Source organism: Corythoichthys intestinalis, chromosome 17, assembly GCF_030265065.1.
Source record: "Corythoichthys intestinalis isolate RoL2023-P3 chromosome 17, ASM3026506v1, whole genome shotgun sequence".
Lineage (NCBI taxonomy): Eukaryota > Metazoa > Chordata > Actinopteri > Syngnathiformes > Syngnathidae > Corythoichthys > Corythoichthys intestinalis.
In genome coordinates, this window is record NC_080411.1 from 30,737,835 (window position 1) to 30,865,381 (window position 127,547).

General features: G+C 40.0%; 4 protein-coding genes across 7 annotated transcripts; 2 read left to right on the forward strand and 2 right to left on the reverse strand.

Annotated features, from left to right (window-relative positions):
• Nucleotides 1–40,032: 40,032 nt before the first annotated feature.
• Nucleotides 40,033–48,036, reverse strand: LOC130905561 (ADP-ribosylation factor-like protein 3). Its single transcript, XM_057819091.1, has 6 exons — nucleotides 47,948–48,036; nucleotides 46,506–46,649; nucleotides 46,322–46,438; nucleotides 46,181–46,231; nucleotides 45,867–46,052; nucleotides 40,033–41,666 (listed from the first exon to the last, which is right to left on the reverse strand). The coding sequence occupies exons 1-6, from the start codon at nucleotides 47,948–47,950 to the stop codon at nucleotides 41,619–41,621; spliced, it is 549 nt and encodes a 182-aa protein (XP_057675074.1). The 5' UTR covers nucleotides 47,951–48,036; the 3' UTR covers nucleotides 40,033–41,618.
• A 3,307-nt stretch (nucleotides 48,037–51,343) lies between these two features.
• wbp1 (WW domain binding protein 1) lies at nucleotides 51,344–59,867 on the forward strand. The gene is made up of 4 exons (XM_057818624.1): nucleotides 51,344–51,599; nucleotides 52,776–52,878; nucleotides 52,961–53,128; nucleotides 57,028–59,867. Exons 1-4 carry the CDS (start codon nucleotides 51,537–51,539, stop codon nucleotides 57,540–57,542), a joined length of 849 nt encoding a protein of 282 aa, XP_057674607.1. The 5' UTR covers nucleotides 51,344–51,536; the 3' UTR covers nucleotides 57,543–59,867.
• A 3,174-nt stretch (nucleotides 59,868–63,041) lies between these two features.
• On the reverse strand, nucleotides 63,042–80,786 carry lman2la (lectin, mannose-binding 2-like a). 3 transcript variants are annotated; one of them, XM_057818623.1, is made up of 9 exons: nucleotides 80,471–80,786; nucleotides 80,153–80,271; nucleotides 78,483–78,600; nucleotides 78,319–78,401; nucleotides 77,726–77,758; nucleotides 77,422–77,583; nucleotides 76,768–76,882; nucleotides 72,170–72,240; nucleotides 63,042–72,105 (listed from the first exon to the last, which is right to left on the reverse strand). In XM_057818623.1, the coding sequence occupies exons 1-9, from the start codon at nucleotides 80,670–80,672 to the stop codon at nucleotides 72,082–72,084; spliced, it is 927 nt and encodes a 308-aa protein (XP_057674606.1). In that variant the 5' UTR covers nucleotides 80,673–80,786; the 3' UTR covers nucleotides 63,042–72,081. The 3 variants fall into 3 exon arrangements, with proteins under 3 accessions (XP_057674606.1, XP_057674604.1, XP_057674605.1); XM_057818621.1 differs by having other exon boundaries at nucleotides 72,170–72,292; nucleotides 80,471–80,778; XM_057818622.1 differs by lacking the exon at nucleotides 77,726–77,758 and having other exon boundaries at nucleotides 72,170–72,292; nucleotides 80,471–80,785.
• mtfp1 (mitochondrial fission process 1) lies at nucleotides 80,256–90,540 on the forward strand. 2 transcript variants are annotated; one of them, XM_057818626.1, is made up of 5 exons: nucleotides 80,256–80,404; nucleotides 81,572–81,678; nucleotides 86,025–86,152; nucleotides 86,659–86,891; nucleotides 88,981–90,540. In XM_057818626.1, the coding sequence occupies exons 2-5, from the start codon at nucleotides 81,609–81,611 to the stop codon at nucleotides 89,045–89,047; spliced, it is 498 nt and encodes a 165-aa protein (XP_057674609.1). In that variant the 5' UTR covers nucleotides 80,256–80,404; nucleotides 81,572–81,608; the 3' UTR covers nucleotides 89,048–90,540. The 2 variants fall into 2 exon arrangements, with proteins under 2 accessions (XP_057674609.1, XP_057674608.1); XM_057818625.1 differs by lacking the exon at nucleotides 80,256–80,404 and having other exon boundaries at nucleotides 81,364–81,678.
• Nucleotides 90,541–127,547: the final 37,007 nt, after the last annotated feature.

The window sequence follows — 127,547 nt, forward strand, 5'->3', positions numbered from 1 at the left end:
ATGTATATGGATATATATATAAGGGGGGGGGGGGGGGGGGACTCAGGTGACTTGAAGTTCCGCTCTGAGACCCCCAATTTGGCCAAATTTCAAAATTGTCCGATATGCATGTGTGATACATCATTGGAAAGCTTAAAATTTCAATTTTCTGAAGGAAGAACAAATTTTGAACAGGAGGGCATTAAAAAAAAAAAAAAGTATATATATATTTTTAAAACCCCTAAACTCTAACTCGAGGTGAGAGCATGAGAGGGCATAATTAAAGACACCATGATTTTAACGCGATATTATCGCGTACTTACCTTGTTTTGATCCCAAAAATCCGTGTAGCATGCATGTCTCACCGAGTGTCAAGACACAACTGTAAATGGCCACAGCCGGACTTTTGGGGGATTTTATGGGCTAGACACGGTAATATAACAAGAGTCGCGATGCAGAAATTGCAGGCATCGAGGAGTGGTCAAGATTTTCTTTTTCAATTATTCACCCTTTTAAACATTTCCCCCCCAATTTTTCTTTGTTTCGACCGATTATTTATCATCTAAAATATCGGGGAAAATGTGACAGTAACAAAAAATACAATTAAATGATAGATATGAGCTAGATATCCGTGACCTATTTACAGACACTATTTTTTTCATTGTGACGTTGTTTAAAAGTTTAAAATATGCGAGTGAATAATTTGATAAAGTCTTTTTTTAAAACTAAATAATAGACATCAATTAATGATTCTAAGCTAAAAATGATAGACATTTCAAATAATAAATATAATTACTTACCTTCTTTTTATGCCTGGGTTGAAACAAAAGCGATTGCGCGCAGTCTGTAAACGGGGGTCTCCAGGGTAAAACGGACAAATTAAAAATAGTTCGGGGGCTTAATGCGCCATGAAAATGCCATGGCAGCATATAGACATATTGTTCTATCAAAGAAAACAGTTCTTTTGGCTTAAAATACAGCAGTTTATTTTAAGGGGGGGGGGGGGGGTGCAAGAGCAGAAACTACTTTTTTTAGCCTTGTCTGTGTTTTCCGCCATATATTAGTTACAACAATAAAAAGAAAACCCACAGTGCTGTATTATAGACCTGCATAATAATGTTCTATTAAGCAAAAATATTCAATAGGTAATCAATGGTAAAGATATATTTTGCTAAAAAATATCTTAAAATTTTTCATCATTGTTGGAGCTTTTATAAAATTTTGTCCTTCTCGTTTATTATCAAAAACAAACAAACAAACAAACAAACAAACAAACAAACAAACAAAGAACTGGTAACGCCTTTTCATTTTGATGCATTGTTCACCCATTATGGGGCCCTCATTTAACTCATTGACTGCCATTGACGACTCTAGACGTCCAATCCATTTGGAAAGGGAGGCCTTACAGCAATGAATGGCACTGAAACATGAGCATTCAGTCATTGTTTCCAGTTTAAATGAATTGGACGTATATTATTTTCTATATAAATGAGTGACATAGGAAATAACCCTAGCACTTTTCTGTGTGACTGGAGGCCATAACCGGATAATATTTTTATTTCAGTTTTTATTCGTTTAAATTGAATTTAGTTCTTTAATTTTGTTTTATACAGTACATATGAATTGTATTTAAAAAAGTCAATCGCCCCTATAAGGGTTAAAGATATTTTTAGAATAACTGTATTGAAAATCTATTTCTGCATTTATGTTATTTATATTTGATAATAGACCAAAAATTGTCAGTGAACATGAATAAAAAAACGGTGGTGGTGAGAGGGTGGGTCGGGATAAGCGGAAGAAAAAAAAAGACAAAAAAGACGAAAATGGGTTGTGACCTGCGGGGACAGGTGGCAGCATTGGGTTAAAGGTCACACCAACACTTCAGAATGTGCACACTGTCCAACCTGTTTAATAAACTCAGTTCTATGATGAGCAATCAGACCTAAAAAACAAACAAACAAACAAAAAAAACATCGGAAACTTGATAACAGTTGACAAAAAGTGACCTGTTATGAAATATGAAACAATTTAAAAATCATGTCCTGTAATGAAGCTGTTTCTGCTGGGTTGCGCGCTCGTGTCTCTTGTCTCTGCGCGCGCGCGTGCGTGCAAGCGCGCTCCCGTAACGCGCACCTCCCAACCCCTTAAGATAAATGCTTCCCGGGAAAAAGCCCACTTAATGACAATTTTATAAGTGGGCGCATGTGTGTTTGTGGTCAGTGAGTCGAGATGAGGCAGATAATGAGGTCATAATAGCCTCGCTATTGATGAGCCCATTAGACCCTCCTGCACTGATTCCTTCCAAGTGCTGAAAACACACATTTCACATTGCACTGCAACCCTGGCTCACTTCTGCACCACCCTGCTCCCCCCGCCCCCCAAATAAAAATAATTAGATAAATACATTTTAAAAACAACAACTATACATTGAGGCAGAAACTTTCCGTTGGCAAGATTGGCAAGTGTTTTTTTTTTTTTTTTTTTTTAAATAAACATAACATCAAAAAGTAGAAGAAAGTACATTGCAGTACAGTATTAATATTACAGAACATCTTGATTTTCTTTAGAAAATTTCACGAAGACATAAGTCACGCACAAACATTTTAACAAAGTGTCTACAGTGTATGTGTGTTTCAGACGCATTGTATGATTAATATTTTCAATCTAAATTCCAATACATGCCCTATGAACCTCTAATACTGCGTATGTCGATGGCAGATTTGTTTTTGCCCAATCACATTTTAGACTTTGTGTTGCTGTGTCACTCTAATTTACCTTCAGAATCAATATACGTGCTCATGGAACTCCAAATGCAATAGCAACGGGACAATCAGATTTAAAATTTAAGCCGGCCATCGAGCACAGCATAATTTTCTATTGTCTCGTTACTCATAGTCAGATCAAAACTTGTTTTATTTACTTTTTAGCAGAAGATTTGAAATTTAACATTTAACATGAGTGTAAACGTGATCTCAACTACATCAGTCATAAGAAGGTGTGTACAATGATGCCCTCTTAATGATCACAGTTGCAGATATTTACTATCTGACTCATTTTAAACATCTTTCAACATCTTTTTTTTGTTTCACGCCAAATAAAAAACATCAACGTGCACTATTATAATGTGAACCAGTTTGTTTTCCAGATAATGTGAGCTCTGTTGCATTTTTTTGGCTTCGATTAATTGAATGTAATAGTGGTGCTACTAAGAGACCAATTTAATTTAATCCTTTTGTTCTGTTTATTTGTAGAATTTCCAAAACTGCTTATATGCTGTCATGCTGATCACTGATATGCAAACACATGCATTTTATGAGACATTCAGTTTTAATAAGATTGCTGGAAAAGATTTCAGCATAGAATGGAATATGTTAATTAGTATTGTTAAGCCTTCTAATGACAATAAATAAATAAATAAATAAATTAAAAAAATCTATGAATGGGCTACTAGATAGCATAATATGGAACAACATCTTTTGACAGATAATATAACCATGACAACAGGCACATATTATTTATCCTCTGCAAAGAACAACTAATATCACACCAACAATGCTGAAATGAAGCATGAAAAAAAAAGTGTCAAATAATAAGTGTAATTCTTATATTCCATTATGTAATTGGGAGGGCTGACTGAAGTCATTGACAACAATGACAATGTCAACAATGATTAATGGCAAACCCATTTATTGCAATGGGGAAATTGATTTACCATACTTCCTTTGAGTTACAAAATAAATGAAACCTGTGTTTCCAAGCACCTCTACTTTTTTCCCCACCTTATCCTGTTACCATAGAGATCACACGTGACGCCCAGGCATCAGGACGAGCTCGGCCAGTCGCTCTGATGTCACAATTACCCAAGTGTGTCCATGAGACGCATGGGGTGCATTTGTTTCCCCCAACCTGACACCCCCTCTGATGTTCCTCACTCAGCAGACAACCGGACATTTCCTCCTCAAGCCAAAAGAGAGGAGAAAGACCAGAAATCCCAAAGGTATAGTTACTCTCTTTTCTTGTCTAGAGGAACATTGTAAAAAGTAAAACTAGCCTAGTGATTAAACTCTTTGACAAAAAAAAAATAAAATAAAAGTTATACGGTAATTAACTCATTCACTCCCAGCCATTTTCACCGGAGCAAGGCCCTTCACTCCCGGCCGTTTTACTGCATTTTGACTGATTTTGCAAGGCCCACAGAAAGTTTTGTTCTATTGCTATATAAACATGGAACCCACCAAAAGAAAGATTAGACTCTCTTCTTTCAGCAGAATAAAAATAGTTCATAACTTTTTTCCATTCTTTAGAAATCAGCATTAGAAAATAGCTTAGTTTGAGCAATTTTCCAATTTCTGATGAAAAAACAGAGAAATTGAGCTTTTTGTGAAAGCATACATTTCAAACATAACTTTGACTTATTCACAGCTATTTTTTGCTTTAGTTACATCCCAAACATCTGAATAATGTTTTCCTTTTACAAACAAGATAAACAACAAGACAAATAGAGCTTTTGATAGCAAAGTAACAATTTATTTACACAGAACTAACTGAAAGATGACGCTGATCCGGCTGCGACAGCCGCTTAAACTTTTCCCTCATCGCCGTCTGTCTCATAAAGATGAATTTTTTTGAGTCTCTTCGGGTTCTGCTCGCGAGCAGCACGGAGTCAAAGGCATCGTCCGCTGCACCAGTGGTCCTGGTCGTTCTGCTCGGTCGTCCAGCTTCTGGCATCCCGGGCGTCTTACCGGTTGTTCTGTTTGGTCGTTCACCGCCTGGCATCCATTCGGTCGTCTTCTGCCGGCACCCGGCCGTGCGGCTTGGCCGTTCGTTGCCGATGAATTGGGTTACGAATCTTACCAAATGCGCAACTGCCCTCCAGTGGCCAGTTTTATTGCTTTAAAATGGATTTTCAGCTTTGTGCTTTGGAGCTAAATTGAATCACAAAACAGAGATGTCTATTTTGAAACAAACAAACAAAAAAACAAACAAACAAACGTAAAACACGTATAAATACATCTTTGGGACACGGAAACAATTAGAAATAGCAAATACTTATTTATAAAATATTATTATTAATTATTTATAAAATATTTAAGTTTTTGGGAGCAAATGAGTTAACAGGACCCGGTTTAGTAATTTGGTCAATATATATATATATATATATATATATATATATATATATATATATATATATATATATATATATATATATATATATATATATATATATATATATATATATATATATATATATATATATATATATACTCTCACTGGCCACTTTATTAGGTACACCATGCTAGTAACGGGTTGGACCCTCTTTTGCCTTCAGAACTGCCTCAATTCTTCGTGGCATAGATTCAACAAGGTGCTGGAAGCATTCCTCAGAGAGTTTGGTCCATATTGACATGATGGCATCACACAGTTGGTGCAGATTTGTCGGCTGCACATCCATGATGCGAATCTCCCGTTCCACCACATCCCAAAGATGCTCTATTGGACTGAGATCTAGTGACTGTGGAGGCCATTTGAGTACTGTGAACTCATTGTCATGTTCAAGAAACCAGTCTGAGATGATTCCAGCTTTATGACATGGCACATTATCCTGCTGAAATGAGCCATCAGAAGTTGAGTACATTGTGGTCATAAAGGGATGGACATGGTCAGCAACAATACTCAGGTAGGCTGTGGCGTTCCAACGATGCTCAATTGGTACCAAGGGCCCCAAAGAGTGCCAAGAAAATATTCCCCACACCATTACACCACCACCACCACCAGCCTGAACCGTTGATACAAGGCAGGATGGATCCATGGTTTCATGTTGTTGACGCCAAATTCTGACCCTACCATCCGAATATCGCAGCAGAAATCGAGACTCATCAGACCAGGCAAGGTTTTTCCAATCTTCTATTGTCCAATTTCGATGAGCAGTGCAAACTGTAGCCTCAGTTTCCTGTTCTTAGCTGAAAGGAGTGGCACCCGACGTGGTCCTCTGCTGCTGTAGCCCATCTGCCTCAAAGTTCGACGTACTGTGCGTTGAGAGATGCTCTTCTGCCTACCTTGGTTGTAACGGGTGGTTATTTGAGTCACTGTTGCCTTTCTATCAGCTCGAACCAGTCTGCCCATTCTTCTCTGACCTCTGGCATCAACAAGATATTTCCGCCCACAGAACTGCCGCTCACTGGATATTTTTTCTTTTTCGGGCCATTCTCTGTAAACCCTAGAGATGGTTGTGCGTGACAATCCCAGTAGATTCACAGTTTCTGAAATACTCAGACCAGCCCTTCTGGCACCAACAACCATGCCACGTTCAAAGTCACTCAAATCACCTTTCTACCCCATACTGATGCTCGATTTGAACTGCAGGAGATTGTCTTAAACCATGTCTACATGCCTAAATGCACTGAATTGCCGCCATGTGATTGGCAGAAATTAAGTGTTAACGAGCAGTTGGACAGGTGTACCTAATAAAGTGGCCGGTGTACATATACATATATGTATATATATATACATATACACACACACACACACACACATATATATATATATATATATATATATATATATATATATATATTAGGGCTGTCAAACGATTAAAATTTTTAATCGAGTTAATTACAGCTTAAAAATTAATTGATCGTAATTAATCGCAATAAATCGCAATTCAAACCATATATAAAATATGCCATATTTTTCTGTAAATTATATATATATTCTGTAAAATAAATTGTTGGAATGGAAAGATAAGACACAAGATGGATATATACAGTGGGGAGAACAAGTATTTGATACACTGCCATTGGCAGTGTATCAAATACTTGTTCTCCCCACTGTACATTCAACATACGGTACATAAGGACTGTAGTGGGCATTTCACTCTACTGTCATTTAAATCTGTCTATGCTGTCCTCACTCCGAAGCGTCTACTTTTTCCAAAGCTAGACAGCTAGTGAACGACGCCTTAATAATCAGACTTCTTCCTTTTTCATCTGATTTATTAATAAAATAGCCTCAAACCATTGTCCTCTTTAGACCGTCATAAAACTAAAAAAAAAAAGTACACAAGCGTTGCATTAGCAACAACGTTAGCTTAGCACGCTATAAAGGTTCACTAAACATAAACAGAAAGCGTCTCATCCAAAAAATAGAACATTTCGCTTACTAACATAATATGTACATTCTTTACAACAACCATACTTACGGACAAATCTTGTCCAAGGATCATATAAGCACAACATTACAACGTAGGCGTCAGCCCGAGACGTCTTTCAGCCATATTGAACTGGCAAGAAAAAAATAAACCATGTCGCAAAGCGACCACAAGAGTTCGCTGTTAGACAGCACAAAAAGCCTTGCTGTAAACTTACCAAAAGGCAGAATACTGTCTGAGCGGGACATGTGCGTTAATTGCGTCAAATATTTTAACGTGATTAATTTAAAAAATTAATTACCGCGCGTTAACGCGATAATTTTGACAGCCCTAATGTATATATATATATATATATATATATATATATATATATATATATATATATATATATATATATATATATATATATATATATATATATATATATATATATACATACACCGGCCACTTTATATAGTATATATATATATAAAAGAATACTTTGGAAAAGTGGCACAAATATCTATATTTACTGTATATCTACATCTATATCAATCTCTGTGTTTATACTTGTAATTAAATGGACCTTTGTGTGTATAAGTGTGTATGTTTTTGTGTACATTCCGTTTGGACTCTAAAACGGTTGTGCGGATTGATTGATTGATTTTATTTTATATTTTTGTGCGGATTTTGATGCAATTTTACACAGTTGTATTTACTGCTTTATCAATGGGATTGGGACCTTCATTTTTGTTGCATTGAATGAGGTGTGTCCAAACGTTTGGCCTGTACTGTATGTAGTATCTAGATATCAAATCGCCTCTATGCCGTCAAGACGAGGGCTTGGACAGAATATGGACAACACTGGGATAGACATTTGGATAGACAATGACCCAACAAGAAGAGACAGCACAAGGGGGAACTTAAATACAGACATGGGTTAACGAGAAAACGAGACACAGGTGATTGATACAAGAGGCAGCAGATTGGTCAAGACACAAGGAGTAGGCCACAACAGGTGAAATCAATGGGTAATCACAACGACCAGACAGACAGACTAGGGCATAATCTTAACAAAACTCAGCTCAAGGCATGACACATGCGAAGAATTCCTAACCATAGCGACTGTTATTTATTATGTGTTGCGTCCGTAATGGTTCATGGGTAGTTGTGGCAACCATGACTGAGGGTGTTGGTTGCCGTTGTTATCTTCTGGTGTTTTCTGTTCAATAAAGGCGCTATTTCTTGAGGTTGTGCGGTGCAGGAAAACAGTCTCTCTCATTCTTCTCCACGTTGCTCGCCACAATACTGTACACAGTGATGGAAAATGTTTGCGAATTAACCCCTTAATGGTGTCCTTTTACTATCAGCACATTATAGCTGCATCTTTACGGAAAGTATGTTTTATCTGCCATTCAGTTGAATTGCGATCACGTTACAGAAACACGAGCAACACCGGGTCATACTGTTAGCGATACATACCAAGCACATTGAGAAGAGGTTCTTCAGCTGGTATAAGACACTTTTTAACACAGTAAGGAAACAAAAGTAAAGTAAAAATATCTGTTTCTCAGCTGCAGGCTGGAAGAGTGAAAAGTCAACAGAAAAAGAAACAATCAAGTAAAGTAATAATACCTTAAAACACAAAATAGTCCCAGCAACAAAGTACATGCACGTAAACGCTTCCCACCACTAAGGAGCAAGCAATGACTTCTTCGACCCATGCGACCCGAACATCAGTCGCGGGGCTGAGCTTCCCTGTTGCTAACTGCCTCGCACCATTGTGCGACGCACAAAAGTCGGCATGCTGGGATTTTGTGTGCCGCTTGCCAGCAACAGTTATTAGCGCCCCAAAAAGACTCGAGACGAACGGGAGGGGGTGACGGAGACAAGAACAAGAAGATTTGGGGTGCTGATGGGAGTAGAAAAGGAGGGGAGGAGGGAGGGAGAGTTCAGTTGGGCAGCGGAGGAAGGGCGGCGGGGTTAGAGGGCAACTCCAAAGCGGAAATAGAGGGCGCATGGGGACAATGGCAACAGACAAAGGTGGATGGCCGAGAAGAGCAGAAAGAGATGAGGAAGCAAAGCAGATGGTGCGGGATGGTGGTGGGAGGGAGGGCGGGGATGTCGGGACATGACAATGTAGAGGACTAGCTTCAACAAGCCCGAACGTGGCCATCCTCCATATGGCGACATGCTGTCATTACAATCTCGTCTGCAGGAGTCATGGGTGGGGCTGCTAACCACTATATGGGCCCCGATGTACTATTTTACGAATTCAAATGTTTTCTCACCTTTATTGAGTCAAGACATATAAAGCGGTACCCTGACTTGTGAGTGATTTTTAGAAGCCTTGTGTTGCATTATGAACAAAAAATTGAGTGAACGAGTATTTGCTATGATGGTAGCAAACTTGACAACAAGCAGCAGATTAGCAGGTACGGTACAAATCTTCAAAATGTATTCTCGCCCTTTATATGATTGGGTCATTTACAGGGGTGAAAGTGGCTAGAATTTCTTGCCGGAATTCCCTAACATAAAGTTCGCCACAGAGCCTTTTTTTTTTTTTTTTTTTGGGTGTGTGTGTGAGTGTGGGGGGGGCTTAAACCTCCTAAAACCACCAAAATGCAAGAACTTTTGGCACAGTTATAAATATAACACACAATAAAACACAACAGGTTTCACAGTGGTTAGCACGTTCCCCTCACAGTTCTGATACCAAGGGTTCAATCCCGGGCTCCGGCCTTCCAGTGTGGAGTTTGCATGTTCTCACCATGCCTGCGTTGGTTTTCTACTGGTGTGTGTGAAAGCAGGGCTATAAACATGGCAAGCTGGAAATGGCTAAATTAAACTGAAAACATAAAGAAATTAAAATGTCAATCATTACGTTCGGGTCGGGGTTCTCGCTAAATTTTAAAAATAAATACATATTTATATACGTATAACAAAACGATGTATGGATGTTAAACAAAGGAATACTTATCAAATAAATAATTTGGATAAAAAAGACAAGGCGCTGTATGGTCATTGCAGAGCCAGAGCATGCCATGCGCCCTCTTTTTACTCTTTCTCCTCTGCGATGCAAAACCGCATCTGTTTATTTACATTTTACAAACTTTTCCAGCATTATTTTGTTGTGCAAATGCATTTAAAATGATCATAAAAATATGTAGACTATTTAAACATTTTTTTTCTGCCAACTGAGAATTCGTTACAAAAGACAGGCTTTAATGTGCAGGCATTGTCACCAAATGTGATCACGCAAAACGCAACCAGTCCGTTTTTCCAAGCAGCAAGCAGTGATCTGTCCAGGTCTGACTGGAGCATCCCTTCCCTCTCCTCCTCACAAATAATACCTAGAATTTTGAGGGTTTTTTTCTCGGGCTTGGGCCTACAAATAAAATATAAAATTTCGGGTTTTTTTTCCAGGCTCAGGCCTACAAATAAAACATAACATTTTGGGTTTTTTTTCGGGCCTGCAAATCAAGTTAATTGTTCGGGCTCGGGCGGGTCGGGCATTAATACCAGCGGACCTGGGTCGGGTCGGGTCGGGCTGGATTTTTTTAGGCCCGATCTTACCTCTTGATGACCTTAAATTGGTTGCAGTTACACATTGGGGAACCCTCCCTCTGGAACAAAATACGACAGGATTTGACCAACATTGTGACAATGCTGACCAAAAATGATGTAATGTCCAGGTTATAATAGTTATATAGCAGCCTTCCACGCACAGAGAGTGCCAGTGGGCAACATAGGTCAAGTCTGTGAAAGCGTCCAACCGGCTTCATTCTCGGAATCTTTTCATGCACGAAAGCAATAACGAGAGTAAATCCTGCGTTAACTTATACGGGAAATTCCCTGGTAATATGTGTAAAAAGGGCTACAGGCAATGCGACTTGTCAGATAGAGAGAGACGTTGAGGAGAACTACGTAGAATAAATGAATAATAAAAATCAGTGAAAACGGATGACGCTAAGCAAGCTCTTTATTAGGCTTGTATTGTTAACACTTGTGTATGTAAATCTGACATTAGTAGATTGTTCTTATTGGAGATGCGTGTGTGGCAGCGTGGCAGTTTTTTTTTTTTTTTTTTTTTAAACATTGGGTTTTGACAGTTGCCGTCCTATTTTCGGGATCAAAGCACCGTATGCCGGAACGGCGTTCCGCCATCGTATTTCTTGGCGGAATGCCAATCCGGTGCGTTCCGGCCCACTTTCACCCCTGGTCATTTATGATTGATGTCTACATAATATTAAATATCGTTTTTATATCAAATCACAACTTACAGGACAGGCCAAAAGTTTGCACACACCTTCTCATTTGTGTGTTTTCTTTATTTTAATGACTATGTCCATTGTAATTTCTCACTGAAGGTAATAAAACTATGAATTGAAACGTGTGGAATTGTGTACTTAGCAAAAAAAAGGTGAAATAACTAAAAACATATAATATTGTAGTATTTTTCAAGCAGCCATCCTTTGCGTTTATTACTTTTTTTGCACAGTCTTGACATTGTCTTGATGACCTTCATGGGGAAGTCAACTAAAATGGTTTGTGGCTTCCCAGGCATGCCTTTTCAGGGTTGATTAGTAGAATTTATTGCTTTATGCAATGGGGTTGAGACCTTTATTTGTGTTGCATTGAATGAGGTGTGTCCAAACATGTGGCCTGTACTGTATGTATCTAGATATCGAATCACCTCCATGTCAAAAATTTCCAACCATAGGTTTCACTCTTTCCCCCTCAAACATACTGCATGTATTAATAAAACACCCAAACCTATTACAAAACCAATTTTGAAGGCTAATGTATAACATCTGTTTCTCTCACTTGTATAATAGGTCATGATTGCTTCAATTAAAGTTGACTGCAAATCAGATGCAAAATATAATTTAACAATGTATATTGTAAACATAACAATGTTCAACCAAACCACATGATTTCCCATTAATGAAAGTTGTACCTTCCTCCTTGCTTATATAAGTGCTGCAAATTTCATTTTTTAAAAACATATAAATCCCGCAATCCGATGCCGGCTCTATGTAGGGGGGCAGTTCTCCCTCAAAGAAATGTCTTGCCCCCTCAAATCAAAATTTTAGAAGTTGAGAAAGCACATTTTAATAGACTCACAAAATTAATACAATACAGTTGACAGATTAATCTGCAGTAGTAGAAAAAAAATCAGCCGAAAAGGGGACACGAAGACGATATAGTATCAGTTCTCTCTCATCTCTCCTTCCCTCTGCTATGTGTGTATTGATCACAGGATGGTCAGCGTGCGCGCACAGTAAAGCGCGCACATCCCCCAGTAAACATTCATGACACATTTCGGACTGCCCCCTCATACATGCCTACCTAAAAATGGCCCTGCCACAATCTCTAAGTGCTTCAAGAATAGGGGGGTTACCCATGTGACCTTTGTGAGTGCGAACTTGAAATGCATTACAGGGCTAGTCAAGACATTGATCATGTGCATTAAAGCTACAAGAATAAAGTGAACAGACACAGAAATAATTTTTTTCGATGGATAATACTGGAGATAAAAGTGAATAACAGCCAATTTTTCCTGGAAGTAGGCAAAATAGCCTTGGGCAGAATATTTTAATTGCCAATCCTATTTTAGCCAATCAAATCAGAGTGTTCCGCTTACTTGTCATGCATTGGTTACCAACTGTAGCATGCGTGACTGAGTCTCAGAGGTAGAAAGGAAGACACAAAGACAGATTGCACAGGTACAAAAACTATAAAGAACATATGCCAATTTTCTTTGCAATTTGTATACATTAATAGTTTGTGCAACCTTTTTTCACATGGAGGTAATTTTTCTAAATGTTGTCTATTGCTTTAAGTCAAGGGTGTAGGTTTGCAAAGGGACGGTAGTGACATAACACTGCCAAATTTTCAGGATGCTCAAATTGTCCCCACCAACTTTTAAGCAACCTTTTATGCATGATATAATGAGTTCAGTTATATTGGTCAATTAAATTGTCTTACCATATGTTGCAAGAACAGAATTAGCCCTACCATTATTAAGTGAACTATTTTCATTATGTTCAAACTTACATTTACCCCTTTTCACTTGTTGAATATGCCGGTCCATTTTCCCCCCCTCAAACGCACATTTCATTGGCTGATGGCTTGCCCACCGCTGACACACAAGCACGCTCACACCCACACAGCCCCAAAAGAAATACATGTCAAAAAACATGCTTCCTCCTCCACCCCCTTCAAAGAGGAGGGATATTAAAAGTTTTTTTTCCGGCCAGCAGCAGCCACCTTAAGTAATTTAAAAATACGATAATGTTGTGGAGTTGGGGAACACACCACTAATTTTGCTACTGTAAGTCTGACCTGCATTACAGTTAGCATAACATTAAACTGTGTGAACTTGCTAACCTGCAAAACTCGAGTAAGAAGCTGCTTAGACAGAAGTGTCCTTCAGTTTGTGTTTTCTAAAGTTAGTGAACTCAGCTGGAAACTGTATAGCGCTAGAAAAACGTGAGCATGAAGCTACTTAGAGAGAGAGAGGTGCTGCATAACCTCATATGCAGCTCACACAACACAACATACGCACAACTTAATCATAATTAAAGCGCCTGTGACACGAAAAAGCATGTTTATTTCATAATATACGCGGTATTTTATGCTCCTGAAAGAAATGGACCGCTTGGATGGGTGTGGAAGCGATCGCTATATTTATTTAGTTTTTTTTAATCCCGTGCCATGAAAATGAGTGACTTCCGGCAACAGTCTCGAGTTGAGAAAGAGGGTGCTGTGACGTGTACGGAGGAAGGAGTCCTCTTCACTGTACAGCCGTACTGTTGTATGAGAAGGACTAAGGATTCAGCTGATTTTGCGGATTAATACGTTTATTTTTCGCATCACGCCAGCCAAACGGCTGCAGAAAAACCTTGCTGTACGAGGGAGAGGCGTGTGCGTCTTTTTGAGGTTTCAAAAGGTTCCCATTCACCGGTGGATATTTGCCAAAACAAGCCCTACTAGTGTGGGACCATTGGACTTACCAGGAAGTGAGTAAACATCGTGTTTTGTAATATGTCGAATACTGGGATTATTTTAATATGTAGGTGGCTTTCATTTTGTGGCTGACATGCTCCTTGCCCCCTCGGCCAACGACCGGCAGCTTGTCGCACATCCCCCCGCCAGGAGAGTACTATACTCGGCTTGTTGCCCGCTTCATGTGCCCGATGTTCTGTCAAATTTTCCACCCGATCAGAAATTGCAAGTTTGTGTTAAAAATAGCCGCGAATACAGCGATTACAAAGTAAACACGACAAACTTTTTTAAATAAAGGACTACTCACGTTTGATCATGGCTAGGGCATGTAAAAAGCTCTCCTCATACACATTAGCTGCACAACAACTGCAGCTGCTCACCTATGACTCTCTCTGGCTGTTTACGACTTCGCCGTGTACGGTAGTAAAGCATTATTTTGCCATATTCGTGTTGACAATTTGGCAGCTATACGCTCGTCCGACGTCGGCCGGTTTGTTCAGCAGTCATTGTCCAGCTGCTCCCCCAGCGAGCTCTCCTGTCTGTAGTAGCAGGGGAACGAGCTTTAAATTGCTCTCCGCCGGGCGGTTTGCTGATCAGCAAAGACAATCGACAACCCAGTCGTCATGTGAAATGATCCAGGCTAGTTATGTGTGATTTTCCGCTTTTAAGACTTTGAAACATAACTCAGTTCGGGTTAGCATGTCGGTTAGCTGTCATGCCTCTTGGTTTGTTTAGCTTCTCGGAAGCCGGGGAAGGGAAATGACATAAGCCTGACTTAGGTGGCATAAAATATCGTTCGGGAGGTGCGACAGTAAAGGTGAAGTCAACAGTTTTGACCATTATGGAGTAATTTTGCGATGTCATATTGAATAAATGCATTTTTATTATTTCATATTCCATTTAGCACGAGACTGTTATTTGTCATGACCATGCCATTTATTTAGCTATTGGGGAAAAAAATACTTGGATAAAAAGAATATCCTGTAAAAATATTGGAGTACAGAGACTGAAACAATGACATTTTGCGGCTCTCTTCGTCGCGTTTTCCTCGTTGTGAATAATTCCGCTCAATGGGCTGCATACTAAATCAGAGGAAATCGTGACTCCGCTGGCATCATCCACCTGTTGGGGACGCTGGAGCCCTGTAATGGTAGGCGTGGCTAACCGGCAGATTAAAAGACTGATTTCTCGTCATCTGCGCTTTGCAAAATTGTTGTATAGAGTCGAATAATCTCAAAATATGATTCTAATTCACATAATAATCCTATTCATGACTTTTTTTTCTCCTTTCGTACGCACTTTAACTATGTAAATCTAAAAAAAAAAAAAAAAAAAAAAAAAAAAAAAAGGTTTTTTTTAGGGGGATGCTGCGAGCTACCCACACTAGCGTTGCGACCAACTGGTCGATCGTGATCAATGTAATGAGCATCCCTGATTCAGCATATCAATTAATTAGGTTCATATTCGTGAGAAATATAGCCCTGACCCCCGTTCACCCAATCTGTTCAGTCTTATTAATATCCCATCCCGAGCAAAAAGTGTACATGCAGGTAATGCTGTTATATCGTCCCTTCCAATATTAAGACCAAACCTACGCCCTTGCATTAAGTATTTATGGCCTAAACACATACAATATACGATGGCAAATTTCCACTTACTTGCTTTGTAAACCAATGAGAGTGAAAGGAGTCTATTGCTTTAAACTCGTATCTAAAGGCAACGCACCGCTGTACTAGAGAAACATCCAATTTTACAGTGCCTTGCAAAAGTATTCGGACCCCTTGAACCTTGCAACCTTTCGCCACATTTCACGCTTCAAACATAAAGATATAAAATTTTAATTTTTTGTCAAGAATCAACAACAAGTGGGACACAATCGTGAAGTGGAACAAAATTTATTGGATAATTTCAACTTTTTTAACAAATAAAAAACTGAAAAGTGGCGCGTGCAATATTATTCGGCCCCCTTGCGTTAATACTTTGTAGCGCCACCTTTTGCTCCAATTACAGCTGCAAGTCGCTTGGGGTATGTTTCTATCAGTTTTGCACATCGAGAGACTGACATTCTTGCCCATTCTTCCTTGCAAAACAGCTCGAGCTCAGTGAGGTTGGATGGAGAGTGTTTGTGAACAGCAGTCTTCAGCTCTTTCCACAGATTCTCCATTGGATTCAGGTCTGGACTTTGACTTGGCCATTCTAACACCTGGATACGTTTATTTTTCAACCATTCCATTGTAGATTTGGCTTTATGTTTTGGATCATTGTCCTGTTGGAAGATAAATCTCTGTCCCAGTCTCAGGTCTTGTGCAGATACCAACAGGTTTTCTTCCAGAATGTTCCTGTATTTGGCTGCATCCATCTTCCCGTCAATTTTAACCATCTTCCCTGTCCCTGCTGAAGAAAAGCATGCCCAAACCATGATGCTGCCACCACCATGTTTGACAGTGGGGATGGTGTGTTCAGGGTGATGAGCTGTGTTGCTTTTACGCCAAACATATCGTTTTGCATTGTGGCCAAAAAGTTCAATTTTGGTTTCATCTGACCAGAGCACCTTCTTCCACATGTTTGGTGTGTCTCCCAGGTGGCTTGTGGCAAACTTTAAACGAGACTTTTTATGGATATCTTTGAGAAATGGCTTTCTTCTTGCCACTCTTCCATAAAGGCCAGATTTGTGCAGTGTACGACTGATTGTTGTCCTATGGACAGACTCTCCCACCTCAGCTGTAGATCTCTGCAGTTCATCCAGAGTGATCATGGGCCTCTTGGCTGCATCTCTGATCAGTTGTCTCCTTGTTTGAGAAGAAAGTTTGGAAGGACGGCCGGGTCTTGGTAGATTTGCAGTGGTCTGATGCTCCTTCCATTTCAATATGATGGCTTGCACAGTGCTCCTTGAGATGTTTAAAGCTTGGGAAATCTTTTTGTATCCAAATCCGGCTTTAAACTTCTCCACAACAGTATCTCGGACCTGCCTGGTGTGTTCCTTGGTTTTCATAATGCTCTCTGCACTTTAAACAGAACCCTGAGACTATCACAGAGCAGGTGCATTTATACGGAGACTTGATTACACACAGGTGGATTCTATTTATCATCATCGGTCATTTAGGACAACATTGGATCATTCAGAGATCCTCACTGAACTTCTGGAGTGAGTTTGCTGCACTGAAAGTAAAGGGGCCGAATAATATTGCACGCCCCACTTTTCAGTTTTTTATTTGTTAAAAAAGTTTAAATTACTCAATAACTTCACGATTGTGTCCCACTTGTTGTTGATTCTTGACAAAAAAATTAAATTTCATATCTTTATGCTTGAAGCCTGAAATGTGGCGAAAGGTTGCAAGATTCAAGGGGGCCGAATACTTTTGCAAGGCACTGTACATATTTACTTTTCCTAAACACTGAATTTAGCAGTATTAAACTTCAACTTGAGTGATAATGCATGCTGCATAGTTTGCTGTTTTAAACACTTTTGGCCATTTAGACAAAAAAAGAGTCCATTGCTCCTAAAAACTGTCCTAGTGGCATTTGGACAATGGTGCTGAAACACACTAATTATCTCCTAAATATACTCAACACAATCAGACTTTATTTTTTTCAATCTGTGAAAGCATTTTTTTTCTCCAAATGAAAAGTCTTTTTTAACGTCCCAATTTGACTACTTATTACATTCATTATACCGACGAGCTGGCTGCTGACGTTCCCTGTTTAGCTGATGTCAGCGAACAATAAAGTGGAGAGAAATGTTAACACACTAATGCTAACAGGCATTAGGGGCAGTGGCGGGGGTGAGATTTATTTTTGGGGTGCCGGCCCACCACTGCGTCGTGTTGGGACGATTATGGATGGCCACCTGTAACAGCCGACTAATTAGGCCTTTACTGTCTTGTAATTCTCTGCCAAGCACATTGTCAATATCTTGCTTGATGAGCTTGAAAGCGAGAATGGAATCGGGTCACCTCTGGTCAGCCATTGTCGTAATGGCAACTAGACAACCCCGCCCACACCCGACACACACCCACACACTTGTAATGCAGTGTTGATTTTGTGATATTTGCTTTTGTGCCAGTGTTGATCTAAGATGACATTATGCTCTGATGGCTGTGTGGCCCACTGTTACATTTGTCATCTTGCAGGAGGGCAAACGGGGGCTCACGGGGGATGACAAGGGAGGGGGCAGAGGCAGGTGTGTGTGTGCGTGTTTTAGTGTGTGTACGTGTGCATCACTAGCAGATCTGCTGGTGCGGAAGCGGATCTTTTCCCTCAGTGACTCTATTAATTTACCTCATTTATCTTCAAGCACCTCCCCTCCTCCTCCTTCTTTCCCCCCAATAAATACTGGAGACCTCAAGTCCCTATGAGTGTGTGCACGCACAAACACTCATCTCTATGTGATGGAATAACCCCCCCCACACACACACACATATACAGCAGCTCCCCTTTTTCTATTCCCAGAGGACAAATCCGTAGCGGAAAAACTCATTTTCCTGCAAATAGTTTGTCAGCCAAGCTAGGAGGAGAGATAAATTATCACAGACGTCAGGTGAAGAAGGACACGCACACGCGCACCCCAACACGCACTTTTAAATTCTCCCAAATTCACCCAGATCTCTCATACACACAATGCACTTGCAGATCTACTTGTACATACACGCATGTGAAAATACACACAACTGCACACACACGCATACGTGTCCGTCGCCCCTTACAACTCAACTGTGACTCCGCCATTCCAAATGATAAATTGATGGCCAAAGAAATGGATTTGTTTTCAAGCGCTCGCCCGTCAGAGAAATAATAATTCTGTTCGTGTGTGTGTGTGCAGTGGCGATGATGAATGAGGCCGGACAGAGCACATCATAGGTGCACTGACTGAGTGACTGAGTGAAAGAGAGAGAGTGAAAATCAACACACACACGAAACATCAAAATAATGTTCCACAACAAGCAGATGTTTGTGCTCTAAGTCCAAACGAATCTCTTATTTGGCAAATGTGACATACACTGCTGGCCAAAAGTATTGGCACCCCAGCAGTTCTGTCAGATAATGCTCAATTTCTCCCAGAAAATTATTGCAATTACAAATGCTGTGGTCGTAACATCTTCATTTATTTTGCTTACAATGAAAAAAAAAACACAAAAAAAAGGGGAAATTTACTTGATAAATTCCAATACATAGAACAGATACCTCATCTTGAAAGGCAATTTAAAATAAAAATCCAATAGAGAACAACATGCTGAATAAGTATATCGTATGATAATATTACATGATGCATGAACAACGAAATGCGAACATGGCCGGTATGTTAATGTAACATAGCTGTTAAGATAACTATTAGCTAGCTAATATTCAGATAACTATAGCATAAAGAACATGCTAGCAAGTTTACCAAACCATCAGTGTCACTGCAAAACACCAAAATAGCATGTGAAATGATATAATAATGTGTTAATAATTTCACACATAAGTCACTCCAGAGTATAAGTCGCACCCCCAGCCAAACTATGAAAAAACACTGCGACATATAGTCTGAAAAATACGGTAATTGTTCATAATCAGTCCGCTGTGAATTACAGTGCTGGCCAAAAGTATTGGCACCCCTGCAGTTCTGTCAGATAATGCTCAATTTCTCCCAGAAAATGATTGCAATTACAAATGCTTTGGTAGTAACATCTTCATTTATTTTGCTTACAATGAAAAAAACACAAAAGGGAATGAAAAAAAGAAAAAAAAAATTATTATCATTTTACACAAAACTCCAAAAACGAGCCGGACAAAGGTATTGGCACCCTCAGCCTAATACTTTGTAGCACAACCTTTAGACAAAATAACTGCAAACAACCGCTTTCGGTATCCATCAATGAGTTTCTTACAATACTTTGTTGGAATTTTAGATCATTCCTCTTTGGCCAACTGCTCCAGGTCTCTGAGATTCAAAGGGTGCCTTCTTCAAACTGCCATTTTCAGATTTCGCCACAGGTGTTCTATGCGATTCAGGTCTGGACTCAATGTTGGCCACTTTAGAAGTCTCCAGTGCTTTCTCTCAAACCATTTTCTAGTGCTGTTTGAAGTGTGTTTTGGGTAATTGTCCTGCTGGAAGACCCATGACCTCTGAGGGAGACCCAGCTTTCTCACACTGGGCCCTACATTATGCTGCAAAATTTGTTGATAGTCTTCAGACTTCATAATGCCATGCACACGGTCAAGCAGTCCAGTGCCAGAGGCAGCCTAGCAAACCCAAGACATCAGGGAACCTCCGTCATATTTGACTGTAAGGACCGTGTTCTTTTCTTTGAAGACCTCGTTTTCTCTCTCTCGTAAACTCTATGTTGATGCCTTTCCCCAAAAAGCTCTACTTTTGTCTCAACTGGCCAGAGAACATTCTTCCCAAACGTTTTTGGCTTTCTCAGGTAAGTTTTGGCAAACTCTAGCCTGGCTTTTTTATGTCTTTGAGTCAGAAGTGGGGTCTTCCTGGGTATCCTACCATAGAGTCCCTTTTCATTCAGACGCCGTCGGATAGTATGGGTTGACACTGTTGTACCCTCGGACCGCAGGATAGCTTGAACTTGTTTGGATGTTAGTCGAGGTTCTTTATACACCCTCTGCACAATATTTCGTTGAAATCTCTCATCAATTTTCTTTTCCATCCACATCTAGGGAGGTTAGCAACAGCTCCATGGGCTTTACACTTATTGATGACACTGCGCACGTTAGATACAGGAATATTTAGGTCTTTGGAGATGGACTTGTAGCCTTGAGATTGCCCATGCTTCCTCACAATTTTGCGTCTCAAGTCTTCAGATAGTTCTTTGGTCTTCTTTCTTTTCTCCATGTTCAATGTGGTACACACAAGGGCACATACCAGAGGTTGAGTCAACTTTAATCCATTTTAACTGGCTGCAAGTGTGATTTAGTTATTGCCACCACCTGTTATGTGCCACAGGTAAATAACAGGTGCTGTTAATTACACAAATGAGAGAAGCAGCACGTGATTTTTGGAGTTTTCTTTAAAATGATAATAATCTTTTCCCCATTCTCTTTTGTGTTTTTTCATTGCAAGCAAAAAAAAGAAGAAGATATCACTACAAAAGCATTTGTAATTGCAATCATTATCTGGGAGAAATTGAGCATTATCTGACAGAATTGCACGGGTGCCAATACTTTTGGCCAGCACTATATGATCCGTTCATTTGGAAGAAAGCAATCAGTTGTAAGAGGGTGTGCACACTTTTGCAACCACATGATCTGAACTGTTTACTGCCATTTCCGCTCTTGAAAAGATTAAAGGTCCAGGTTTTTATTAGTGGGAAAAAGCTTGAAAGAATTGATCTTGGTACTGTATCTTTTATATCACAAAAACTTGGCATTTGTACAGGAGTGTGCAAACGAACAGTGCACCGAGTATTCTCATTTTTAACTCAATCCTGCAGAGTCTATGACCAATCAAGTTGTGTGTTTTAATCCTGCTTATTGTTCTTCAACCGTATGCTATTTTTTACTCCTCTTCTTTATATCTCCCCCTTTTACTAAACCAAACTGCTCAACACCCCCCTTTCCCCATAGAGCCACTACCTCCCACACCCCTCACGGTGATGGATGGAGTAAGGCAACAGAGCACAGAGCAACGTGTGGCCAACAGTCCACGACAGGAGAGGAAAGAAGAGAGAGGCTGCAGAGGTAAGGAGGGTGTGGATTAAAGGAGGTAAAACGGGAGGAAGCAGGAAGGGAGTGCGTTTGAGAGAGAGTGTATGTGTGTGTGTGTGGAGGGGGAGTATGGGAGCTCAGCTGAAAGCCACAGACTTAATTCTATGCATCATTAAGCAGTCTCACTCAATGCAACATCCCCTATACATCATCCACGCTCGGTAAACACAACGATGACATTACATTAGCAACTGCAAATGAATTTTCTTTTTAGAAGGAAATTGAGAACGCTCTCCACCTCTTTTCTATTCCCTCTTTTTGCCGCCTCGCAAACACGCGCGCGTGTGCGCCTACGTGCAAGCGGGCCATAAAAGGCTGCAGCAATGTACAAACAACATAAAATCCCCTCAAAAAATATTTCGCCCTTCCTCTATCTTTAAATAGAAATATATCAGTGAACTATCCTACAACAGTATATCCTACAAGTACAGTACAATGCCAACATCGTAAATACTACTCACACTGTTGCAGGACATGTTTGGGGAGACAGTTTCTTTTAGGAAGTGTTTTTAGAACTGTTTCATTTTCAGATTTTGGTTTTATTATTTTTTTAAACATATTTTTCCCTTTTGATTACAATGTATAATTTTGGTCATTTATTATTATCTTTATGTCATTATAATTTATTTCTCCTTATATCTCCAATATCTTTCAATGCATGTGGCACATCATGCATACCTAACTCCATTAAATTGCAACTTAGTGTGACCCAAAAAAAGTTGAAAAATCCAAACTGGAACTTCTGTTTTCTCTTGCATTATCACAACTTTATTGATGTAGAATTAAGATTTGGAGGATTATGACATCTTACTCATTACTCATACTCATTGTTTTGTGTTTTTCTTGTAAAATGTATTATTTTTTTAAGAACATTTTTAATTGATCAGGTAGGACTTAAAGCAAAACTAGGTAACTTTTCAGTTTTTGGTCGATTTTAGCGCACCGGTGGGCTACCGCTTTTGCCTTAAAAGTGCATGTGACACGAAAAATCATGTTTATTTCATAATACACGCGGTATTTTATGCTCCTGAATGATATGGACCGCTTGGATGTGTGTGGAAGCGATCGCTATATTTATTTAGTTTTTTGAATCCTGCGCCATGAAAATGAGTGACTTCCGGCTTCGGTCTTGCATTGAGGAGGAGGGCGCTGTGATGTGTACGGGAGAAGGACTCCTCTTCACTATACAGCCTACTGTTGTGTATGAGGACTAAGGATTCAGCTGATTTTTCGGATTAATACGTTTATTTTTCGCATCACGCCAGCCAAACGGCTGCAGAAAAATCCTGCTGTATGAGGGAGAAGTGTGTGCGCCTTTTTGGAGTTTCAAAAGGTTCCCATTCACCGTGGATATTGGCCAAGCCCTATTACTGTGGGACCATCGGACTTACGAGGAAGTGAGTAAACATCTTGTTTTGTATTATGTCAAATATTAATACAGCGATTACAAAGTAAACACTACAAACCTTGTTTAAATAAAGGACTACTTACGTTTGATCATTGATAGGCATGTAAAAAGCTCTCCTCATGCACATTAGCTGCATGTTAGCTGCACAACAACTGCAGCCGCCCTCCTCCGGGGAACGAGCTGTAAATTGCTCTCCGCCGGGCGGTTTGCCAATCCACGAAAACAATCGACAACCCAGTCGTCATGTCAAATAATCCGGGCTAGTTATGTGTGATTTTCCGCTTCGAAGACTTTGAAATATCACTCGGTTCGGGTTAGCATGTCGGCTAGCTGTCACGCCTCTTGGTTTGTTTACATTCTCCGAAGCCGGGGAAGGGAAATGACATATGTCTGATTTAGCTGTCATAAAATATCGTTCGGGAGGTGCAACAGTAAAGGTGAACTCGACAGTTTTGACCATTATAGAGTAATTTTGCCATGTCGTCCTGAATAAGTGCATTTTTATTATTTCATATTCCATTTGGCACAAGGCTGTTATTTGTCATGACCATGCCATTTATTTAGCAGTTGGGGAAAATACTTGGATAAAAAGAATATCCTGTAAAAATACTGAAGTAAAGAGACAGAAACAATGACATTTTGCAGATCTCTTTGTCGCTTTTTCCTCATTGTGAATAGTTCCCCCTTGATGGGCTGACTGGTCCTTCTTAAGCCATTTATTTATCTATTGGGGAAAAATACTTGGATAAAAAAGAATATCCTGTAAAAATATTGGAGTAGAGAGACTGAAACAATGACATTTTGTGGCTCTCTTCGTCGCGTTTTCCTCGTTCTGAGTAATTTCCCCTCAATGGGCTGTATAGTAAAACCGATGAGCCCAGTCTCCCGCTGACGTCATCCACCTGTTGGGGACGCTTGAGCCCTATAATGGTAGGCGTGGCTAACCGGCAGATTAAAAGACTAATTTCTCGTCATCTGCGCTTTGCTAAATTGTTGTATATAGTCGAATCATCTCAAAATATGATTCTAATTCACATAATAATGCTATTTAAGACTTTTTTCCTCCTGCCGTATTCTCTTTAAAGTGCCTGCGACAGGATAAAAAGCCTTTACTCATTCACTCCCAGCCATTTTCACCAGAGCAAGGCCCTCCGCTCCCGGCCTTTTTACTGGATTTTGATTGATTTTGCAAGGCCCACAGAAAATTCTGTTCTATTGCTATATACTGTAAACATGGAACCCACTAAAATAAAGATTAGACTCTCTTCTTTCAGCAGAAAAAAAGTTAGTTCATATCTTTTTCCATTCTTTAGAAATAAGCATAAGAAAATAGCTTAGTTTGAGGAATTTTCCAATTTCTGATGAAAAAAAAAAGAAAAATTGAGCTTTTTGTGTAAGCATACATTTCAAACATAACTTTGACTTTAACACAGCTATTTTTCGCTTATGTGACATCCCAAACATCTGAATAATGTTTTCGTTCTACAAAATAACAAACAGCAAGACAAATAGAGGTTTTGATCGCAAAGTAACAATCTATTGACACATAACTAAACTATTGAACTGTTGAACTATTTGCGCACATAACAACGGGGAAGGCTCTCGGCTGCTCCCGATTGAATGAGGTGGCTCCCAGGAATCTGATGAGTCCGGATCACAATCGGTCTCACTTTTTTCATCATCCTCATCGTTGGTTTCAAACTCGGGCTAAGGAGTAACGCAACGTGAGCTCCGCAGAACGCGTTGTGGCCGTCACCGTCTGTCTCATCAAGATGGATTTTTTTTAATCCTTCTTTGACAATGGTTTCGTTTTCTTTTCAAAACACTCCTCCGGTGTTGTTTGCCTTTTTTCCCGATCGTTCTCCACATTTTTCCACAAATTCTCACGCGTCTTTACAAGATTCCTCCAACTTCCGTTTCCTGACTATTTTTCTTCACTTCCTTTCTTGGCCCGAGCTGAGTTCTTACAAAATGCGCTACTGACCTCCAGTGGCTTTAAAATGGGTTTTGAGCTTTGTGCATTATATTTTAGATAGATCGGAACCTATAGATGCGTCTTGTCAAAAAAAAAAAAAAAAAAAACGCAAAAGAAACATAAATGCCTTTTTGGGACACTGAAGCAATTAAAAATAGAACTTAATTATACGTGTTTGAGAGCAAAGGAGTTAAATCGCATTATTATTATGTGAATTAAAATCATATTTTGAGACGATTCGACTATATACAACAATTTAGCAAAGCACAGATGACGAAAAATTAGTTAAATGCGTTTTTGGGACACTGAAGCAATTAAAAATAGAACTTATTTATACGTGTTTGAGAGCAAAGGAGTTAAATAGCATTATTATTATGTGAATTAAAATCATATTTTGAGACGATTCGACTATATACAACAATTTAGCAAAGCACAGATGACGAAAAATTAGTTAAATGCGTTTTTGGGACACTGAAGCAATTAAAAATAGAACATATTTATATGTGTTTGAGAGCAAATGAGTTAAATAGCATTATTATTCATTCATTCATTCATTTTCCATGCCGCTTATTCCTCACGAGGGTCGCGGAGGTGCTGGAGCCTATCCCAGCCAACTTCGGGCAGTAGGCAGGGGACACCCTGAATTGGTTGCCAGCCAATCGCAAGGCACAAGGAGACACACAACCATTCACGCACACACTCACACCTATGGACAATTTAGAGTGTTCAATCAGCCTACCATGCATGTTTTTGGGATGTGGGAGGAAACCGGAGTTCCCGGAGGAAACCCACGCAGGCACGGGGAGAACATGCAAACTCCACACAGGAAGGCCGAAGCCCGGGATTGAACCCTTGATCTCAGAACTGTGAGGCAGACGTGCTAACCACTCAGCCACCGTGCCGCATTATTATTATGTGAATTAAAATCATATTTTGAGACGATTCGACTATTTACAACAATTTGGCAAAGCACAGATGACGAAAAATTAGTGTTTTAATCTGCAGTTTACTCCCTCCAAAGATTTTCTATGGGGTTGAGTTCTCGAGATTGTCTAGGCCACTTAAGGACCTTGAAATGCTTCTTATGAAGCCACTCCTTTGTTTCCCAGGCAGTGTGTTTGGGATCATTGTCATGCTGAAAGACCCTGCCACGTTTCATCTTCAATGCCCTTGCTGATGGAAGGAGGTTTTCACTCAAAATCTCACGATACATGGCCGCATTCATCCTTTCCTTTACACAGATTTGGCGTCCAGGTCCTTTTGTAGAACAACAACCGCAAAGCATGATGTTCCTACCCCCTTGCTTGCCAGTAGATATGGTGTTCTTTGGATGCAATTCAGCATTCTTTCTCCTCAAGCATGAGAAGTTGCGTTTCTACCAAAAAGTTCTATTTTTTGTTTCATCTGACCGTATGACATTCTCCCAGTCCTCTTCTGGATTAATCCAAATGCTCTCTAGCAAACTTCAGATGGGCCTGGACGTATACTGACTTAAGCAGGGGGACACGTCTGGCACTGCAGGATTTCAGTCCTTGGTGGCGAAGTGTATTACTGATAGTAGCCTTTGTTACTTTGGTCCCAGGCTCTCTGCAGGTCTTTCACGAGGTCCCCCTGTGTGGTTCTGGGAATTTTGCTCACTGCTCTTGTGATCATTTTGACGAGCCCCAGATCGAGGGAGATTATCAGTGGTTTTATATATTTACATTTTCTAATAATGGCACCCACAGTTTATTGTTTCACACCAAGCTGCTTACGTATTGCAGATTCAGTCTTCAATTTGGTTTCAAGTGTCCTTTGACAGCTCTTTGGTCTTGGCCATAGTGGAGTTTGGAGTGTGACTGTTTGAGGTTGTGGACAGGTGTGTTTTATACTGAGAATGAGTTCAAACATGTGCCATTAATACAGGTAACTAGTGGAAAGAACAGAGGAAAGAACAGAGGAGCCTCTTAAAGAAGTTACAGCTCTATGAGATCCAGAAATCTTGCTTGTTTGTAGGTGACCAAATAGTTATTTACCACCATAATTTGCAATTAAATTCTTTAAAAATCGGACAAAGTGATTTCCTGGATTTTTCCCCCCTCATTCTGTCTCTTGTAGCTGAGGTATACCTATGATGGCAACAGGGGTCGCGTTAACCGAATATTTTCCGTCGTTGACCAATTTTTTAAAACGGTGGCGGAAAAAACTGAAGTCCACCTGTCATTTTGACAGGTTGTAATTCACACACCAGACCAAAGGGTGGCAAGTGAGCATATTGATTAGCTATTGTCTCTCTTGATGCATGACGTCGTTGGCTTTACTCTGAAAAATGTCAAGGCAACTGAGTGTCCGAAGTTTCTTCAAAAAGCCCCAAAACGACGATGGTGTTAATAAAAGAGGTGAAAAAACAGGGACTGCATAAGCGGGCACGCAATTCAAGTCCGTGCGCACCAGGAGGAAGGTGTAAAAGGTTTCATTGTTCCATATGTAGCCTTACCTACTGGGGCCACAGTCAGCTGTTTTTGTCACTGCGGAGAAAAAGTTACATATTCATCTGCTTGATGTGTGATGGCATGGTGTGGATTCTCTGTTAAGCTTGTTCGGACAGAATATTAATTTAAAATGAATGAAAACTAAATACTATTGAATATGTTGAAGCGGTATGCAATGTTAAGAGTCTTGTTAGCTCGAATTGCTGTGTCCAGCCGCTGTAGCTCTGCTGCTCTCTGTGAACTCTATTCAAGCCGGAACGCGCGCGGCTCTTAAGTGTCTCTGTCACGTGACTGTGTCGTAGCCGCTAACACGCTCGGCCAAATGGACACACAAGTACGGTAGATGAATTATGCCAAACAAAGGGTCACCACAATGCCATTATCATCATTTTAAAAAATTAAGTGACGGGTAAAAATAGATTATGACCGGATTTTTATGACCCTGTCAGTCAAAATGACATACAATGAAAAAGTCTAGCGCAATCTCTGGATGGCAATTACAGGCCTCTCTCATCTTTTTAAGTGTGAAAACTTTAATAATTGGTGGCTGACAGTACTTTTTTGCCCCACTGTATGTCTAATTGTCCGAAAATTGTCATAGTTTACTTTTAACCAAGAATCGAGACTGTTTTACATCTATATCTATGAAGAATTCAGGGATTTAAGCATTTATTCACAAAATTTTTTACCACAACAGCTCTGTTTACGCCAGGCGGCCGCTAGCCTCATTCGCTAACATAGTAGCATTGTACTTTGTCAATATCCATAAAATAAACGCTAACTGCACGGTTTCTTTGCTTTTAACCAAGAACCGAGACTGTTTTACTTCCATATCTATGAAGAATTCGGGGATTTAAGCATTTATTCACAAGAATTTTCGCCAGAAAAGCTCCTTTTACACCAGGCGGCCAGTAGCCTCATTCGCTAACATAGTAGCATTGTAGTTCGTCAATACACGTAAAATAAACACTAACTGTACGGTTTCTTTGCTTTAAACCAAGAACCGAGACTGTTTTACAACCATTTCTATAAAGAATTTGGGGATTTAAGCATTAATTCACAAGAATTTTTGCCAGAAAAGCTCCTGTTACGACAGGTGGCCGCAAGCCTCATTTGATAACAGAATATAGTGTATAATGATAATAAAGGACTATTCTATTCTATAATAAGTTTTGATTGTATATAGAATTTATTAATAATATATTTACATATTATTAATAAATGATTCAGCATTTTTTCCTCAAGTATTAAGTTTTGATGTTAAATTGAGTGATTTATTAGCTGTTGAAAACGTGCAGTAAATAAACTAAAAACAAGTTGCTATTTTGGTCAAAAACTGATATGTTAAATATTTCTACTGATCCTGAAAATATAGGTGATTATCTCTGCATTTGGTGATTTTTGTGCTTCTAGTGTAAAATCTCAGACTTTTATAGCCATTTTAAGTTGTGTTATACTTGTATATATAAAAAAAGAATTAATCGAATTTTTTGATGCCGCTGCTCATGGTGACTCATATATGGCTAAGGTAGGTGCATGTTTTGGTTTTAGGTCGGTAGCAGCTTTGGTTGTGTAAATATTTGAATTTGATGTTTTTGAAAACAGCCCCCCTACGAATCGGCCCCGTTTCACATGTGATGTCAATAGGTTATGAAGTCTATGACTTCAGCATTTTGGACAATTTCTCATTTCTGCAACTTTGTGGGAACAGTTTGGTGATAGTTCGTGCCTATTCCCAACGACTGTGCATCAGTGCTACATGTAAGGTCCATATAAAGTGGATTAAAGAAATGTGTTGAATAATTTTACTGCCATGTACACAGTAAAAAAAAAATCACTTCCTATTCGGCATGCTAATTTAGTATTTTAAAGGGTTAATCCAGTCATTCTGATTATTTGTTTCTGAATGTATTAAATATGCTTGTAGATAAGTAAAATACGCAAGCAGTGCGCAATTGTGCAAGCACACAGTTTGGAGGGAACATTGCCAATGTCATACTAAAAACGATAGATTAGCAATGGGGAGTCACTGAAATTCAACAGATTCTTTCCACATGATAACAGGTGTTGTCTGTCCCTCTAAGCATTACGTGCGACCTCAAAATGACCTTTTGGTGACATTCAGACCACTACACTGGATGTTTTGTACATGTGCCTACCAATCTGTCTCGGTCACAGGACTCCAGCTCATCGAGAAAAATTTGCCAATAGGAGCCTTGAATTTCATGCTTTAAATCAAAATGGCTGACTTCGTGTTTAAATCATTTGCTCGCAAAAACGTATAAATTGGCTCTATTTTTAATTGTTTCAGTGTTCCAAAGACGTGTTTATACGTCTTTTACGTTTTTTTACATTTTTTTTACAAGAGACATCACTGGGGTTTGATTCAATTTAGCTCCAAAGCACAAAGCTCCTTTTACAAGAGACATCGCTGGGGTTTGATTCAATTTAGCTCCAAAGCACAAAGCTGAAAATCCATTTTAAAGCAATAAAACTGGCTACTGGAGGGAAGTGGTGCATTTGGTAAGACCTGTAACCCGATTCAACTGCAACGAACAGCCGGGCCGCACGGGCGGGGCGCCGGCGGAAGACGACCGAATGGCGTCCAGGATACCAGGCAGCAGACGACAGAGCAGAACAACCTAGACGACGCCCGGGATGCCAGGCTTTGGACGACCGAGCAGAACGACTGGGACCACCAGTGCAGCGGACGATGCCGTTGAGTCCGTGCTGCTCGCAGAGCAGACTCCACAGAGACTCAAAAAAATCCGTCTTTATGAGACAGGCGGCGATGAATGAAAAGTTTACCCGGCTGTCGCGGCCACGACAGCGTCATCTCTCAGTTAGTTATGTGTAAATAAATTGTTACTTTGCTATCAAAAGCTGTATTTGTCTTGTTGTTTATGCTATTTTGTAAAAGGAAAACATTATTCAGATGCTTGGGATGTAACTAAAGCAAAAATAGCTGTGTTAAAGTCAAAGTTATGTTTGAAATGTATGCTTTCACAAAAAGCTCAATTTCTCAGTTTTTTTCATCAGAAATTGGAAAATTGCTCAAACTAAGCTATTTTCTATTGCTGATTTCTAGAGAATGGAAAAATGTATGAACTAACTTTTCCTGCTGAAAGAAGAGCGTCTAATCTTTCTTTTGGTGGGTTCCATGTTTATATAGCAATAGAACAGAATTTTCTGTGGCCCTTGCAAAATCAGTCAAAATCCAGTAAAACGGCGGGGAGCGAAGGGGGTTGCACCGGTGAAAATGGCTGGGAGTGAATGAGTTAATTTCAGGCATGTATCCCTTAGACTTTATTGTGCATCCTAGAACATGTGAATCACAAAATTCATTCATCTTCTGAGCCACTTATCTTCTCGAGGGTCAAAGGGGCACTGATGTCTATCCCAGCAAACTATGGACAATAGGAGGGGTGCACTCTGAATCAATTGCCAGCCAATCGCAGAGCACGAACAACCATTCACAGACTATGTACAATTTAAAGTGTTCAAGTAGCCTACTGTGTATTTTTTGGGGAGGTGGGAGGAAACTGGAGTAGCCGGAGAAAACTTGCGCAGGCCTCGGGGAGAACATGCAAACTTCATACTATGGAGTCTGGGATTGAACTCTTGATCTCTAAACTCTGAGGGGGATGTGCTAACCACTCATCCACTGTGCCACCCGAATCACAAAAGTTGAATGATTAATTGTATTTTTGTATCCGAGCTCCAAGGCCTGGCCAAATCGATGAAGGGATTTTTGAAGGAGCGTGTGCGCCGCCTGTACACCGCTCGGTCGGCTCATTTGCGGAATATTGAATCGGTTACAGTGAAGTAATTCCGCCGATTGAGTCAAATGTAAAAATCCATGCATGTGCGAGCAGCTGTCAGCGTGCGGTCGCAGTGACGGATGGCGCCGTGTCCCTCTCGCAGTGCAAGGTGATAAAAAGTCAAATTATGAGCACCAGGCAGGGACAAGAGTGGTGGGACAGGGGGGATGAGGGGGTGTAGGTTGGGGTGCGCAGACAGGGAAAGAGAAGCGGAGCGAATCCGTCAAATGATAAGGGCAATCAGTCAACCCGGGAAACGTTTTGGACGACAGAAAGTGTTATTTCCTGCCGGTGCGCTTGAGAGTCAAAGGTCAGAGAGGGGTCAAGAGTAGGAACTTTGACCTGTGCACGAGTGACGAGCGAGAGAGCAGTCGGTATGCCGTTGATTGATTTCGCCGCTGGCACGCTTTACGCACATTATCATCTGGCGGACATGATTTTCCCACTGGCAGTGATGTGAGCAGCTAAGTGCGTGTAACAGGATAGACGTGGTCTATAGATCTGCTCATTACGTCAATCCACATCATGTTGTCCAGTCAAACACAGACAATGTATTAGCATTAGTGTGGGGCTTTGACACTTTCATTAACTCACAGTGGTTCTTCACATGTAATTGCACTTTAAATGTTGTGCTGATAAGACACCAAAACGGATGGCATTTGGATAAGATGGATCACAAGCTATGTTTAACAACATAACTGATTTTTAAAATGTAGGACATATTTTTCAGATATTAGGAAAAATTGAGTTGGGCCTTACCACAGACACATCAATTGTGACGAGAAATGGACTGAGGGCCCATTACGGGAAATACACACATACTGATAATTAGAGTTGTCCGATAATGACTTTTTAATCGATATCCGGATATTGTCCAACTCCAAAAATCTAATTCCAATATCAAACTGATACCAATATATACAATCGTGGACTTAACATATTATGGCCAATTGTATTGTGATGCCCAACTGGATGCTTCAATGATGATAAAGCTCTCATAACAGATCCCAAGACTCTTGTTATGGAGACATCTAATGGTCAAAACGCATAACTGCTGCGCTAAACTGTGACCAGCCCTTGCATGAAGGCAGAAGGTCTCTACATTCACTTTGAATGTAATATTGCATATTGGCCCAAAACCGATGTCAATATAATCCGATGTTATTTTAAAACGCTTTTATTGGGCAAGGCTACCCAATAATATCGGACAACTCAAGTGATAATTGGAATATTTTACCATCACTTCTGATTAGAGTCAGCAAAGTCCGATATATTGTATTATTTTAAGCAATTATTATGTTGGAAACAAATTCTATGAACGTTCTTAACATAGACTGTATTTACAAAAATATTCGTTCACAGGCCATGAATCCCTTATAAATTTAAATGACATCCGAATTATAATCTCTAGGGTTTATAGACGGTGTAAAGACTACAAGTATGGATAAACTACACCAAGATTTTTCATCCATGTTTTTATATTGCTATGTACATTGATGCAAAGAGCTTTTGGAACAGGAACAGGCCATTTACAAACATTGCTTTTCTAATTTCCTGCTCCATATTCATCAATAATAGATAGGATACTACCAATTGCTTGATTGGCATTTGATGCAATCAATTTTATCTTAGATCAAGGGCAATTTTTAAATTACATAATTTATTTGGTGGCCAAAATTTGGTAAAATCACAGTAACACGGCTGCAAAATCGTACTAATTTAGGCTTTTTTAAAAACTCAAAGCAGATTTTAAACGATTACGCTCCAATATCTAAATTATAAAAGTGGCTATTTCGCTACACTAAAAGTCACAAGTTACTTTTGCCTTGGTTACTTCCTCTTGCTCTCTAAGCGGAACATCAAACGGAGCCGAGGACCCCCAACCAGGACCACCCTCCGTGCTGACCCCCACTTTTCTCCGATTTGCACCCCTGGTGCCCACTACTGTCCCCAAGCTGATAGGACACCCTGATCATTTTTATAGTCCCCTCGCTATTTGTGACCGAGCACAGTTTTATGAGAGCACACACAAACACATCAAAGCAGCTACGGGAGGAATGTGGATATTTGCTATTAGTTTTATCATCCGCTCGCAGCACTTATCTGCTCAATCATAAAGGAGTGTCCCAGGAACGAGCCAGGAGGGACTCCGCAGGCCAAACAAACAGTCCCCGAGCATGTAATTGCTGTTCAGGCCAATTTCCTTTTAGTGACTGTTGCCCACAAACTTTTAATCAAAGACGACACAGAAGAACGTTTACTTTTTTTTTTTCCCAACCGTAACTATTCACATGAATTGTGTAAGTGCTCCACTAGCTAAATGCACCTGCTTCATGTCACATAAATGTTGTCCATTTGTAGTTAAACAAATCATCCTGGTTTCATCCTTATTCTGTAAAAGCACCATTGAGTTTCAAGTTGCCTGCTGTCAAAAGAAGTCAACAAGACATCAGTAATCCAAATTTAATGTTGTGGTCCTTAAAACAGTTGTAATACACTATTTTTCTTTTTATAAAGCGTACCATCAATGAATGAGGTTATTTTCAAACATAGGCCGCTCTTGATTACAAAGCACACCAGTGCATCAGTGTATTGCACTCGACATTTGTTCTACATCTTTTAACAGTGAAAACATTATTTTCTTAATTTTAATTTTTGTTGCTGTTGTTGTACTCTCATTTACATTTTTGATAAATAATGAAGTGTGTTTACTTTACTGAAGCAGTATAATACAGTTACACTCCAAGAAAATAGGTTCCACACCATTAAGCACAACAAGAATTCACACATAAGGTACATTCGATTATAAGGCACGCTGTCAATTTTAGGGGTAAAATAAAAGATTTTGAATGTGCCTTAGTGTCCCAAGAATATGGAAAAACATAATTTCAGCATAAGAATCTATGTGGAAAAGCACCTCTCATATTTTTGTGATCTAAAAGGAAACATTAAAGGGGAAGTCAGAATGTTTGGCATTACACTTATTTTTGAGTTAGCGGGAGTTTAATTAGTCGGTGGAGTTGGTTTCAACAAATTCTGTGCAGTTTGTCAGTTATTTATTAGTTGCAGGGTTCTGGACTGGCTAAGGTAGCGCGAGTCAACGGTGCTTGCTAGCATGACAATAAAAAACAACATATGCACGCATGAGAATCACCGATGACCCAATCACTCAATAGTAGGGGTGTAACGGTACACAAAAATCTCGGTTCGGTAGGTACCTCAGTTTTGAGGTCACGGTTCGGTTCATTTTCGGTACAGTAAGAAAACAAAATGCAAAATATACAGTAAATGTGCTAGTTGTTTATTACACACCTTTGTGCTTTCAACAATAGGAACATTAGCCTATACAAAGCTAAAAAGTAGCGGGTATTTAAAGATAATCCAACAACAATTTGCCTTTCGGACTCCGCGTATTGGTCAGCTTTCTATCTGAAAGAAAGAACAAAAAAGAAGTCCTGTGCTAAAGAGAAAAGCAGTCCCAATGACAAAGATTTTAACATGTATTTTACAAATGAAATGCCTCAATGAATAATTTTTTTCTTATGAACAGTTTTCAAAAGCTTTATTGGTGGATTTTCTCAAGTTAAAGCACCACGCAGAAATTAATAAATTTAATTGTGTAAGCAGGATCTGTGTATTATTCTTATTATTTAATGACAGGGGTTTTAGCTCATTTCAATTTATATGATTTAAATGGGCTATTATTTATTTTATTATGTGTTTATATTTTACAAATGTGATGTAGTATTCATTTATATTGTATACTTTATGTTGTATAGCTTTAGTTCCTATTTGAATGTTAGTTCCTACTTTTTTTTGTTGTGGTAGAGAGTTTTGTATTGAACACGGGGCCGTGTTGGTTATTATTATAGCAGAGAAGACAGCAGTGAATCAACAAAGACAAGTCAACTGTGCCCCGATCTACAACTCAAGAGATCTGATAGACTCAAAAAGTGGGTTACGATTATATATTAGTTTGAAAATCGACCGGATCCACCGTATTTTTACACAAGTGACTTCCGGTCTGCCCGATCCTAGCTACCTGTAGTAGTATTGACGCAGGAGGGTCGTGTCTCACGTCAAATAATAAACTGCTGTTCTTTTCGCGTGCATCGTGTTGAGCCGCTTCTGGGACGCGCCCAACACGCGGCCGCACCGCGACTGGTGTGCATTGGCTGATTAACTTTAACGGCCGCGTTTCACTGCATTCTCGCGGCGGCCCCGTTGTCGCGCCGTTGAAGTTTCTGGGTTATACTGTCCTACCGTGTTGGTCCTCATTATAGGAGAGAAGATGGAGTATATATAATCTACACAAAGAAACTGTAACCCGATCGACTCTCAGCCTCGAAAAGTAAGGTTACATTACGTCAGAAACTCGTTCGGTACACCTCAGTTTCGAACCGAGCACCACGTACCGAAACAGTTCAATACAAATATATGTACTGTTACACCCTTACTCAATAGTGTTGGCTATGTTTTCATGATAAAAGTTATTAAAACTTCCCATTGTATGTCAATAATTGAAGTATGAACAGAAGCATTTGTAATCCAGCAGCTCTGCAGGGAACAAGCTGTCTAGGTGAGCAGGGCGGAGTGACGTCATATCAGTTTCTTTACAGCAGATTTTTTAAAAAGTGGGAACGAAAGGGACTCGCAATCCCCCAAATCAATCAACAAACTGCGCGGAATGTGTTGAAACCAACTCCACTGACTAATTAAACCCCAGGTAACTCAAAAATTAACCCTGATATCAAAAATTCTGAACTTCCTCCTTAACCTTTCCATCCATTCATCCATCCATCCATCCATCCATCCATCCATCCATCCATCCATCCATCCATCCATCCATCCATCCATCCATCCATCCATCCATCCATCCATCCATCCATCCATCCATCCATCCATCCATCCATCCATCCATCCATCCATCCATCCATCCATCCATCCATCCATCCATCCATCCATCCATTTTTAACATTGTTTATCCTTTTGATGATCGTAAACTCTGAACTGGTCACAGTCAGTCGCAGGGCACATATAGACACATACAACCAATCACACTACCTCAAATACTAAGCATGTTTTTGGAAAGTGGGAGGAAACCATGGGGATAATATACAGTACACCCCACACAGGAAGGCCAGAACATGGAGCCAAACCAATGGACTAAAAACTATGAGGTGGACAAGCTACAAAGCAATCCACTGTGCTGTAAAATGTCATTGACGCTGTATTGTACTGGTGTTACAACTTAAGGTCCGGGGGCCAGATCCGGCCCACCACATCATTTTGTATGGCCTGCAAAAACAAATCATGTGCATCAAGTTCATGTTTTTACCAAAATTGCAGGATGCACTGGAAAACAATTTGGAAAAATATATTTTGTTAAGAGTTTTACGCAGATTAAAATGAAAATTGGCATGTTCATTCCAAAATTGCAGGCAGTTTTTTCTATGATGTCAATGTTTTTCTCCATAGCTTACCAACGTACTTACTATATTGGTACCACTTCCAAAAAATTATAATTGCAGTTACCATAACCTTGCTAGAAGTGCTAAATAAATATTGGAGTCATTTCATTCTATGTCAAAATTTGAACACGTGTTGATCATATATACAGTACAGTATATTATAAGAAAACAAGGATCCTATATTTAAAAACTTGATGTGACAGCAGAAAAACTGAGATTAGTTTTGGACTCCACACCTTCCATTTGTTAAAAAGAGCTGTCTGACCTAATTCAACAAAAATTGTTCTCCCCGACGTGGTCATCACTTTTAAAATGTTGCAATATTGCAAACATTCAGAGTAAAATGGATAATTGTTGACATTTTTCCATTACTAATTGGGTATTATTCAATATTTTGTGCATTATGTAAAAATATGAGGTGATCATGCGTTTATACGGTTCGCCAAGGGAAACAATAACTACAACGTGGCCTGTAACAAAAATGAATTTGGCACCCTTGGTGAAGTGATACACATTTGCCTGACTTTGGTGCAGGCAATGGGGGCTTCAAAGTACAGAGGTACCTCTACATACTAAGTTAATTTGTTCCAGGACCTTGTTTGTAAGTCGAAATGGTCGTATGTCGAGCAGGGTTCTCCCATAAGAATACATTATAATTCCATTAATTCGTTCCACGGCCCAAAAACCTACACTAAATTTTTGATAAATACTGCTGTTACTATTGCAAATGGCAATTACAAAGTGCAAAACAAATAAATCATGAATAAAAATCTGAATAATAATAATAATAGTAACAAAAATAATAATACCTGTAATAATGTAATTAATCGGGTTATGATGTGGCAGACTTTTTTTTGCTGTACCTGAATGCACCGCGGGGCTGACATGACGGTGAGCAAGAAAGTGCGGATCTGCTGTAGTTTACTTTCTTTTTTGATGCTGGCGTCAACAGCAGCGGACTCTAGGCGAGTTGTGTTGCACAAGTTGATGGAATAAATGACCTGGCGAAGCTGGCGATTTCTTGGGCGATGTTACCACAATAAGAATTGTCACCTTAACTTATAAAGACTGGCGAACGGAGGAGGACCGCCGGCCGAGATCGACATTCTACGGCCCTATTGTCGACCCATTTCATGGACGCACACACCATGCTTATATTTTGCTATCATTTACATCTTCATTTCAATGGTAAGCGTCACATTTTCTTTTTTTTCTCCACCTGCACTGACGTTTTTGGATCCAGTGTTGATTTCTCTCACATGAAAATCAGCTGTGCGTCCATCTTTCTGGCAAAACAAAGAAACTGGCGCTGTCAAAAATCGTTGTATTTCGAGCATGTCGTCGGATGTAGAAACAAATGGCAAGTCAAATTTCACGTCGGATGTCGAAAAGATCGTGTGTTGAAGTGATCGTATGTCGAGGTACCACTGTATATTTCTACATATAAAAGAAAAACTCTGAGAGCAGACCTCTGTCTAAGCAGTCAGCTATCATGTACATTTGTGACCTGTTTTACTGTTGACCTCATCTTCCAAAATGTCATCGCTCTTACTCATCTCATCACATACCTTGCAAATTTGAGTTAAACACGCTTATCAGTTATTAAGTTATCACAAAATACTATTTCCTGACCTCTGGGACCTTTGACCTTTATTCGTTCTTGAGTTATCTTGAAAACAAACACACATACGGAACCGAATATGGATCCTCCGCCTTCCGTAGGTTTCACGTACTTGCGGAGGTAATCGTTGTTTATGTTGCATTGACTGGCTTCTTTTTGTAAAAGTGATTAATTTTTACTCTCCATTTCCCACAAATGTCGTGTGTATCTATATTATGTATACATTATTTAACGATTTAACACTGACTTGATCTGCCAAGTGTGAGGCTGTCTCCACCATAATTAAGTCACAGGATACGCTCACCTTTCTCCCCCCTCTGAGGCCTCGGGAGTCAATCAGACTGTGGCCTTGGCGTCCCCTGTGTGGGAGGCCGGTGTGCAGGGCTGAGTGGCTGGGAAAGTCCCGTGATTTATGGCCCTCTGCAGGCCTGACTGCCTCTCATCTCGCTGAGATTGAGCCACACAGTTAACCACAACTCTAACCCTCCAATCTACCCTTGATTTGGTCAAAATCCCACTTTGGTTCTTGGGGGAAGGCAAGGGCGCTTGACGCTACAGTGCCATTGTTTGATAAGAAATTGGAAAGATTTTTCAGACTACCTATGTGTTTAATTGGGTTTATTTTCCTGAAAGCCTGGCTGATTATCAGATGGATTTGATGTTAATGATTAAGCAACCCGGTGGGAGAGAAAAAGGTGAGGTGGGGTGGAGTGTGTCGTTTTATTCTCAGTCTCACATGGCGGACTTTCATTTCCTTATTCATGACTTTGTCCTCCTTTGTAGACCTTCTGGAACAGTATTGGATGCATTTGCATTAGTTAGGTAGCACAGAGAGTAGGTGATTATTATGTCTGCCTCACAGTTTTCAGGTTAAGGGTTTATGCAATTAAGCCCACAATATTTGAACAAGTGACTTTTATAAATAAATGTTGATTCATCCTTGTTAAATTACACATTTCACATAGAAAAATGTATTCATTCTTACAAATAAATCTGAATATACTAGGACTCGATTACAATACAGGCTTTGGTCTTAAAAAAAAAAAAACAAATGGCGCAGGGAGGTCAGATTTATGTCCTTTGTCACAATCATATGCGAGTTGGTGCAAAGCAAGGTAGCAGTAGTAATTTCTTTATAATATTTGTTTTATTGGCTGTCAGTTTCCATATGTAGGTATGCAGTGTTTGATTTGATGTACATAATTTATTGCTAATTATTTTTCTGGTGGAAATTGTCCGTCCGTCCATCAGTCAGTTTAAAAAAAAAAAAAAAAGCAATGTTTTGGAACGTGACCTCTCAGACAGGTAAAAGCTAAGCATGTTCCCACTCCTTCTTGAAACATGACACGTATTGTTGATGACTTTACAAGTTCATTTTGGGGATTTCTGCTCCTATTAAAAGCAGCCAAGCTTACACGGGTGGCAGCAGGCCAGTAACTCAAGGCCAAAGGAGGTTTATTTTATCATGGGTAAAGGCACCAAATCATGTCACTACAAAGGGGCCTATATAAATGCAAATTGTAGCAGGGAGCTATTAGTTGTGGAAAAAGCCTTTTATGTAAATGTCCTGTCGGACCACAGCGGAGCACTTGGTCACTTTGGATTAATGCCGCAAATGTGCCGCTCAAGACAAACTGAAAACAAAAGCAAAATGCAATGGCGTCTACTGCAAATATGTATTAAGACGTAATGTAGGCTATAATTTGTTTAAATTGCTGATCCTTTTTTGCATTTTAATACATTTGACAGAAGGTCATCCAAGTCACACCAGAGACCCATCTCTTTCCAACCAGGAGAGCTTTAAAAGCCACCCAAACCCGCAACATGGTAACAAGACTAAACCCCCAAAAGTCTTAAAATATTTGCAAGAGTTCTCATTCCAGTCAATATTTTTCAGATTCATAGTCACAAAATTGTATTTCACACCCTTGCTGCCAAGGAACTTTGTCCAACCAACAGGATTAAGAAGTCTCCAAAGTCATATAACACCATATTGAAAGAGAATACATTTGTTTTTGTGAAGGGCCACACTCCACAACCATTACAACATCTTGTATCTTTTATTGCATTTTAATTATTTTATTTGGAGTAGAATTGACAGGAGTCCTAATTACAATAAGTCATACTTTGGTATCCAGGCCTTCTGACCTCTTAGCATAGAGGCCAGAAAAATCCCACTTTTCCTACAATCCATATTTGGTCAATTGTTTTTTTTTTCTCATGTCTGTATCTGTTCCAAAATGTTCTTACTGATGGTTGCGTTTTGCCTCCAAATATCAACTTGTGGCTTTTTTGTTGTTGCAAAATAGTGTTGATGATGTCTCAACATCCCTCTTTTCCAGACAGGAAAGCCTCATAAACCAAGGACACTGAACAGTTTAAAAAAATATTAAAAAGAGAAGACATTTTTTCACATGTTGTTGCAGAAGAGTCCTACTTGTAAAGTCACACTTTTCCCAGGGTCATTTCAATTTAAATTTTTGTAGGTGTACAGTACATGGTTTCAATTTGTAGTTCTTCATTTTTATTGTGAGTGTCAAGAAATTTGCTGACACGACCTTACTTCATTCAATATGAACTTGCCTATTGACATGAACACAATGTGTGCATGAAACTCATTCTATCAATCAATTTTCGCGAGTTAGCTACCTTGTATTTGGTACTGGAACACCGAACACAAATTGGATTGCCATAAAAAACGATCAATTGTTGTATAAGCATACTACAGTACAAACATAATCAATGAGATATTTGTGAACGGTAAGAGGTCTCCCTCTAGGGTGTATTTTGGGACATTGCACAAAACAGATTTTTTTTTTTTTTGTCAGTTGTTTCTGACAGTTAACAACAATACCTTTTGCATTATACATCGTGCACACAGTTTTCACATAAATATGTCATATTTACATACACAGTCCTTTTGGATCTCAAGGAGATGCAAGTTGACATAAGATGTTGTGTTTGACAGAACATGACATCAATGCTCCACTTAACATGTACAAATAAAAGGTCAGATTTAGAGAAAACCATCTGATCTTCATTTCTTCCGAAACCTTATATTCCTGCAGACCCAGCTCATGCCATCCTATTTGAAAATAAGACAGATTAAGTGGGCTTCATTTTCAAAGATGATCTTGTAGTACTTTGTATAATGCTGCTTTACAGTATTTCTATTGCAAGATGTGGGAGAGAGGTATTCATTTAACAGTGGGTTTATTGTAGTTTTGCGGTGTTTTAGAAAGGCATGGGATGAACCTGAAAGGTGCTGCATAACATTTTTTACTACACCTTGCCAGAGGTGGGTAGTAACACGTTAAATTTACTCCGTTACATTTACTTGAGTAACTTTTTGAGAAAAATGTACTTCTAAGAGTAGTTTTACCGAGCCATACTTTTTACTTTTACTTCAGTAGATTTGTAAAGAAGAAATGCTAATCTTACTTCGCTACTTTGGGCAACATTAGTAGTTACATTTTCCCTCTTTATTCTACATACAGTATTACATTTTACTTCTTTTTTTTTGCCAGAAATGCCAACAGTGGCTCAACCAGATTCACCAATGAGATGTCGCAACAATAATTACATTACTCCATTATACCAATCAGACTCAAGCTTGACGTTCTATGATCATGCCGGCCTATTCAATCATGTGGCGTCTTTAAAGCACCGTAAAAATTAAGTTTCAGACATAGAGCCACGCCGTCAACATGACTCTAAAGCGTGCATTTTATTCTCTCTCCCAGTTTTTATTTGGCACTGATCGACCATGGAAACCGGAGATGTGATCCTTTTAGTTTCAAAAAAGGAAATATGTTTTATCCACTAGAGGGCACTCATGTTCTTAGGACAATTAATGCTTAATTTCTGTAGATTTTTCTCTCTCACCGGAATTAAATGTTTTTGTTTTTGTTTTTTTTTTCTCCTTTGGCTTAATGTGGTTATGTAATATGTCATAGTACAGTATAATAATACCAGTTCATATAGATGACTTTATGCTGAGAAAAAAAATACCACTGTTTAGAAAAAAAAAAAAAAAAACCTCAAACATCTTAAGGAGTTACTCACAATGTTACTTATTACTCAAGTATTCCTTTCACCAAACTTTTACTTGAGCACATTTTTAAAACACTAATTTTACTTTTACTTAAGTAACATTATTTTGAAGTAAGGCTACTCTTACTTGAAAAAAATTTGGCTACTCTACCCACCTTTGCACCTTGCCGAATACATATACTGTAAAAGTATTGCTCTGGCACAATTTTGTGGCACCTTGGTGCCAAAGTAATTTGAGTATTGTAGATTTCTTAGCACTATTTTCCTCCCCTCTTGTGGCATCAGGAGGGAATTAAAAACCATTTTGGGAGGGTGGCATGATTTATTTCCCATTCATTTTCAATGGCAAAAAAACAATGTCCCCCAATCAACAGGAAATTACCTGATATGACAAGACAAGTCCCCCAAATGTCCCCAAATGACCTGATATGACCAGGACATCCCCCCAAATGTCCTCAAATGACCTGATATGACCAGGACACGCCACTCAAACGTCCCCAAATAACCTATGACCAGGACAAGCCCCCCAAATGTCCCCAAATGACCTGATATGAACAGGACACGCCCCCCCAATGACCTGTTATGACCAGGACACGCCCCCAAAATGTCCCCAAATGACCGGATATGACCAGGACACGCCCCCCAAATGCCCTGATATGACCAGGAGACGCCCCCCGAATGTCCCCAAATGACCTGATATGACCAGGACATGTCCCCCAAATATTCCCAAATGACCTGATATGACCAGGACATGCCCCCCAAATGTCCCCAAATCACCTGATATGACCAGGACATGTCCTCCAAATGTCCTCAGATCAACAGGAAGTGACCTGATATTGTCCCTGAAATGTCCCCAAACCAACCTGGGCGGGGCTAAGATCTGTCCCCAAAATGTTCCCAAATGACCGGATATGACCAGGACACGCCCCCAAATGACCTGATATGACCAGGAGACGCCCCCCAAATGACCTGATATGAGCAGGACATGTCCCCCAAATATTCCCAAATGACCTGATATGACCAGGAGACGCCCCCCAAATGACCTGATATGAGCAGGACATGTCCCCCAAATCTTCCCAAATGACCTGATATGACCAGGACACCCCCCCAAATGTCCTCAAATGACCTGATATGACCAGGAAATGCCCCCAAAAATGTCCCCAAATGACCTGATATGACCAGGACACGCCACTCAAACGTCCCCAAATAACCTATGACCAGGACAAGCCCCCCAAATGTCCCCAAATGACCTGATATGACCAGGACACGCCCCCCCAATGACCTGTTATGACCAGGACACGCCCCCCAAAATGTCCCCAAATCACCTGATATGACCAGGACATGTCCACCAAATGTCCCCAAATCAACAGGAAGTGACCTTATATTGTCCCTGAAATGTCCCCAAACCAACCTGGGCGGTGCTAAGATCTCTATCTCCACACAGCAAAGCCCCAGAGCAATTTCTCCAGAAATTGCAGTTTCTAGTTCATTCAGAGGTTTTCACAAATCACACTAGGGGTTGGTCCCCATCTCCAATTAATAGCAGGAAACACTAAGTCGTACATCATGAGTGAAAGGAAAGCTTGGTATGTGGGGAATATGTATACCTTTGATATTCAATGCTTATTGTTGCTTAGAGTTGTTTTGAGAAAATGATTACACAAACAGGATTGCCCTACTTAGGGTATTATTATTTTTTGTTTTGTTACTGCAACTGGGGGAACACTACTTTTGCTGTATCCAAAAAAGTGGCAAGTCACAATTAGCAGGGAAAATACAAATAGACCCCATTCACGTGACATCACAGCCACGCCCCCGCGCCATGTTGTCCGTCTACTTGTCATGTTAATGCATTAGCGCTTCGTAAATTCCTCCTATTATGGCGTGTTTTTCTGCTCGTTAACATTAATAATCAAAATGGTGAAGCCGTGTGTGGCGGTCGGTTGCAAAAACAGAGAAGATAGACGGAGACACTTGAAGTTTTACCGTATTCCGAGAGACCCGGAGAGGAGAGCGAGATGGACTGCTGCAATTCGACGAGAAAACTGGGCTCCAAACGACTACCACAGATTATGTAGTAGTCATTTTATATCTGGTAAGATGCATTTAATATATATTTAGAGGGTTTTGGGCTGACAACCACAATTAAGATCATTGCTAGGCTAATCGCCGACAACATACACTCAGACGTTGTGAATGAACTACCTGAAAATATATAATTATAAGGGGATAATAAGACAGTTGTCATACAATTAATTTACAATTTCACTATTGAGGTCAAAAGCCAAAAAATAAATTCAACTCGGGACAATCTGGAGTAGTGCTATCGCACTTCATATTTATTACATGTTATATATGTATGTAGTGAGAGTGTTATCGCTAAACCATATAAACATTAAAAGCCCTAGCTCCATTGACAAATGACATGAAATACATTAGACTTGGCAGTGGATGTTAGCAAGAACAAAAGATTTTGAACTGAAAATTTCGTAACTCACCTTCCCGAGCACAAGATAGATTCCTGCCGAATTTTCGTGGACGAGGACCTGTTTCGCCCAACCAGCAACGAAGTATTTATAAGCGTCCAAGCTCTTAAAGTTTTTCAAACTTTCGTGAGAATAGGCTGATTTTGTGTGGACAAGATAGTTGTAAATATCAGGGTAGCAGATGTCAGGCAAAGACATGAAAAACATCGATTTAGGCATCAAATATGGATCTGGCGAATGGATAAACTGAAGCTTTTCCACATAACGCCTTTTATGCAACGCATCCAATGAGTTTACAGTGTCAGATAACACCGGGGCTTCCATGAATTGCTCTATAACTTGCACGACTAATCGAAAACAATGAGAATAGGTCTAAAAAATACGGACAATATGGCGGCCGGATATAGCGACACGTCATTTTGTGACGTAGGTGAGTAGGGTCTATTGAATGAGAGTTACAGTTACACTGAATGTTTTTTTTTTTTGGTAGATATGACATGTAAAATAAGTATCTTTAAAGGCAAGGTGGGTAAGAGTGTTTGACAAAGTGAAAGAATAATAAATGGTAAATGTACTACTCAGAAAAAAGGTTTGAGTCAAGCATTAAAATCATGATCAGAATTGTACCTTTAATGTTACAATTTCAGACAGGAAAACCCTCAAATAGGCCATTTTAATACTAAAACCTTAAGGGGTAGGGAGTGTCAACTAATCAAGTCGTGTGTGTTCGCAAGTAGTATGTGTACCTGCAGTCCCTCGGCAGTAAGAGCAGAGCATGCTTGCACTTGCCACATTCGATCTCGAACCGTGTGCAGGTTCAGACCCTCGGCCAGCTCAGAGGCCGACATGGCTGCGGTCAGATCCTGTTTATTGGCGAAAACCAGTAGAGGCACACTGCTCAGATCCTCCTCCTCCAGCAGCTCGGCCAACTCCTGTATAAAAGCCATGCGGTTGCAATGGTGGAAATTACAGCCTGTGATTCCCCCAAAATACATCCTCTCTTGTGGGTGTATGCGTTTGATGTTATTATCTTAAACATCATATCAAAATATTGTCTCACCATACTTGTTTCTTCAAAACGCTTTTTGTCTGAGCAGTCAATCACATAAATCTGCAACCAGATAATAATAACTGTACAAAGAGTAAGCAGTACATGATAAAATATATTACATACACTGTAACATCGTAATACAACACCTACCAGCACATGTGTATTCTCAAAGTAATTCTTCCAATAGGGGCGAATTTTCCGCTGCCCTCCGATGTCCCACACGGTCAACTTGAAGCCAGATGACTGGACGCTTTTGATGTTGAAGCCCTGCTCGCACATTACCATGATCATATACCAATGATGCGTGTGCGCGGCTATAGAGTATGTTTGTTACTTGTGTTGGCGTGATGTGACTGATGTCTTCAGCAGCCAGCTGTTTAAGTAGTGTGGTCTTGCCGGCATTGTCCAGGCCGAGTAGGAGCAAGCGCACTTCTTGTTCTTGAGGATGCTTCAACCTCCGCAGGATGGAGAGCAGGCCCTGCAGATGAACACTGATTCAAGACTTTAGACGCCGATTTACACCACATCATGTTCAAATCCATACACAATGATCAGAAAGATAGTGTTCCTTTTGTTTCTTTGTCAGAGACCAAAAAGAGTAGAGACAGAAGGCATGAACAAATTTGTCAATCTTGCTGTAAGAGCATATGGGCACATGCTGCAAACTCATTATTTCCAACTTTGCACACAGTTGGTAAGTGATTTTTTTGGAATTTTAGGATCATAGTTAACCACATTGACTTGTCTTAAATAATTTATAATTGCTGGTTAACTGATTAGTTTAAATACAGAAAAAACTAGAAATTTCACGATAACATAATTTTGCACCTGAGTCCGAGTCACCTGATTTTGATGAACTGCCGATACCCAGTCCTGAGCCAACACCTGGGCAATGTATTAAGGAGGAGGTTGGGGGCACATCTGAAAGTTGTTTTCCTTTTTATTTTAACAAAACTATCCCAACATGATAAACATTAAAAAATGGTTTGTGCAGAAGCAGCTGAGTGCCTGTAGCAAACATGGAGTAAAGTTATGTACATTTCTTTTGCAGGTGGCTTAAATCGATTGTGTTAAATGCAATTCTATCTGTCCTGCCATGTGAAATGCTCAATATATTTTAAAAACCTGCTTGGGTCGTTTGTACAGTTAGTAAGATGTCATTACAGTGACAGTGCATTCTGTTCGAGGCACAACAGAATGTTTGACCTAAAGGCTCTGCTGCATTGCTACTATTATTACCACTGCTGGAGTGTGCATTGTTGTGGGGAAGCCTCCCACTGAGCACGATTAGGAATGAACACCATGAATGGACGGCGTCCAAAAAGAGTTCAGCAAGGCTTTGGCTCAAGCTATTTACTTCCCACCCAGCTAAGAATAAAACACTGTCACTCCACTCTGCAACGAGTCACAAGTATACAAATGGGAATTAAGTCAATACGGGTCATCAGAGCTTAGCCATGAAGAACTAACAATAACTATTTAAGGAAAAGGGGGAAAATAAATATATTTTATGATTTGGTCCATGCAATCTTGGCTTTTTTTTTTCTCCTGTTAAATAAATTGCAGTATATACAAAAGCACTAAGAGTTACTCGTTGTCATTGAAGTACACAACAACTAAATTAAACTACGTGAATCAGAAATGAAAACAGATAACCACTCTTTATTTTAAATGAATTCAGTTTCCCTTTGAATTTGGAGACATGTGTAAATGAACTAAAATATCTCACAATAATATTGTTCAAAAGGCACACAGGTATATGTATTGATAACTTACCATGATGGTGTCCGGCGAATTAGTGGCTCCTGCTCAAACTGACTGGATTAACATCGCTTTGACCATGTGGAAGATCAGCTGTTAGCCCTATAGTGTGACGTCAAGATAAAAAGCCGAAAAGGATGTTTGACGATAAATTAATGAAAGGTCACAAAATATCCTGTATCAATTATAAAACTGAATGCCATACTATATGTTTGTGAACATCTTTTATCAAAATAAAGATCCTGTACCTGAATAATCCTCAAACGACCAAATTGCTCACAAAGTAAATACAGTAAAATGGCTAAAAACATTTTTGATTAATTAAAAAAAAAAAAAAAAGAAGAGACTTTTAGAATTAGCCACCGAAATACTTTCAGCTGTGAGATGTTTGAGGGGTTACTTGCATGTACAGCCCGTTTCAAGTCACCCTACAGCATTCAGTGGGATTAAGATCTCGGCTTTGACTCGACCATTCCAGGACTCTCCATTTCTTCCTTTTCAGTCCTCCTTGGTGGATTTAGTGGTATGTTTTGGGTCATTGTTATATTGCAGGGTCCAGTTTCGCGTCAACTTTAATTTTTTCACAGATGATCTCACATGTTCCTCAAGCACCCTCTGATACACGATAGAATTCAGGGTGGATTTTATGATGGTGAGCTGGCCAGGTCCTGTTGTAGCAAATCATCCCCAAACCATGAAACTTCCACCTCCATGCTTCACAGTTGGTATGAGGTTCTTTTCCTGGAATGCTGTATTGGGTTTACGCCATAAGTGTCCTCTATTTTGGTGTCCAAATAATTCAATTTTAGATTCATCTGTCCAAGGAACATTATTCCAGAAGTCCTGGTCTTTGTCTACAATCACTTTAGCAAACTTCAGTCTGGCCTTCATGTTCTTCTTGGAGAGCAAAGGCTTCCTCCTTGCACACCTCCCATCAAGGTTAAACTTGTGAAGTCTCTTGCTGATTGTAGAGGCATGCACTTTCCAATCAACAGTAGCAAGAGCCTGCTGTAGGTCCCGTGATGACATATTAAGGTTTTTGGAGACTTCTTGTAGTATCTTGCGGTCTGCTCTCAGGGTGCTCTCAACTTGCTCAGATGGCCAGACCTAGGCATATTGACAGTTGTTTTGAAAGTCCTTCACTTGTAGACTATTTTCCGGACAGTGAAATGGCTGATTTCATTATTCCTTTGAGATCTTTTGAAATCCCTTACAAAACTCATAAGTGTCTACAATCTTCTTCCTGAAGGCCTCAGGCAGCTCCTTTGATCTCACCATGGTGTTTTCTCTCACTTCAACACTCAATCACTGTTGAAAATATTCTGCATTAAGGAGTGGGGCAAACTTTCTTCAGACCGATGTCGAAGACTGATAGATGGCTTCTAAAAGTGTCTCACTGAAGTTATTTCAGCCAAAGGGGGTAACACTAGCTATTAGGGGGTAGGGTGTCCTAACTTTTTCCTCAGTTAGAATATGCATTTTGTTGATATATTTGGGGTAATGAGTAAAATAATGTTTTTTTTGTTGTTTACCTGCAATTAAATCACTTTTCCCCCCCAGAGATTAAGCATAGACTATGTTTATAGAAAAACAAGACCAGACATTGATAGGTGAACATTTCTTTATAAAGAACTGAATATTTAATGGGGTGTCCTATTTTTCTCACATGACTGTACTCAGATATCTATTGCAGGAGGCATAACTGCTTTTTGGGACCATTTTAAAAAAACTTACAAGGACTGTAAAACACTTGAGTGTCCTTGCGTTATTAGTCATAGTTTATACAGTCATGCTTTGTTGAATGAATTTTGCATCGAAGCTTGATTGAAAGAAAACCGTGAATCGAATCGAATCGAAATTGTAGGGATTAGTCTGATTTATGATTTTCTTACTTGTATTGATTTGTTGACTTTTTTGCCATCGTTGTTTGAGACTTGATAGAAACCTGAATGTTAAGACTTGACATTCATGACATACATATATGGCAGAAAACACTCAGGTGAACTGAAGTTCCTCTCTAAGACCCCCAATTTGCCCAAATTTCAAAATTGTCCTATATGCATGTGTGATACATCATTGGAAAGCTTAAAATCTCAATTTTCTGTGGGAAGAAAAATTTTGAACAGGAGGGCATTTAAAAAAAAAAAAATTAAACAGCAAAACCCTAACTGGAGGTGAAAGCACGTGAGAGCATAATTAAAGACGCCATGATTTTAACGAGATATTATCACATACTTATCTCTTTTCGATCCAAAAACTCTATGTAGCATGTATCACCGAGGGTCAAGACACATCTGTGAATGGCCAAAGCTGGATTTTGGGGGGATTTTATGGGTGAAACATGGACATATAACAAGGGTCGCGGTGCAGAAATCGCAGACATCAAGGAACGGTTTAGATTTTCATTTTCATATATTTACCCTTTTAAACATTTCCCCCCCAAATTTTTCTTTGTTTGGATCAATTATTTATCATGTAAACTATTGGGGAAAATGCGACAGTAACGAAAAAAACACAATTAAGCGATAGTTATGAGCAGGGCCGGCCCAGGCCATTTTGGGGCCCTAAGCAAAATAATGCCAAGGGGCCCATATTTTTGGCCCACCATTTCGTCACAGTGTACTGTGAAACATACAATCCAACCCATACGTCCATATTTTGTATATTAATCAGATTTTGTTGCACTGCATACTTCAAACTTCTCACCCCAAATGACTGTCAGTACTTACAGTAGATGGCGCCAAACCATTTTCCAAAAGAGGAAAAGAAAGAAGTTAATGAAGAACTTTTATTTTTTTAAGCTAGTAATCAAGTATCAAAACTCACAAAACTCAAATAAAGCAAACTGTAGTAAACGGATGTTTGCATAGATAAACGGCAATGCGCGCCACATTATTCACAATGCTCTATTAACAACGTATAAAATGAGGTTGCCAGATTGGGGGCCCCCTAGTGGTCAGGGGCCCTAAGCAGCTGCATAGTCTGCGTATAGGCTGGGCCGGCCTTGGTTATGAGGTAGATATCCGTGACTTATTTACAGACTCTATTTTTTTCATTGTGACGTAATTTGTTTCAAAGTTTAAAATATGGACTTACCTTCTTTTTATGGCCAGGTTGAAACAAAAGCGGTTGCGCGACGTCAGTAAACGGGGGTTTCCAGAGTAAAACGGACAAATAAAAATTGGCTTAAAATACAGTTTATTTGAAAGAGGGGTGCAAGAGCAGAAACTTGCTTTTTCAGCCTTGTCTGTGTTTTCTACCATATGCAATTTACTGTCAACATTTTTTAAAATTATTTATAAAAAGTAACAATTTCACAAACGGTGAGCTAGAAAATAGCCTTGAATTATACAATATGACGTCATCTCCCAATCTATTTAGACAAAACAACTTCCACAGCGACCCCTGCAGCCTACAGACCGCATAGACTTTCTCATATTACTCCATCTCAGTCAAGAAACAACATAAACATGTCGGAAGGCGACTGGCGGAACCGTTAAATAGACCGCCCCGGCCACCCGAAGTGACCTGGACACACCGTCGATAGTTGACCCACTTTTGCTTTTATGGTTTCCGTCGTGCCGACGGCTGACAACCCAGGAAGATGCCGCAGAAAACGCTGGGATCCATTGTAGGGCTCCTGTGTACCGGGGTCTCTCTGGTGCAGGTAAGCCGACGCGGAGCCTCTCGAGGCCGGACATTTTTTTCAGTCGAGACCGAGGCTTATGGGCTTGGCCAAGGCCTCCGCTCCATCCTTTTTTTGTCTGCTCCACAAAGGAAACTGACTCTGGCTCCGGTTGTGTTCACTGCGGATGACGTCAGTTAGTCAAAGTTTTCGAGATTTTGTCGATGGTCACTTTCGAGGAGACCTTGACGAAGCACAAGCAACAACCGTACTCGCCGTTTTAATATCTCCATTTTGCAGTTTGAGGAAGGTGCTCGATATTAACGCCTAGCTCTAGCTAACGGGCACCGGGCGATTTGACGGGTTTATTTCGATGTTGGTGATATTAGCGCTCTAGGCCGAAGGGCTAGCTTCGATTGAGTCTCTTTTCGTAGTTTTTTTTTTTTTTTTTTTTTAAAGTATTACTTTTAAACATTAGATAAAAATATTTACACATTGTTTCAGCAACTTTAAATTGAGTATGTCATACTCAGTATGACATATTTCCTGTCGGGCGAAGATTATTAAAAATATGAATTAAATTATGGAAATGCAGGCAAATATATTGCGGTTAACTGGCGAATTTTTAGGGCAAAATTTAAAACACAAAGCTGATTTTTATGTTTAAAAAAATAGTAAATGATGGAGAATTGTATTTGCCACCTGGTCTTAAATTTGCTTTTAACAGTCATGTTGTATGATTGTCGCCTACTGCCACTACTCGGCGTTCCATCTTGTAAACGTTCAAGAATCTTAGTACAATGATAGTACGTGTTTCAATATTGTGACATGATTTATGAAATGGCAGCATAGTGAGTTTTCCAAATAAAGCCTTGCTTGATTTGAAAACAGCCTAACGATAATTCTGACTCAAAAGAACAAGATGTGTATCTCTGACTTGGAGCTGTTAGTTTCCCTAAACACTGGGACATTATTTTTGATGGTCAAAAAATAGAGATATTGTGTTTTGGAATCACCAGACCATCGTGACATATACCAAGTGTTCTATCAGATTGCTCACAAGCACTGGGTGGAATAGTTCACTGAATTCTACCATGATCAGCTTTGCCGCATCAAATTGTTTTCGATTCATTCTGGCGTAATTTTTCCTTGACGACATTAAGTTTTAACTCATTTGGAAAATTGTTTGTGTGTGTTTGTTTTTTTTTTCTACCTAAGGGCAAGGAGTTCTGTTTTGGAGTGAACAATGAGCAATACCGCTGCGAGATGGGGTACTGCTGTGGAGAGACGGAATGCTGCACTTATTACTACGAGCTTTGGTGTATGTTAGCAATTCATTTGACCAGGTTATTCAAAAAATCTGTGGATTACATTCATTTTGTGTCTGACTCCTCATCCTTCAGGGTTCTGGTTAGTTTGGACCTTGATCATCATGCTGAGTTGCTGCTGTGCCTATCGGCACCGCAGGGTGAAAATGCGGCTACAGCAGGAGCAACGTCAGCGGGAGATCAGCCTAATGGCTTACCAGGGCGCCTCCAGCTCCTTCATTTCGCCTCCACCTCTCAACCTCAGTGAGTAAAAGAATATTGGGTAGAGGGTTGGAAGAGGGTACGGGGCCTCGGTTTACAAAATAGTGGTAGTGATATTCCTACATAATCCAGGTATGTAGGGAGTGCTGGATTGTCTAGCCATCAAAGCCCTCTGCTGCTGGCCTAAACACACTACTGTCGCTATCCCCCACACAGTTTGTCATTCTACATGAGGGCAACCCTCATGCACCATTTTGAAACTGTTTTCCGGTTGTCCCGACTGCTGGTATTAGCTAGGACAAAACATGGCACAGTTGCCTCTATGGCCAATTCTGGTAGCCATTTTTAGACCACCTGGATGGAGGTCTCAGGTTTTCACTCACTTTGTTCTTATTGTTGTTGTTCGGCTTGGTGAGGACACCAGCTAAAATTGCTAATTGTCCTTTATTTGTGGAAAAACCGATCAAAATGAAATTTGTTGAGTATATTATTGGAAAGTACACACATTAATCCTCTGCGCACAATTTCTTTCTGAGGGCTGATTAATTCATTATTGGTGGACACAAAAGTATTACACCTCTATGATTCGTGAACGAATCACAATGAAATTCGGCAGCTTTTATTAGAGATGTATACGCATTGATACCCGTAGCCTGATTTTAAATTTTTGTCTCAGGCTGTTTTCACTCATTCACTCCCAGCCATTTTCACCGGAGCAACCCCTTTCGCTCCCAGCCGTTTACTGGATTTTGACTGATTTTGAAAGGCCCAACAGAAAATTCTGTTCTATTGCTATATAAACATGGAACCCACCAAAGATTAGACTCTCTTCTTTCAGCAGGAAAAAAAGTAAGTTCTTATCTTTTTCCATTCTTTAGATATCAGCATTAGAAAATTGCTTAGTTTGAGCAATTTTCCAATTTCTGATGAAAAAAACAGAGAAATTGAGCTTTTTGTAAAAGCATACATTTCAAATATAACTTTTACTTTAACACAGCAATTTTTTTTTGCTTTTGTGACATCCCAAACATCTGATTAACAAATAGAGCTTTTGATAGCAAAGTAACAATTTATTTACACATAACTAAACTATTGAACTGAGAGATGACGCTGTTGTGGCCGCGAATGTATCGGCAGACGGGGTAAATTTTTCCCTCATCACCGCCTGTCCGTCTCATCAAGACAGATTTTTAAAAATCTTTCTTTTGTAGTGACCACTACCTCATAACAGAATTCACCTAGTGAACTTGTGCCGGGCATGTGCCTTGTGTTTACATCGTTCTCCACATTTTTCACACACTTCTTTCTTCTTCCAACTTCCATTTCCTGACTATTTCCCTTCATTCATTTCCTTTCATGGTGCGATATGAGTTCTTACCAAATGCGCTACTGCCCTCCAGTGGCCAGTTTTATTGCCTTAAAATGGATTTTGAGTGTTGTGCTTTGGAGCGAACTTGCATCAGAACCTAGAGATGTCTCTTGTGAAAAAACGTAAAAGACGTATAAATACGTTTTGGGCACACTGAAACAAAAATAGAACATATTTATACGTTTTTGGGAGCAAATGAGTTAATTATATTAATTAATTGCAGACTTATTGTTGCCTGTAGGTGCTGAGTCAGTCAGTAGAGGGCCTGCACGCTCTTCAATTGTACTTTTCATGTCTCTGTGCTGATGCGATGTTTATGGAGTGAGCCAGGTGATCATTGTTCATTTTGAACTTAAAATAAAAAATTAAAATTTAGCGTGCTTAAGAGAGTCATGTTGAAAAATTTCAAGGCGGCTCGCTGAAAAAAAAAAAGTGTAAATTGAATTTCACCTAAATTGATCATGGTCAGTCATATGAATTTGTGTTTGTTGTAATCTGAGAACTCTTTGTTGCAATTCCATCATCAAATTGCTTAAATGGCAGCGCTGACAGTGCTTTCAAAAATTCAGCACTCTCGTTTTGCAGCCAATTGTTATTTAATTCTACATATGCTACCAACTGTATTAGATTTAAAGGTTCCTTGAATGTTTTTCCCAACCTGCATTTTACCAGGCTTGCATGACAACTTGCATTGAAAGTGCCCGGAATGTTGCCTAGCACGGCCAGACTGTTCTCCCTGTATTTTTCAAACACTGTGAGAAGTCTAGGACCCAGCCCATTAAAGGCCTCTCGAGCAAGGACAAAATCAACCGTCCAATCAGATTTGTTTATTTGCGTGACGTGTTTTTAAGGAGCAACGTCACTATTCTGCGTCGGAAGTCATCTCCACAACAACACAGATGGCAAACAGGAGAGCCGAGACTATGTTCCAATCCATGGTAAAATCAGTTTTAAATGACCAAAAACACATTGACACAAGTCATTAACAACAGTCTCTCGCGCTAGCCATGTTCAATAAATTCCGCTCTCCTCGTATGTTTACTTCCGCGCGGAAGTCCCTCGTCGCTTTACTAACGTCATGTCCGCCTGTCGCTGATTGGTCCACTCCGCTGTCTGTTTGCTGTGGCTTGCTCGGTCCTGGAAATTTTATCGCCGAGTGGTGGCCAGACACTAATAGCTGGAACAGCGGTGAGTCTGGTGTACCAGGCTACCAGGAATGTCATTTCAAAATTCAATTTTAGTTTTTTTTTTTTTGCTGTATTGCAGATTCTCATTAAAATGACGCTGTCGAGCCAATTCTCATACTCTGCTCTGATTGGCAGTCGGTGGAGTGGGTGTGTTGGTTGGAAGCTCGTGTGCGTTGGCAATGTTTGTGGTGAAGTCAAATGGTGGACCATGCGAGGAGGCTGACTTTTGCCGGTGCACAAGTTGAGAAAAGTGCCTCTTAGCGGGCTAGACTACAAAAAGCCCAAAAAAATAATGAGAAAGACAGGAACTAGTCGTGCGACTAAAGAATTGTACTAAACCATAGCAAATGCACATACCATATTTTCTGCACTATAAGGCGCCCCTTCAATGAATGTCTATTTTAAAACAGTTTTCATATTCAGTATAGGCCAAAAGTTTGGACACACCTTCTCATTTGTGCATTTTCCTTATTTTCATGACTATTTACATTTTAAATTGTCACTGAAGGTAGTAAAACTATGAATTACCACATGTGGAATTATGTACTTAAAAAAAAAAGGTGTAATAACTACATACTGGACTGTCTCAGAAAATTAGAATACACAATATTCTAATTTTCTGAGACAGTCCTGTATATTGTTCTATGTAAAGGACGGCAGCCAAGGTCGGCCCCCCACATTTTTACCACGCCAAATCTGGTCCCCTTTGCAAAAAGTTTGGACACCCCTGCTTTAAATGGTGGATTAATGTACAGGACTGTCTCAGAAAATTAGAATATTGTGTATTCTAATTTTCTGAGACAGTCCAGTACATGTATGATATTCTAGTATCTACAAAGTACCCACTCTTTCCTCGGATTACGTTTTTGCACACTTGCCATTCTCTTGATGAACTTCATGAGGGGGTCACCTAAAAAAAATTTTGACTTCACAGGTATGATTTTTCAATGTTAATTAGTGGAATTTATTGCTTTATCAATAGGGTTGGGACCTTCATTTGTGTTGCATTGAATGAGGTGTGTCGAAACTTTTGGCCTGTACTGTATAGGGCGTACCTAAGGCGCAGTAGTAGTAGTAATAGTGATAGGGGTGGCGTTATGCATCCACTAAATAAATATGCGCTAAAGGGAATGTCATGCCATGATTAACCAATATTTATCCATATCTAAGGCATATCAGAGTATAAGGTGCACGGTTGGCTATTGAGAAAATTGAAAAGTTTTAGGCGTGCCTTATAGTGCAGAAAATACAGTATATTTATTTGAATCATGCTTTATTTACTGTTTATACTATAAGATCAATGCAATCCGTTTTAGAACCAGGAAGTATCAACCTCCTTGGAAAATGTCTCTGAATCACGATTTAGAAAGTTGGTTTCTTTTCAGGATTCTGGAATGACTGCAAACTTCCCGACTACGAGGAGGTTGTGGGCCATCCACCCACACCACCGCCACCTTACTCAGAAAACCCTCCCGAGGCAGCTCCAGCGCTTCCTGATGAAGTTAGTCAGCCCATCGTTACTGTCGCCGCGGCGTTGCCACCAGAACCCTCGCAAGCAACTCAGCCCGGGCCCACCGCCAATGCCTTAAACTCAAACCAGGACGCCGCTTCTTCGTCACTGACCTCGGCTCGAGAGGATGCTGCAGATCCACCCGATGAGGAGGAAGATGAGCTCATCACTCGCCGCCGGCATGTGACCGGCGACTCAGGGATAGAGGTGTGCGTCTGCCAGCTGGATGACGGCTCAGGGCTGGAGGAGGAGAGCGATGAGGAGCGGCGCGTGTGCGGGGCTGCTGGCGGGGAATGCTGTTCACGCCATCAGCAGCACGCCTTCAGACACAAGGAGCACACCTGCGACATGCCCAGCCAAACCACCAGCACTGGAGACAGCATGGTGTGAGCTAACATGTCTCCTACCAGACCAGCCAAACCGGTGCGAAACCCGACTTTAGCATTGTCACCACGGAGAATGTCTGTGTCTAATGTCCCCACTAACGCACTGACAACTTGCAGCGATTACTAACCCTTCGAGATGACATGCTTATTTGTCCGCGTGGCTCTTGTTTTATTATTATTATTATTTTTTTTAGCTTTGCATACAATTAATTGTCTGAGATTGACTAGGCCATGGGTTCTCAAACTTTTTCAGATTCCCTCAATCCTAACACCAATTGAACATGACTACCATCAGAATTAATATATATTTTTTAAATGTTTCAATTTGAATAATCTTGGCCTGTTTAATAGAAAGGAACCTTACTTTACTAATCCAGTTGAAGTTAATTACCCATCGTTACTAGCTGTAGAGGTCTGCCTCTACATATTCCATATACGTACATACGTAGCTACCTTCCAGAAAAAAAATGACAATGGTCTGAGGACTTTTCATAATTTCTAGAGGGGGAAAAAACATGCTAAAAGAAGAGGTGTAGGTGTAGTCTTTGCAATAACTGTAATACTTTGTGGGGGTGAAAAGTCGTAATTCTGCGAGAAAAGTCATTACGATACTAAAGTTTAAACGAGTAGAAAGTAATTTTAGAAAGTTCATTTCAAAAGTACAACTTTATTCTTGAATTCTCAAAAATCTCCACCAAATTTCTATTGGAGAATACCTTTAGTTCCTTTAAAAAGAAGTTTCCTGTAATACACATTTGGTTTAAAAAAAAAAAAAAAAATGCAGGGACGTCAAATATTTGTTGTTGGATTGAGTGACTTTAAGGGAAGTGAGGATTCAAAAAAACAAAACAAAAAAAAAAAGCTAATTATTTTGCAAATACCTAAGTTTGAGAACCCCTGGGATTGATGACCATTACTATTTGTGGCTCATCAGGAGCATTTCCGCCCGCTCCCTCAGTTCAACATGCAACCGTCCGCATGGGTTGTTGACTGTCAAGACGCATACCAGCAGGGTCAACCACATTTTCCTCCAGTCACCACTCGACCGAGCACACTAGTAAAAAATAAAACTTCGTTGTACTTGACTGACAGAATGAAAAAGTTTCACCAAATGTCAGGCGCAGTCAGAATGGTTACGGGGTTTTCAGAAATGTTTTTCTTTGTCATGCTTCTTTAAAAGTCTCCATCACTCACATCAAAGGGTGGCTAGTGTGTTTAGTAGTGTACAGTGGTTTCGGAGAAGGGCACCGTATACAACTTTGCTAGTTTGCTTGATTAGATTTTGGGAGGTATTTGGGTTATGAAATTTTGGCCCCAAATAGTTAAATGTTGGCGTGACGATGGTTCTAAACACGGCGGCAGACTTCTCTCTAACCCGAGCTCCTGGCACCCGGGAGTGATTTGTTTTGGTATTTTCCACTGGCAGTGGAGCCGGGGGAGGGTTAGAAGAGTTTGAAGTGGGTGCCGGCAGTCTCCAATTGTGATGAACAGCGTACTTCTTTCTCTGTTGCTGGTCTCCATAATGTTTGTACAAAGGGATTGTGGTCAGGCGGGGGAGTGTCAAGGCTAGCAGTGGTAAACAACACCATCTTGCAAGAACGAATGAGGAATTTGTACTTGGAATGAAGGATATACAAAAAAAAAAACCCGTTCTATAGTGAAACACCATAAGTAATTGACACGTTCCTAAAAATGTTTAAAACTGTCCATTTCATTAGTTTAAACCATAAGTGTACTACAAATTATCCCAAAACTAATACAATTTCAAATTGTTCTTTCAACACCGCCCTTAGAAAAAGTTGCTTCCAGATGACTTGAGTCTGAAGTACTGCAGCCAATTTTTTTTTTTACTTTCCTTGTGCAAACAAATACTTGTTTTGTGTTGAATTAAAATTTGTAATAGTCACTCAGCTGAGCAAAATCAAACATGACAAAGACTAACTTTGCTAACAAGTCAGGCTAAACTGAGCTGCTCTCTGACATTAAAAGATCTTGATACATCACTTCCTTGATACAAATGACTATAGTCCTATTAGATATGGCTTTCAATGAAGTATGGTAGTTTTCTGGAAACGTGCAGGTGTAATACACTCAATATTAGAACTGGGCACTGAAAATGGTGTATTTTGGCTCCGAAGTCCGATACATGTCCCAAAATTATGAGTTCCATTCCTACTCCAGCATAACCCAAGTTTATAGGCAACACGGAACACACCATAGGCACTCTCACTAAACTATGTCAATGTGACAGTAAAGTCCAAATTACAGTAAATATTTGTATGGTAAACACGTCTTGGCCATGAATGTAAAAAAAAAAAAAAAAAAATAATCCTTGAACTAAGGGCCATTTAAAATCGGGTTCATGTTACTAAATCTAACCCCAAAAGTATTATTTGACTAATAACTAGCGATGTAGCAATACATCAATCTTGACCGATCCATCAATTGGTTAAAAAGATTTAATCAGGTTAATAAAAACGCACATCGACATCTTCATCTTTTAAGATTTATCGTTTTGGTAACTCTTTCTGTGCCATTGATAAGTTGTCCAACCGTCCAATCTTTCTGTGAATTTAAACAGTTTGTCATTAGCAGATGGCCAACCATTCGCTGCCAACCCTCCCAATTCAGAGATTGGACGTCTATTACTGTTAGTGGCAGTCAAAGTGTTAAACAGATCGGTTTTCATTTCTTTTTTATGTACAATTGATCCAAGACCCCTGAATCGAATTGAATCATGGCAGATGGTTTAATTATTTGAAAATAATGTACTGTTCTTGCTGGGTGTACATAATCATAAAAAGTTCTGCATTCGTGGTTTGGTAGCACGAGACCGAATTAATCCTTTAAGTGTCAGGTCATCATTGTAAATTTGAAGCCGTTGAAGCACATTAAAAAGAGAATGCCTTTCATAATCTCTTGCTTTAAAAAAAAAAAAATACCGCTTTGGATATCGATAATCGGCTGAAACATAGACTTCATAATGATATTGATGGGACACAGGGCCGATTAATAGGGGGCCTGCATTGTTGGCATGGCCGTCAAAGCTGACCGAGGAGAATCACAAAGATATTTTTTCGTTGAAAATTCTTGTGAATAAATGCTTAAATCCCTGAATTCTTTACAGATGTGGACGTAAAACATCCATTCTTGGTTAAAAGCAAAAAACAAACAAAAAAAACGTGCAACTAGCATTTATTTTACGTAAATAATTCTAACTATGAGGCTTGTCCTTAAGGAAATTAGCGGCCGCCATATTTAAAGAAAGAGCTTTTTCAGTTAAGCATTATTAACAAGAATTTTCAAATCCCCGAATTCATTATAGATAGACGTAAAACAGTGTCTGTTCTTGGTTAAAAGCGAAAAAAAAAAAACAGTGGAGTCAGCAGTCATTTTACGTAAAAAATGCGAAGTATAATGCCAATACCTTAGCGGCTAATTTCTCCCATTGATTTTTTTTTTTTTCGCGTTTCAAAATGCATGCATGGTACGAAAAATATAATAATTACCTTGAATCCTTGAACAAATCACTCCTGAGACAATCCTTCCTGTTTGTATGTGGTACAGCTTTAGAACTTTTCAACAAATCCGGCGTTGGATCCATGTATGTGTTGACTAACTGCCACAGACTGCGAATAACTGAAGCGGACTATAAGACAGCCCCCTACTTGAAAGTGTTGCGCAGCGTCTGATGGATGGGACACGTCAATACAATTATGAAGTCTATGGCTGAAATTTTTTTTAGATGTTGGTATTGGCATTTGAAAATCCTATATCGGTTGTCCTCAACTCCATTTATCCAATCAGAGGACGAGGTGAATATTAGTGCTAGAGACAGCAGGCAGGAGAGGGAGGCGCAGCTGCACCTGAGCTGAAATAATGTTTTATATTGATTTTTTTCATATCGGCCAGTCAGATTTTAAAAAAGGCCGATACGGATATAGGTCAGATTTCCAAATATCGGCGCCAATAATTGGCCTTGCCGATAATTGGTCAGTCTCTAGTTTCCACTTGACTGGCCACACAGGTTTCACATTCAAACAGTACTTGTACGCTCAATTTGTAATAATGTCAGAAAGATGGCGCAAAGCATGTAGTAGCAGAGATAATCTGATCAAACATGACAAATTTGCAGTTTGTAATCCTCGAAGAGGTGTAGACACGTGAAGTCATACTAACACAACCGTGACCTTTTCATGACCGGGCCGTGACATACAGAGCCTGACTACATGCTCAATTAGAAGCAGTTGTGGGAGAAAAAAAGCTCACGTGTGCATTTTTGCCTTATGAGTGGTTGCTGTGCAGTGTTTCCAACATTTTTTTTTAATCCAAGGCACATTTTTAACATTACAAAAATCTCACGACAAACCAACTGACCAATAGTGTCACAAAAAGTTGGGTTGAACTCATTTTGGGGTTAAATGTGTTCGAGTAAGTAACAATAGATACCCCCTGACACACACACGCTAAAGAGGATTTTTTTCTGCTGTGTAATAGATTTAGACCAAAAAATTTTCGACTTTATAAACACACAAAATGATCAGAAATGACAAAACCATTTTGCTTTTGTGCAAATAATCCATAATTTATCTTGAGAATAGTGCCCAAAGGAGAATTGGTAGTTGAGTTGCATTTTTTTGTCCAAGTATTAGAGATGCGCGCTAAAGGGGAAAAAATGATTTCATAAAGTTACACGAATAGAGAATTTGAAGACGATATGAAGTTTTAAATGAGTTATAAGGGCCATTTCACAAGGAAATACTCATTACGAGGATGGAAACAATGTTATGAAAAAAGAATATGTGACAAGATGGAAGAGTACTACTGTAAAGTCAAAATCATTAGGGAATAAAATGCATATTTTACAGTTTTAAAGACAATAAAAATGCTGATTGGTTACCCGAAGACATGAAAAGTTTTTTTTTTTTAAATTTTTGTGACGAAACAAGATTCAAAAAGGACATTACATTAAAAACTTGAGTTATGAGAATGTCAGTAATAAAGTTGGCTTCTTATTTTAAAAAGACTATTCCTGTAAACATTTTTCTTGTCGTTTTGGTAATTTTTCTTTTCAGTGAAGCACGAATACTCCTTGGTGTACATTAAATATGGGAAATAGGCCGAGGATCAGTAAAAGGTTATGCAGTTTTTTGTGTGTGCAGAATTTAGGCTGGAGCTCCGGAAGTTCATGGACTTCCTTAGATTTTGCGTTTACAGAGATTAAGGGCTATCCATATCGGTCACGCTTGTGCATCCACTTTCAATATCTGTTCTAAACTTTGGAGGCTGGTAGTTTTCTGTTAAACATTACCTGATTGTATAACATTGAGTGTATGTTTGTAAAAATTTGCCTTTTTTTTTTTTTTGCTTTGTTCATCAAAATTGAACATGTTTCTTCCCACCCATTAAGCCAAAGCATTAGTTTCATTTAATTCTTGTATCTGAATGGTAGTTTTTACATCAGCAGTGTCGTGTACACGTCACTCAACCAGGCTATGCAAAGAAAAAAGAAAAAAAAAAACAACTGTTTTATGCTGCCCCCCACTTCCTGTCAAGTGGGCACCAGTACTAGCAATATAACTCTCAGTACTGTGGCACTGCACCGTACTGTAATCTTTGTGTTCTATTAGTTTTTTTCCCCCCCAAACAATGCTACAGCAACAATGTACGTATTTAAACAGAGGGTCTTTAGTAATTGTTTTCAGATCATGTGCATTTACTCCCCTCAGTTGGAGAAAATAACAGTTAACCTTGCTTCTCTCAACCACTAACATAATTAAGTTGCTAGGAAGATGTACCGGTAAATTGTGGTTTACATTGGATTGATATTTCGGTGGGTTTATTATTGTTCCGTCCATCCCTTTGGTATATTATTGCGTTTAAACAGTGACTTTCTTTTTCCATATTTAAACATATTCACAGAATATTTAACTGCTGCCTTTCATACTTAGACATACAGTTTTGTATAGTGCATAATGGAAGCTCTCCATGGAAGATAGAAATGGATTTAATAGAGGCGCAGTGGTTGGATTGGTTTTGTTTCTCTTTAAAGACCTTTTTATGTTGCTTTCTGCCCCACCCCCTCAAAAAAGTGAAAAAGGGGGTAGAAAAGCACTGACTAAAGGATAATATTGCTTTCTGGGGTTTAAGTAATACGTCTGCTGTGATGTGTGGGTCATCATTTGTATTTTATTTTTTTAATAAAATTAAACATCTACACTTGACTTTTTTTTCTGTGTCTTTTTGAACTGGGGTGTCTAAATCTATTAAATTACTCAGCCAATGCCATTACTATTCAAATGTTTTCTCTTTAATGAGGTAATGTATATTTTGGATGCATAGAGTATGAAAATCCATACTACACACTATGAGGGAAAAAATAAGGAATTTTAAATATCAAAACTAGGTGTCCTAGCCATTATATATATAATGTAAAGTATTTCATTAAGATGGTCTCCTTTACAACACACCAAAGTTTATGGATTCAACAGGGTTAAATGCATAGCAAAAATTGTGGACGTAAACAAGCCAATAAAAACATCTCACATCACAAACACTACAATCAACCACTCTTCCATATATTTCTGTAGCTTTATGCAAGTTCAATCATTCATTTTATGTATCGCTTATCCTCATGAAGGCCGCAGGGTGCTGTAGCATATCCCAGATGACTCTGGAAAAGGGGGCGCACTGACAAACTTTCCCACATCTACAAACAATTTGACATTCTGGTAGTGTTTCTTGTAAAATTTACAGGATAAAAGGGATATTTCAAGAGTGTAATTGTTTCTAAAATTGAATTTATTAAAAATATTACTTCAGAGTTGGTATCTCCATTAGGCACCGTTAAAAACATTAGAGTTCCCACTGGTAAACCATTTGGCTTTTTTCCCCTAAAAGGGTGTAAACAAATCTTGGGACTGTTACGACATGCCCAGGATTTCTAGCAAACCTGACTACAGTCTTTGAATTCATAAAAGGTCTTTACTCTTTATGTCAATATTTCACTATGACAGACTGGAATTATTCATCACAAATATTCTGTAACTACAACCCGAATGAAGAAAGTCAAAACACTCTTTATATAATATCACTGAAAACATCTGAGGGCTCCTGAAATGTGACAGATCGCTTCCCCCTATCATTTTCCGCGACTTTGGAAGACCTCCTATAGTTTGAGAGATTATTTGTGTTAAAAAAAATACCCATAATATCCTTTTATAAGTAGCAGTAGTTTTTACTTGGCCCTACAAACAGCCGGATTCTCATTATATGTGGCCTACTGCATCAAATTTAAATATTAAATATGGAAATTTTAAACGCTTCTGTTAGGATCTATACAGTCACTGATTTCAGATCTGCTTGTTTGCAGAGCGATATGACTTGCAAAAGTGATCGCAATCAAATCACAAACCACATGGATGACATGAACTTCTGCCAATTCACACTCATTTTGACTACTTATTTTTTTATCAGAAACTCGAAAATAGAATTCAATGACCGGTGCCCTTTAACGGGCAATTACAATTAATAACAGGGTGACCAGCAATTTGAGGGACACATGCAAAATATTCATGCACAAATTATGACAACCTAAATCCGGATTCTTTTCTCAAGCTTTTTTATAACTCTATAACCACAGGTATGATCAGAAATAACAAACTAGCTGTCCACTGCAGTGTCCACTATCTGAAAGGATTAAATATGATCAGAAAAATGACATTTCTTACCAAATATAGTAAGTTCTTGTGCACAAAATCTAACCATTTATTACACAAATTGTATTAGCATTTAGCACACGTCTAAGCCATATTACTGTAATTTTCGCACTATAAGGCGCACCTGAATATAAGCCACCACCAACCAAATTTGGCATGAAAACGGCATTTATTCATAGATAAGCCGCACTGGACTAGAGCTGTCCCGACTAGTCGACATAGTCGACGTCATCGATGACGTAAATCCGTCGACGAGCACAACATCCCGTCGATGGTTAATGAAGGGTTAAAAAAATATGCGTGTAAGTTCAGAATGTCGGATGCTCTGTATGCAAGCTGGGAAAGCAGCACAAAGCCAAAAATAGCGCACCAGAGTGTCCAAAACATTGACTTATTTCAAAGAAACAAAGGAGGGTACACTCTTCTGTCCTGTCTCTTCAATGCTTTGGCTGCACGTCGGCCGTGAATAAACACCTCAAGCGCCGTCACCCATTTTGTCTTTTTTTTTTTTTTCATTTTTTGTACACCAGAGGGTGCTGTCGCCTTGATAAACAATAATGTTTCATTGACAATGGGCCTATAAGTACTATTAGTATTGTTCTTAATGCTAATTGAAAGGTTTATTTCATGTTATGGTTTATTTTATGGTATAGAAAATTATATAAGGTTAAAAGGTCATAAATATATACAGTATATACAGTGATTGCACTCAAGGGAGAGATTGTCAATGATAAGGTAATAAATTAAGGTAAAGGCAATTCATATAGGCAATTCATTGATATATAAATAAGGTTTAAAAGGAAAAAGGTAAAAAGTTTTTGTTAATTTCTAATTGTGTTGTTTTATTTGTGTGCACCGTAGCTCTTACAGTGTGTTTACATCAAGGATGGAATAAAAGTTGTAAACCATCAGTTTAAGAGACCATCTTTTCAATCAGGATGCTACACTAGTTAATTCTATCAGCATTTGAACTCATGGTTTATTTGTGATTTATTATTGTTATTTACGTATTTATTTGTACTTTAATAAATCATTTAAGTGTTCCAATATGTTTTTTGTGAATTGATAAGCGTCAACAAAAATTTCATTGCTAAATTAGTAAAAAAAAAAAAAAAAAAAATTATTAGATTAGTCGACTAATCGTAAAAATAGTCGGCTGACTAATCGGGAGAAAATTAGTCGTTTGGGACAGCCCTACACTGGACTATAAGCCGCAGCTGTCCTCACTATTATGGTATATTTACACCAAAAGATATTAACCGGAAACACTTTAGCAGCATCATAAGACTGTCATAAGACCAAATGACCCACCATGAAGCTTTGAACCAATTGGCTGCAAAGCGTCATTGCTTCAAGAAACTTCATTTGTCCATCACTACTCCCTTGGGGGAGACAGTCAACCTCTGCTGCCACCTGCTGTCAGCGCTGTTGTTGTCCAAAATGCCTCCTAGCATGCATTGCAGCGCTATAGGTGTAAATAACAATCAAAATTCATGTTCTGTGCTAATTATTTCTTAAGTTACTGCTCCAGTTTTATTAATTGCTAGTTATGGTATTTGGTAACACTTTATTTGACAGTGGCGCCATAAGACTATCATTAGACAATCATAACTATGACATGACACTGTTATGAGCATTAATGAATGCTTGTAACAGATGTCATTTATGTCATGTTATCCAGGAAATTATCTCACTTTTGAATGGATGTAAAAGATCCAAGCTGGACATAGATTGAGTTAGTGACATAAATTACCGGATGACACTTAATGGCATCTGTCATAAGCATCCAGAAATGCCCATGATAGTTTCATGTCATAATTATGGATGTTATCTTATGACGCCGCTGTCAAATAAAGTGTTACCTATTAACCCCAATGAATAAAAAATAAGACGCACTGGACTATAAACCGCAGAATTCAAAATGAAGGAAAAAAGTAGCGGCTAATAGTCCAAAAATTACGGTACATTGTGTCATGTCATTTTGCTCTATGCCACTAGAGAGCTGTATGTGTCATGTGACTCAGTTGACCTGGGGTCAGGTTTGTAAAATTTATAATCAAGGGTAATCCAGAGGTGTTGCATAGAGAGAGGGTTTTTTTTTTCTCTTAATTTGTGCCACTGTGGTATGTGTTGATGTACCCGGTGCCAATGTTCAGATTTTATTTTCCGTTTTGTTTTTTTGACACGTGTTATGAGTAAAAGTTATTTATCGCTGCTGACTGTAAATGCCTGGAAATGTAAATAGACCTGTATGAGATAAATTGGACTCTTGTTTTGCTATGCCGAGCACACAGGGCGCCCGTCTCAAGTAAATCTTCCGCTAAGCAACCATTTCGTATATGACACATTGGAAGAAACCTATCATCAAATGTTTAGCCCCTTAAAACACCTTAGTTTTATTATTTGCTACATTGCCATGATGACTGGGTGATACTAATGACACTAAAGGCACTTCATAGTAATATTGACCCTTCATCAGTATATTGCGATTATATTTTCATTATATTACGCGTTTTCTCTCAAAATGCATTCCTTTATTCAGTTTTAAAGGAAATCCTTTAAAATTAGACAAAGAAATTTCAACAGTTTAGAGCTGATTTTTCCGAACAACTTGGTACCACCCTTGCTAAAATAGATTAATCAGCTTCCGTGTTATTCAAATTTTACTTATGCAGAAAAAGATTCACTGATTTGAATCACAGTGGTATAAAAAAAAGTATCTGAACCTTTTGGAATTTCTTACATTTCTGCATATAATAACAATCAAATGTGATCTGATCTTTGTCAAAATCACACAGATGAAAATAAAGTATCTGCTTTAACTGAAACCACACAAATATATAGGTTATCATATATGATCTTTATTCCGGAATCTCACAGTGGCTCCATAGCACACACACACCAACAAAGAGAAAAAAGAATACCGTACATACGGAGACATAATAATAAAGTGACTCGAAAGAAAAAAAGAAAACAAAACAGAACAACAAGGAAGCACTGGCTATCAGTGCACAACAAACAGGCTTTTGTGCCAATGGCGCCACAGGCTCGAACTAAATCTAAAGCTCATTGTAGGGTCTGTTAAATTCATTAAAATATTATTTCCAGACTCATTTAGCCGACACATGAAGCTGTACATCAATTTTCTTAAAAGCGCTTTAAAGGTGGGTAATCCAGAGCTAACAAATAATTGACTGGCGCTGTACCATCTAGGCACACGCAGTAACAGCCTCAGGGCATCATTGTAGGCTACATTTAGCCTCTGCATGGATTTAGCTGTGTACCTTGACCACAGGTGAGCAGTGTAAAACGGTATGCAGTATGCGTTAAACAGCGAGGTCTTAAGGTGGGGGGAGCACATAAAAAATCTTCTTTTAAGCATATTTGCCTGTGCATAAAGTTTACAACATTGACGATGAATATCCCTGTCATCCGACAAGTCTTCAGATATGAAGTGGCCGAGGTATTTAGCTTCATTGCAAATATTCATAGCTATTTTGCCAAGAAAGAACTGAGGAAATATAGTTGCCCTATCTTCTTTAGAACGGACAATCATGATATTACTTTTCTTTACTTTACTTAATTCACTTTTCATATTTCAATGAGGATTGCATGCAAACAATGACAGAAGGGGGGAAAATAAGTAAGTGAACCCTCTGCCTAAGGAGACTTAAGGCCCAAGTACACCAGATGCATGATCGTTGCGGTTCCGGTCCGGTTCAGTGTTGACTGCGTGCCACGCAGTACGTCAAAAACAGGCAAATCATACCGACTGCGGTCCGCCAACACCGTCCCCTCGTGAGCTCTCGCGTGATCGCGCGCGATAATGTGCCATTTAAAACAACGACAAACACACGGAGTCTGTACACATGAGAGAAGCAGAGAGAGAGCACATTTTTTCCCTTGCATATTGATATTGTAACGTTTGCTAAGCGGAAGTTTGGCCGCGTTGTTTTTTTCTATGAAGAGTCAAGTGAAATGTAGGAAAGAAAGAGAAACGTCTTGAATAGACCACCAGGTCGAAACTTGTGGGTGTCTCTTTATTCTCTTTCGTACTTTTCCCCCTCGACTCTGTATACAAACCGGCATTGTGTGTGTGCCGGGCACGAGAATTTCTGCAGTGGAACCACTTCCAGATACGCTGCTTTTTTTTTTTTCCCGCTCAAAGTTGTCAGCACATCGTGTGTTTGATATCATTGCCAGAAAAACACACATAATAGGACACCTTGCAGCTTCACTTTTAATGCTGTCCTTATAATAACGATCTGCTGCATCGTATATTACTTTGTGACTTTCCAGGTTCCACCTCCATGATGAAGCGCTCATCATCCATTTTCGCTCGTGTTTAAACCGTGATTAGGCACCTGGGCTTTTGACGTCAGGCCCAGCTCCGCCCATTTTGTCGGATGCGTGTCCGGCAACAATAGAAAATAGCCTATAACATCCGGCGGGCATGTGGCACGCCGGAGTTGGTTCGCAGTCAATCCGGAGCACTGACGCGGCCGGTATACGTTGAACAATAGGATATAATGGGAACGGATTGGCTGCGGCGCCATTATTTACCGGAGTCGGACTGGAAACGCAACGATCACGCATCTGGTGTACTTGGGCCCTTAGAGGGCAATTGAAACCAATTTTTACCAAACAATTTAAGTCACGTGTGTGCCCAATTACTGATGAGTGGTTTAAAGCTGCCCTGCCCACTATAAAACACACACCTGGTTAGAATTGTCTTGATGATAAGCATTGTTTGATGTGCATCATGGCTCGGTCAAAAGGGCTGTCTGTAGACCTGCGATCAAGGATTGTTGATTTGTATAAAGCTGGGAAAGGATACGAAACCATGTCTAAAAGTCTGGATGGTCATCAATCGACAGTTAGAGAAGCTGTCTTCAAATGGAGAGTTTGGCACTGTTGCTTCTCTCCCAAGGAGCGACCGTCCACCAAAGACGATGCCAAGACTTCAGCGCAGAATACTCATAGTGGTAAGAAAATAAGGTATAAAAAAGAACCCACGAGTGTCTGCTAAAGACATATCTCTGTGCGAACATATGTTAAACCATGGCCAAGACTGGTGTTCATGGGATGACTCCACGGAGGCAGCCACTGCTTTCTAAAAAAAAAACATTGTTGCTCATTTAATGTTCACAAAAAGGCGCTTGGACACTCCACAGAAGTTTTGGTAAAATATTTTGTGGACTGATGAAACCAAAGTTGAATTGTTTGGGAGTAACACACAACATCATGTGTGGAAGAAAAATGGAACAGCTCACCAACATCAACACCTCATTTCATCGAGGGAGCATCATGATTTCGGGCCGTTTCGCTGCCTCAGGGCCTGGACAACTGGCAATTATTGATGGAAGACTGAATTCAAAAGTTTATCAGGATGTTTTGCAGGAAAACCTAAGGCCATCTGTAGGACGGTTGAAGCTCAAAAGAGGATGGATGCTGCAACAAGACAATGATCCAAAACACGGAAGTAAATCAACTTCAGAATGGTTTCAGAAGAACAAAATACACGTTCTGGAGTGGCCAAGTCAAAGTTAGTTAAAGCAGACACTGTTTTTTCATCTGTGTGATTTTGACAAAGATCAGATCACATTTGATGGTGATTTTATGCAGAAATGTGAGAAATTGCAAAAGGTTCAGAGACTTTTTCATACCCCTGTAACATAGGGAAACATTTTGTGATCAGTTCACTATCATTAAAAATGCAATATCTTGAAGACTGAGCACATATTTTTGGACAAAACTTTCAGGAGATTTCAACAGCTTTTACATGTGATACGCCATCACCATTGTTTTGATCAACCCTTGCAAAACTCTTGCAAATTAGGTCGATAAGCAAATCGACAATGAGACACAATAAAGCTACCGGTAAACTAATCGCACCTGAAGCAGTTAGCAGGTGGGAGACCATCAAAGTTTTTTTTATTTTTGAATTCTTCCACAAAGTAAACGTTCACGACTCATGTACGTGTTATTAGGATGGACATGATGCCTATTGTTGATTGTAACGGTATATTATCTTTTCTAAGTGTAAATGACAGGTTCGCTTTTAAGGATGCAATATGAAAAGCATTCAATATTGAGGTAATCATATTTTCTAACATCATATCTACCCTCTATAATGAAATTTGACGGGGTCAATCACAGACCAAATTTTAAAAAGAGAAAGATTTCAGTGAAATGTTTGAAAGAAAAAACCCTAGCCCTTCACGTCATGCTCGCAAAATTCCTCGAATTCCTACCTTACGAAACAATGAAAATGCAGAATTTTCGAGACCGAATTTCTCTCACCGTTCCTTTCGCTAACAGTCGAATCAAAGAAAACTTCTCTGTTCTTTTTTCTAACTCCCTGGGTTTTGTCTTGTATTCTTATTCATCTTTTTTTTCTTACCCTAAAGTCTTTTCTCAACAATATTTTAAATTCTTATGGCATCTAGAGTCGCGTATGGTAGCTTTATGCATTGGAATGCGAGGTGTTCCTTGGGAAAAAAAAACAAAAAAACTTTCAGGACCTCTAGTCAACAGTGGAAAAAGTTTAAAAGTTCGATGTGACTCAGAAGGTCGAGTCCTGTGTCAGGAATCAGATCCTACTCCATGAAAAAAATTCTCAAAACACATCATTTGACAGCAGCAGTGTGAACTCAGTGCAGTTAATGTCGCTCCTCCAACCCATATCCACCAACCACTCGCCTCTTCAGTAGAAGCGCTTGCGACGGCTCTCATTCCAGTGACCATAGAGTAGTAGACCGACAACCACCAGGAAGATGCAGCCCAGCATGGAGAAGAGAACTGTGAAGAAAATAGCCAGTCCGCTCATTCCCTCCTGAGTCTGAGCCACTGTAGGAGAGAAGAGAGGTCAGATGGAGGCAAAGAAATACACTTGTGTGCGTGTGTCTGTTACATCTGAGAAGCTCCATGTTATCCACGCTGGGTATTGTGATTTCCTCCTCCTGTTCTTCCTCTTCTTGTTTACTACGCAACACCGTCAGTTGGTAGAGTTTCAGAGAGATGATGTCATGGTTGTCTATTGATTCAAGTTATAGGAAAGTTCATTACAGCCCAAGTGAATAACCAATACAAAGTAATGTAATATATAGAGATCCCTTGCCAATTTGTGCTATGAAATTTGCAGTTTAGTTATTTGCGGATATTTTAGGTACTGTGTAAGGCTCCCTTGACAACTGTGCATTGTGTCATCTTCATCGAAGTGCACAGGTGTTTCTTCATCATTGTTATGGCTGCAGCTATCGATTATTTAAAGTGCGTACGACAGGATAAAAAAAGTATTAAATAGCATTATTATGTGTATTAGAATCATATTTTGAGACGATTTGTCTATATACAACAATTTGGCAAAGCACTGATGACGAGAAATTAGTCTTTTGATCCGTCGTTTAGCCATGCCTACCATTATAGGGCTCTAGCGTCCCCAACAGGTCGATGACGTCGGCAGGATAATGATTTCATTTGATTTACAGTTCAACCCACTGAGGGGGAATTATTCAGAACGAGTAAAATGCGACGAAGAGGGCCGCAAAATGTCATTGTTTCAGTCTCTCTACTCCAATATTTTACAGGACATTATTTTTGTCGAAGTACTTTTTCCCCAATTGCTAAATAAATGGTATAGTCATGACAAATAAGTCTTGTGCTAAATGGAATATAAAATAATAAAAATGCATTTATTCAGTACGACATGGCAAAATTACTCCATAATGGTCAAAACTGTCGACTTCACCTTTACTGTCGCACCTCCCGAACGATATTTTATGCCACCGTAGTTAGTCAGGCTTTTGTCATCTCCCTGCCCCGGCTTCGGAGAATGTAAACAAACCAAGAGGCGTGACAGCTAGCCGACATGCTAACCTGAACCGAGTGACAGCTCACTTATTTTCGCTTTTCGAAGTGAAAAAAATCACACAAAACTAGCCTGGATCATATCACACGGTGGCGGGGTTGTTGATTGGCGTTGCCGATCGGCAAACCGCCCGGCGGCGAGCAAGTTACAGCTCGTTCCTCTGCTACGGACAGGAGAGCTCGCTGGGGAAGCAGTTGGACAGTACCACCGGACAAACCAGCCGACGTCTGAGGAGCGCGTGGCTGCCACATGGTCACCACGAATATGGCGTAAAATAATGCTTTACTACACTGTGAAGACATTAACAGAAAGCGGCTTGCAGTTGTTTTGCAGCTAACATGGCAGGATATGTCTGAAGAACTTCTCTACATGTCAGTCCATTATCAAACGTAAGTAAATAGTCCATCATTTAAAGAAAGTTTGTAGTGTTTACTTTGTAATCGCTGTATTCGCAGCCATTTTTAACACAATGTTGCAATTTCGATGAGGTTGAAAATTTGACAGAACACCAGGCACACTAAGAGGGCAATAAGCCACCAGTCGTCGGCTGAGTGCCATTCAGGACAATCAGCCACAAAATGCAAGCCACCTCCGTATTAAAACATTTGCCATGATCTCAGTATTTGACATAATACAAAATACAATGTTTACGGACTTCCTCGAAAGTTCTATGGTCCCACAGTAGTAGGGCTTGTTTTGGCCAATATCCGTGGTGAATGGGAACCTTTTGAAACCCAAAAAGGCTCACACACCTCTCCCTCGTGCAGCAACAATTTTCTGCAGCCGTTTGGCTGGCGTGATGCGAAAAATAAACAAATTAATCTGCAAAATCAGCTGAATCGGCAGTCCATCTGCATGCTATAAAGCAATGCTTTATTGTGAGATGCTGACCCAGGTGACGTCACATTCGCATTCGTCCTAAACCCGAGACTGAAGCCGGAAGTCGCTCATTTTCATGGCGCGGGATTCAAAAATTGAATATATAAAATGATCGCTTCCACACACATCCAAGCGGTCCATTTCATTCAGGAGCATATGACACTGCGTGAAATATGAAATAAACATGCTTTTTGGTGTCATACACACTTTAAGTAATGACTAATGTATTGATTGGTTAGTTAGAATAATCAAGTCATCAGATTACAATCATTAATGTGTTGCAGAATACATTTTAGAAGATGTAAGACAAAGGGAAAAGTGTTAATGCTTCCGATAACATTTATGATTGCACTTTCAAAAGAGCATTAGATGCGAATACAAAATAAAATACCTTAGTGTTTCTTCAAACGAAGTACAATTGCACTTTCATTTACAATAGCAATAAACGCATTTAAAAATAAATTATTATACCTGAGCTTAGCCTCAAACGGTATATATATATATATATATATATATATATATATATATATATATATATATATAAAGAAAAAAAAAACTAAATGCGGATCAAAGTACAACAAGAGAACAATTGGCTAACTTGCATAGCAAAAGTCAGCTAGCTTAAATCCTATAAAATACTAAAGTTTTTTTTTTTTTTTTAATTTAATTTTATAAAGCTCTTAACAAATCGTTCAAATACATAGTGCCACAAAAAACTGCTAAATATACTTCTAAACTAAATGACAAATACATAAACATATTAGCTCTAACAAAAACGTATCTTTTGTTGGTTCCAACAGGGAGCAGCTGGATTCAGCCATGTTAGATGAGTTATGTTATAGTCATCGTTGCCACTACAGGGCAGTATATCCACCTAAATCAATAAGGCTAAATGCCAACACTTTCAAAATAAACCATTACAACGCCACTCTAATCAAACGAATCCTTGAAGCAGCAAAATTTGACTCGAAGCTTTTTTTCTTAATCGAATTACTTGAGTTAATCGATTAAGAGCAAAACCCTTTTATTAAAAAATGTTAAGATATATGCATGTATACATGTACAAATCATTGTTTTCTTCTCTATATAAAGTATATGGGTTGGCAGCGCCTTGCATGGCAGCAGCACCATTGGTGTGTGAATGTGTGCGTGAAAGGGTAAATGTGTGCTAATGTAAAAAAGTGCTTTAAACACATGTAATTAATTGTAAATGCGCTATATACAGTGCTGCTCGAAAGTTTGTGAACCCCACAGCGATGGTCAAATTTTTTGTAAAAAAAACTAAAATAACCTTATTAAATGTTAAGTTATACCCAAATCCACAATACTGACATTCCAAATAATGGACTGAAACAAAAGAAATAGTTATATTGTCATTCTTTATTTAACAAAAGTGGTTGATTTAAGAAAAACTCAGATATCATGTGTGCAAAAGTATGTGAACCCCTTCAGTTAATAGGATATTGCGCCTCCTTTTGCAGAGATTACCTCAACCAAACGGTTTCTGTAGTGACTAATCAGCCTCTCACATCTACTTTGGGGGATTTTTGCCCATTCTTCCTTGCAGAACGCAGTCAGTTGAGAGAGGTTTGATGGGCGTCTGGCATGAACTGCTCGCTTCAGGTCCCGCCACAGCATTTCAATGGGATTTAGGTCAGGACTTTGACTGGGCCAGTCCAGAACACGAATCTTCTTCTTTTTCAGCCATTCCTTGGTTGTATTGCTGGAATGCTTTGGATCATTATCATGTTGCATGATCCACCTTCTGCCAAGCTTTAACTTCAAAACAGATGGCGTCAGGTTATGTTCTAGGATTTGACAATATTCCTCAGAATTCATGATTCCCTGGACTATGTGGAGTTGTCCAGGTCCTGAGGATGAAAAGCAAGCCCAGATCTTGACATTCCCACCTCCATGCTTCACTGTTGGGAGAAGGTTCTTTTGGTGGTATGCAGTGTTGACTTTTCGCCAGACATGGCGGTTTTGGTTGTGACCAAACAGTTCAATTTTGCACCTACATCAGTTGATGAAAACTCTTTTTAATTTAGTCTCGACAACACAACTGTTAAAAAAACAAAAAAAAACTACTGAATTGATTGATTAGGAAATCAGGTTGAAATAATAGAAAATTCCAAAATGTTGAGGGGGTTCACAAACTTTTGAGCAGCACTCTAAGTACTCTCTATTTACCATTTACAAAAAAAAATGTAAATGTAAAAATTTTAGGTAAATAGGCTTTGCCTCTACTTCGCATATTTTCGATTTTCGCGGGGCGGGGGCGGTGGGGTTTAATATTAACCGCAAAAAACGAGGGACCACTGTGATCAGTTTGCGCCAAAACTACGGAGTGCTACAGTCAAAATGTTTGGTACAATGCTGCCATCTGTTGCTGAAATCGATAAACTACACTAGCTTCTCAATTCATTACACCTTAGATGGGCTACCTAAACTACAATTCATACGGCGGTATTCTAAACCTTTAAACAACAGATGTTTGAATGCAAATGATGCATTAACACGTAGAGAGTATTACAATACTAAAATAAATGCTGTATATTTATTTATCAGTTGTTGAAGAACAAATATTTCTGCATTTTACTGAGCAGTTTTGACAGTCTAACAGACATACTAATCAAATTGGCATTAAATTGGAATTGTTCACTTGGCCCTGCAATGTAAATTCAGCTTGATTACTGGTATTTGCAGAACCAACCAATCTTGTGAGTGCCTCTGAGTTAATTGGTGTTTGCAAAGTGTTTTACCTGAAAGGTCTCCTGTAATTGCTGTTGCACCAAAATAAAAGCCTTTCGGGAGCCGCACTCCAGGCAAATCCAGGCAGTCCCTCCACTCGTGTTGACCGTCAATGTCAATCATCACCTGACATACACAGGGCGGCAGTAAACCACAATCACGAGTCAAAAATTAAATGGTGTATTTCGACGTTACTGCAAACAACAACAGACATTGTTCAATTAATCAGCATTAATTCTACATGAATACAGGCCAAAACCACAGAAGTATCACCACAGGTACCTGATGAAAATTCACTGGATATTACTAGAATGCAAAATTTGGACCTGGTACGAACAATATAAAGAGCTTGTTGTTGTGTGTGTGCCACATGCGGCCGTCAAATTGAACACTTGCAAAATCAGTCGCAGATTTTACAAATCGTTTAATTTCTCTTTCAAATCTACATAAATGAGATGTATGATGTTCAGCACTTAAACTGTTCAACTGTATTGAGCTCACTTCAGTTGTTTCCAACATATTTGCTTTTAAAATGATGTAATTTTTGGGGGGACACGCTTTATTACCAAATTGTTTTGGTTGTCCAACATCACTTTTTGGCTACAAACCACAAAGCCAGATAATTTAATAACAGTTTAAGGATAATAACAAGGAATGTGCCTCACCGTCAGCCTGCGGCGGACATATCGGATGAAGAGGAATGTGTCGTGCTTCAGGTTGCGCACCATGCCGTTGCAGCCCCCCAGCTCGGTAGGCCGGCCGTCCCGTTCGTGGTCGTAGCTAATGGTGCCGTTGCCCACCATGGCGAGAACGAAGGGGAATATCCTCTTGTTTTTGGTAAGAAGAAAAAGACGCATAGATTAAAGGACTTCAGTCACTATTTTCATTGTTACCATATTGTATTGTTTATTATCACGTTTGCCGTAAGCAATAACACCTTACACACATGCACATTCAAATGATGGTTACCTGTGTGCTTGGAGTGTATCTCTTCTTTTGTGCCTGTTCCCACGTGAGTGCACAAAGGAAGACAAAAGACAGCCCCTTTAAAGAATACTGTACTAGTACTACTACAAATGTAGTCCTTTACGAGGGGCAGTGATCTGTCGCGAATAGCTATACTTGTAGTTAATTTCCCTCTAAAATTGTTTCGAAAGGCTAATTAATGAAAATGTAATTATTTTAAATACAAAGTGAATACAGAACAAACTATGGTCCCAAAATGCTTACTCATTTACCATATTCCATGAAAAAATAAAGCTCTTAAAAATTACTACGGCAGCAAGTAATGATTTGAGACACGAGGTAACATCCAAAGTCAAGTTGACACTGCGGTTCCTTGGCACCAATATACGGTATGTACTGTGTGTACTATCTATAAGACAGGGCTTTAGTTTCATCTTATAACATCAAGTTATTCAGTGGAAAGAAGAACAGAGAACGAGATCAAGCAAGCAACCTAAAACAGGCGAATTTGCAAAATACTGAACTGCGGATAGGTATAGTATTACAATGCTGCTAAGCCCATTGTGACTATCGACGACAAAAACAGGTGAGTGTACCTCTAACTGTTTCTCCTCATTGGGATATGTGTCCACAAAAACTCCCAATCCAGTGAAGTTATCCTTATTCCCAAATACAGGACCTGTGTGTGATGATTATTAAAAAAGGGGCGTAAAGTATTATAAAGCGTATGTTTGAAAAGAGCACTTCCAATAATATTTACCTTTCTGCATGCGCTCCTTAGTGTACCAAATTGCCAAACCATCACCATTGAGGTTCTTCTTTCCTTTTCCGTGAATCTTGAAGTGTACCTGCATTTCCCAGTCGCTCAGATGACAAGGCTTGAAGGGGAATGCATAAAAAAAATCAAGTCATGCTAAGGTTCTATTCCCCAAGAAAAATCAGGTAACCTTATGCAGACAATGGTGAACCCAACCTTTTTTGCACCATGGTCTGGTGTGAAATGGGCCTTTTTTTCCACTGACTGGCAATGTCTGGCAGAAAATGACCGTAAATATAAAAGAACTCGATGGGGCTAAAAACGAACATTAAGTGCAGGGAAAATGTGACTCGCCATACATTGAATCAACCTTTTATAACAGTGGCCTCTCCTAAAACCTGACAGCAAATATCGTTGGTCGCAAGCATAATGAGTTATCTCCAATCGTGAAAGGTTTCTTGGCTTTAGCAATACGGTTCGCCATGAGGTATGATGCTCTCAGCGCATTCGATTTTGTTTCCTCGTTTGCTAGCTTTTAGCCACATATTATGCAGAATGGACTTGGAATTAGGCTCCTCTTTTGGCTCAGCAGGTGGCCTTTTCCCCGTAAAAAAAAAATGTCCAAAGACGTCGCCGCCCACAGCACACAGCCAACAGCAGCTAACGTTACTGTTTACATTGAGTGACGCTGGGCTGCAAACACCCCAGCACGGGCGGCAAACCACTAGAGGGCGACACACACATCTCGACTTGATTTAGTATAGATGTTTCAAGAGGCACGGGCCAGATTGCGGTTGTTAACAAATTATTCATTATTTCTCTGCGGCCCGGTACCAAAAGCGCCGCGGACCAGTACCGGTTGGGGATTACTGCAATACAGTTACTAAAAGCAGTGTAAATGTCATGAACTGAGTTTAATCACTTAAGAATGTGAAGATTGCTATGCACATGAGCAAATCCTAAAGTAATAAGCATTAGTGTGATACTGCAGGCTGAAAGCCGCCCTGTTCTGTCTGACTTGTAGCCCACGGCAACAATAAGTCCGTAATAATCAGCCCTGATACTAAAAATAAAAATATCTGGCTCTGAGAATCGATAGATACTCATGCTACATAACTACCAAGTTTTAAGGTTTACAAATGATGGAAGAGTAAAACTTCAAAGTGTCCACAAGAAGAAGAAGAACAACAACTTATCTTCAAGCCGGTAAAAGCTTATGTGCAATTTGAATACTTTAGATGTAGTAGATGCCGGCATTCAGAATGATTTCTTCAAGCCATGGCAGCAGCACAAAAAGCATCCTGGGATAAGGCTGTTGTTCGTCTTGCTAGTGTTGCATCCTCCAAAATCAGTGCAAATAGGCTGACAAGTAGGATCCATTATGAGTGCGTGAAAGGAGCATCCTCAAAGGTTTAATGGTCTTGTGACACAATTGGCATTTAAATGCAGACTCGGAGTGAGCACACCCTGAATTGGGACACTGTGTTTACATCTTTATTATAAAATATGTTATTACAAGGAGTACCACTACTACAGCTCCTCCTGCTAAAAGATATTTTCATTTGCATCTTTGTTTGCTGGATTGATTTTTTCTTTGGATACTTTTATTTGATCACTTCATCATTTTTACTTGTAGGCGTACTATTCTTCTGTTTCCATTACAGTATACTCACAAGTCGACTCCATACCGCCCCCTGTCTGCTCTGCATGTCAGGTGTGAGTCGCACCTGTTCAGTGGTTACCATAGCATCGCCCATCAGTTCCCAGTGGGAGGAACTTGAAAATCCCACAGCTAAAAAGCACAAACACGCTCAAATTATAACAAAGTTGCATTTGGACGGCTCATCATGTTTTTTCCCCAGCTAAAAGCCATGAGGAATGTCAAGGTTGGTGTCAATTGAAGTTGGGCGCTAGATAACTTCGAAGTAAGTAAACATGAAGTTTTATTATTCCAGAATATTCTACTCATTGAATGGAAGGGTATACGGTACCTTGATAGGGCTTGGTCAGGGAATACTCCCGTTTCAAGAATTCCTCCATTTCGTGGTCATCGTCGCCGGAACAGTGTCCGATAGTGAAAATGCAAATGACAAAGGAAAACAATAGATTCAAAGACGTCATATTACGCGGGGGAAATAAAATGGATTTTGATTTAGAGTCCCGCCAGTATCTGCTACGGCTGACGGCGGCCATAGTAAGTTAAGTCAAACATCATCGCACCGCCCCCATATACAGCTAACGTCTTTACTATTGGTTCTGAGGATTGCACGTATCACTCTAATTGGACAATTTGGCCGTCAACCACAATACAAATGTTCCATTGGTTTAGTTTTAATATAAATGACAAAATGCGCATTGAGCTATATTTTTGTGATATTTAGATAGCGTAAGGAATGAATAAATATTAATGTTTTAAATTTGTCATCATTTAATTATTTTGAAACATTGTTCCCAGTGGACCGTTGGACAGATTCCATCTGTTGTACAAAACATCTGTTTACAGTGCTTAATGTGCAACATTTCTAAACGAGAACGTGCACTATTTTAATTCTGCAACACGTTTACACCGACTTAATATTTTATTAACCTGGCAATTGTTTACTTTAACGTTGGATTACCTGCCATTCTTCGACAATCATATCCTCACTTAGAGAGAGAGAGAGAGAGAGAGAGAGAGAGAGAGAGAGAGAGAGAGAGAGAGAGAGAGAGAGAGAGAGAGAGAGAGAGAGAAAAAAACATCAATTCATATTCAATACCACTTTATTCTGATCAGTCTGATCAGTTCATTAATTATATAGAGGAAAATATTTATATACCAGTATGGACGAACCCTGATAATACACCATAGCCCGATCTGAAATTTGTACCCAAAACCTTTTTGACTGTGAGGAATACATGCCAAGCCAATGAATTGACTCCTGATAGTACTTCTGGTTCTTGATAGTTTTCTCGTAAAACCTATCCCGAATGTCGGGTTGTTCCGTTCGGGACTCTCATCATCAAATCGGATGCTGCACGGAAGCGAAGCTCCCCCCTTTCGATGATCCCTCGGGTTGACTGTCGGTTTACTACTTCTTGTTCACTGTGCATAGGAGGGGATGGAGTAAATCACACCGGCAGGAGTGAAGCATGGAGCCCACGGACGAAAAAACGAGCAAAGCGGTCGACGTCTACCGCGACACATGGGTCCGCTTCCTAGGTGTGTAACGTCTGTTTTTCCACTCATTCTTTAAACAAACACGGGAATGCGTTGAGAGAACAGGGTGACCCTGGAGCGCGCTGCTAGGTTGCTAACTTGGCAGCTAGCTTGCTTTGGCGAACAGCTGTGTGTGTGGAAATGTCTATTTATAGTAAATCCGACAAGGGCATTTTGTAGCACACACATGTAACAAACACATTTTTTAACATTTGCCACTTTATCTTAGATTTTGTAGTTGAGGAGGGTAAAGCTCATGACTTTGCTGTGTTAGCTGCTGCTCAGTCAAACTAAAGTAGTTGAGCAAGTTGAGACAGTGATTTACAAGCACTTTGCGTCATAAACTCTAGACTAGAGCGTGAATCACTTTTGTTTTGTGTACTTGTGTGTTGCACTGCGAGGCGCTGTTATTGGGATGATCTTCGCTCATACGCGCGCCCGCACACACCCACACCCACAAATCAAATACTCTCTCATTCGGTTTTTTTCTGCTTATCAACACCAGTGAAACGCTTTTACGCACTCCAGTTAAATAGCAATCGCGAAAGATAGAGGTGGGCAGGGGTGGCACTAGGTTTTAAGAACATGGGGGACTTAGCCCCCCCACAGTGGCGCCACCAGGGGATGGCCATGGGTGGCCACGGCCACCCCTATAAATTGGTTGGCCATCCCACTGGCGACCTGGCTTGCCAATATAGCGTTAGATAGTTGTAGCATCAGTTATGCATTTCATCCCAAATTAATGCATTTATTGTGTTTTGTTAAATGTAGGGCTGTCAAATTTATCGTGTTAACGGGCGGTAATTAATTTTTGTAATTAATCACGTGAAATTATTTATCGCAATTAATGCATTTGAGGTATGACTCACGCATTGCCGCAAACAGCCTACAATGGCGCCATTTTACTTATATACAGAGATAAGAGGCAGTGTCAAGTGAGTGGAGTAGATACAAACATTCATTGGGGCTGTGCTTTTAATTGGCAAAAGCTTTGTCATCTCTCCCACAAAAACTATAAATATTGTGGGAGGCGACGTGGGGAAGAATGACAGGAGTTGATTTTTTTCTTAACACCCTGTAGTGTACCCAACGCAGAGAAGATATAGCATTTGCAGCCACTACACACAGTCATGTTTGCGCCACTTCCCATCATGTATTTGGGCAGAACAGTTAAGTCGCTAAAGTATAATTTACTGAAAGCTCAACAAATACACTAGATGGCAATATTTAGTCACAATATACAAAATCACATTTATCCTTTAAGAATTACAAGTCTTTCTATCCGTGGATCCCTTTCACAGAAAGAATTTTAATCATGTTAATACCATCTCGTTGATTTATTGTTATAATAAACAAATACAATACTTATGTACAGTATGTTGAATATATATATCCGTCTTGTCTTATCTTTCCATTCCAAAAATAATTTACAGAAAAAGATGGCATATTTTAGAGATGGTTTGAATTGTGATTAATTACGATTAATTAATTTTTAAGCTGTGATTAACTCGATTAAAAATTGTAATCGTTTGACAGCCCTAGTTAAATGGACACCTTATGCCTAATATAAACTGTACATAACACAATAAAACAGAATTGTTGTGGAACTCAAAATGTTGACTGGACAGTTATGGACTAGTATGCACATAATATAATGAAAACCTGAAATTATGGCTTTTAGTTTTGGCCACCCCAAGATTTTAAGTGGCCCCCTTCTGGCCACCCCTATGAAACATTTCTGGAGGCGCCACTGGCCCCCCAGGAGATGTAACTTTCAAATGCTGTGAGAAATTTAGACTTTTGGTTTTTCCTGTTGTACTGAACCCACACCGAACCGTGACCCCCGTACCAAGGTACGTATTGAACAGTGACGTGTGTATCGTCACCCCCATAGATATATTTTTCCAATATGCAGGTGAGGTTCTGAATCTCCTGCCTTTCCTGTCTTTGCTCTAGCTGTTTTAAAAAAACATCACACAGGGCTCATGGATACGTAATTCAAGAAAAATGTAAAGTGAAATGAAAATTGATTATTTTAGTAATATTAATATATGGCGGAAAACACTCAGGTGACTTGAAGTTCTGCTCTGAGACCCTCAACTTTCAAAATTGTCCGAAATGCATGTGAGATACATCATTGGAAAGCTTAAAATCTCAATTTTCTGGGGGAACAAAAATTTTGAACAGGAAGGCATTAAAAAAAAAAAAAAAAATGTAAACAGCAAAACCCTAATTGGAGGCGAGAGTACGCGAGAGCAGAATTAAAGACGCGACGATTTTAACAAGATATTATAACGTACTTACCTTGTTTCGATCCAAAAACTCCATGAAGCATGTATCACCGAGTGTCAAGACACAGCTGTGAATGGCCACAGCTGGATTTTTTGGGGGATTTATGGGTGAAACATGGTAATACAACAAGGGTCACTACGCAGAAATCGCAGACAACAAGGAGTGGTTGAGATTTTCTTTTTCATATAGTCACCCTGTTTAATGTTATTTCTCCCCCCAAATTTTTTTTTTGGAGCGATTATTTATCCTGTAACATATCGGGAAAATGCGACAGTAGAACATTAATGAGCATTAGAGCACAGTCGATATTTCACAAAACGAGCAGCAAAAGCAAAATGAACAGGAAAGACGGGATGAGATGACAAGTTTAGGGAAAATAAACGGTGTTCTGCCAAAATGTGCTACACCGGCAAAACGTCCACAACAGGCGAATTTGACACCCAAAGTACTGACAAACGCTTTCAGCTTGTTTTGTTTAGATGCATACAGACACAACATATCAAAGATGCCTTAAGAAAATACTTGAACGTCATAATATCAAATAAGGGTGGTTTAAAATTGAATTGAATTAGAATTAGAATTGGAGTAACCTTTTAGTGTTTGTCTAGTGACCATGACAATCTAAGTCATCACCCCGAGCCTCCATTGCGCGCATAAAACATTTTGCCTTCCGTAGGTCAAACATGCACTAAATGTTATACAATTTCAAAATTATGGCAATATTTTATGTGTTTCTATTAACATATTTTAGTAAAAGAGAACATTCATTCATTCATTCATTTTCCATGTCACTTTTCCTCACGAGGGTCGCATAGGTGCTGGAGCCTATCCCAGCTCACTACGGGCAGTGGACACCCTGAACTCGTTGCCAGCAAATCGCAGGGCACAAGGAGACATACAACCATTCACGCACACACTCATACCTACGGACAATTTAGAGTGTTCAATCAGCCTACCATGCATGTTTTTGGGATGTGGGAGGAAACCCACGCAGGCACGGGGAGAACATGCAAACTCCACACAGGAAGGCCGAAGCCCGGGATTGAACCCTTGATCTCAGAACTGTGAGGCAGACGTGCTAACCACGAAAAGAGAACAATTGTGGCTTATTAGAGCCTGTAAGTCTTTAAGTCCGAGGTTCCCTTTATAAAAAAAAAATAAAAAAAACACTCACACAATGTATAACGAGTCATTTGAAAGCTAGCTAAGCGCACTATATGAAATACGTAGGTGAGAAACCCAATGCTATTTGTGTTCTTTGCCAATTAGAGCCCATCAAAACTGTTTTTGATCCAAAATGACTGTCATCTTGTCCTGCAAAGTGTGCATGTTCTTGTCCTGCAAAGTGTGCATGTTAGCAAATTTGAAGCCAAGTTATTCATTGCCAATCAGATTATTCATATTGGGTGAAAATTACCGACCTAATTTTTATTTACCGTGCGATTAATGACTTATTGCATATTGGGACACTTATAACTATTTTTGAATTTGCCAATTATGTTACAAAAGATTTCAACTGAAAAACATCCGCTAAAATGATGCATGTTTGTCAATAGGTCCTCAAACAATTGCCAAAAATATTGAGGTTCTGTATTCTGTTGGTTCCACAAGAAATACTGGATTAGCAAAAATTTTAACCTTGAGCTGTTCATTTAATTTTTTTTTTTTTTTTTTTTTTTTGAATGGGTCATTCACGTTTTGAATAACTTGATATAGTTTAAGAGTACTTTTTATGTTTTTTTTCCCCTAAAAACATTTTTACATTTTCAATGCATTTATTATAAGTAATAGTAATAGAATTTATTACCTCCATGAAAAATTTCAGTTATGTAACCGATTCAAGCAAAATAGAGGCTGCTCGCATGGCGTGTGCCTGTCAATGCAGTCCTGCTTAAATAAACAATTCATGCAATGCAAATCAAACAGGAAATTCAGGATCTTCCTAAATTAAAGGAAACTGCAATGATATTATAGAAACAAAAAAGATGACAGGAATAAAGTTAAGAGTCATTCATCAAAACACAGCCTTTGTTGACTCTCACTCCCTTATTCCCCAGGTTATGCCAATGAGGTCGGGGAAGCCTTCCGCCCCCTGGTCCCAGTGAGCTTGGTGTGGAGCAGTTACGCAGTGGCTACTGCTTACGTCACCGCTGATGCCGTGGACAAAGGGAAGAAAGCTGCTGTGGTGAGTAAAGGTGGATATATGGGATGCTGTTGGCATTCTCAACTGTCAAATAAATGAAACAAGCGAACCACACTTATTAATAGGACTGGTGAAACCAACACATTGCTAAGTCTTAATCATAATGTTCAGTCCAACTTTCTTACTTGGATAAGTTTAAAAACATTTAACAAAAAGGAAAGCCCACATATTCTACAAAACATATGGACATGTTGTGCTGTTAATGCTGTTAGATTTATTCCTGCCCCTTTATTTTATTATAATAATTATTGTAGTTTTTATCTTTATTATAAGAGGATTATAGTGACGCTATCTGATTCTTGGTGATAGATGGGGAAAAGTGTAACACAACTGGAAATATAAGAAAAACAATGAGCCCAAAAAATGGGAAAGAAAGAAATATGCACCACAATGGCATTTACATGCAGCAAACATTACCTGTAGCTTCCACTAACCGCTTTCTTCGACTGTATTCATAATTTCATGTGATTGTTCATCTGCGTGTTAAGGGGCACGGGGATGAGCCAGGGCAGACGACGCGGGTGGCAGCGGCGGTGGTGGACACGTTCGTTTGGCAGGCCCTGGCCTCCATCATCATCCCCGGTTTTACCATCAACCGCGTGTGCGCCGCCACGCTGCACCTGCTGGGCCGCACCACTAAATTGCCCCTGCCTGTGCGCAAGTGGACCACTACGGCGATCGGCCTCTCAACCATCCCTTTCATCATCACCCCTATTGATAGGTAATGTTGTTGTTGTACTGTATTTTTGATACACTACCGTTAAGTTGTCTGGTGTCACGGAGAATTTTAATTTTTTTTAACAACAAAAGCTTGAAAGCTTGGGATGTCTAAACCTAACCTTCCATAAATGTTTTACATTATGTGTTTTATAACCTTTGCTGGTTAGCAACACAATTATCATTGAAAGTGCCCAGAAAGTCCTTTTTTAAGTTATATTAGTTGGTCCTTTTTGCTTTCTGCTTTTGCTGTCTGCAAACAGCTAAAGTCTCATTAACATGTGGCTGACTGGATCAGATTTGAATATGTAATGTTTAAATGTAAACTCTTTGCTGTGATTGCAAAAAGCAAAAAGGTGTTTCTGTGGGCAACTATTTATACTAAGACATTTGTGTGGCTATTTCTGAATGGGTGTGTAAGAGAAGGGCCAACCGCCAATGTGGAAAAATGAATCCCTAGAAGTGTTTTAAATGCTTGCTGTATCAGAAATTGCCACTGGAAGCTTGCATCGAAATTTGAATCGAATCAAGGCCCTCTTTGTAATGTTGGCAAATATAATATCATTGTCTGTAGAATCGATATGTTATCATGAAATCGGTGGTTCAAAACTCCAAAAATGGGCCAGACAAAAGTATTGGCACCCTCAGCCTAATACTTGGTAGCACAACCTTTAGACAAAGTAACTCTGAGCAACCGCTTCCGGTATCCATCAATGAGTTTCTTACAACGCTCTGCTGGAATTTTAGACAATTCTTCATTGGCCAACTGCTCCAGGTGTCTAAGATTTGAAGGGTGCCTTCTCCAAATGGCCATTTTCAGATCTCTCCACAGGATTCTGGTCTGGACTCATTGTTGGCCACTTTAGAAGTCTCCAGTGCTTTCTCTCAAACCATTTTCTAGTGCTTTTTGAAGTGTGATTTGGGTCATTGTCCTGCTGGAAGACCCATGACCTCACAGGGAGACCCAGCTTTCTCACACTGGGCCCTACATTATGCTGCAAAATTTGTTGGTAGTCTTCAGACTTCATAATGCCATGCACACGGTTAAGCAGTCCAGTGCAAGAGATAGCAAAGCAACCCCAAAACATCAGAAAACCTCCGCCATGTTTGACTGTGTGGTCCATGTTCTTTTCTTTGAAGGGCTCGTTTTTTTCCCTGTAAACTCTATGTTGATGCCTTTTCCCAAAAAGCTCTACTTTTTTCTCATCTGACCAGAGAACATTCTTCCAAAACGTTTTTGCCTTTTTCAGGTAAGTTTTAGCAAACTCCAGCCTTGCTTTTTTATGTCTCTTGGTCAGAAGTGGGGTCTTCCTGGGTATCCTACCGTAGATTCCCTTTTCATTCAGACGCCGACGGATCGTATGGGTTGACACTGTTGTACCCTCGGACTGCAGGATAGCTTGAATTTGTTTGGATGTTAGTCGAGGCTCTTTATCCACCATCCGCACAATCTTTCGTTGGAATCTCTCGTCAACTTTTCTTTTCCGTCCACATCTCGGGAGGTTAGCCACAGTACCATGGGCTTTACACTTATTGATGACACTGCGCACGGTAGACAGAGGAACATTCAGGTCTTTGGAGATGGACTTGTAGCCTTGAGATATCCCATGCTTCCTCACAATTTTGCTTCTCAAGTCCTCAGACAGTTCTTTGGTCTTCTTTCTTTTCCCCATGCTCAATCTGGTACACACAAGGACACAGGACAGAGGCTGAGTCGGCTTTAATCCATTTAACTGGCTGCAAGTGTGATTTAGTTATTGCTACCACCTGTTATGTGCCACAGGTAAGTAACAGGTGATGTTAATTACACAAATTAGAGAAGCATCACGTGATTTTTCAAAGGGTGCCAATACTTTTGTCCAGCCCATTTTTGGAGTTTTCTTTAAAATGATAATGTCCCCCCCCCCAATTCTCTTTCGTGTTTTTTCATTGCAAGCAAAATAAATGAAAATATTACTACCAAAGCATTGTAATTGCAATCATTTTTTGGGAGAAATTGACCATTATCTGACAATTGCAGGGGTGCCAATACTTATGGCCAGCACTGTACATCATATAACGCTTTTCTGATCGAACTTTCTATGAAATTGCAGGTCTGTTGACTATCTGCTGGATTCTAGCCTTCGGAAAGTCTATGGTCATGGTGAGAAGCAGGAATAACGAGGGACGAGGAAACAAAGATTGCATGGAGCCATACAGAAAAGGGATTTTGTTGTAAATCTGAACTTTGTACTGTACATTACACTATGCAGGCGTGTTGCTGTACAAATATAACTATTAAGTCAACATTCTATTATTACACGGCAGGGATGCACTTTGCTGTAAGCATGCATAAAGCGAGGTACAACACATACAGATTTTTGAGTAATTTGTGCATTTTCCTTTACTGCTACAAGTCAGAAAAAGCTTTTTTTTTTTTTTTAAAGTATTTTTGAAATATCAGTATCCGCTGCTGTGAGTTTTGGTAAGAGTTCTTGGGTTAATCCTTCTGACTTTTTCATATCTGAAAGATTACCCTTCATTACTGCCTTATGCTATGGGTATGTTACTTTTCTCTGTATGTCGTCTGTGTGTGCCGCCTTTTCCAGGTCAATTATGGTACAATTACAAACAATCACGTGCAAGTAAACCACATATTGAACAGTAAGAACATTGTTTTTTCTTTTGTGCTTTTAAAATAAATACTCGTCATGTATCACATTTTAGAAATCTGTATGATTGTACCTCGCCTTAAGCCATACCATACATTGTGGTTCTGCTATGATCAAATGTGCCACAATAGTTGACTACCTTGTTTCTCAGAATTTAGATCAGCTGGAAAAAATGCGGAAAGTACTTACGCAAAAGCAGAAAAAATGTAAATGTACTTGGTTATTCAAGTCCAAAAGTAAAAATATATAATATAATACAGCACATACTGTATAAATATATATATATATAGCAGTGGTACTTTTCACCTTATCCTCTTATGCACTTTGATTGTACCTATGGGAGCCATTGTGTTTTGGGAAATGCGAACACTATTTGAACTCCATTTTGCAATATAGTACTGTGAATGTGTAAATTTTACATGTACTCTATTCCTCACTTTGATCTAATATGTTACCATCTCCAAGCACAACTTCACTGTTTGCAATGTAGAAATACTTGAATAGAGGTACTATGAGCTGCATAAGGGAATAGCTGTAATTTTACTACAAGATGCAGTTCATACAATATTGGGCATATTAGACTTTCTGTACCAGTGCGCGTACTTCATGTCAGAAATAAATATGCTCAGTTCTACATTTAGTTACATATTTTGGAAGTAAAGGGTGAAAAGCAGTGAGGAAAAAAATGGCCGAAATGCTCTATATTCATGTTTGGTGTTAACATTTCAGATTAAACATGTTGTGTAGCATGTAATTGTTGTCACAAAATACTTGTATTTTTGTATTGTAATGGGATGTTTGGATTTGGGACGATTTATAGTAATTCCTGTATTTTTATCTAATTTCAACACCGCTTATCCCTGTCAGGGTCGCGGGGTGCTGGCTCTAACATTAAAACCCCACTTGTCACAGTGAACATTCACCCAGTGGGTCACTGTTTGCGACACTGGAGAAAAAAAAAGTGCAACTTCTGAAATAAATAATACAATAATTGACATGCTGTGCAGTTTTGTTTTGTAATCGTATTTAGTGTAAAAGAGGTGTTATCAAAACGTTTGGGCTAGGACAATAAGGAATTTAAATGTACTGATTTAGAAATGTTAAAGCATTTCATTACCCGTTACTGAAAAATACGCAGGCTTATTAGAGTAAAGTGTCACTGTTTGAATTGGACTTTGCATATCAAGTCAATCATAGAATATCAGTTCATTTACAATTAAAAAGAATATTGCAATATAAATCAGAAAGTGAAATGGTCAGAAGTTAGTCCATGTTGTTGTTGTTGTTTTTGTGTGTGTTTTTTTTTAAGGTGGGTATCTTAATTTTTTTCCAGTTCATTTCAAAGTAAGCGACTAAAATATGTCAAGAATTTGTTTCTAAATGATCTGCAGCTGATGCTAATTGTCCCGACGAAGTGAATGCATAAGAGGAGAAGGGACGCCAACTCAGACTCTTGTCTCAGTCATGCTTCTTTTTCATTTGGTGCTTGTGGCACTTTTGACACCATCAAGAAGTAATGGAGGTAAGAAGAAGCCCTGTGCATATACACTTTCACATACTGTGTAAGACAAACATATAATGCCCCCCCCCCCCCCTTTTTTTTTTTTTTTTTTTCTTAAATAAAGGGTGGGGTACAATGCTTCGTGATGGCTAATTTTTTAAATCAAGTTTTGTGTTTCGGATGTCAGGGCTTTCCCAGAACATATTGTTCTAATGATTAATATGGGAGTAGGTAGTTGCAAAGATACTTTTGAGGAGACACCCCCCAACACACACACACACGATTTTTGTAGTAACCCACACATTAGTTTTTATTATTTGGTAACGGGAAAAACCTGACCTCTTTTGCATAAGTCTCTTAAATCTGTTATAGTATCTTAAACCACTGTACATGTTTTTGTTTTCAAGAGCTTCCGCCACACATCTGGAATCAGTTGACCTTTTTCGAGGATAAATCGCAGGATGCCGAACTTGATGAGCTCTTCAGAAAGTCCTCTGAAGACTACGTAATCCTAATGATGCCAGAGAGCACACCGGAGTCCGACGGTGTCACACAAACACCTGACTATGAAAACCTGATGACTACTGCAAGGGAATCTTTGCTTCTGAAAGAGGGTGAGATAATGGTACCACACTTTAGTTTCCCAGAGTGCTCGCTAACTTTTCTGGCTTTTTGTCGTTGTTGGGATGATTCAGAAGAGAAAAGAACAGGATCTGCTGCGTGGAAGGCAGTTGTGGTGGTGGCTGTCTTGTTGGTGGCTATAGCAGGATGTGCAAGCGTGGCCTACTACATGTGTGTCTGGAGAGGAGGCCGCATTCATTATCAACCCCATAAAGTGGAGGCTTGACTCTCCAAATGACTATTTCTAGCATGACTGTCGTGTGCATACATTTTTTTCTTTTTAATTTAATTAAATCTGCAAAGGAATTTGTCTATAATACTGAGAAATGGTATTGTGAGAGTGTAAAGTGCTTTCCCCAGTCATTGTGGGTGTCAACATCTGGTGTATTTTTTTCCCTCTCCATAATTCAAGTGTCATTAAGTTAAATTGTTCATGCTGTATTGCAATTTAGCAACTGCAAGTGCACATCTTCACAAGGTTTGTGCATTTACTGTTTTTTACTAGAGGTTTGGCAACCATTTTGACAAAATGCCATTTTAAATGGGTTCTCATCGATTTAAAACAAAAAAAAACAAAAACAAACAAAAAAAAAAAAGCAAAATGAAATGACTCTGAATGGGGCCTATGACTTTGACTCTAAATAATGCTCCATAATACAACAGCACTGCTCAGTGCCCAGTCAACAGCAATTGCTACAGAGTTTAATACTCCATACATGTGGCCAAGTCGACAAGATAAACGGCCCAAATAAGTCATGGAACACAGTAAGGCAAAAATAAAGTATCCTATTCCAGGAGTATATGGCACAAATTAATCTGTAAATATATTTGGCAATGTTTTCAAATTTGGGATTGTTACATTCCATTCTTTAGACCAATAAAATAATTAATCTTGACTGTTTGCACAGTCCGTTTGAGTTGAGGCCTATTTGCAAATGGCAATATGATTCAATGGCCCCTAATAGCAAAAGGAAAACTTAACAGATGAATGAAATAGCCAAAGGTGGCTCTGGAGGCCTGGGTTGCTGACTCCTTTGCTAGCTGACTTCGGGCAATAAATACACAAAATTCAAATTGGAATATACAATACTTTTGCAGTCTTATAGAAGGTATCGTGTTGTTCCTAAACCCAGGTTGACAAACCTAGAAATACACAGTACCTGCACCTTTTCTCCAAATAATACAATTCTGTCGATTTTTCCTTGAAACATTTTGCCAAATTGCAACCTGATTTTTGTGTTTTTTTCTCCCCATGGAAATGGTTTTGGAAATCTTTAACAGGTTGTATGCCTGGTGTGTAGGTTATGAAAGCACCACAACCACTTTTGAAGAGGGGGAAGAAACAAAGTGGGACAATACTTTTTCCTAAATGCTATTCATTCAGGATTTACATTACTGAAGTCTTTTGATATTTATTGCATTGATATACTGATATAGTCATTTTTGAAGTAAAAAAAATCCTTGTCATTAACTATAACAACCAGTAGAGGTCATTATGGTTCTTATTTCTCACATCACACAATTGTGTCTGAAATCTACAGTAGGTTCCAAATTGTGTGGAACACCATAAGTATAAATTTATTCACTGACTGTATCCCTCTTTGTTTTAAATCAACACTACATTATACAGCACAAATGAAATGATTTTCCCTCTCACATGTTTTTTTTTCATCACTTAATTGCTGATTATGTTCATTTGCATTTTAATTTATGGTACGAGAATGAATATCAAAACACAAAGCATGAAGTTGATTCTCGTCCAGTCCACCACTATACTCATGAGTCCCCCCTTTAGCAATATCAGGTGGCATTGGGGGAGCTGATGAATTGAATTACTCCCACTCCCCTTGATAGATGGGCCTGTTCGCAGGGGGTTGTAAAATGGAGCCATTGTTCATGTGTCACTCCGATTGCCACGTACCTCTATGATTGGTGCCTGTTCAGTGAAGGCCACAAGTGGACGAAAGGCCTCCCTCTCTCCACCTCATTCTTCTCACTAGTCTTGTTTTTCCCTTCTTTTCTCTTACAGTGCTGCTATTGCTTCCACCCCCACAACAACTGTTTTTCATGAAGCCACATGCAGTGAAAAAGCCTTGACATGTGACAAACACTTGTAAATGTCTTCTTTTTTGCTCAATTCTACACTGACACATACTGTAGGCGTTAATGTAAACCTCTCAAGTACAATCAAATATCATTCATACATGATCTAACATGTTTGATACCCACTACATTACAAGTGTTTATAAAAAGGGCATCCTCAGGCTACACAGACTGAATAGGTTAGAATTATTATGGATGAGACATACTGTAATAACAAAATGGTTTTGGTTAATGTTTCCACTTTGTTAATTGATATTTGTCCGTGATGCCCTTTGGGATCTTTTTGAGTATTTTAGACAATAAATACGGTAAATTGGACTGAACTGGGCTTTTAGACATTTCAATCATATGTCAAATGGGCATATTGCAATGCATCACATCTTAGAATATATGCAATGGGCAAATAATACTATTTGAAAAATATATTTTCAATGTAAAACACTTTTCAGCTATTTATTTCACAAATATTTAAATGACGTATTTAGATGGACTGCGGAATAGATCTTTAAAAGCTACTTCAATATTGTAAAAAATGTTTAAATTTTATATATAGTAATATGATTTTGATGAATAAAATAATTTGTTTTATTTTAATGTCAAAAACCACATTTGGAATAATATGACAATCTACTTGCATTACATACAGTATATACATATATATGGCGGAAAACACTCAGGAGACTTAAGTTCCACTCTGAGACCCACAATTTGGCCAACTTTCAAAATTGTCAGATATGTGTGATGTGTGATACATCGCTGGAAAGCTTAAAATCTCAGTTTTCTGGGGGACGAAAAGTTTTGAACAGGAGGGCATCTAGGGAAAAAAATAAATAAACAGCGAAACCCTACCTGGAGATGAGAGCACGCGAGAGCAGAATTATAGATGCCATGACTTTAACGAGATATTATCGCGTACTTACCTTGTTTCGATGTCCATGTCGCATGTTTCACTGAGTGTCAAGACACAGCTGTGAATGGCCACAGCTGGATTATTTTGGGATTTTATGGGTGAAACATGGTAATATAACAAGTGTCTCGATGCAGAAATCGCAGACATCAAGGAGTGGTCGAGATTTTCTTTTTCTTATATTTACCCTTTTACACGTTTTGCTTTTTTTCTCCAATTTTCTTTGTTTGGATCGATTATTTATCATCTAACATATCGGAGAAAATGTGACAGTGACAAAAAATAAATAAATAAATAAAATAAAATAATAAAAAGCGATAATTATGAGGTAGATATCCTTGACTTTTTTACTGACGCCATTTTTTACATTGTAACAATTTGTCTAAAAGTTTAAAATAGGTGAGTGAATAATTTTTAAAGTCGTTTTTTTTTTTTTTTTTTTTTTAAATCGAAATATGAGACATCAGTATTCTAAGCTAAAAACGGCAGACATTTTGAATAAAAAATATAATTAACTACCTTCATTTTATGGCTGGGTTGAAACAAAAGCAGTTGCGCGATGTCTGTAAACGGGGGTTTTCAGGGTAAAACGGACAAATTAAAACTAGTTCGGGGCTTAATGCGCCATGAATCTGCCATGGCAGAATGTAAACATATTGTTCTATCAAACACAACAGTTCTTTTGGCTTAAAATACAGCAGTTTCTTTTAAAGAGGAGTGCAAGAGCAGAAACTGCTTTTTCAGTCTTGTCTGTTTTCCGCCATGTATACATATATATATTTATTAGGGCTGTCAAACGATTAAAATTTTTAATCGAGTTAATTACAGCTTAAAAATTAATTAATCGTAATTAATCGCAATTCAAACCATCTATAAAATATGCCATATTTTTCTGTAAATTATTGTTGGAATGGAAAGATAAGACACAAGATGGATATATACATTCAACATACGGTACATAAGGACTATTTGTTTGTTATAACAATAAATCAACAAGATGGCATTAACATTATTAACATTCTGTTAAAGCGATCCATGGATAGAAAGACTTGTAGTTCTTAATAGAAAAATGTTGTACAAGTTAGAGAAATTGTATATTACAACCCCTCTTAATATTTTCGTTTCAATAAAATTTGTAAAATTTTCAATAAAAAAATAAACTAGTAGCCCGCCATTGTTGATGTCAATAATTACTTACTCAATGCTCATGGATGCCTATAAAATCAGTCGCACCCAAGCGCCAGCAGAGGGTGGCAAAACTCCATAAAACACAACAAGTGAGCGTTTCAATGTGTACTGTCATTTAAAACTCTGAGCGGGGCATCTGCGTTAATTGCGTCAAATATTTTAACGTGATTAATTTAAAAAATTAATTAACGCCCGTTAACGCGATAATTTTGCCAGCCCTAATATTTATATATATATATATATATGTTTGTTGAGGTTATTTACCTTTAATCAGCATTTTTCATTCCTAATATCATTTGAACGCTCACCTTGCTCCTTATATTAAAATAGTGAAGTAAACACAACAGAAAAGAAACAACATCGTCTTGTACTACTTCTCAGTCACACCAGTGTGAATATTCTCATTCATTCAGTTCATTTCATTCTCAGGGCATTGCATTAACTGATGAAGCCTGCTCAGATAAGAGGCAAAACCTCTGAGAAAGCGTCTCAGGACATTAAATGAGGTGCTTAACTGATGTGCTATCCCACCTGACTATGGGCATGAGGCATGGGTACACCCTAAAGTGGTTTCCAGTCAATTGCAGGGCACAAAGAAACAAACTTTCTATAATGTCATTCACACCAATGGGCAATTTGGAGTGTTCAATCAACGTCCCATGCATGTATTTTTTTGGATGGCGGGGGGGTTATACAGAGAAAACCCACGAATGCACAGTGAGAACATGCAAACTCAACACAGAAAGGCCGGGGCCAGGCATTGAACCGTTGAGTTACCTTAATAGGATTCATTTTTCATAGAGACTAGATAATATATGCTCATCTTGGATAGGCTACAGCACCCTCGCGGCACTCATGAGGATAAGGCACACAGAAGATAAATACAAATGAGTGTTAAATTATCTTTCTACATTGCTTGTGTGTTGAAAAACCCTCAACTTTATTATGCTAACGTTATACATATCAATAGAATTTTTCCATTAAATTTTAACATTACTCTGGTTGGCTGGCAACCAGTTCAGGGTGTACCTGCGTCCTGCCCATAGTTAGCCTAAATACAGTGGTATGAAAAAGTATCTAAACCTTTTGGAATTTCTCACATTTCTGCATAAACTCTCCGTCGAATGTGATGTGATCTTTGTCAAAGTCAGACAGTTGAAAAAAACAGTGTCTGCTTTAACTAAAACCACGCAAACATTTATAGGTTTATATATTTTAATGATGATAGCATGCAAACAATGACAAAAGGGGGAAAAATATGTAAGTGAACCCTCTGTCTAAGGAGACTTAAAGATCATTTGAAACCAACTAAAACAAAACATTTTCGGTCAGGTGTGTGCCCAATCATAAATGACTGATGAGTGGTTTAAAGCTGCCCTGCCCACTATAAAACACCCACGTGGTAAGAAATGTCTTGATGAGAAGCATTGTCTCATGTGCATCATGGTTTGGTCAAAAGAGCTGTCTGAAGACCTGCGATCAAGGATCTTTGATTTGTATAAAGCTGGGAAAGGATAACAATACCATCTCTAAAAGTCTGGATGCTCATCAATTGACAGTCAGAGAAGTTGTCTACAAATGGAGAGAGTTTGGCACTGTTACTTCTCTCCCAAGGAGTGGCCGTCCACCAAAGATGACGCCAATAGTTAAACGCAGAATACTCAGAGAGGTTAAAGAGAACCCCAGAGTTTCTGTTAAAGACTTACAGAAATCACTGGCACAGTTTAATATCTTTGTGCACACATCAACTATATGGCCAAAAATGGTGTTCATGGGAGGACTCCACAGAGGAAGCCACTGCTGTCTAAAAAAAATTGTTGCTTGTTTAATGTTCGCAAAAAGGCACTTGGACACTCCACAGAAGTTTAGGAGAAATATTTTGAGGACTGATGAAACCAAAGTTGAATTATTTGGGAGTAAAACACAACGTCGTGTGGAGGAAAAATGGAACAGCTCTACAACATCAACACCTCATCTCATCGAAGGAGCATCATGATTTGGGGCTGTTTTGCGGCCCCAGGGCCTGGACAACTTGCAATCATTAATGGAAGAATTGATTCAAAAGTTTATCAGGATGTTTTGCAGGAAAACCTGAGGCCGTCTGTCAGACAGTTGAAGCTAAAAAGAGAATGGATGCTGCATAACGACAAAGATCCAAAACACAGAAGCAAATATACTGCAGAATGGTTTCAGAATAACAAAATACACGTTCTGGAGTGACCAAGTCAAAATCCAGATATGAACCCCGTTGAGATGCTGTGGCATGACCTAAAGACAGCGATCCGTGCCAGACATCCCTGGAATCTGACTGAACTACAGCAGTTTTGTTGAGAAGAATGGGCCAAGATTAGTCCTGATCGATGTGCCACACTGATCTGCAGCTAAAGGAAGCGTTTAGTTGAAGTTATTGCTGCTAAAGGGGGAGGCCACAAAATATGAAATGTGATGGTTCATTACTTTTTTCCCCTCTTCTGTTATTGTTTGCATACTATGCTCATTAAAATATGAAAACCTATAAATACTTGGATGGTTTTAGTTCAAGCAGACAGTTTTTTCATCTGTGTGATTTTGACAAAGATCATATTACATTTGATGGCGATGTTGTGCAGAAATATGAGACATTCCAAAAGGTTCAGATACGTTTTCATACCACTGCAGGTTCCAGCACCCCCGTGCGGTACAGAACATAAATTAATGCATTTTAGCAATAATCTAAACAGGGCAGTAATTTAGGCAATGTGGTAAATTATTGATTTGAAATATACATTTGAACTGAATTTCCTGATGCTATAAAACCCATATATGCTAACAAGTCAAAGCAAAAAAAACCAAAAACCAAAACAAAAAACAACGCAGATCTCGAAAAACTTGTAGGTAGTGTCACTTGTATCTCAAGGCACCTCTGTAGCAATAATAAAAAATAATACAACCATAAATTGCATGAAGACTTTGTTTTTCATTGCAGTCAATTGCAGAATGCATGTGGAAGAAAGTTTAAAACATATTACTGTATTATGTTTGAATATGTATGTAATAGTTTTGTTCATATATAATACTTTTAGAGCAAATGCAAAAAAAAAAAAAAAAAGTCAGACAAGATGATTAGTTATAGTCAACTGATAGAAATTATGTTATAGCACAATAGTGGTTAATACAGTGCTCTCTTCAGACATATGCGAACAAGTAGACACACATACACACGCAAGCACAATGAAGCCCCCCACTCTTTGAGTGAAGGACCATGTTTGTGGAAAGGCCACTTTCAGGGCACTAACTTAAATGTTTAACGCTCACTGGTGGATTTATGGAGGTCAACACAAGGCTACGTTTTGAGACGGAGAAGACAAGGCTATACCTTTGAATTGATTTCCATGAATGACTTCACGCTCAGAGGAGGAGGGGGTGAAAAAGACCATCCTGCTCCATTACATGACAGCACAAAGAAAACGTAGCAGGTCGACTCAAGAAGAAACGAGAGCACGATGGCGTCAGTGTGCATTCTGCTAATAAATATGTCTCTGAAAGACAAAGAGCCAGCAGACGCGTGCAGGGTTGGGCTTTGATCGCCTTCTTTGCATTAGAGGAGAGTGAAATTGTCTTTTTAAGAATTAGTATTGCTTGTGTGAAGCGCAAATGTAATACAGGATGTCTCGCAGACACAGCAACAAAAGGTGTAAACACATAATACAGAAAGATTATTTCTTTGATGATTTAATCTCTTCCACACATTTTAAATCTGCACATTTGAAGGATAGGTCTACAACACACAATATACAAGCTAACAGTACAATAAACCTTAAAAAATCTGTGAGTGGAAATACACTGCGCTGCAACACAAACTGATCACAAAATGAAACTCACAGGAATGTGTAATATATTGTCAACGTTACACATTACAAACACATCATTAATGTTGTTGGGGGAAAAAAACCCAACCAGAAAGAATAAAACAAAGTAAACAGTATTGTGATGTCATTGCAATAAGTCTCCCGCTCTGCTCAGCAATACTCTGACAATTTGAGGCAACATTGACATAACATCCTACAATTCTACTTCAATTTCAAGGGCAATGTAGTGTCTTAACTAATTGTCGGATACTATGAACAAGGACATAATTGTTCAAAAGTGACTACTAAAAAAGCCACGATGAGTCAAATAAAAGTGTGGTCAAACTGTTATAAATACAATTTTTAGGTTGCCTGACCTTTGACAGGATGCTATGTTGTTTCTGCTGAGCAGACAAGCAGGCTTGTAATGTCCTTGTGTTGTTTAATACAAGCTTGTGTTGTTGAATACACTAGTTAAACCTAAACAGATCAGTTAATCCATCCATTCATCCATCCGTCCGTCCGTCCGTCCATCCATCCGTCCGTCCATCCATCCGTCCGTCCGTCCATCCATCCATCCGTCCATCCATCCATCCATTTACAACACCGCGACCCTTGTGTTGTTTAATAACAGCTTGTTCTGTTGAATACACTAGTTAAACCTAAACAGATCATTTCATCCATCCGTCCGACCGTCCGTCCGTCCGTCCGTCCGTCCATCCATTTACAACACTGCAACCCTTGTGTTGTCAAATGCAAGCTTCTTTTGTTGACTACACTAGGTAAACCTAAACAGATCAGTCCATCCATCCATCCATCCATCCATCCATCCATCCATCCATCCATCCATCCATCCATCCATCCATCCATCCATCCATCCATCCATCCATCCATCCATCCATCCATCCATCCATCCATCCATTTACAACACCACTACCCTTGCGTTGTATAATAATAGCTTGTTCTGTTGAATACACTAGTTAAACCTAAACAGATCATTTCATCCATTCATCCGTCCGTCCGTCCATCCATCCATTCATCCATCCATTTACTACACTGCAACCCTTGTGTTGTCTAATGCAAGCTTCTTTTGTTGAATACACTAGGTAAACCTAAACAGATCAGTCCATCCATCGATCCATCGATCCATCGATCCATCGATCGATCGATCCATCCATCCATCCATCCATCCATCCATCCATCCATCCATCCATCCATCCATCCATCCATCCATCCATCCATCCATCCATCCATCCATCCATCCATCCATCCATCCATCCATCCATCCATCCATCCATCCATTTACAACACCGCTACCCTTGCGTTGTATAATAATAGCTTGTTCTGTTGAATACACTAGTTATACCTAAACAGATCATTTCATCCATTCATCCGTCCGTCCGTCCGTCCGTCCGTCCGTCCGTCCGTCCGTCCGTCCGTCCATCCATCCATCCATCCATCCATCCATTTACTACACTGCAACCCTTGTGTTGTCTAATGCAAGCTTCTTTTGTTGAATACATTAGGTAAACCTAAACAGATCAGTCCATCCATCGATCCATCGATCCATCGATCGATCCATCGATCGATCCATCCATCCATCCATCCATCCATCCATCCATCCATCCATCCATCCATCCATCCATCCATCCATCCATCCATCCATCCATCCATCCATCCATCCATCCATCCATCCATCCATCCATCCATCATTTATGACACCGCTTATCCTTGTAAAGGTCGTGGGGTGCTGGAGCCAATCCTTGCTGACTTTAGGCAAAAGGTGGACTACACCACTGAACTGGAAAGATCAGTTCAATAGGTAAATTTGCAAACAAGGACCAACAAAAGTGCGTGTTTTGAAATGTGAAAAAACGTATTTCATTAAAATTTGGAACATTTGAGATAGAATTGGCAATACTTAACTACAAAATTATACAGCTGTATTGATACAAATAAAGGACAGGAAGCTTGGAGAATACATGATTCATATCACCAATGTTATTAGATTAATTTTGCCAATCAGGGGGCTGCAATCTGGGAAGTGAGCGATGCCTTCAAAACAGCAACATGACAGTTCTTTATCATGATTTGATGCTTGATGGTCGTCATAGCTCTGTGTGCACTCTTTTCCTCTCTCTCACTCTTTGTGCAATGAATTAGAGGGAACATGAAAACGGAGCAGACCTTCAGCAATACATAATGTATGAGCAGCTCCAAGGCTCCTGCTGAATTCTGTTCAGGTGGCATCAGAGGGTGCAGCCGAGCGGAAATGTGGGCCGGTCACTTAGTGCACACCGTGTGCGGTAATCTCTCCGCACGGAAGCTCGGACAATGTCACACGTCAAAATCTGACATACAAGCGAGTTGCTACAGTGCTTCGAGAGATCTCGCGCTAACCTTGTCTTGAGGCTAACGCTGGGCATGCTTTTGGGATGCTTTAGAATGTAAATTTTTAAAATCAATATTTTGGTTTTACTCTGTAATTAATGGACACAGTTTATATCGATGGTTAACATCCCACTTGGCATCTGCATACCTGTCAAGTTGTATGGTTTCGGCGTAATTTGTACAAGTGAGCACTGATTCTTAAATGTGTATGTCGTACGTTCAAAATTTGTACGTTTTTCGTGCATTACGTTTTTTCTTCTCCTTTCGGATTTTGTCACTGTTTCGGCAACGAGACAATGTGCGTTACTATGCGTTATGTTGGTTGAATGACGCGAGAAAAGTCAGAGACACAGAGAGAGAAGAGTGTTTGTTGTGACGCTGTAGCAAACGCGATGCTAGGCTAGGTGGCTCTGATATTTCCTGACTGGAACTGACAGCCTACAATCTACGCCTAGATATCACATGCATATAGAACTACATGCGAAATGACAGACTAGGCGGCGTTAGTAAACAGCTGCCATCTTAAAGCAGTAGACTTCTCAGAAAGGCTCTGCTGTCGCGAACCTAAGTAACCTTTTATCTAAAATACTCCTAAATCGGCAAAATCTTGACTTGAATCAATCTTTTAATGATGAAACAGTTTTAAAACTTTTACATGTCGAAAGTGGACAGAAGGGAACTAATGCAAAAACGGGAGCAATTTTAACAACTTCAACGGTTGATTCACAACATTAAATGACTTCCAAACATAGCAAAGGCTACTATGTTTTTTTGTTTGTTTGTTTGTTTGTTTGCTTTTTTTTTTTTTTTTTTTTTTTTTAAAAAACAAAAAACAAAAAAAAAACATGACAGGTAACACCAGTTACTTTGCCAAGTAACTAATTACTCTTACATTCGGGTAACTGAGTTACTAACTCAATAACTTTTTGGGAGAAGTAATTTTTTAAACTGTACTTAATTACTTTTTAAAAGTAAAATTAACAACAGTGGTCATAAAGATGAAGTCTGCAGAATGAAACGTGACAAAAGTGGAGATTTTATTCTGCTAATTTGCTGCTGAACACAATTTGCCTGCAACTAATGCTGATCACTTCTCAGAATTAGCAAAAGAAATGTTCCCTGACTCAAAGATTGCATTGGTAAGTTAATTTTATCAATTGACCTTTTTATTTATAATTGGACACAGTAAGGAACTGCCTTCAAGTCAAACTGAATTGTGAGCTGAAGTGCTATAAAGTGCAGCCATCAAGACATGATAGAAATCACCAAAAGTGCTACATACAATTATAACAAAAGTCACTGTTAAATTTTAGTAATCAAGATGTAGCTGAAGATATTGATTGTCCTTTAATTGCACCAGGTTATATGTTACAATATTACCAATAAATTCATATTATTTTAAAAATTGAGTTTTATTTTTGTTTCATATTGCACGCTATATACGACGTTGTAAGATTAGTCACCAATTTGTACGGGCATACGTCACTGTTTGTAAGATTGCCAACGGCCACGGGTTGACAGGTATGCATCTGCGTTATATCATGAATCAGTTTTTAAAAATTAAAAAAAAATAAATAAATAAATACTCACAAATATAATTACCTGAGCTGGGAAATTTTTGCCTGGGCCTTTTAACAGCAAGTTAATTCAAAATTCAATTCAATTCAATTCAATTCATTTTTTGTATAGCCCTATATCACAACAAGATTGTCTCAGAGGGCTTTGCAGAGTCAATATGATACACAGTCAGAAATAGTAGGTGGATTAGATAAAGTTCATGTCCTTCATGACCTGGGCATCCCCCATCCTTAGACCCTTCATGTCGGCAAGGAAAAACTCCAAAAACCCTTTGGGGAAAATGAGAAACCTTGGAACCACAGTCAGAAGAGATCCACTCCCAGGACAGACAGGCTATAGATGCACCAGGACTGATGGTGGGTATAAGCAGCAGGAGTTCCAGTTTGTAGAGATGCAATGGAGTGAAGACACAAGGGAGGGTCCATCTAGCCAGATGAGACAGGGTTGGGGGGGGGGGGGGGGGTGAAGGGACACCCGGTGACTAGTGATGAAGAGAATAGTAAACTAGATATTAGAATTAGAAAAGATAAATAAAGTAAAGACAAGTGGCAGGTAGAGTGAGAAACGGGATAGGGCTCAGTGGCTTTACTTCCCGATGCATTATAGCTCCTAGTGCAGCTTAGACTGAACTGTGAGTCTAGTCCGATTTCAACTAGTCTGACCATAAGCTTTGTCAAATAGGAACGTTTTTAATCTAATCTTAAGTGTACAGACTTTGTCGGCTTCTTTAATACTAGCTGGAAGCTGATTCCATAAGACCGGAGCTTGGTAGCTAAAGGCTCTAGCTCCTACTCTACTTTTAGAGACCCTGGGAACTACCAGTAGACCTGCATTCTGAAAACGGAGTGTTCTTTTGGGGCGGTATGGAACCAGAGCATCAGTGAGATAAGATGGCCCCAAACCATTAATGGTCTTAAATGAAGGAATGAAAAGAAGGAGGATTTTAAGTTTAATCCTAAACTCGACAGGAAGCCAGTGAAGGGCTTGGAGCACAGGGGTGATGTGCTCCTCTTCTATTAGTTCCTGTTAAAAGTCTTGCTGCTGCGTTCTGGACTAGCTGAAGACCTTTAAGGGAACTTTTAGGACTAGTTGCAAGTAAGGAGTTATATTAATCCAATCTAGATGTTATTCACAAAAATGACGAAAGAAAAAAAAAAAAAAACACGCAGATGCAACCCGGTAACAAGAACAAATTCATTAGTAAGTTAAAATAATTTTCTTATTACTGGAGCTGCTCCAGCCTGACATATCACTTAAACACTATCATGTTTGGACAAGTTCCACTGTTAGGGTAGTGAGTGATACTGCGAGCTCACCTCGCCAACGCATGTTTACAGAATTTAGGAAATGAATGAGCAATGTCACGGCTGAGAATTGGACAAATTTAACCGCAAAGTCGGTTGCTATTGATTGAAGGCCAGTTTCAGTCCTGGATGATCGTGGCTAAATGTAGCATTTCAGATAGAGTTGTCGGCTGCAACTTCAACCCTTGTATTGTGTTCATTGCTTTCAAGTTTGAGTATGCAAAAATCAATGGTACATTTTACCCAAACATAAAAATGGGTCAGTCTTGACCTGAAAACAAAATACTGCAAATATTTAGTATTTTCAGGCTGAGTTAAATCGCACACCAAATTTGATCCACTTGCAAAAATATGGGCTGATTTCTAACACAATATGAGGGTTAATGCTACTTATGAGGACTACGGTGATGAAAAAAGTCACAAGTTGCAGGGCAATGAAGGGAGCTTTTGGTATGGGGGCTACCACATCGCCTAGTGAGCAACCATAGATACTTGGAAGTTACAGCACACCTCATTGACAGTGAGCGAAAACTGTGAGCAAAACAGTCTCTAAATTCTATAGCATAGAATTTTCTCTGGTTAGAACAGGGTCTAGTATTTAAATTCTTTATCCAGGGACTTAAAGCAAATATAAGATTAAGATGTGATTATTAATTAGATTATTTAATTAAAAAGCAGAGAGTGGAAATATTGCTGAGCGATCAATGCCCGCTGGCACTGGGTTGCCATCGCTTTGTTTACGTGCCAAACATCACTTCTTAACTGTACAAGTATTAGTAGGTGTGTGTGTTTTGCAAGTGGAGAGTTTAATGTCATATATGATATGTACGCCCGCCTTAACAATATAACATAGACAGGTTTCCTGACCGAAAATTGGGCGGTGCCATCTTTGACATTTTCTTCTACGGACTTTCCGGTTTAGACAGAACAACATGAAATGCAGTTGAAGTAAGCAGTGTTTAGACAAAGTTAAAACTGCAAAATCAAACCAGAGGAACCCACGAAATCTCCCGAAATTGATTCAGCATGACGTAGATGAGGCTCTGGGACTTTCTGTGCTGTGCGTGAACTCCTGGAAGCGCCTGTATATGTGGTTGGAAGTGGAATGTTTTGATCAGCAACCAGTTAGTATCTACAAAGCGCCAGTGTGGATCTACCTTGCCATACGCTTTATATGGAAACCAGCAGCAGACAATAAGTTAAGGAGGTGCTTTAAACCTAAAGAATCCACCTAAAAGATTGCATGTTTGTTCTTATCACTTCGTTGATCGTTCGTGGACAAAATTCTAACAGTCTTTTGTGTTAACATGAGGTGTAGATTAGGTGTAGGTGTAGATAGCCGGCCACTTGAGTGACCAAAATGAGGTGAAATTACAAATAACATTACAGTTGCCGAATGCAGAAGGGCTGACACGGATTTTTTTGTTTTTAAAAGGAAATACTACAAGGTATTATGTACTGGTATTATGAGCTCATCGCACATATACTGTACATATAAAGACAAAACGTATATCATTCTTTTTTTATTGCAGATATTGATCGCAATAAAACCTTTGGACAACATGATTCCATTTCTTGTTTTATTTAAAACTATTGGTGCATGTGCTAAATAGGTCAATAAATCACATTTTATAAAATTGTTAGAAAAATATTAACGAAGGTGGAGCATAAATCGAGCCTTCCATGATATTTAACCCCTGCCCTCGCCCATCCTGGCCCCCTCTACACGCGCAACCAGCACCCCCAGAACGCCTTCCCTGGGTGGAACGTAAACTGTCCTCCAATTTTAGAATTGCCCTTACGAGGCTATACTCTTCAAACACTTTTTAAAAGTATCTATAGCAAGAGGCAAATCATATTTTTTTAAGTTTCAGAATACTGTAAGTAACCAAAGATTAATATCTGTGTGAGCCATGAAATACCAGCCATCTTCCCTCCCAATAAAAGCCCAATAGATGCCTAGTGCGCTCTCAGATAAGTGCATTGGTGGTGTTCAATCACTGTTTTTACTTTCCAGGAGCATTTCTTGAGGGTGGTATTACTGGTATGTGGGAAAAGACCCCTTGGATAACATTTAATTGGAAGTGCCAAAATAAATTAAATTTGCTATTTGGTCTTTAGCATCACTACCGCAACACAGGTTTATTATAAAGGCATCCTAAAGTGTACTTTTATATTCTATAACTTTTATAGGGATGGTGATTGGCTTTTAAAATATTTTTGTTAAGAATTCATTGCAACAATTCATTCATTTTTAAAGTTGTATCTTTCTGTGTGTACAATGAAAGTAATGTGACGTCTCGTCTATCTATTCGACCACGCCCTTTAGGAGCTCTGATTCCACCCCTCACATAACATAATTTTCGGACTATAAGGCGCACCTGACTATAAGGCGCCACCCAGCAAATTTGCTATGAAAACAGCATTTGTTCATATAAAATCCGTACTGTAGTCACTGTATTATGGGATATTTACACTAAAAGATATTAACCAATAAAACTTTATTTGACAGAGGCATCACAAGACTGCCATAAGACCAAATGAACCACCATGAAGCTTTGAACCAATTGGCTGCAAAGTTTCATTGCTTTAAGAAGCTTCATTTGGCCATCCCTGCTTCCTTGGGGGAGACAGTCAACCTCTGCTGCCATCTGCTGTCAACACTGTTGTCGTCCAACATGTCTCTTAGCATGTATTGCAGCGCTACAGATGTAAATAACAATCAAAATTCATGTTCTGCGCTAATTAATTCTTCGGTTAGTGTTCGAGTTGTTTCATTAGTTGCTACTTATGGTATTTGGTAACATTTTATTTGACAGTGGCGCCATAAGACTGTCATAAGATGATATTAATTATGACATGAAACTACCATAAGCATTAGTGAATGCTTATGACAGGTGTCATTTTGTGTCATCCACTTTTGAATGGATGTAAAAGATTCAAGCTGGACGTAAATGGAGTTAATGACATAATTTGCCGGATGACACTTAATTACATCTGTCATAAGTAGAGCTGTCAAACGATTAAAATTTTTAATCGAGTTAATTACAGCTTAAAAATTAATTAATCGTAATTAATCGCAATTCAAACCATCTATAAAATATGCCATATTTTTATGTAAATTATTGTTGGAATGGAAAGATAAGACAAAAGACGGATATATACATTCAACATACTGTACATAAGTACTGTATTTGTTTATTAAGACAATAAATCAACAAGATGGCATTAACATTATTAACATTCTGTTAAAGCGATCCATGGTTAGAAAGACTTGTAGTTCTTAAAAGATAAATGTTTGTACAAGTTATAGAAATTTTATATTAAACCCCCTCTAAATGTTTTCGTTTTAATAAAATTTGTAAAATTTTCAATCTAAAAAATAAACTAGTAGCTCGCCATTGCTGATGTCAATAATTACACAATGCTCATGTGGTGCTGAAACCCATAAAATCAGTCGCACCCAAGCTCCAGCAGAGGGTGACAAAACACCGAAAAACACAAGTAACAAGTGGACATTACACTGTGCTGTCATTTTAATCTGTTTGAGCGGGGCATGTGCGTTAAATACGTCAAATATTTTAACGTGATTAATTTCGGGCTGTCAAAATTATCGCGTTAACGGGCGGTGATTAATTTGTAAAATTATTCACGTTAAAATATTTGACGCAATTAACGCACATGCCCCGCTCAAACAGATTAAAATGACAGAACAGGGTCACGTGCACTTGTTACTTTTGTCGCCCTCTGCTGGCGCTTGGATGTGACTGATTTTATGACCATGAGAATTGTGTAATTATTGACATCAACAATGGCGACCTACTAGTTTATTTTTCGATTGAAAATTTTACAAATGTTATTAATACGAAAACATTAAGAGGGGTTTTAATATAACATTTCTATAACTTGTACTAACATTTATCTTTTAAGAACTACAAGTCTTCCTAGCCATGGATTGCTTTAACAGAATGTTAATGTTAATGCCATCTTGATTTATTGTTATAATAAAGAAATACAGTACTTATGTACAGTATGTTGAATGTCTATATACGTCTTGTGTTTTATCTTTCCATTCCGACAATAATTTACAGAAAAATATGGCATATTTCATAGATGGTTTGAATTGCGACTAATTACGATTAATTAATTTTTAAGCTGTGATTAACTCGATTAAAAATTTTAATCGTTTGACAGCCCTAATTAATTTAAAAAATTAATAACCGCCCGTTAACGCGATAATTTTGACAGCCCTAATAATAAGCATTCATTAATGCCCATGATAGTGTCATGCGATAATTATTACGGTCTTACGGCAGTGTTATGACGCCACTGTCAAATAAAGTGTTACCTATTAACCCAAATTAATCAACAAATAAGCCGCACAGGACTATAAACTGCAGGATTAAAAATAGGGAAAAAGTAGCGTTTTATATCCCGAAAATTACGGTACTTGTTTTATATTCAAATGAGAAATTGGAATCCAAGAATCAACTCAATGAGACATAATGTAATCAAACTGACTGCCCAGGATATTAATATTTTTCAAAGGATGGATGAGTTTTTGTGGTGCCACAGCACATTTTGCGTACAGCCTTATGTCGTGGTTTGTTACCAGGAGTGCACGTTGTGACATCTGGACTGATTCACTCCGGCAGTGCAGTGTTGTGATGGTGCTTGCGTGGCATATTGATTTCAGCGTGACTCGGTGATGTCTTTGTAATGTGACTACACAGATGGTAAATGTCTACAATGGAAGAAGATGAATGCTGCATGTGTTTGGCAGCCACACAAAATATAGACACTTTGGGTAAAATTGGTAAATTTCTCTTAGGAGGGAACTTATTTTATCTCCCAGCAGATGTGTGTTGTGACTCATGCAAAGATGTGATAAAACTATTTACCCAAATCTGAGATCCTGTATGGAGACACAAACATTCACCTCGTTGAAAAACTTCAATGACTTTTTTAATTCATGTTTTTGAACTGTGGAAGGAAGCTGGGATATATGGAGAAATCCCCCTTAAAAAGATTAAAACTACACAGGAATATTCAAACACAGAACCTCAGAACTGTGAGGCAGACACCCTAACCACATGGCTACCAGTCTGGATCTGTTTAAGACCTCATAAGTTTTTGACTGCTCACATAAATAAGAGAAGAAAATGCAAGATGTGTTAGGCTGCAGGCATATCTGATTCCAAACGGATTCCTCCTCAAATCTGATTTTTAGCGCTGACAGTTCACACTATTTTTAGCAAGTGTCCAAAGCAGATCTGGACCTGTTCAGAATGATCCACATTATCAACACACCTGTTAGGTTGCTCTGGCAATGAAGGCGTCATCCAGCATAGACTGATGTCACATAAAGTTAAAACCCATCTGAGCTGTTTAGACTGAGAAGTATCTTGTCCATATCTGATATGAAACAACCTCCCATTTTTGGTTTCCATCCGTCTCGCAAAAATCAGATTTCTGTGTTAAAACCCATCTGAGCTGTTTAGACTGAGAAGTATCTTGTCCATATCTGATATGAAACAACCTCCCATTTTTGGTTTCCATCCGTCTCGCAAAAATCAGATTTCTGTGCTTTTTGACTGTTCGAACTACAAAAGAACCATACAGTTTCAATCCGGATGGGCTAACAATCAGATTTTGACTGCCAGTTTGAACAAGGCCTTAGAATAGTCAGGAATTGAAGCAGGTTGCTGCATTCTTTAATCTGTTAATCTGTTTTCGTAAAATGTGCAGTAGAGCCAAGAAATTTGAGTTAAATTTTTTTCATGACCACTCTCATAACTCAAAATGCTCTGATCATATTGTTATATTTTTAACAACAAAAATAAATATACTATAAAATTGTATACTTTAAAAAACAAAACAAAAATACCCATTATTGACAAATTAAAGATGAAGTGTGTTCCTCAAATAGACTTTGCATTGCAATAACCAGCAGATTTGATAGATTGGGTGGAAGAGAACAAGGTGGATAATTTTTATTCAGAAAACAAAACAAGTCAAGGTTAGGTTTTTACAAATAAGAAACAAGAATTTTCCATGTTTCGTACCCTGCTACGCAAATAGCAGCTCACTCTGTGCCTGATCCAGCCTCAGCTCGCCAGATCTGCATAGCAATCACACCCGCTGAACGTCAGTGCTCCAGATGCGGCCCATATCATCAATCTGACAGTCCAAATGATGTGTTACGCACCGGTCCGGGGCGGACCGTGTAAACCGTAGGCGCTAAAAACCTGAAATTTAATGTTCGTCGTGTGACGTCACAACAACGCGCACCCTGAAGGCGGGCATCCTCTGCGACTGGGAGCGATGTCATTGAGCATTCGAAAGTTTTTTTTTTTAAATTTTTAAAAAATATATTTTAAAAATTATTATTATTTAACACAATTATACAAAATAAAAAACATAGAAACGGGCTCTTGACAACAAACATGGTCCTTTGACGTTTACGTCACGCGTGTTGACGTGACGCGTAGTCAGTTTTTTTTTTTTTTTTTTGATGGTGCAAGTCAGAATCAGGAGAACACGCGGGATTCAAGACACATCATCTTGGCATACCGAAATTTTATGGTAAGTGCTTTATTCAAAGTCATAATTGCGTTTTAAAGTCACTTCTTGACTGCTAAACAAGTTATTCAATCAAGCGGTAATAAAATGGCCGTTGTATTTAAGTGATCTGCCATGACTGCAAGTTCAGTAATTTAAAATTTGTTGCATTACAATGTATGGAAGGAGAAAGCATTTACCCTGTGTTGCTGTAAATGTTTCAATGTTTGAATACTATTATTGAAACTGAGCCCGTCCTCCTTGTGCATTTGTGTGACTGCCTTAATTGCACAGATTAGTGAGCCTCGGATCAGGTGCCGCTGATTATCGTCAGCAGCTTACTTAAACCAGGGCTCACATCATCTCCAGATCAACAACTCACCTACAGGTATGTGACTTTCAGCTAACAAAGAATCTTCTAATCCTGATACTCAGCTCATTTTTGTGTTTTCCTCCCTAGATCCTCTACTGCTTCCCTGACAAAACGCCTGTCTGCCCGGTCACCTGTTCTATCACAGAATGCCCAACAGATTCTTCGGACACTATCTACCTGATGGGGGAAAATATTACATTATGCCTTGGTGAAGTATGATTGCTTCTGTGACCTAGATTGTAACAACATCTATTGTTTTATTACACGCTTGGGTCCTATAGTTACACGCCTGGGTCCCATAGCTAGAAGGGAATCTCACGAGATAACTTGTTTTGCACCCATAATATTTACCATTTGTTGCATCTGTTGCAGCACAGCTCATTTGTCCCATGTGGAAAAGCCCTTTTTCAAGGGGGCTGAACCAAAAGTAGCTTTAATGTTTGTCATTGGGCAGGGCCGCACCGCTCGGGGATGGAGGTTGGCCTCTCCGCCTCCGCGGGGCGCGTCCCTACAAAAACCGGACTTTTCCACGCAACCCGTGAAATCCGGCAGCGGTTCACGTACGGATCGCCTGGCTTTGCTCCTTCGCCGCCATACCGGGGTGTTTTTGCACCCTGCTCATTTGTCACGGTAAGCGATTTTCATTGCTAAGGGACATTTCGTTTTGCTGTAACGGTAACGCGGGGTTCTGGGGTTGACAAACTCAAATCTAGCATCATCGTTGACATTTGTTGATACTTGCTTGCTTGCTCTTGTGGGATTGTAATCAATAAATCTCATTTATTCAGCATTTTCTGGCCCAAAACTGGTTGCTGATGCGGCAGGTGACTCCTTACTGAGTTTGAGCCATTGTTCAAAAAGACACTGGGGCTGATCGGTTTTACGAAGTTGGGCCAAAATTTGCAGTACATCTGGCTCATGTCCGCTCCAGTTATATTGTGCTATCTGGGTAAGTAAGTTGTAAATCTCCCGGTACATCATTTCGGTGTGCCAGTGTGGAAAAGTCTCATAGATTTCCAAACCCTTGCAATGGTGATTTATTTTTGCAAAAAAAGCCGTGGCAAAACGTGGCCACATTAACTAAGGATGTCTGTTCAGCGCAGTTGTCATCGTATAGGGGTCAGAATAGGAAAAGCTGACAGGAATGACAAATAGTAAAGGGGGCAAGGTCTACCCAGGAAAACAACAACAGTGAAATTGTGCTATTCTAAATAAAAAAAAACAACAACAAAGTTGAGACCTGCAGATGTTCCTGTGATTTAAAGTCTCTCTCTCACTCTGCCACTACGATAACTTTGCTGTGTGCCATGATGGATGAGACGGTGTCAGCCCATGTTCATTATAATGCACACCATCTATTCTCCTCAGCCACACTCTGCCGCGCTCCAGGAAATGCCAGCGAGGTAGTAGCACACTTGCACAAAGGGAGAAACCCTCATCTGATATCATGGCCAGGCTTTGCTGCTTTGCTTTGCTGTGTGTTAACTTAGCGCTCAGTGAGCCATCAATCACTGATGAAGATACCCACTGGATAACTGCTATTTGTGTGCGTGGGAGGGGGAACTGGGGGGAACACAGTATGACTGATGAACACCCTTCAGTGTCCACATGAGCATATTCCCTTGAAATATGCTCGTCCTGAATCATTAATGAGCACTCCCGCAGTTAACGGTGTGCAAAAACATGAAGAGAAACACAGAGTGGGAGTGCTTCTCATGCTTTCCACATCAATGTGATCGTCTCATCCAGCTGCAAGAAGCATGAAATACTCAAATGATACCTCTTTCTGGTTATTTATACTGTAGATTTATGATAAGTAGTGTGAACACACAACAATTTTCAACATCTTTAAGTCACTGGCTGCCGTTGACGGCAATAGACGTCCAATACATTTGAAATGGGAGGGTTAGCAGCGAATGAACACTCGGTTCAAATGGATAGAACATCTACCGTAATTTTCAAACTATAAGGCGCACTTGATGATAAGCCGCCACCCACCAAATTTGACACAAAAACGGCATTCATTCATAGATGAGCCGCAGTGGAATATAAGCAGCAGCTGTCCTCACTGTATCGTGGGATGTTTACACCAAAAGATATTAGATAAAAGAATGGTAACACTTTATTTGACAGCGGCATCATAAGATTGTCATAAGACCAAATGAACCCCATGACCTCCTTGCTTCAAGAAACTTCATTTGGTCATCACTGCTTCCTTGGGTGATACAGTCACCCTCTGCTGCCACCTGCTGTCAACACTGTTGTCGTCCAACATGCCACGAGCATGCATTGCAGCGCTACAGTTGTAAATTACAATGAAAATTCGTGTTCTGTGCTAATTACTGTTTCAGTTACTGTTCTAGTTGTAGTAGTTAATTGCTAGTTATGGTATTTGGTAACACTTTATTTGACAGGGGCATCCTAAGACGGTCATTAGACTATCATAATTATGACATGATACTGCGATTACCATTATGACAGATGCCATTGTGTGTTATCCGGTAAATTATCTCACTTTTGAATGGATCCAAGCCGGACATAAAAGGTGTTCGTGACATAATTTTCCAGATGACACTAAATGACAGCCATCATAAGCATTCATTAATGCCCATGATAGTGTCATTTCATAATCATGTCAGTCTTATGACACCTCTGTCAAATAAAGTGTTACCTATTAACCCAAATAAATCCACAAATAAGACACACTGGACTATAAGCCGCAGGATTCAAAATGAGGGAAAAAAGTAGCGGCTTATAGTACGAAAATTACGGTACAGTAACAAACTAGCATGAAATTTATACATTAAGATGCACCCACCATTTTTTTTTTAAAATAAGAAAATTATATTTCTTCATACTGTGGGGCAAATAAGTATTTAGTCAACCACTAATTGTGCAAGTTCTCCCACATGAAAATATTAAAGACGCCTGTAATTGTCAACATGGGTAAACCTCAACCATGAGAGACAGAATGTGGAAAAAAAAAACAGAAAATCATATTGTTTGATTTTTAAAGAATTTATTTGCAAATCATGGTGGAAAATAAGTATTTTGTCAATACCAAAAGTTCATCTCAATACTTTGTTATGTACCCTTTGTTGGCAATAACGGAGGCCAAACGTTTTCTGTACCTCTTCACAAGATTTTCACACACTGTTGCTGGTATTTTTTTTTTAAAACCTGTCCTGTTCAGCTGTTTGACACAGAGAATGGAAGTCTAAGTGCCCGGATTCTGAAGTTTTAATGTTTCACATTGAGAGTCTGACATACTCCCATTGTGATCATTCAAAATACCTTTTTATTATGACAAAGCAGCGAACAGGAAGGGATTATGGGGGGACAGAGGAAAAGAAATACAAGAGAAGAAGGAAAAGAAACACATACACAAACAACAACTAGAAATACATTGAACATCTAAACTAGTTACTAATATGCTGGTGCTATCGTCAGCGAGATGTATTTCCGGTTTACACCATGTGGGGGCCTATTGGCCAGTGAAAGAGGAGAATGGGGGTGGGAGTGTCTATAAGCCTATAAGCTAAGTGATTGAAAGGGGTAGAGTGTACACAAATCAGTTCTGTGATCTAGAACCCAGTAATCGTGTGAATCTCTTATGAGTGTAAGCCCGTTGGCGACCAACCCTACGCCGCCGCATCGCCAATCCCGGCACCGGGACCCCCAACCCGAGCATGCCCTACCACATCCAGCAGCACGCAGGCCCGACCGGGCGCGCGACAGCCACGCAGACGGGCGGAGAAGCCGCGCGGGCGCCAACCCAGGGCCACGGCCCCCACCCAGCCAGCCCGGGGAGGGAGGGCGGGCGGGTGGTTGGGGGGCCATGCGCAGCCCATCCCTCCTCCCGCAGCCCAGCAAAGGAGCCATCGTCCCCCCCCCGGGACCCAGGGTGGTCCCCCGGGCCACCCGCGCACCCATCAACCGGCCTTCAGGGATGGCAGGAGGGGACGCATCACCAACCCCACCCCTACACCCACCCCCGCCCGCCCACCCGGGCCACGAGCCACAGCCGCAGCCCCCCAACCGGCACGGCACGCCATTGGACCCCCAGCGGCCCACCAAGCCCCAGGCAAGGCAGATACACCGGCGCCCAGCCAGCGACCCGCGACGGAGCACAGGGCGGATGCCCAGCCAGAGAAGAGAGGGGAAGGCGGAGGCAGGAGAACGTTGCTGGTATTTTGGCCCATTCCTCCATGCAGATGTCCTCTAGAGCAGTGATGTTTTGGGGCTGCCGTTGGGCAACACGGACTTTCAACTCCCTCCACAGATTTTCTATAGGGTTGAGATCTGGAGACTGGCTAGACCACTCAAGGACCTTGAAATGCTTGTTACGAAGCCACTCATTGTCATGCTGAAAGACCCAGCCACGTCTCATCTTCAATGCCCTTGCTGATGGAAGGAGATTTTCACTCAAAATCTCTCGATACATGGCCCCATTCATTCTTTCCTTTACACAGATCAGTCGTCCTGGTCCCGTTGCAGAAAAACAGCCCCAAAGCATGATGTGTCCACCCCCATGCTTCACAGTGGGTATGGTGTTCTTCGGATGCAATTCAGTATTAATTCTCCTCCAAACAAGAGAACCTGTGTTTCTACCAAAAAGGTCTACTTTGGTTTCATCTGACCATAACACATTCTCCCAGTCCTCTTCTGGATTATCAAAATGCTCTCTAGCAAACCGCAGACGGGCCTGTACGTGTACTGGCTTCAGCAGTGGGACATGTCTGGCAGAGCAGGATTCGAATCCCTGGCGGTGCATTGTGTTACTGATAGTAGCCTTTGGTACTGTGGTCCCAGCTCTCTGTAGGTCATTCACTACGTCCCCCCGTGTGGTTCTGGGATTTTTGCTCACCGTTCTTGTTATCATTTTGACTCCACGGGGTGAGATCTTGCATGGAGCCCCAGTTCGAGGGAGATTATCAGTGGTCTTGTATGTCTTCCATTTTCTAATAATTGCTCCCACAGTTGATTTCTTTACACCAAGCGTTTTACCTATTGCAGATTCAGTCTTCCCAGCCTGGTGCAGGTCTACAATTTTGTCTCTGGCGTCCTTCGACAGCTCTTTGGTCTTGGCCATAGTTGAGTTTGGAGTGTGACTGACTGAGATTGTGGACAGGTGTCTTTTATACCGATAGTGAGTACAAACATGTGCCATTAATACAGGTAACGAGTGGAGCCTCGTTAGACCTCGTTAGAAGAAGTTAGATCTCTTTGACAGCCAGAAACCTTGCTTGTTTGTTGGTGACCAAAGACTTTTTTCCACTCTAATTTGGAAATAAATTCTTTAAAAATCAAACGATGTGATTTTCTGTTTTTTTTTTCCCACATTGTCTCATGGTTGAGGTTTACCCATGTTGACAATTACAGGCCTCTCTAATCTTTTCAAGTAAGAGAACTTGCACAATTGGTGGTTGACTAAATACTTATTTGTCACACTGTATATGACCTGCTCTGGTCTATAAACCAATGGGCGTCCACATTACACCATAAGACATGCAGCTCATTAGCCTGTAAAAATCCATAAATGAGCCGCACTGGACTATCTGGGGGATTCAAATTGGGTAAAAAAAAAAATTATAGTCTTATAGTCCGAAAATTACGGGGCCATTATGGTATAAATATATCTTTGATTTGGCTGATTTAGTAAATAAACATACAATTAATCGCAAGGCTCTACTGCTATCGTTCATGATTAAAATGTTCAATGGTCAATCTTTCTCTGTTTTTGTGAAGTACACAGCTATGTACTGTATATCGAAGGCAATTTTTTCCTATTCATTAACAAGTTACAAAAGGTGTGGGCTATTTTTTCTGTTTCTTCTGAACAGATAAATGGGATATCCATTCATTTCATTGAGGTAAGATGATTTTGGATGTGGCTTTTTTAGTACATTGATGGAGTGAATTATTCTAAATTCTCAAAGAACCACTGTTTGGTTTTCATGATCAAAACTGCCTCTCGCCTGCCTGAAAATCCTCTACCTTTTTTCTTCTACCCTGAACACACAGTATATACATATCAAGTCAGTGGAGGCCTGATGAAAGGAAACGTGTGACATATGGAAACAGATATTCTCAAACTGATTTGAATCTCATCGACCTGCAGCACACAAGTGCACCAAACTGTGTGTGTGAGTATCTTCTTTTTTTTCCTTTTCTAAAGCCTTTAAGGATCTATCGGACAAAAAAGGTTATCCGAATGACTTCTGGATCATTCCTGGAGCAGAGGGATCAATAACCGCCAGGCTAAGTCCCCTGCTCATCCATCTGATGCTTATCTTTCCCCAGCAGCTAGAGTAGGAATCCATGGATTTTAAGGCTCCCTTTTCCCTCTCTGTGGCACCATGCAACAACATGTCCTTTCATGCATGAAGCGGCGTTAAATGATTCATGTCTGAACCACACCACTATCATCGGACACGTTCGGTATATCACTGGGGAAGCAAGTCTCTTTCTCCCAGTAAGTAGTATGGCGCCAAAGTAAGGAATGGCCTATAAATAGCTCGGCTAGATTTACACTTTAAGGTAACATCTCGCTTGAGCAGAAAGGATGGCGCGTCAAAGCTCGGAGGAAGCTATTAATTATAAAGGAGAAATCAAACTGCTGCCATGTTGTGTGTGTGACTGCTCGGAGGGTTTAGATGTGGCTGGACTGCCTGTCAAAAGTGTCTAAAAAATAATGTAAATATCCTAAGGTGTCAGTTAAGGAAATAAGATTTGCAGCATACTCAAATGTCGCTTGATCTGCTCCCACTTTTAAAAGATTGTCACTTAAAATCGGATTTTATTATCTCCTATAGTCAAGTCGGACCTGTCTTGCTTGTCACTCTTTATGACTAATTCAAAGGCTCTTAATGCAGACATAAAAACAATCCCTGGCATATCAGCTTGATCATTTCCATTTACACATATTATGCAAAAAGAAAAGAGTAACATGACATGAAAACATAGAGGGATTCGACTCCAAAGGTTTGAATAATCAGCCTATAGTTTGGCTTAATTGATGTGTTCTAATAGTGTTGGTAGTTGGAAACATCAAAGCAGTCTCATTGGATTACAATACAAACACATATACTGCACAGCAGTATTATAAGTAATCCTGATAAATGATTAATTAGGTCATATTGCACATATTGGATAAGGATGATAATTTATATTAAAAAAAAAAGCCATTTTGATGTTCTGATCGCAATTCAAACGGCAGACCTTTTCATGTAAAAACGACATGCATGTAAGGCTGAGTACGAATAGGCATCACTAGACAAATATTGGGATAAAGCTGATAGTGATCGGCTTTAAAATAACACAGAATATAATTTACTGATTCTCACAGGTAGTTCGCTACTGACCATCAAAAGCATTGTTTGTGCAATCAACTTTACCCTGTGTCTTTCCTGTCCTCCCTCTTCCTACCCTAATGGTTAGTTGGTGTACCCCTTATTCACAAGGTGTCCCCTCGATAAATGAAGTTGCTACTCTTGGCTAGGTAGGATCAGTGTTGTCACAGATTAATTGTAAAATTAATTTAATTACTGATTACGACAAAAAAAAAAAATCTAGTTAGTTTACTGATTATTATCAAAGTAATCAAGTTACTTTAAAATTAATTTATCGCTTACTTTTTACTAATTTTTCTCCCTTTGCTGCCTCAACATAAGAATGACAACAGAAAAATGTAATCGCATGTAACTGACTTTCCGATAATTGAATTTAAAGGGGAAAATCAGAATTTTTCACATAAGGCTTAATCTTCCAGTTAGGGGGGGTTTGATTACAGGGGTTAACTTGTGCCGGAACACGCCGGAACAGGATCCGCCACCTCTTGATTTTGGCGTCCCTGTGTTCCGGGACTTATTTGGGCGGATCCGGTACCTCTCGTGTGTAGAATATAATATAAAAACTTTTTTAAAAAAATGTATTGTATTGTATTGTATTGTAACGTTGACAAAGAGTCAAACGCTTAGCTACAGCCCCTTTCACATACTCCGAAACACCGGGAATATCGCGGGATTAACCCGTGTAGCAGTTGTGTGTGAAAACAATTTCCCGTGTCGACTGACACGGAGATTACGCGGACATTTAACGGGTCGCGTCCTATAGTGTTATGTCCGGGACTTACCCGGGAAGCGGTGTGCGTGAAAGCAGGCGTTAAATTCCAGGGTCACAGCACGATGTCTGATAAAGGTAAATATCATAGCGGGCCGATCGTCACTTCCTCCCTCTTCGCAGTAAAACGCAAAGCGGTAAACAAACATCGTAATTATAAACATAGCAAGCGGGAAATAACTAAATTAAACTGAAATCATAACAAAATTAAAATGTTCAAATATTACGTTCGGGTAAGACCGGCGTTCTCACTCGCTAACTTTTTAAAATAAATATACGTATATTTATATAGGTATACTCAAACGATTTAGGATGTTAAACTACGAAATACTTGTTATAAGTAAATAATTTGGATAAAAAAGCGAAGGCGCTGTATGGTCATTGCAAACAGTATAAGTGAGAGCCAGTATTGTCAAGAACGGCAAGCCGTTGATGTGAATCCCAAAAACAGACCAGGAGATCAGGTAAAGCTAATGTTTGTGTTTAATAAGTACAACAAAGGGAGCACGCCAAAAATGCGGGTTTAACAAACTGAGAGAGCACGCCAATAAACGCGAGTGTAATAATTACAACAAAGGGAGCACGCGAAAAATGCGGATATAACAAACTGAGAGAGCACGCAAATAAACGCGAGTATAATAATAAAGTACAACAAAGGGAGCATGCGAAATATGCATGAATATAACAGAGTACAAGAATCAAACTACAAAGCCCAAAAGAGCACTAAAGTAAAGATGACCAAACCAAAATACGACCGTAGAACGTCGAGAAACTCGAAGGCTGACGATGAACACACAGGCGGTAAGCAAGGCAAGTAGCAAGCAATAGTCCGACACTTGCAGATGGTGACAGGTTTCCTTAAATACTGAGCTTTCCTAATCAAGCACAGGTGTGTCGCATTACCCCGCCAATCTGGCTCGATCAGGTGCTGCATAAAGAAAAAAGAGCTGAGAACACACACAAATATGACAGAACCCCCCCCTCAACGGACGCCCCCTGGCGGACCACCTGGTTTCGAGGGATGAAGGGAGTGGAAATCCCGCAGCAGCGACGGATCGAGGATCCAGGAGCGGGGGACCCATTGGCGTTCCTCTGGGCCATAACCTTCCCAGTCGACCAGGTACTGCACCCCTCTACCCCGCCTCCTAGAATCAAGAATGGTACGCACCGTATACACCGGCCCACCGTCGACCACGCGAGGAGCAGGAGGAGGCACTGGCGGAGGGTTCAAGGGGCAGGTGGAGACCGGTTTGAGCAGGGACACATGGAAAACTGGGTGGACCCTCATGGAGCTAGGAAGCTTCAGCCTGACAGAGACCGGATTGACCACAGCATCCACAGCAAACGGACCAACGTATCTAGGGCTCAGCTTCCTAGAAGTCCCAGCAAGGTGCAAATCCCTCGACGACAGCCAGACCATCTCGCCTGGACGATAGACCGGAGCAGGCCTTCTGTGGCGGTCAGCTATCTGGCGGTTGCGTGCTGCCGTGCGGACCAGTGCAGCCCTTGTGTTCCTCCAGACTTTATGGGCCCTCCTCAGGTGGACCTGGACAGACGGCACAACTACTTCTGCTTCCTGCGACGGGAACAATGGAGGTTGGAATCCGTATGCGGTCATGAATGGTGACCTCCCGGTGGCTGAGCAAACGAGGGTGTTGTGGGCATACTCCACCCACGGGAGGTGTGCTGACCAGGAGGCTGGATGCAGTTGACAAACACAGCGGAGGGCGGCCTCTAGCTCCTGATTGACCCGTTCTGTCTGTCCATTCGATTGCGGGTGGTAACCAGAAGACCGGCTTGACGTGGCCCCCAATGCCTTGCAGAACGCCCCCCAAACTTTTGAGACGAATTGTGGCCCCCTATCAGAGACCAGGTCAGTAGGAATGCCGTGAGCTCGGAATATGTGCGCCACCAACAAATCAGCAGTCTCCAGAGCTGAGGGTAACTTGGGGAGTGCGACAAAGTGTGCCATCTTTGAGAAACGGTCCACCACAGTCAAGATGACAGAAAGACCTTTGGAGCGCGGGAGTCCAGTGATGAAGTCCAGTGCCACATGGGACCAAGGGCGAGATGGAACAGGAAGTGGATGCAGCAATCCAGCTGGGGGACGATGAACCGCCTTGCCTCGAGCGCAGATGGTACAAGCAGCGACGTAGTCCATGACGTCCCTGCGCATACCCGGCCACCAAAACCTCTGGAAAATGAGGAAGAACGTGCGAGACACACCGGGGTGGCAGGCGAACTTGGAAGTGTGACCCCATTTCAGCACTCCTGCACGTTGAGCATCTGGAACCAATAACTTGTCAGCGGGGCAGCCTCCAGGCACCGTTACACCCCGCAAGGCCTCCTCCACCAGACGCTCGACCTCCCACCGTAGCGCCCCAACAATCAGGCGGTCAGGTACGACCGGCTCCTCTGAAGGACCCTCCTCCACCGGTTCATGGATCCTTGATAGCGCGTCAGCCTTTCCATTCCTTGACCCTGGACGGTAAGTAATTGCAAAGTTAAAGCGGGTCAGGAACAACGACCAACGGGCCTGGCGAGAGTTGAGGCGTCTGGCAGCCCGAAGGTACTCCAAGTTTTTGTGGTCTGTGAGTATCTGGAACGGCTCTTCCGTCCCCTCCAACCAGTGCCTCCATTCCTGCAAAGCCTGCACAATGGCGAGTAGCTCCCGGTTGCCGACATCATAGTTTGCTTCCGCTGGGGTGAGGCGGCGGGAGTAGAATGCGCATGGGTGCAGTCTCTGGTCGACGGTAGACCTCTGGGACAGGACGGCCCCCACTCCGGAACTCGATGCGTCAACCTCGACCACAAACGGAAGATCAGAATCAGCATGGACCAGGACAGGTGAACTCGTAAATGCCCGTTTAAGGCCTACAAATGCGGCCTCTGCCACCGAAGACCACGTAAACGGCCTTTTGTTGGAGGTTAGTCTAGTAAGGGGCTCGGCCCTCATACTATAGTTACGAATGAAACGTCTGTAAAAGTTGGCGAACCCGAGAAACTTTTGTAGTTGCTTACGCGATGTTGGAGTCGGCCACTCGGCTACTGCCTGAATTTTAGCGGGATCAGGCCGGAGCTGTCCCTTTTCCACAATAAACCCCAGAAACTGTATTGAATCCTGGTGAAACTCGCACTTCTCTGCTTTGACAAATAGTTTGTTTTCCAGAAGTCTTTGCAGAACCAGGCGGACATGTTGCTGATGTTCCTGCAGGCTTCTTGAGAAGATTAAAATATCGTCCAGATATACAAAACAGAATACATTCAACATGTCGCGTAACACATCGTTTATGAGGCTCTGGAATACCGCAGGCGCGTTAGTCAGACCGAAAGGCATGACCAGGTATTCAAAATGCCCGAGCGGTGTTTTGAAAGCGGTTTTCCACTCATCCCCTTCACGAATCCTGACCAGGTGGTAAGCACTGCGCAAATCTAATTTCGTGAAAATGGTGGCTGATTTTAATGGGGCGAAAGCCGAATCCAACAATGGTAAGGGGTATTTGTTCTTTATAGTAATCTCATTGAGACCCCGGTAGTCAACGCACGGCCTAAGACCCCCATCTTTTTTGCCGACAAAGAAAAACCCTGCCCCCAAAGGAGAAGACGAAGGGCGAATAAGGCCAGCAGCTAAGGAAGAGGAGATGTATTCCCTCATTGCCTCCTGCTCCGGTTTAGAGACCTGATATAACCTTGAATTGGGCAGTGGGGCATTGGGCAGCAAGTTAATGGCACAATCGTAGGGACGGTGCGGCGGTAGGGTCATAGCATGCTCTTTACTAAAAACGTATTTGAGATCGTGATAATCAGTAGGAACATTGACCAAATTAACTGGCTCGGTCGTCACGTGTGCTTGAGCGGGAAGTAGACACGCCGACCGTAAACAGTGTTCATAACAGAAAGTACTCCAAGTTACTATTTGCGTTTTAGCCCAGTCAATATTGGGGTTATGTACTTTCAACCAGGGGAGCCCCAGTACTACTGGAGCAGATTTACACGGCATAACCAAAAAGCTTCGGACCTCAAAATGATTGCCCGACAGTTTTGTTTTGAGTGGAGGCGTAATAAACCTAATATCCGCCAGGGGTCGCCCATCGAGATCTAAAACCCGTTTTGGCCTAGCAAGTCTTATTAACGTACAGCCAAGAGCGTCCACAACACTCTGGTCTACAAAACAATCATCTGCCCCCGAATCGATCAGAGCAGTAAACTTAAAATTAACCCCACCATGTGACAATTCACACGGCAGTTGCAGTCTCATAACGCCTTGGGGGTGTCTGGGTTCCTTTATGTCGTCGCGGGGCAACTCACTTGACGGATTGCTGTCATGTACGAACCTCGGCCCCCCTCGGGCGAGGGGAACCCCAGGAACCGAAGATCCAGGTCGACGCGAAGGAACAGCGTCACAGGCGGCGATAGGGTGTCCCAGCGAGCCACAATAGAGACACAAGCCTGCCTCCAACCGCCTCCGTCGCTCCGCAGCAGAAAGGCGGCCGCCACCGAGTTGTGTAGGCTCCCCTCCCGTCGGGACTGGACTCTGCGTCGGCGTAGAGACGGACTGCGGCTCGACGAAGCCGTCTTTATGGACCGCAGTCGGGCTGCTCCGCGACGACGACCAACGACGTCCCCGAGGCTCCATGGCACGTTCCCTCTCCCGTTCCTTCAGACGATTGTCCAAAAGCACGGACAAGGAAATCAGGTCCTCCAGATTCGACGAATCGTCCCGGGCCGCTAACTCGTCCTTCACTGCAGAAGACAGCCCACGCCGAAAAATCCCACACAGCGCCGCTTCTCCAAAACCGCACTCCGCGGCCAAAATGCGAAACTGAATAGAGTAGTCTGCTACCGTCAGATCGCCCTGAAAAAAATCCAACAGGCGGCTGGCTGCCTCCTTGCCCCTAACCGGATGATCAAAAACTCTCACGAACTCAGTCTCGAAAGTTTCAAAACAATTACGGACCACGGGCCTTGTGTTGCTTACCGCCATGGCCCATGTAGCCGCTTTACCGGTGAGGAGACTCATTACATAAGCTACACGGGATCTATCACTAGCAAACGTAAAAGGCTGCTGGTCAAAAATAAGGGAGCACTGATGCAAAAACTGTCGGCAAGCACCTGGCTCTCCCTCATAACGATGAGGGTGTGGCAACATAGGCTTCCGAAAAGACGCCGGCGGGCTCATCGGAGGAGGGGCGGGCAGGTCGGGCGCCGCGGTAGCGACAATTATACCTCCGGGTTTTACAGGCGGAGCCATATTCGCAACTCTTGTGGTGAGCGAGCTGATCACATCCACTAATTTGCATATCGATTGCTCGTGTTGACTGATCATTTGGTCGTGACCAGCGAGAGCACGGAAAAGATCCTCCGAGTCCGTGGGATCCATGTGGTCGGACTATTCTGTCAAGAACGGCAAGCCGTTGATGTGAATCCCAAAAACAGACCAGGAGATCAGGTAAAGCTAATGTTTGTGTTTAATAAGTACAACAAAGGGAGCACGCCAAAAATGCGGGTTTAACAAACTGAGAGAGCACGCCAATAAACGCGAGTGTAATAATAAATTACAACAAAGGGAGCACGCGAAAAATGCGGATATAACAAACAGAGAGAGCACGCAAATAAACGCGAGTATAATAATAAAGTACAACAAAGGGAGCATGCGAAATATGCATGAATATAACAGAGTACAAGAATCAAACTACAAAGCCCAAAAGAGCACTAAAGTAAAGATGACCAAACCAAAATACGACCGTAGAACGTCGAGAAACTCGAAGGCTGACGATGAACACACAGGCGGTAAGCAAGGCAAGTAGCAAGCAATAGTCCGACACTTGCAGATGGTGACAGGTTTCCTTAAATACTGAGCTTTCCTAATCAAGCACAGGTGTGTCGCATTACCCCGCCAATCTGGCTCGATCAGGTGCTGCATAAAGAAAAAAGAGCTGAGAACACACACAAATATGACAAGTATAAGCCAGAGCGTGCCATGCCCCCTTTATAATCTTCCCCTCTGTGTGTCCGCAAAACCGCATCTGTTTATTTATATTTAACAGACTTTTCCAGCCTTATTTCATTGTGTAAATGCATTTAAAATGGCCATAAAAATATGTAGACTATTTAAATATTGAGAAAACTTGCGATTTTTTTCCTGCCAACTGAGAATTCGTTACCAAAGAGTCTTTTACGCAGACATTGTTACAAATGTGATCCTTTTCTTCCCTTTTTTGTGTCCGCAAAACCGCAGCTCTTTATATTTAACAAACTTTTCCAGCATTGTTTCATTGTTTAAATGCATATATAATGATCATAAGAATATGCAGACTTTTTAAACATTAAGAAAACTTAAGTTTTTTTTCTACCAACTGAGAATTCGCTTCAAAAGACACATGCAGGCATCGTCACAAATGTGATCATACAAAACGCAACCAGTCCGTTTTCCCAAGCAGCGCGCAGTGCTATCCAGGTCTGACTGGCGCATCCCATCCTTTTCATCCTCATCCTGAGTCCTCACAAATAAAACATAAAATTTCGGGGGGTTGGGGGTTTGGGCTTGAGCCTTCAAATGTAAAATTTCGTTGTTTTTTCGGGCTGGAGCCTACAAATAAAAGATAAAATTTCATTTGCAAATCAAGTTAATTGACCGGGCTCGGGCCGGGTCGGGCTTTAATGCCCGCGGACCGGCTTGGGCTGGAATTTTTTCGGGCCGATTTTACCACTTGCCACCACTTACAGTCTTAATGAGCTTAAATTGGTTGGAGTTACGACGTTGGGAACGCTCCCTCTGGAACAAAACATGATTTGACCAACGTTGTGACAGCTGATGCCGACCAAAAATGACATATATGTCCGATTTATAAAATCGCGCCAGCAGCCCTCTCCGCACAGAGAGCGCCAGTGGGCAATACGGGATAAGTCTGTGAAAGCGTCCAACCCGCTTCATTCTCGGGACATCTTTTCATGCGTGAAAGCAATGATCCGAGCAAATCCCACGTCACCTTACACGGGAATTTCCCTGGATATGTGTGTGAAAAGGGCTGTATAGTGATACATTTGGTGATGAGTCCTTAACCATGGATTAATCATCTATAGCCATGTTATATCGCTGACTGTTTACTGTAAATTCCACCTGTGTTTATATGGGCAATTGCCCGTGCTGTGCAGAGTATATATTAAATAATTGTAAATTGTTGTCACAACATTTATACCATGGATATTATCTGAAAGTGAGGCTTGTAAGTCCCACATCGTGGCAAGTGGGCATTTGCGTGTTGTTTCAGCACACTTTTCTATGTATATTCGGGGACCTGTACCCTCTCGTCATACCTGCGCTGTCATATGTACTTTGCGTTCCGGCACCATATGATTTACAAATTCAGCACTGTTTAATTAGATCAGGAGTCGGCAACCCAAAAATGATGAAAGAGCTATATTGGACCAACAAAACAAAAAACAAATATGTCTGGAGCCGCAAAAAATTAAAAGACTTATATAAGCCTTATAATAAAGGGTTCATGATTAAATGTTTATTTTCCCTGCAGTG

What these genes read in the sequence shown, in the direction of transcription:
- lman2la (XM_057818621.1), bottom strand. Translation starts at nt 80,672, where the DNA reads ATGGCCGCCGTCAGCCGTAGCAGATACTGGCGGGACTCTAAATCAAAA. An exon ending in ATGTCCGCCGCAGGCTGACG is followed by an intron (nt 76,883 to 77,421) that starts GTGAGGCACATT and finishes TGTGTATGTCAG; the next exon opens with GTGATGATTGACATTGACGG. An exon ending in AATTACAGGAGACCTTTCAG is followed by an intron (nt 72,293 to 76,767) that starts GTAAAACACTTT and finishes TTGAATCAATAG; the next exon opens with ACAACCATGACATCATCTCT.
- wbp1 (XM_057818624.1), top strand. Translation starts at nt 51,537, where the DNA reads ATGCCGCAGAAAACGCTGGGATCCATTGTAGGGCTCCTGTGTACCGGG. An exon ending in TTATTACTACGAGCTTTGGT is followed by an intron (nt 52,879 to 52,960) that starts GTATGTTAGCAA and finishes CTCATCCTTCAG; the next exon opens with GGTTCTGGTTAGTTTGGACC. An exon ending in GCCTCCACCTCTCAACCTCA is followed by an intron (nt 53,129 to 57,027) that starts GTGAGTAAAAGA and finishes GTTTCTTTTCAG; the next exon opens with GATTCTGGAATGACTGCAAA.
- LOC130905561 (XM_057819091.1), bottom strand. An exon ending in GTCACATCACGCCAACACAA is followed by an intron (nt 46,439 to 46,505) that starts GTAACAAACATA and finishes ATGTGCGAGCAG; the next exon opens with GGCTTCAACATCAAAAGCGT. An exon ending in TTACTGCCGAGGGACTGCAG is followed by an intron (nt 41,667 to 45,866) that starts GTACACATACTA and finishes ATTTTCAAATAG; the next exon opens with GATGGCATGAGCTGGGTCTG.
- mtfp1 (XM_057818626.1), top strand. Translation starts at nt 81,609, where the DNA reads ATGGAGCCCACGGACGAAAAAACGAGCAAAGCGGTCGACGTCTACCGC. An exon ending in AAGGGAAGAAAGCTGCTGTG is followed by an intron (nt 86,153 to 86,658) that starts GTGAGTAAAGGT and finishes CTGCGTGTTAAG; the next exon opens with GGGCACGGGGATGAGCCAGG. An exon ending in ATCATCACCCCTATTGATAG is followed by an intron (nt 86,892 to 88,980) that starts GTAATGTTGTTG and finishes ATGAAATTGCAG; the next exon opens with GTCTGTTGACTATCTGCTGG.